Source organism: Hordeum vulgare, chromosome 7H (genome assembly GCF_904849725.1).
Source record: "Hordeum vulgare subsp. vulgare chromosome 7H, MorexV3_pseudomolecules_assembly, whole genome shotgun sequence".
NCBI classification, from domain to species: domain Eukaryota; kingdom Viridiplantae; phylum Streptophyta; class Magnoliopsida; order Poales; family Poaceae; genus Hordeum; species Hordeum vulgare.
The window spans coordinates 253,971,708-254,115,886 of record NC_058524.1 but is presented as its reverse complement, the minus strand read 5'-3'; positions in this window follow the sequence as shown (position 1 = coordinate 254,115,886).

Here is a 144,179-nt window from a genome sequence, read left to right as displayed (position 1 = left end):
GGAGTTGAACCAAGAAGTTTGTAATGGCAAGGAGATCGCCTACTTCATGAAGATCTACCCTGAGTGAGGCTAGTATTTCATGGACGTAAGCCATGGTGGAATAGACAAGGTTGCTTATTCGTGGGCCCTTCGTGGGTTGAGCCTGCAACGACTAAGATGCAGTCCTTTCCGATCTGGGGATCGAAGCCCCGAATTGGAAAGGAGCGCATCTAAGCGTCTCGTAAACAAGGTATCATAACACATACATAATAATAACAGATTGACAATCAGGGGTTCAATTGCCATCTCATAAATATATCAGAGTACATCACGCATGGCGGCAGCGGCGAGGGGGCGCACCGGCCGGCGAAACTCCGGTGGGGCTCCGGCCTGTGGGGATCCGTCGAAGGAGAGGCGAGGGGCCACTCCGGCGGCTCGAGCTGCTGCCTCGGGCACGGGCGGCGCGGAGCGCTACGGGCGGCGGTGGCCGGATGGGCTCGGCCGGGCCCGATCTGGGCCTGGCGGGCCGTGTCGTTGGGAGGAGACTGGTGGGAGGAGAGAGGCTATGGTTTCGGGCTTAGGTGGCACGGATTTCGAAGCAAGGGAGAGGGGGCTGTCTAATTAATGGCATGGGGGTCTATATATAGACAAGCGGGGGGGGGGGGGGCTAGGTTACCCGAAATCGCGTTCCGGATCCAACCGCGGGGTCGGATTCGAACGGTTCCGCACGCGGGAACGGGTACGCGGCCGTGTAGAGGGGATATCCGGAGACGAGAGGGAGAACGGGCGGCGCGACAACGATTTTTAAATCACCGACAGACGTTCGACGGTAGACCGAATACGGTGCCGCTACGGTCGATCGTTCGGGTACCAGACGGTCTCCGATCACGACGAAATTCGACAGGCGGCCTACCTATATATAAATAATACCGCACGACAAATTCCAGCTCAATCGGAGAAAGTTTTAAGCACACTTTAAATACAGGGTTTCGACGGTGCCGCGGGGGCGTGCGTGTGCGGTCGGACTCGGAACAGACAACGACGAGAACCGGCAACTAACAACGGATGCAAGTTTTAAAACTGGCGGCAACGGAGATACCGATGCAATGCAGATGATGCGCATGATGCAATGATGATGCGACAGACAAACGAACCACACGACGAAAACGGAATAGAAGGGGAATCTTCGGGAACGTCGGCATCGGGTTGTCACAACTCTCCTACACTACAAGAGGATCTCGCCCCAAGATCCAAGAATGAAAGGGGGAGAGGATGAGAAAGAACAAGAGGTAAAAATTAGTCGCTTCTTTGACAAACGAGTGAAACCAATGATCCTTGAAGGTTGCAAAGAGATGAGGAATGATATGTGAAACAAGCAAGAATTCACGGAAAATTTCGACTGCACTTCGGTAGGAAAATGGGACAAAAAATTCGATAAGAAGAGAGAATTAGACAATATTCATAACAAACAACTAAATAGAACAAGGTAACACCACAATCTTGACAGAACAAGATAATAGACCCAAAAGAGCAATATCACCAAGCCTCCGGAACAATAGAATAGGAACTAGCTCATACGGAAGAAGAGAATGAAGAAAATAATGACAACTATCATCACAATAGAGTTGAAGAGACTCCAGACAGAAAATTGGCATAGTAGTTGGACACCCAACAATGAAAAGAACAAGATAGTAGTGGCTTATGAAGATCATCTCAACATATATGAGGTGACAACCAACCACTAAAAGAAAGAAGGATAGATGAAAGCAAAGATATCAAAACTTCTTAAACCGAGGGTGCATTGAGAACTTGGGTAAATGACAAGCACCATGGTAGCACAATCCATATGAAAAAGTTTTAGGTGACATCCAGACCAAGATAGCTCAATGAAGAAAAACATGGTTTGAAAATATCTCATGATCACAAAATCGATGGATTTAATTATCTCATTCTTCAAAGCAAAACTCTTCGAGGCTCCTACACTAACAAGAATGCTATAATACCACCTCAGAGGATAACGGAAGAACAAATGCACCGAAAATGGAAGAGAAAGAATACTTGAGGTATTCCAACAGGAATCTTGAAGAACACTTGAGAATGGATTGACACTTTGATGAACCACCAAGAAGGACCTCCGTATACGAATGAATGATGCAAATATATCAAGGTAGAAAGGATAAGATTATGACCTTGCCAAGGTTTAGATGAAGCTTCACAAAGAGATAGTTGATAAAACTTGGAACTCCGGAAAAGAAAAGATGAGAACACTTGAGAAAAGGAATTGATATCATGCCACTCCGGAAGAAGAATTTAAATCTCTTGGAAGAAGGAAGAACAAGAATAAGAATTATGTTATGCTTATCCTTCATCAAGTTAAATTGATGACAAACCACGGATTAAACATACAACTTATTCCTCTTGAAAAGATTAAAGAGAGATAGATAAAGCACAAACTAGAAGAAATGTTGCAAGAAACACCGATAAGAATTTACAATTGAATGGGAATACCAAGAATTACTGGAGATACAGCAGAATGAAGAGATCATAAGCCACCTTAGAGAAAACTTGAACAAGGCACCAGATACGAGAGACGACGATGGGACAACAATGGAGAAGAATTGAGGATGAAAGCTGAAAGCTGAGAACGAAGAATCTTGTGAAATGATGGCCTTCGGAGGATCGAGAATAAAAACAACTCAGAAATGCACAGGATAGCAAGAAAGGGATACTCATGATTGGAACAATTGAAAGGATAACACGAAGCTGAGATAATATCTTCAAGAGAATGGACCAAGATTCGGGAGAAACACTCCTTCGGATTGCAAGCTGAGAATAATGACGAGAACAACACCAAGAATTAATGAGACACTCCGGAATAAAGAAGGATGCAAGGTGGAGCCAAATAAGAGAATTAATTCAAATTGATCTTGAAGAAGGAATATGACTGATGAAAATCATACTTACGTCATAGTTGAAAAGATTTAATGAACTCCGAGAAAAGATTAAAAGCGCCAGGAAAGATCCTGGGAAAGAACCTGTGGGTTATGGGCCCACTCAAAGAAACCACCGTTGAAAAGATTGCAAGAAAGATTGAATGCACATGTATAAAGAAAACTTGATGAGTTTAGCACTTCGAAATAATTAAAATAATTGAGAACAAGAATTCTGAGATAACTTCAACGCCCCGGATAGAATAGAGAGAAACGACAACAAGAAGATAGACTAATAAATATTTCCAACCTAGGAAAGAATTACAAGGATGAAAACGATATGATGAACACTGACAACTGAATTAAATTCACCGGGAAGGAACAAAATGAAGAAATGATGACTCGACTCCTGAGAATGTTCACAGTGAATCACCGGTTACGAAAAGAAGAAGAAAAATAGCGGAAGCATCACTGAATATAAAGGGACTAGGATGATGACTGAAACATTGAAGAAAAGGGGTGGGAGGGTGGGGAAAAACAAAGACAACTTGGGACAGATGAGATGAACTCCGGAATAAAATGAGAGAATGATCTTGCAAAAATTGGAGAGGATTGAATCCACTCGGAGAGAAACACACGGGTTGAAAAAGAATTGATACGATGACTCCGGTTGACAAGAATTGATATGACAATTGATTTGAGCAACAGAATTAATACTCTCATGAAAAATATGAGAACATCACTTAGGAAAGATCTGAAATCACCACTTGACATCGAAGCAACTTGAATTACCATATTCCAACAACACAAAGGGTGCGGCTTATGAAACAAGCCAGAACAAACTCATGAGGAAGATTTCGTCCGATATTTTCGTGGACAGGAATCCACTAGATGTCGAACCCCAACCTAACAACATGCATTTGTTGGAAGATTGTCCTATAAGCAACTACTTGAATTCCCACCTATGAATTCTCGAAATATCTGGTCATGCAATCTGGTACACGGATACAAGGAGTAATGTCACACAACTCCTATACTAACCCGTCACCTGTATCACATCCGTCAACACACAACCAGAATCTCAGACCTTCATCTACAACAGACCCTCGTGATCACAACGATACAAAGTATGACAGTACTCCCGAACAATCTGCACCAGTAATGGGGACATCGGGGTTATCTCGCCACTACTAGTATTGAAGCAATTACGAACATCCTTCGTTCTGAGATACTAAGAAATCTGAATGATAACGATGTGCTCAAGAATCCCCTGGAGCTCAACTCCCCTGAGACTTAGAGCAGATAGGAGGCACCAAGGCAGAACTCCGTCACATCGGCATCATATAGATCTAAAAAATATCCGCGTGATCCTAGAAAAAATTGAGTGAGAAGAGGAATAGAATAAATTATTACGTCAAGATTCCTCACCAGAGCATAGAAGAGGAGAAAAAAGAATCCTACTCTCCGATATATAACTAGACTCAAAGTATTTTTTTACTAGACTCGACTCGGTCAAGTTCGATCAATCAAGGGGGCTCCTAGGTCGGTACTGTTCTGATACCAACTTGTAACGCCCAAGATGCGACCCTATCCTCAATTTGGCACGAGGGCCTCGTCAGGGATAGAAGCGCATCTCATCGCGTCGCAAGAATGGATATCGTTACAGGTACATGTACGGAAAAAGAAGAGATACATAGAATTGGCTTACACTCGCCACAAGCTACATCAGAGTCACATCAGTACATTACATATTCTTCAAGAGTAAGAGGAGGGTCCGACTACGGACAAAAACAAACGAGAAAATAAGAACGACGTCCATCCTTGCTATCTCAGGCTGCCGGCCTGGAACCCATCCTAGATCGATGAAGAAGAAGAAGAAGAAGCAACTCCAAATGAACAATCAACGTTGGACTCCGCTCATGGCTTGAGTCTTTGGATGATTATACAAATCTTCTACGTTGGCTTGAATTTCGCTTCTAGAAACATCTTGGACTCCGCCTCCGGTGGAACGTTCTTGGAAATCACTTTAGGAGAAGCCACAAAACTTCTAGATAATATCATGACGAACTACTCTCAGTGGCACACTGAAAGGTCACCTACTAGTAAGAAGTTACACGCTATAGAAGAAATTAACTCGTTGAGTGCTAAGATGGATGAGTTAATGAATTTGGTTGCTAGGAGAAGTGCTCCTTTAGATCCTAATGATATGCCCTTGTCTTCCTTGATTGAGAGTAGCAACGCTAGCTTGGACGTTAATTTTGTTGGTAGGAATAACTTTGGCAACAACAATGCTTTTAGAGGAAACTACGTTCCTAGGCCTTTTCCTAGTAACTCCTCTAATAACTTTGGCAACTCCTACAACAATACTCACGGAAATTACAATAAATTACCCTCTGATTTAGAGAGTAATATCAAAGAGTTCATCAACTCTCAAAAGATTTTCAATACGTCCATAGAGGAAAAGCTACTCAAAATTGACGATTTGGCTAAGAGCGTTGATAGAATGTCTAGTGATGTTGATGCTTTGAAAGTTAGATGTGCTCCTCCCAAACTCAACATGGATGAAACTTTGAAAGCTATGCGTGTTTCCATGACAGAGAGCAAAGAAAGAACCGCCCCAATTTGTGCTAGACATGAATGGCTTAAAAAGGCGTGTTCTCATGATAAAAATCACGAAGATCTTAAAGTGCTTGGTGTGACTCTGATTGAATCTTTGTTTTCTTATGTCAAACCTAATTATGATGGGGCTGGATATGAATCCACCTTGGTTGAAAAACGCCCCAATGATTTGGAGTCCATCTATCTTGATGCTAAAAGCATTGAAAGTGGAGCAGAAGATATTAAAACTTTGAGTAGTAATGAAATTACTACTTTGGATTTCAAGGAATTCAATTATGATAATTGCTCCTTGATTGAATGCATTTCCTTGATGCAATCCATGGTAAACTCTCCACACGATTATAGCCAAAACAAGGCCTTTACCGATCATATCGTCGAAGCTATGATAAAATCTCTTGAAGAGAAACTTGAATTGGAAGTCTCAATCCCTAGAAAGATTCATGATGAGTGGGAACCTACTATCAAAATCAAAATAAAAAACTATGAATGCAATGCTTTGTGTGATTTGGGTGCTAATGTTTCCGCGATTCCAAAGTCTTTATGTGATGTTCTGGGTTTTAATGAGATTGAGGAGTGTTCTCTTAATTTGCACCTTGCAGATTCTACTGTCAAGAAACCAATGGAGAGGATCAATGATGTTCTTACTATTGCAAATAGGAACTATGTACCCATCGATTTCCTTGTGCTTGACATTGATTGCAATCCTACATGCCCTATTATTCTTGGTAGACCTTTCCTAAGGACTATCGGTGCTATCATCGATATGAAGGAAGGGAATATTAGATTTCAATTTCCTTTAAGGAAGGGCATGGAGCATTTTCCTAGAAAGAAAATAAGATTGTCTTAAGAATCCATGATGAGGGCTACTTATGGTTTGAGCACCAAACACAACGATACGTGATTCTATCGCTTTATGCCTAGCTAAGGGCGTTAAACAATAGCGCTTGTTGGGAGCAACCCAATGAATTTATCTTTTTTTCTGTTTTGTTGCGTCCACACCATCATAATTCTGTTATGAATGTGTCTTTTGTGTTTCTTTTTGTGTTTGGGCCAAGAAAAACCTTTATGACTAGTCTTGGTGATGGTTGTTTTATCCTGCTGGAAAAAGACAGAAGCTTTTTGCTCACGAGATTATTTTACATTTTTATTCAGAAAGAGCTTTTGAGTTGATTCTTTTTGCTGCTGGTTGATATGCCTTTTGCCCTAGCAGTCGTAATTTTTCAGAATTTGTGAGGTAAGTAAAGTATACGAAGTATACAGATTGCTACAAACTGGTCTGTTTTTGACAGATTCTGTTTGTGTTGAGTTGGTTGCTTGTTTTGATGAAACTATGGATAGTATCGGGGGGTACTAGCCATGGAGAAGTGAGAATACAGTAATCTAACACCAATATAAATAGAAATCAAGTTTTCTACAGTACGTAAAGAGGTGATAGTTTGTTTTCTTGTGCTAATGTTATCACGAGTTTCTGTTTAAGTTTTGGGTGATGTTCTCATGGACAAAGAGATAAGGAGTGGAAAGAGCTCAAGCTTGGGGATGCCCAAGGCATCCCAAGCCAAATTCAAGGACACCAAAAAGCCTAAGCTTGGGGATGCCCCGGGAAGGCATCCCCTCTTTCGTCTTCAATCCATCGGTAACGTTACTTGGAGCTATATTTTTATTCACCACATGATATGTGTTTTGCTTGGAGCGTCTTGTATCGTAAGAGTATTTTCTTTTTGTTGTGTCACAATCATCCTTGCTGCACACCTTTTGAGAAAGACATGCACTCATCGTGATTTTGCTAGAATGCTCATCGTGCTTCACTTATATCTTTTGAGCTAGATAATTTTTCTCTGTGTGCTTCACTTAGATCTTTTAGAGCACGGCGGTGCGTAACTTGGTAGTTGGCTTGTGCTATGAAAGTAGTCCCAAAGGTGATAGGTACCCAAAGAGGATACATAAACTTCCATCCTCATGTGCATTGAGTAGAAAGAGAAGTTTGATTTCTCTCAATTAGTTTTGAGACGTGGATTTGGTAATATTAAGAGTTATGTTAGTAGGGTGTTGTGAATCTAGAAATACTTGTGTTGAAGTTAGTGATTCCCGTAACATGCACGTATGGTGAACCGCTATGTTAGGAAGTCGGAGCATAATTGATCTATTTATTGTCATCCTTTGTGTTGCGGTCGGGATCGCGCGATGGTTTACACCTACCAACCCTTCCCCTAGGAGTATGCGTTTAGCACTTTGTTTTGATTACTAATAAAAACTTTCGCAATAAGTATGTGAGTTCATCATGACTAATGTGAGTCCATGGTATAGATGCACTTTCACCTTCCACCATTGCTAGCCTCTCTAGTGCCGTGCATTTCTCGCCGGTCCACAAACCCACCATATGCCTTCCTAAAAACAACCACCATACCTACATACTATGGCATTTTCATAGCTATTCCGAGATATATTGCCCTGCAAATCCCACTGTTCCGTCTCATGACTTGTGCCATCACTCTCATATTGCCATTGCATGATCATAAGATAGCTAGCGAGATGTTTCAACGTCATATGCCAAGCTAGATCGTTGCACATCCCGGTACACTGCCGGAGGCATTTCTAATAGAGTCATCATCGTTCTGAGCTTTGAGCTATGAGTAAATAAAAGTGTGTTGATCATCATTATTAGAGCATTGTCCCATGTAAGGAAATAAATAAAGGCCAAAGACCCCAAATAAAAAAAGAGAGAAAAAAAAGAGGCCCAAGAGCACAAATAAAAGTAACCGGAGATCGACCGGAGCTTCGAGGCGGAGGGGCCTCGGTCGATCTCGAGCACCGTGGCTCTGCTGGTTTGCTGGGGTCGCTAGGGAGGTGCTAGTGGTCGTGGTGAAGCAATTTGAGGGGTGCTGGAGCGAAGGGGAGGGCTATAAATAGGCCCACGATGGTGAGCCAATTCGGGATCACCGGTGACTCACTATGGCGCTCATGGGGATGCAGAGAGGGGCTGGGATCGAAACCATGGTCTCAGGACATGGTTTTGGACTGCCAGAACCATCTGCTTCAGAGGTAGAGAGGGAGGAGTCAAGCATCCATCGCGGCGCAATCTTGGCCGGTCCTGGTGCGCGCGGGCATGCATCGCACAAGCTCTAGCGCGGGAAGGAGGGCCCCTGAGGGTTGCTCGACACAGAGGGGTTGTCGGGGAAGAGGTTGGACACCTCGGGGCAGGCTAGAACTGGCCGAGAGCGTGGCCCCCACCTTTGTCGCTTCCTGTAGCGCGCCCAGAGCGTAGTTTTGGCATGCCACGTCATGCTGGTTCGCTTTGAGGCACTTTGGACGTGTCTAGCATATGCTGGCACTGGGTGGGAGTATGGCTAGCCGTTTGGGTCTCGTGGGAGCTTTGGCTGGTCAAGGTAGACAAGAAATACTGGTGCTGTGAGCCTTGAACTGAAGCCTAAATTGGAGTTTTTGGCCTTTCCACTTTGAACTAGTGAGGGGCCAGTTGACTAGGGTTAGATACAGATACTGACCACCTAATCTATGAGTTTGGAGCAAAGGGATTGGGTTTAGCTGTGTCAAAGGTGTCTCTTACCCATCTATCAGAAGGTGCTCGACAATGATTTGAGGGGGTTGCACCCCACCGCTGGTGCTGCAACTTAACATGTTTGGTTTGGTGCTCAAACATGGGGTTACACCAAGTTTGAGCTCCATTGGACAAGTTTAGCTTTGTAAACTTGAAAACACTTCAATTTGACCAGATATGTCCCTTCCAAAGAGAGTGTGCGCAAACTAAGTCCCATAAATCCCATTTTTGGTGTGGAACCCTCATTTTAGGTATTAGGCACTCCTGCAAAGTTTCAACATCATTGGACAAACTTTGCTATGTAGAGTTGCTCCAACTTCAATCTAGACATAAGGGGTTTTAGGGTTATTTGGGGTCCTTAATCACCGTGGATCAACGTGAAATTTTATGTGGACACCAAATATGTCTTAGGGATACCACTGGAATTTTCTAGGATTTTCTTGAGAATATTTCCTTTGGAAATATTTCAAAAGGTCAAAACAGACAAAAATGGTTTCCAGGGTTTTATCCAAATAATTATAATATAAACTAGGGTTTAAAATCTTATGTATGGAAAATATATGTCCTTCTTATCATCTCCAAATTTAATCAGATTTTTCTAAGGCAGAAAAGTATTTTTCCATGTAGGAATACCAATTCTGGCCTCAGAAATGGACATGCAATTAAATCAGGGAAATAATTATAAGAATAATTATGTTGGGTTTTCGGAATATAAAGACAAGTTAAAATCAGATCACCAACTTTGGGTATCATCATTGCTTGACATCAACAGCATGTGGTGCAACTCAACGTAGGGTTTTTACCTTGATCAGAAACAAGTAAAGGTTTTTTAGAAAACAATTCAATATTATGAAATGGGTTTTTATCATCTCATGATCACACACACAAGCATGCAATGACATTCGTAGCACTCACATCATTAGTTTTGAAAAAGTTTCAACAAGCTCAGATTTTCACATTACGAAGAATGTGGTAGTAAAAACAGGGTGTGACAAACGGTGTTCCCGGAACACGTAAAAATGGCATAGTCGTCCTACCTGGCATGACCCCGTCACGAGAGCGACCACACATCACTCCCACCACTAGTAATATGGCTCTATGCTAGCACCGACCAGAGTAATCAACAAGGCCCCGTCCCATAAAGGGGAAACGTGGTTGCACATGTAAGGTTGGGACGTGGACACATCATAAATCTAATCCCATTTCTGAAACCAATAAAACCAAAATTCCCGGTGCACCACCTCTCCAAAAGTGGCCACCTAACTCATCATCACCCTGGGGCATTAGTGGCACCCGACGAGGTTTTCATAAACCTTTGAGTTATACCATCATCATGCTCATGCTACTACTATCCTTAGCTTTACTTGTCAACATGATATTAGTGTGACCCTCATAGGTGGTAGGATCATGCTCAAAATGTAAGTGCTTCGGAGGAGCCATCGGTAACAACACTTCAACGATTTACCGATATTATGATGACATGCAACGGAAACATTTGCTACACTAGCATGCAATATAACATATGCTCAAACATAGTCAAAGGGCTACTTGCCTTGGTCAGCTAAGTATCTGGGGTCTTCGGGGTCTTCAAGTCCAACTCCTTCATCAAACGGGGTTTCTATCACCGTAATAAATAAAAAGAAATAAGTAGCTCACCCCTAAACAGGTCACAAAGTCACTTTAAAAATGTTGTTTAATTCTGATAAATCCATATTGTTATTCTAAAAATATTTGTCTCTCGTTTTAGTGAAAGGAATATTTTTAAAAGAAATTTAAGAGAGGCCAAACTATTCCAAATAGCATTTTTAATTATTATAAAACAGATAAGTTGTCCTATTTTTTTTAACAAATCTATGAAATATCCTCATTTTTAGAAAATAACAGTGGAAGAATCATTAATTTTCACTAGTTAAATCTTTTTATAAAAATCTTTTAAAACAGAGTTTTAAAATAAAAGAAAAAGGACGACAACCCTCGCCTGGCTCGGCCTGGGGTTGGGCTGGCCCAGAAGGCCAGCCAGCGAGCCTGCCTAGGCACGTGCGCCGTCAGGTTTGAACCTGACGCATGGGCCCTTGCGGTCAGCGGCTGCGGGGAGCGAGGGAGAGGAGGATGGGCCACCGACAGGTGGGGCGCACCTATTACGGTCGTCTCCTACCTCTGGATAGAGAGGAGGAGGAGCACGCCGGCGTGGCTACCGACGTCCTCAGGCCCTAATAATGGCGGGAATGGGTCCGGCTCGTCGTCCCCTACCTGCTGGTGGTTGAGTTGACGACGGGGGTCCTGGTTCACCAGCAACGAGGTGGCCACGACGGAGAGGTTTCGGTCAACGGTGGAGGTGGTGGCTACTAGCACGGAATCGCTCGGGGAAGAGAGGGGAAATGATCCTCGGGTCACGGGGATTGTGTAGGTGGGTAGAGGGGTGCGAGAACCGATGCGTAGTCGTATATCGCCCGGAGCTCCAAGGCGGAGGGGCCTCAGTCGATCTCGAGCACGGGGGCTCTGCTTGCTCAATGGGGTGGCTAGGGAGGTGATTGGGGTCTAGGTGGAGTGGAGTGAGGGGAGCTGGAGCAAGGGGGTGGCCTTATATAGGACCACGGCGGTGCACCGAGCGGGAACCTTCGCTGGTTTCACCGTGGTGCATAGGGTAGCACAGAGAGAGGCTGGGGTCGAAACCACTGTCTCAGGACGTGGTTTTGGACCTCCAAGCTCACTGTGAGAGAGAGGAATGTGAGGAGTGGGGAGCATGTGTGGATGCGTTCCTCTGGCCGCTACTGGTGTGCGCGGGCACGCGTCGCACTGCCTCTCAGCACGGGAAAGGATGGGCCCTGGGGGCTGCCTGATGCAGAGGAGCTGTTGGGGGAGAGGAGAGACAACGCAGGGAGGCTGGAACTGGCCGAGGGAGTCGCCCCCACCTTGGTTGCTCTCTATAGCGCGCCCAGATCACAGCTTTGGCATGCCACGGCATACTGGCGCTCTCTGGGGCACATTGGAGACGTCTGGCATGTCCTGGGCCCTTTCTTGGAGATGCCTATCCGTTTGAACCCGTGGGAGCATCGGCTAGTCAAAGGAGGGGAGGAAACCTGATGCTGTGAGCCTTGGGCTGAAGCTTAGATTCGGGTTTTTGGATTTTCTACTTAGAACTAGAGAAGAGCCACTCGACTGGAGTTGGGCATTAATGCTGGCCACCTAATCTAGATGTTTCAGAGAAAGGGAGTGGGTGTAGTTGGGGTTAAGAGGGGTTTTGCCAAACTGTCAGAAGGTGCTCGATAGTGGTTTGGGGTGGTTGCACCCCACCACCAGCTATGCAACTTAGAGGACTAGGTTTGGTGCAAAAAGATGAGGCTACACCAAGTTTAGGCTCCATTGGACAAGTTTAGCTATGTAAGCTTGAAATCACACCTAAATGGCCAGATATGTTCCTTCCAAAGGGAGTGTGGGAAAAAAAGTCCCACAAATCCCGTTTTTGGCATGGAGTCCTCATTTAAGGTATTAGGCACTCCTACAAAGTTTCAGCTCCATTGGATAAATGCTGCCATGTAGAGTTGCTCTAACTTCATACTGAACAGGAAGGGTTTTGGAATTATTTGGTGACCCTAACCACCTTGGATCAAGGTGATACTTTATATGGGCACCAAATATGGCTTAGGGAGGTCACTGAAATTTCCCATGAATTTATTCAGAATATTTCCTTTGGAAATATTTCAAAAGATGAAAACAAACAAAATATGTTGTCAGGGTTTTACTCAATTATATATAATATAAATAGGGTTTGAAAATCTTATGTGTGGAAAATATATATCTTTTGAGTATCTCCGAATTTCCTCAGATTTTTCTAAGGCAGAAAAGTATTTTTCCATATAGGAATATCATTTCTGGCCTCAGAAATGGACATGCAAATAAAATAGGAAAATAATTTATAAAATAATAATTTTATGGTTTTTGTGAACTAAAATAGTTTTAGAACCAAGTCACCAACTTTGGTTGAAAGCACTCCTTTCTATGAAGTACTTGTAGTGCAACCCAAAGCACGGTGTTGAAATAACCAGAAATAAGAGAAAGGATTATGAGAATATTTACGTTATGAAAAGCATGGTTTTGATATCACACAATCAGGCATACAGCCATACAATGATAACCATGGCACTCACATCATTGGTTTTGGAAAAGTTTTAATAAACTCAGATTTTTTAAATTACAGTAAAAGTGAAGTGAAAACAGGGTGTGACATTCACGCTCGAGTAAAATATGAATTTTCAAACACTACAACACAAGTTTCTATTTTTGCACAACCCATATCAAACAAGCAATTAAAACATCCTAAAGGTAAATATTGGCACATTATTTTTATAATACAATGCTTTTTACAAGGGGATACATATTTTTGTTGAAAAGTTTCTGCAATCAAGATTCACAAAGTTTCCATGGGCATGAACAAAAGTTCAAGGACATCCCCACTTCAACGGTGCTCATCTTTTTCACTTTCACCTTTCTTTTTGAAAAAGTTTTATGTTCCCCACTTTATTTTTGTTTTTAATTTTGTTAAAAGCACATAATAGAATAAAATGACTCTCTAAAACTTCCAGATTGTCTCTCTCGCAGCACTTTCTTTAAAGCCTTTAAGCTAGGCATAGATTGCTGAAGTAATTTATCGACCCGGATCCCAAGGTATACCTAAGACAATTTTAATTAAAAATGATTTGTAATTAGGTAGTGAGCAAAAATTTATATATATCATGTGACAACAAAGTCTAGCTCTCTTCCTGTGCGTTTGCATGGCAGAAAATAACAATTCATGCACATCAAGTAAAGGCCAATACATAGCATAAGTAGTTTCTTGCAATTTTATCATATTGGAAACATAGAGAGGTGAAGATTTGGTTCCTCTCTCATAATAATAGCAAGTAGGAGCAGAAAGAACATGCATATTATATTCATCAAAATCAACATGTGTGGGTGAGATAGCAGCAATTCCATGTTTAACATAAAGAACTATAGCAAGTTCATCTCCATAAGCATAATTCAGATTGGCATCATGGTCACAAGCATAGCAAGCATCAGGTTCATCAAAAAGGGATATTTCAAACGAATCCAAGGGATTATCACAATTATCATAGCATTCATCCTTCGGTAAGGATGAAGGGAAATTTAAGAAGGTATGAATTTAAGAGTTACTCTCATTAGAAGGTGGGCACACGTAGCTAATCCGCTCTTCCTCATTTTGTTCTTCGCTCTCCTCCTCATCTTCTTCATCTAATGAGCTCACGGTTTCAACAATTTCTTCTTCCATAGGTTCCTGCAAAATATTAATTTCTTCCAAAGAAACAAATATTTTCTTAACAAATTTATTAATATAGGCATTGTATTCATAAGTTTCATAACAATATTAAGTATGGCAAAAATTTCAAAATTTTAAAGAACAACATCGTACTTTTCAATCAAAGAAGCTATTTCATATGCTCCCTTAGAAGAAACAATTTCTTCTATTTGGTCCACATCGTAGTAATCATAAACACCATTAGCATAAGAAGCCAATGTTTCATTATCATTAAATGCACATTGAAAGGGAAGGTGTGGAGCCTCCATCTTAGAGCAACAAGTATAATGACATATCTAGCATAAATTCCAAGCATACCAATGAGACATTTTAATTTGATCCCATAAGTGTTTCCCTTTTTTGGTCAAGCGATAATCCCTAAAGTACTTGCATTGATCCAACGTGTCTCACAATATCAAGTTGAATGGAGATTTGTCATGATTATCAAAGTAGTATTAAATGTTTTACACATAACCAACATCGATGGATTTAGGAGCTTCCCCATCTCCATGAGTAGCAAGTACATCTATTTTTTTGGTGTTTTGTGTTCCATATCCATTACTAAAGATATAAAAGAACTTATAAAGGAAAATAAAATTACTTATAAGTAAGAGTGTCAGACTAATAACGGATAAAACAAAGAAGAATAGGGGATCGTTTGTAGCCTTTTTCGATAAGTAAGAGTGTCGAACCCAACGAGGAGTTAGAGGTAGAATTGATATTCTCTCAATTTCTATCGACCACCGATACAACTGTACGCACGCTAACACTTACTTTACCTAGACAAAGTATGACACTACTTCGCGGGAAGGAAAGTAGAAGTACTTAGTAGGTGTAATAGATAGTTTTGCAAGGTAATAAAGAACCCACAAATAAAAGTTAGGTGCTATTTTAGATAAATAATAATTTATTCAGTTGTTTAGTAGAAAGATTTTTGTAATACAAGAGAAGGATTTGTCCCTAGGCAATCGATAACTAGATCGGTAATCATTATTGCAGTTTTATATGAGGGAGGGGAATACACTAACATACTTTCTGTACTTGCATCATATGCACTTAGAATTGGAACTCTAGCAAGTATGTGCAACTAGTAAAGATCATTAAGGTAAAACATAATTGTAGCATTAAACATCAAGTCCTCTATATTCCCATACATAAACGGCCCTTTACTTGGGTTTGTGTTTCGATCACTCACGCAACCACCATAAGAGAATCATGAACATATTGCAACACCCTGCAACGGGAATCCCCCACGTGTGCGCGACATGGAAGGCACCATAGGACATCACCAAAATAAAAGATGCAACTCAAACCAATCATGATCATCAATCAACCCATAGGAAAAAATAAATCTCCTCAAACATGGTATAGCCAGACATCATTGGAAAATAATATATAACATTAATCACCATGTTTAAGTAGAGATTACAACGGGGATGAGAGGTTTTACACCGCTGCATAGACGGGAATATAGTTGGTGGTGATATCGACAAAGTTGTTGGTGTATCTCACCATCATGATGGTTGCAGTGACGGTGCTCCGTCCCCAACGGGAGAGAGGGGTAGAGAGGGAGGAGAGTTTCCCGTTTCGTCCTTGGCCTCCATGGCTCCCGGAGGGTAGCACCCCTCCGAGATTGGATCTTTCTTTGTGTTCTTGCCTGTTTTCTCTACTATTTCATGACCCCATATATTCAAAAAATAATCTTCGTAAATTTTTATCATGTTTGGACTTTATTTCATAGGGATTTTCTTCGAAACAAAAACACACAAAAAACAAGAACTCGCATTAGGCACTTGATAAGTAAGTTAGTCCCAAAAATAAAATAAAATGTTGCCAAAAGTATATTAAAGTTGTAGAATATTGGCATGAAACAATAAAAAATTATAGATACGACGGATACGTATCAAGGACTCGTTTCACATCTTTTTGATGGAAGATTCTCTATTCTACAATATGAGGATATATAATCATATTGATGGAACATGACATGGAAAATGATAGAAATACAAAGGTTGTGTTATTCTTATTTGAGAAATTGCGAGGGTTGAAAATTAATTTTGACAAGAGTGAAGTCTTCTGATTTGGGAGAGCCAAGGATGAACAAAACACTTGTTCACAATTGTTCGGTTGTGAATTGGGTAACCTACTGTTTAGTTATTTGGGTATACCAATTCACCATCGCAATCTTTCAAACAAGGAATGGAAGTGTACCGAAGATTGATTTAAAAAAAACTAAGTTGCTGGAAGGGTAACCATATGTCATATGGAGGACGGTGATGCTTTTCCAACGTGTCGACAATTTTTGATGCTATCATATTATCAATCTTGAAAGCTTTATATGCATTATATGCTATTTTATATCATTTTGAGAACTAACCTATTAACCTAGTGCCAAGATCTAGATGCTATTTTCTGCGTGTTTTCCGGAAATAACCTATTAACCAAGTGCCAAGTCCAAATGCTATGATACTTTTTGACGATTTTTTCTGGACCAAAAGAGGACGTGGAAGCTTCAGAGGTGGACCAGACGACACAAGAGGATAGAACAATGCGTTAGGGCGCGACCAGGGGGAGTAGGGGCGCCCTGATACCTTGTGGGCCCATATGGCTCCATCTGACCTAATTCCACCTCCATAAATTCTCTAAAATTGTCAAACCAAATGAGAGCCACCCACAACACTTTTTCCACCCCAAAAGTTTATATTCCGACGGGAGGCCATGTGGAGACCTTTTCTGGTGCCTTGGCGGAGGGGAAATCGATCACGGAGGCCATCTACATCAACCTTGATGCCTCTATGATGATCTATGAGTAGTCCACCTCAGTTTTACAAGTCCATAGCTAGTACATATATGACTTCTTCTCTACTTTTGATCTTCATTAGAAAGTTACGGCGATTCCCACGGTCATCTATTCAATGTAATCTTCTTTGTAGTGTGTTTGTTGGGATCCGATGAATTGTGGGTTTATGATGAGACTATTCATGAATATATATTGAGTCTTCGCTGAATTATTTTATGCATGATTTTATAGCTTCATATTTATCTCTGATCTATCGGTTTGGTTTGGCCAACCAGATTGATTTATCTTGAGTGGGAGTGCTGTGTTGTGATGGGTTTAATCTTGCGTTTCTCAATCCCGCTGGCACAAAGGGACATGACACGTATTTGTATTGTTGTCATTAAGGATAAGACGATGGGGTTTATTCATATTGCTTAAGTTTACTTTGTCTACATCATTTCATGTTTCCCCAAGCATTACTTTTCTTCATAGTTAATACTCTAGATGCATGTTGGATATCGTTTGGTAAATCGAGTATTAGTAGTAGATGCAGACATGAGTTGGACTACTTTTTTATGAATGTGATGCCTATATACATGATCATTGCCTAGAATAAGATGTCATAAATATGTGTTATTCTGTAAATTGCTCAATTGTAATTTGTCTACCCACCGTATGCTATTTTCAAGAGAGAAGCCTCTAGCGAAAACTATGCCCCCTGGGTCGATTCTAATTATATTACAAAAACGAAACCAACATTGCTTTCATTTATTTTATGTTATTTACTTTTTTATTTTTATTATCTATATATTAGTACTTAATCCTATAAAGTAACGAGTTCAAGGGGCTTGACAACCCTCTTGCCCGTGTTGGGTGCAAGTGTTTGGTTCTGTGTGTGCAGGTGTTGCTAAAGAAGGTTTGTGTGATTCTCATATTGGTTCTATGACCTTGGTTCTCACTGAGGGAAATACGTACCTCTACTATGCTGCATCTCCCCTCCTCTTCGGGGAAAATCCCAACACAGTTTACAAGTAGATGGATGAATTTCTAGCGCTGTTGCCACAGAGATATCATCAAACTCTTATTAGGTCCCTTCTCACAAATTATCATTCACGTTTTCTACTTTTATTTGATTGTTATATTTGCTTTCTCCAAAATATCAAAAACATAAAAATATTTATCTTTGCTAGTTTACTTCTTTCATTTGCAAGTCTGCTTGCTTTGGTGCTATTTCTGAAGATAGATTCTACAATAGTTATTATTACCAAATGATGACTAAAACTGAGAGTTCTTTGAAAAGTTTCATGACTAGACAATATGAGCATAATAAATTCTTTGCTAAAGAGATTAAGGAACATTCCACTTTACTAGAGGCTATTAGTAAACAACTTGATGAGATCAATCTAGAAGAGCTAATCTCCAGCTGCAATTTTCTTGAACTAAAGACTTGATAGGAAAGATTTCTCACAAACAAACCACTCTCGTAAATAGGATGGCAGCTAAACCAGAAACGAATTCTCTTGCTAATCATGACAAATATATTAAAATGATTGGTATTTATCCTATTTAATCTTTATTTACTAATATGAAAATCGATTAAAAAGGGACTAGAGATGAGTCAAGTTTAGTTAGAAGGCGTCCCAATTGTTCGGAGGGTGATGATCCTTATGATAAAAATGAAAAAGTGGGTTTGGGGAGTTCAAAACTGTAGCTATGTTGGGGAACGTTGCATGGGAAACAAAAATTTTCCTACGCGCACGAAGACCTATCATGGTGATGTCCATCTACGAGAGGGGATGAGTGATCTACGTACCCTTGTAGATCGTACAGCAGAAGCGTTAGAGAACGCGGTTGATGTAGTGGAACGTCCTCACGTCCCTCGATCCGCCCCGCGAACAATCCCGCGATCAGTCCCACGATCTAGTACCGAACGGACGGCACCTCCGCGTTCAGCACACGTACAGCTCGACGATGATCTCGGCCTTCTTGATCCAGCAAGAGAGACGGAGAGGTAGAAGAGTTCTCCGGCAGCGTGACGGCGCTCCGGAGGTTGGTGATGATCTTGTCTCAGCAGGGCTCCGCCCGAGCTCCGCAGAAACGCGATCTAGAGGAAAAACTATGGAGGTATGTGGTCGGGCAGCCGTGAGAAAGTCGTCTCAAATCTGCCCTAAAAGCCCCATATATATAGGAGGAGGGAGGGGGACCTTGCCTTGGGGTCCAAGGGATCCCCAAGGGGTCGGCCGAGCCAGGGGGGAGGACTCTCCCCCCCCAAACCGAGTCCTACTTGGTTTGGTGGGAGGGAGTCCTTCCCCCTTCCCACTTCTCCCCCTTTTTTTTTCTTTCCTTTGATTTTTTTCTTCCTTGGCGCATAGGGGATTGGTGGGCTGTCCCACCAGCCCACTAAGGGCTGGTGTGACCCCCCCAATGCCTATGGGCTTCCCCGGAGTGGGTTGCCCCCCTCCGGTGAACTCCCGAAACCCATTCGTCATTCCCGGTACATTCCCGGTAACTCTGAAAACCTTCCGGTAATCAAATGAGGTCATCCTATATATCAATCTTCGTTTCCGGACCATTCCGGAAACCCTCGTGACGTCCGTGATCTCATCCGGGACTCCGAACAACATTCGGTAACCAACCATATAACTCAAATACGCATAAAACAACGTCGAACCTTAAGTGTGCAGACCCTGCGGGTTCGAGAACTATGTAGACATGACCTGAGAGACTCCTCGGTCAATATCCAATAGCGGGACCTGGATGCCCATATTGGATCCTACATATTCTACGAAGATCTTATCGTTTGAACCTCAGTGCCAAGGATTCGTATAATCCCGTATGTCATTCCCTTTGTCCTTCGGTATGTTACTCGCCCGAGATTCGATCGTCAGTATCCGCATACCTATTTCAATCTCGTTTACCGGCAAGTCTCTTTACTCGTTCCGTAATACAAGATCCCGCAAATTACACTAAGTTACATTGCTTGCAAGGCTTATGTGTGATGTTGTATTATCGAGTGGGCCCCGAGATACCTCTCCGTCACACGGAGTGACAAATCCCAGTCTTGATCCATACTAACTCGACTAACACCTTCGGAGATACCTGTAGAGCATCTTTATAGTCACCCAGTTATGTTGCGACGTTTGATACACACAAAGCATTCCTCCGGTGTCAGTGAGTTATATGATCTCATGGTCATAGGAATAAATACTTGACACGCAGAAAACAGTAGCAACAAAATGACACGATCAACATGCTACGTCTATTAGTTTGGGTCTAGTCCATCACGTGATTCTCCCAATGACGTGATCCAGTTATCAAGCAACAACACCTTGTTCATAATCAGAAGACACTGACTATCATCGATCAACTGGCTAGCCAACTAGAGGCATGCTAGGGACGGTGTTTTGTCTATGTATCCACACATGTAAATGAGTCTTCATTCAATACAATTATAGCATGGATAATAAACTATTATCTTGATACAGGAATTATAATAATAACTATACATTTATTATTGCCTCTAGGGCATAATTCCAACAAGCTAGTGATGTGCCCACTATTGTGGATTACAAGGCATTTTAATTATGAAATTTGTTCTTTAGTTGAATAGTTTTCCTTGTTACAATCCATAATTAGCTCACCTAATGCTTATGAGCAAAATAAGGCTTTTACTAAACATATCGTTGAACCTATGGTAAAAGCTCATGAGGAGAAACTTGAACTAGAGGTTTCAAAACCCAGAAAATTGCATGATGAATGTGAACCTACTATTAAAATCAAGATTAAATGTAATGCTTTGTGTGACCTTGGTGCTAGTGTTTCCATTACTCCTAAATCTCTATGTTATGTGCTAGGTGTCACCCATATACATGAATGTTTCCTTCACTTGCATCTTGCAGATTCCACTTTAAATAAACCTTTGGGTAGAATAAATGATGCAATTATCCTTGCTAATAGAATTTATGTGAATGTAGATTTCATTGTGATTGATATTGAATGCAATCTGCCTTGTCCAGTAATACTTGGTAGGCCTTTCTAATGAACTATAGGTGCTATAATAGATATGAAGGAAGGAAACATAAGATTCCGATTCCCACTAAATAAAGGGATGTACTACTTCTGTAGAATAGAATTAAACCACCTTACAAATCTGTCATGTGGGTCACCTGTGGACTGGATGTCAAAGATGACAACATTGGATACTATGCATTATGCCTATCAAGGGGTATAAAATGATAGCGCTTGTTGAGAGGCAATGAAATAGTTATATTAATTTTTTGGTTTACTTTCAGTTTTAGTGTATTGAAATGATTATTGCTAATTTGATGATTGTGTTGCCAAGTAAAGACTTTGGGATGATTTGGATGATAGTAGAATTGATCGTGTTTAAAAACAGAAATTTTACGTCGAGCGCACAATTTGTTTGATTTTACAAGGGCATATTTTTGATCTGAATTTTCAACAAAGTATTAGTATTAGTATACACATTTCCGAGGTTTTCCTAATTGTTTAGAATTTTTGGAGTTATAGAAGTATGGTTTAGATGCTGATCACTAGAGATTGTTCAATTTTAGAGAGATTATGTTTTTGCTTGCATTGTTTGCTTGTTTTGATGATGCTATGGATTATATCGTGGGGGTATAAGTCATGGATAATTTATAGAACAATAACTTATGCAATAGTTAAATATGAGTCAATTTATAACAGTACGTAATCTTTATGGTTTGCCTATTATACTAACGGATCTGATGAGGTTTTTGTTGAGTGTTGTGTGTTGAAGTTTTCATATTTTGGGTGAGACAACGATGGATGAAGGTATAAGGTGCAGGAAGACCATAAATGTCGGATTTCGGGCTCCGCAAAACACTAAAGATTCGAACTCAGGTGCATGTACGAAGATCTCTCACTGGCTCGCCTCGCCTAACTCGCTACTCGCTGGGAATGGAAGGGAACTCACTCGATGGCGAGGAAGACATAGAACACGACAGTTTACCCAGGTTTGGGCCGCTGAGAAGCGTAATACCATACTCCTACTTTGGTAGATCGCCTCTCGTGGAGGTTGGTGGATGAACAAGTACAGTGTTCGAGAGCCTCCGAAGGATGGATGGCCTTTGTGTGATGTCGGTGGATGAATGAATGGATCAGGATCCCCTCTATGAATTAACCTACTCTCTATATAGTAGCGGCCCCGGTCCTCTTTCCTTATCGTTTTGGTGGGAAGGGATCCCATAACAACCAATTTTGAAGGGGAATAGGGGAACATGCTCCCCTGCCCAAAGGTGGTGTTCGCCATCAAAGTGGCTGCCAACGCTGCAGGGACGGGTCCAGGGATGACGTAGGTCGTGCTGGCGGGGGACGACGGCTTTGTTGCACTAGAATGGAAACCTTTAGAAGATTCCTAGGGAACCCCGGTACGTCCTTGCCCCTTTCGCACTAAAGGGGAAACTGTTCTGTCCTGCCGCCTGCTGCTCGCCTGACCTTCCTCTCTGTCATCCTTGACTCGTGAGGCTGGGCCTTCCCTCGGAATGTCCGCCGCTCCGGAGGGGTCCTCAGGAGGCCCCCTGCGGGTATTGATGTTGTTCCTCCTCGCGAGGCTTGGCCCCTCGCTAGGACCTTGCCTTCAGTGGTGTCGTGCCCAATTGAGTTTGCTTGATGAAGTGGGCCAGCGCTGGGTGATACGTCTCAAACGTATCTATAATTTTTGATGGTTTCACGCTGTTATCTTGTCAACTTTTGGATGTTTTATATACCTTTTTTATTTTTTTGGGACTAACTTATTAATTCAGTGCCAAGTGCGATCCTATTTTTTCTGTGTTTTTGACTCTTTTCAGATCTGATTTTGGAACAGAGTCCAAACGGAATAAAATCCCCGAAATAATTTTTTCTAGAACAGAAGAAGATCGGGAGGCTTGTGGCCTCCCTGGCACTCCCCTGCCCTAGCTCTTTGGCCTATAAATTCCCTAAAATCCCAGAAAAAAGGAGGGCATCCACGAAAAAAAATTCCGCCGCCGCAAGCTTTCGTTTCCACTAGATCTCATCTGGAGACCCTTCCCGGTGCCCTGCCAGAGGGGACTTTGGAGTTGGAGGGCTTCTACATCAACATCATTGCCTCTCCAATGACTCGTGAGTAGTCCACTTCATACCTACGGGTCCGTAGTTAGTAGCTAGATGGCTTCTTCTCTCTCTTGGATCTTCAATACAAAGTTCTCCATTATCTTCATGGAGATCTATCCGATGTAATCCTCTTTGGCGGTGTGTTTGTCGAGATCCGATGAATTGTGGATTTGTGATCAGATTATCTATGAATTATATTTGAGTCTTTGCTGATTTCTTATATGCATGATTGGATATCCTTGTAAGTGTCTCCGAGTCTTGGGTTTTGTTTGGCCAACTAGATCTATGATTCTTGCAATGGGACAAGTGCTTGGTTTTTGGTTCATACCGTGTGGTGACCTTTCCCAGTGACAGAAGGGGCAGAAAGGACGCATCGTGTTGTTTCCATCAAGGGTAACAAGATGGGCTTTTATCGTAGATATGAGATTCTCATCTACATCATGTCATCTTGCTTAAGGCGTTACTCTTTTCTCATGAACTTAATACACTAGATGCATGCTGGGTAGCGGTCGACGTGTGGAGTAATAGTAGTAGATGCAGAAAGTATTGGTCTACTTGTTTTGGACGTGATGCCTATAGATATAATCATTGCCTTAGATAACTTCACGACTTTGCGCGGTTCTATCAGTTGCTCGATAGTAATTCGTTCACCCACCGTCTACTTGCTTTCATGAGGGAAGCCACTAGTGAACACTACGGCCCCCGGGTCTATTCACAACTATCGTCTCCACTTTCACTTTTACTTTGCTTTCTTTACTTTTGCAAACAATCTATAAGGGATTGACAACCCCTTCATAGCGTTGGGTGCAAGCTCTTTGTGTTTGTGCAGGTACTTGTGACTTGAACGCTCCTCCTACTGGATTGATACCTTGGTTCTCAAACTGAGGGAAATACTTACCGCCGCTGTGCTACATCACCCTTTCCTCTTCAAGGGAACACGAACGCGAGGAAGTCCTTTGGATTTTTGCCAAGGAAGTCCCTATAGGCGTAGCCATAGCAGCTGGATTCCTAGCGCCGTTGCCAGGCAAGGTCTGTTGTTGCAGTAGTACTGGGCCACAGGCAGGCAGGTTTGGGTACCCCCATTCCCAGAATGCTCACAGTGGCCCCCGGCCCCATGGCACGCTCAGGTTGGCTTCTGGGCGAAGCCTCGGGGGGCGGCCTGAAGCGCCGCGGGCCCTAAATGCATGTTGGGCCAGGCCGGTGCGCGTCACGCGGCTGATGTCGGATCTCCCTTGTCCTCTATCTTCGCCCGGGTTATTAGGAATCTTACCCGTTGCACTAGTTAATTATTGCTTGCCCTTCACCCACACTCGCTCTTCCTCCTTGGTCTCGAACTCCAAACGGCGTCCCCCAGATCCAGTATTGCGTCGTTCCCTTGTGGATTCAGCGATGGCACCAGCGGACAAGCAAAAGCCAAAGAGGCAAGGTTCTACGCCGGCTCCTCCGCTCATGGAGTGCACCCTTTCGAAGGATGTGGATCTTACCCCCGTGCTCCCATGGACCGCGGCCGAGTCGAACAAGCTTGGGCGGACCCTGATCTGGCCCGACGCCACCTTAAAGAAGCCCACGTCAAAGGTGGTTTACCCCTTCTACCTCCATAGCGTCTTCGCCGGGCTGGTGCCGCCTTTTTCCTCGTTCTTTACCGCCATCCAGAACCACTATGGGATCCAGGCTCTTCACCTCCAGCCCAACTCCATCTTGCTCCTGTCCATCTTTGCTTTCTACTGCGAGGCCTTCGTAGGCGTGCGGCCCTTCGGTAGCGCTCTTCCGCCATTTCTTTAGCTTGCGCGTGCATGAGGGCGCCCATTTGTCGTCGTGCTTCTCCTTTGTAGTGGCCCAGAGCGGAAATTTGCTCCTGAAGGCCGGGAAGAATGTGGAAAACTTCAGGCATCGTTGGGTTCTTATGAGCCTCAAGGATGCCAACCCACGGTTGGAGGAGCCGAAGGGGGTGCTGGAGAAGACTCCTGCGTGGAGCTCAGCGAAGCTCTCCGACCCTCGGGCCACGCCCATCCCGGAGCGCTTCTCCCGCAACATCAGCGCCAAGAGGCTGATTGGTGGGATGATAGTGAGGGAATTCTTGGCGCAGCGCCTGACGCCCCTTCAAGCCCATCCTAGGCCCTTGTGGGACTACCAAGCTGGTGACGACGAGCTCAGGCTTTGGTCCCAGGACCTTCCAACCGAGGAGATGAACAGGGTTGCGGGGATCTTGCTGGGCAGTGACCCTGGTGACCTGCCCGAGGCTTTGGGTCCGTTGTACCGTCTCGACGACCGGGCCGAGCTGATCGCCATGCTGCCTGTCTTCGATGAGCGGGCACTCTTCCTAGCCGAGGGCTCTGGTCCGATAGAGGTGTCATCGGATGACACCTCCTGTGGGGGAGACTTGGAGAAGACCGTCGATGACTTCCCAGCGACCGCGCCTCTCCAGTCACAGGTCGTCCTTCCGCACGAGCTTGAAGATGATGATGCCACCGGTGAGGTCTCCGCGGCAGTCTCCTCACGCCCGACCAGGACCTCTAGGGAACCCGCATCGGCCCCGCGCACCACACGGTCCACGTGCGTTCTCACCCCCCTCCGTGGGGATCCCTGTCGCCTCTGCCGTTACAGAGGCGGAGAGGAAGAAGAGATTGTGCGATGTCGAAGAGTAAGTTACTTGTCTCGGCACGCCTCGCGCGTCCATTATCCGCGCTTGGCTAATTCCCATTTTTGCCTGATGTCCAGGGGCGTTGTCTTGCCGGGGGCAAAGAGTAAGAAGATGGTCGTCAAGCCAAAGGCGACCCCTGACGCACCGCCGACCCTTGTCAACACGTCGTCTCCTACCGATGGAGAAGACAAGACTCGCATGGCGACCACTCGGGCCTTGGTCGCCGCGCCCCCTGAGCCCCCAAGGCATCATGAGGCGTTCCTAGCGGCGCCGTTGCCTGAGGGGCAGGCTCTTGAGGGCCCTCAATCCACTGATGCGCCAATGCTCGCAGCCTCCGAGCAACCTTCGTAGCCCCCTGTCCCTCGTGACGATGCCGCTCTAACGGCACCGCCCGGGACAACTCTAGAAGCTCCCTCCAGAGGACCCCGGTATACCTCCAGGGCATCCTGAACGAGGCCTTCCGCGCTATAGGAAAGTTCGCGGTCGTGATGACGAATGGCGAGAAGGAGGCCAAGGCCTCTCGCGCTGGGCGCGAGGAGGTGCTGAAGGAAGCCGAATCCGCTCGCGTCACGCGTGAGGAGGCGATGGAAGGAGCCGTTGTGGCTGCCAAACGCTGCGAAGAGGTGGAGGCTCGCCTGAAGGCCCTCCAAGAAGAACATGCCAAGCTTGCCGAGCAGCTTCGCTCGTGGGAGGAAGAGATCGATGCCCGCAAGACCAAGCTCACCACCCGGGAAGAAGAGTTGTCCCACGAGGAAACTCGGCAGGGCGCGAAGGAGGCGTGCTTGGACGTGCAGGAGAAGGAGATCGTCTGGAAGAAATCCCTCCTCGATGCCAAGGGGGAAGCCGTCGCCGCGGCCGAGAAAAAGAAGGCTGCGAAGCTGGTCCGCTTCCCTGACATTGAGCTCAGGCTTCGCACGACGCTCCACGCCCTCTCCCGGGACGGGTTCGGTGAGACTGTGGCCACCCCGGAGAGTGGCTTCGCCGTGCTCGCAGCGGAGCTCGCCGTGGCGTTGGAGAAGGCCGTAATCCAGGTGAACAAGATCCTGGACAGTGATTGCCACGACCTCTTTTCCGAGGCTGCGACACACGTCTACAGTCACCTTCATCTTCGTGACCCGGGGTTCGAGTTCAACTCTCTGATCTTGTTGGTCCCTACCGACGCGCGTGACCGCGCTGCGGAGGCGATGAAGGGCCCCGTGGAGGCGTTGGTGAAGAGGTTCACCCGCATCGCAATTCCCTCATCTCTGGATGCCATTGAAGCTGACGACGGGGAAGACGACGCCACTGATGCTGACGACAAGCCCCCTGGAGATGGAGCGAGCGGCGGCGGTGGCTCCTCTTGATTTCTTCCCCCTGATTTTTTCTCTGCAATGCACACTGTGCCTCATGGAGGCGTTAAACTCATTTGCGTTTTCATGAACTTGTCAAGGCTTGTAATAACTGCTTGAATGTTTCCTTCGCCCCGTTTCTTTCATGTTTGTTGTGATACCCTGCATCGACAGGGCCAGCCCCGCGCATACATCCACCGCGATTGAACCGACCGGAAACAAGGACGACAAATTTCTATGGCCCTTGTCAGGGGGAGGTTAGAGATCTTTTTGTTAGCTGACTCTATAATCTCAGCATCCCTGGTGATGCTAATTGGTTGTTGCTTGGGGATTTTAATTTTATTCGCTCACCATCTAATAGAAATCTTCCTGGGCTGATGTGAATGATATGTTCATCTTTAATGATATCATTGGTCACCTTGGACTACTTGAATTACCTATTAAGGGCAGATCTTTTACCTGGTCCAATATGCAAGATTCACCTCTCGTAGAACAATTGGATTGGTTTTTTACATCTGCTACTTAGATTTCATCATATCCTCTGACACAGGTCCTCCCTTTGGCAAAAACTGCATCTGACCATGTCCCCTGTGTAGTAACACTTAACACTTCCATACCAAAATGCAATCTCTTTAGATCTTAAAAGTACTCGGCTGAGATGGATGGTTTCATGAATGTGTCAAGGACTCTTGGAAAATTCAATCCAGGAAAGGTCATATCACTGCCATCATCATGGACGAGTTGAAACACTTACGACAGGCCCTAAATAAATGGCAAATAGCCTCTCTCAGCTGAAGCTCCTTATTGCTCGATGCAACCAGGTTGTGCTTTGCCTTGATGATCTGGAATACCTCAGACCCCTATACAGACCCGAAGCTAACTTCAGGGTCATTGTAAAACTACACCTTGATCATCTATTACCCCTACAGTTCCTTTACAGGAAAAAAAGAGCAACAATCCGATTCATCAAAGTTGGAGAAGAGAACACTAAGTTTTTCCATGCCATGGCAACTGAAAGATATAGAAAAAAATCTATTTCCTCTCTTAAGCTGAATGATGGTTCTATCATCTCTGATCATGAGCAAATTGCTGGATGTTTCTGGACTTCCTTCAAGGACAGGATGGAATCCTCTCATGGTATTAATATGGCTTTTGACCTGCAGTCCCTAATTCAGAAGGTGGATGGGCTAGATGTGCTAACGGAGCCTTTTACCAAGACAGAAATGGATCAGACTATGCAAGAAATGTCCACTGATAAGGCCCCTGGTCCAGATGGTTTCAATGGTCTATTTTTTAAGAAATTCTGGTCCATTATCTGCTCCGAATTTTATCAACTTGCAGCTGATTTCTATGCTGGCAATGCCAAGCTTGAAAACATGAACTCATCTTATATTACTTTGATACCCAAAAAGAGTTCACCTGAACAAGTTGGTGACTTTTGACCTATCTCTCTAACAGGGATGGGGCTTAAGTTCTTTTCTAAAATGGTGGCCAACAAACTGCAATTGCAAGTTATGAAATGCATACACAAAAATCAGTATGGCTTTATCAAATCTAGGACCATCCAAGATTGTGTGGGCTGGACACTAGAATATTTTCACCAATGTCATCAGTCCAAACAACCCATTGTCATCCTCAAACTGGATTTTGAAAAGGCTTTTGACTCTATGGAACATGAGTTCATTTTTCAGATTCTCAGGTACAAGGGCTTTAATGACAAATGGATCCTGTGGGTGCAACAGTTACTCACTTCTGGCTCTTCCTCAGTGCTTCTAAATGGAGTTCCTGGAAGGAAGTTCATGTGTAATAAAGGGGTCAGACAGGGGGACCCCATGTCCCCACTTCTCTTTGCAATTGCTGCAGACTTCCTTCAAACCTTGGTCAATAAACTTTTGGAGGATGGCCTCATTCAGCTACCAATTCGGTGTCATGATAGAGACTTCCCCATAGTGCAGTATGCTGATGACACTCTCATCATTCTACCCGCAGAGGAATCTCAGTTGCTTGAATTCAAAAAAATGCTACTTCTGTTCTCCCAATCCACTGGTCTTAAAGTGAATTATCATAAATCTGCTCTACTCCCCATCAACATTGATCAAGGGCAACTCCAAATGTTAGTTGATGCTATTGGTTGCAAGGTCGGTTCCTTGCCCTTCACATATCTTGGCTTGTCTGTAGGAACAACCAAACCAAGGATAATTGATCTCATGCCCTTAGTGGATAATATGGAAACAAGGCTCAGTGCTAGTTCCTCCTTCCTCGCTCAGGGGGCCGTTTACAATATTTGAACTCAGCTCTGTCTTCGGTCCCTATCTTCTTCCTGTGCACCTTAGATATTCCTCCAGGGATTCTCAAGCAGCTAGAAAGGATCCAACGACAATGCCAATGGAGAAAGAATGGTCAGGATCATGCCCCCTCCCTTCCTGCCTGGGATCTTGTGTGCAGACCTAAGATGAAAGGTGGGCTGGGGATCATGAATCTTGCTGTCCAGAATGAAGCCCTGTTGCTCAAACATGTGGACAAATTTCTGAACAAAGCTGATATACCCTGGGTCAAGCTAATTTGGAACACATATTACCACAATACAGTTCCCCAGGGTACTTCAATTTGTGGATCTTTTTGGTGGAAGGACATCCGCAAGCGTATGGATAATTTAAGAGTTGTTACATATTTTCAACCCAACACAGGTGATACCTTCTTCTTCTGGTTTGATTCCTGGTTGATTGGGAATTCTACCAGGCCTCTAGCTTCTAGATTTCAGAGGCTGTTCTCTTTTGTCACTGATTCTTTTTGCACTGCTGAGGAAGTTTTCCATGCATTCCAAAAGAGCAGTATGCTTTCCATGTTCCACTTGCCTCTCTCTGAACAAGCCTATCAAGAATTAGGTGCTGTCAACACTATGCTCCAGGACCTTTCTATAAACCCTACTGCTAATGATATCTGCTCTGGAGTAAAGATTCTAAGGCTTACACTGCCAGGAAATATTATAGCCATATCCACCAGCCCATCATGTCAAACCCCTTGCTCAGTTGGATCTGGAAGAGTTGTTGTACTATGAAAATCAAGATGTTTTCTTGGTTGCTGATCATGGACATACTCAACACTCAGGATATGCTGGAGAGGCATCACTGGAAAGTATCTGATTCAAATCTATGTGTTCTATGCCATTCCAGGACCAAAGAAGATAGAGATCATCTGTTTTTCAACTGTCTTTTCAGTACGAGGGTCTAGAATTACCTTCAGATATCATGGCAGGGACACTCTATGTGGACTACTTCTCTAGTTTACAAGAAGAGACTTTCGACATCCCTTCTTCCCTGAAGTAGTCTTCATTGCTTGTTGGAACATCTGGATTGTGAGAAATGCCAAGGTTTTCAACCATCGGCAACCCAAGTTCACACAATGGAGGTCTAGTTTTATTCATGATATTTTCCTTTTAGCTCACAGGATTAAACCTAGTTTTAGGGATGATCTCCTTAGATGGATTGCATTTTTACCTCCTTGAGGTTTGTATCTCAAACCCCCTCTATTCTTTTATACATTCTTTTCCTCTCTTGTACCTGCAACCTCTTTTTATGTGAATAAAAGAAAAGGCTGTGAGGTGATTCCCTACAGTAGCTGGTCAAAACAAAGGGGGGAGGGGCTACGAGAACAGTTAGGCCCCTGAGTCGCGATGGTCAGGAGTCCCCCTTAACGTGCGAGCAGCCCTCATGATGGGAATGCGTAGAGGATTTTGAAACTTCAGAACACCTTCAGCACTCTCCATCGGCAGGGCCCGCCCCGCGCGTACCTCCCCATGATTGAACCGACCGGAAACCAGGTGGACCCAAAGGGGGAAGGGGCTACGAGCACAGTTTGGCCCCTGAGTCACGATGCTCAGGGGTCCCACTTGATATACGAGCGACTACAATGTCCCTCCTAAGAAACTGACAATTTGAGGCTCCCGAACTCCTTCAACACTCTACGTCGGTAGGGCCCGCCCCACGCATACCTCCGCCGCGATTGAACGGACCGGGAGCCAGGACGGCCCCAAAAGGGGAAGGGGCTACGAGCACAGTAAGGCCCCTGAGTCACGATTCTCAGGAGTCCCCCTTGACATACGAGTGACTCCGGCATCCTTCCTAAGAGATGTTGAGTGCACTAGGCTCTGCGTCGGCACGGCCCGTCCCGTGCGTACCTCCACCGCCGTTGGACCGCCTGGATGGCCTAAGAGGGAAGGGGCTACAGGCGCAGTTAGGCCCCTGAGTCGCGATGCTCAGGGGTCCCCCTTGACGTGCGAGCGGCTTTGTACCTCCAGTTGTTTGTCCCCCGCACTAGGCGTGGGCGCAGTCGTAGGTGGATGCTACTTCTTGAGCTTGCGTTGGTTTTTCCCTTAAAGAGGAAAGGGTGATGCAGCACATTAGCAGTAAGTATTTCCCTCAGTTTGAGAACCAAGGTATCAATCCACTAGAAGTATCAAGCCAAGTCTCCAAAGTACCTGCGCAAAAACAGAAAACTTGCACCCAATGCTACAAAGGGGTTGTCAATCCCTTCACGATTGATCGCAAGGTGAGATCTGAAGGCGGAAAGTGCAACAAAGTAAAGGTGTAGGGCTAAAAATTTGATGTGAAGTAGACCCGGGGGCCATAGTGTTCACTAGAGGCTTCTCTCATGATAGCAAATATTACGGGGGGTGAACGAATTACTGTGCAGCAATTGATAGAACCACGCAAAGTCATGACGATATCTAAGGCAATGATCATACATATAGGCATCACGTCCGAGACAAGTAGACCGATAATTTCTGCATCTACTACTATTACTCCACACATCGACCACTATCCAACATGCGTCTAGTGTATTGATTTCATAACAAACAGGTTAACGCCTTAAGCAAGATGACATGATGTAGAGGGATAAATTCATGCAATCGATTAACCCTTGATGGCAACAACATGATGCGTGCCTCGCTACCCCTTCTGTCACTGAGTGAGGTCACGGTATGAACACAAAACCAAGCACTTCTCCCATTGCAATAATTATAGATCAAGTTGGACAAACAAAACCCACAAACTGAAGAGAATTACAAGGATATGAAATCATGCATATAAGAGATCAGAAGAAACTCAAATAAGATTCATAGATAATCTGATCATAAATCCACAATTCATCGGATCTCGACAAACACACCGCGAAAGAAGATTACATCGGATAGATCTTCATGAAGATCATGGAGAACTTTGTATTGAAGATACAAGAGAGAGAAGAAGCCATCTAGCTACTAGCTATGGACCCGATGGTCTATGGTGAACTACTCACTCATCATCGGAGAGGTAATGGTGTTGATGAAGAAGCCCTCCGTGTCCGAATCCCCCCTCTTGAAGTGCACCAGAACGTGCCCCTGATGGGATCTTGCGGAGACAGAAGCTTGCGGCGATGGAAAAGTATTTTTGTGGCTCTCTCCCGTGGTTTCAGATATTTTCGGGGATTTATAGGCGGAAGAAGTAGGGCAAAGGAGCCCAGGGGGCCCACAATCCTGCTAGGCGCACCCCCCAGGCCACGGCTAGGGGGCTTGTGGCCTCCCCTGGTACCCTCTGCCTTGGTTCTCAAGCTCCCTGCGTATCTTCTACTCCAGAAAAAATCATTTCGGAGGTTTTATTCCGTTTGGACTCCGTTTAATATTCTCCTCTGAAAAAGGTCAAAAACACGGAAAAAACAGGAACTGGCACTTGGCACTGAGTTAATAAGTTAGTCCCAAAAAAGATATAAAATGCATACAAAACATCCAAAGTTTGACAAGATAATAACATGGAACCATAAAAAATTATAGATACGTTCGATACGTATCAAGCATCCCCAAGCTTAACTTGTCACATCCCTGACACTTTAAGCAAGTTAGCTTTGTGCTCATGTTTTCTTTGCATTGCATCTAGGAAATTCCAACCAGAATAAAGTAAGTGGTGAAGGAAAACTCAAAACCCTAGCCACTTCTTTAATTTAAAAGGAAATCTCAAACTAGTTAAAATCAATGAATCCAAAATGGCCTCAAGAAAAGTTCAAACTTTCTGATAAATCATGAAAGTATATAAGCAATGAAGAAAACCTTTTTATTGACACTTTAAGCATTTTAAATAAATGCAAAAAGCTACTGGTTTCAAGTTTTAAATCTAAAATCAGAAACTTTAAACATTCAAAAATGTTGAAAACTTTAGGAATGATTGGAAATATTCCAACAAATATTCTAAGGTGCTCAACATAGTTTTTACAAACTATTTGGGAGCTGAAATAAATAGCAAATCAATTTCAGTATTTAAAACACAAACAAAATAGAAAGAAAATGAGAAAACCTTACGTGACGCTCACCTGGCCTGGCCCATCTTCTTCTGTCGTCATCCTCCCCCGCCAGTGGACAGCAGGAGGTGGCCGCCGCGTACTCCGGCGCGGCCACACACGTGTGCGCCTGCCTGGCCGCCGCTTCGCGCTGGCAAGCACGGGGATAAGCTCCCCGAGCTCGTAGCTATCCATTCCCCAGCTCATTCCCCCCCTCTCCTCTTTGTTCCCTCGATCCTCTCTGCCGCCATTGACAGGAGCTCGAGCTCGAGCTGCCCGTGCCCCTAGCCATAGGATCCTCATTCTGAGTGTGTTGTTAGCTCCGCCTCGTCAATCTAGTCCTCCCTGCAGAAGCCGAAGCCTTCCCGAGCCCTACAACGCCCTCGGCACCGTCGTCTTCAACCTTCGGCTGCCGGCAAGCTCTGCTCGATTCGTCGCCCTCGGTGCTTCCCCGAGCCGTCTAAGCCCGTCTCTGCACTCCTCGTGAGCTTGCGCATCTTTTCCCTAAGTTCTCCCCATCGATCCCCTCCTCTAGGCTTAGTTCCATCGGAGCCCGACAAGGACCGCCGCTGTAGCTCGTCGCCGGTAGCCCTCCGGTGAAGGGTTGGTCGGTCTGAGGCTACCAGCAGCCTCAGGACATCACGTAGATGCTTTAGGTGCCTAGCCCCGCGCGTTTTGACCCTATATTCGATGGCTTCGACGATGGCCGAACTTGGTCGCCGCCAAGCTCGTCGCCGGCGTTGATTCCGGCCACCCAGCCCCTGGGGCTTGTTCCATCGTGTGCGCCGTCGAGTGGCCGTTCTCCCCGTGGTCTCTGTCATGAGTTTGGCTGTCGGAGGCGAGTTTCCGATGCCCTCCACCGTACTGGTGGTCGCCGAAGGCTCCCCGCCGGCGAGGGCGACCTCACCGCCGGTGGATCTCAGCTGGCCTGAGCCACTGACGTGTGGGGCCAGCCTCTGGGAGATTAAGAACAATAAAAATAAAATCAAACTAGTTTATAAGACATTGACATGTGGGTCCAGTAAGATTAATCAGCAAATTAAGTTTAATTTTAATCTAAAACTAACCAGAGACACTGACCAGTGGGTCCCACTGGTCAGGTTTGACTTTCAACAGCCAGTTGGACCTGCTGATGTCATGATGATTTAGTAAAGGGATTTTCCAGTATAAAAATAATTCCAGAAATGTTTAAAACTTCAAAAATTCATAGAAATTAATCTGTAACTCCAATGAAAATAATTTATATATGAAAAAGTATCAGAAAAATTCAAGGAATCCGAATATGTCATTTCCGAACATGTTTGAAAATGTTAGAGAACCCAAACATGTAGATTAATGAATAAGTCAATTATTATAAATACTTTATAAATGGAATATGGAAAATATTTGATTTTCACTATGATTGACATGATCAAATACTGTCCTAATTACAAACCAGCAACTTAACATGTCATCCCATGCCTGTTAACATCAAGTTGATCTGAGCATTAGGTCGAATCAATTAAAATGGTATCCGAGAATACCTCGTTTGAAGTGATATTTGAATGTGATTCAAATCAACTTCAAACCTAATACATGTTAGTTATAATAATATATCACCTTGCATTCTCATGCCATGCTCATGCATCATCTTGATTGCATATGCTTGATATTGATTGTTGTCATTCCTTCCGGTAGGATCCGCTCCCCCGGATTCCACTGAATATCTGTCTGACGGATATTGTCACTCCTCTAAGCAACAAGGCAAGCAACCATTTTGATCATCCCGATAAATCCCATGTTCTTGCTCCTGCACTTACTTATTGCATTAGGATCAAATGCTTCAACTGCTTTTGCCACGTTAGTTGAACCCACTTCCTTTGCATGACCTATCCTTGTCACACTAAATAGCCGAACCTTGCAACCTAGCATACCTGGTAGTTTCTTGAGCCATGATGTGCCTTATCCTGCTATGCATGCTATGCTTAGAGTTGTGTATGGTCTGTCATCTGGGAGATGAACAGAATTGTGAGAATGTGTTCGGTAAGCAAAGGTTGTGTGTTGAACCTGATTTGGTAAAGGTACCGGTGAAAGGCTGTGTAGGAGTACATGGCGAGTTGTTTCATTGGAACCGTCCTTAGGAACTGAGTTCCGTGTATGTAATCCAAGACTAGATACTACCACACGTTGGGATACTTAATTGACCCTCTCGACTTATTAATCGCTTAGTGCTCGGTCCAGGAGTTGCAAGTAGTTTCTCGTGTTTATAGTCATGCTGGAGGCTGTGCATAGCGCTGAGCTGAGAGGTGGGCTGTGATGCGGTAGGCAGTGGCATGGTGTACCAAGTGGCACCCGGATGGTGGGCTTGGGAACCCTGCGCACATCGTTTGGGGCCATGGCGGAAACCTCGGCCGGACTTCCGTGCGGGTTACCCTCAGATAGGCGACAAACCTGGACTAGGTACCAGTGTGGTTAACGGTCGTGGCCGACACCCTCGCTGGGCTTCTGCTTGAAGGTTGCCGAGGTGCATGCCGTGCACATGGCGATAAGTGGCGAGAGCGTGTGTGACGAAGTACCCCCTGCAGGGTTATGATCTTTTCGAATAGCCGCGTCCGCGAATATGGACTACTTGGAGACATATGTTGTTCATAGATAACTTCAATGGCTACTCATAAAATTGTCAAGATAAGCGTGAGTGTCGTGGACGGCATTTCCGTATGGAGACGGAATGATTCCACGATGGTGTATTGTTGTGGTGTTAGTGGACTCGTGTCCGAGAAATCAAGTTGTCAAAATTATTTAAAAATGCAAGTTGTCTAGCCACGAGTCAAATGCTGGCTTTCCGCATGAAACCCCACAATACCTTATTGATACTTTGCATGAGTAGTTAGTTATCCTAAAGTCTTGCTGAGTACCTTCGTACTCATGTTTGTTTAATAAATGTTGCAGAGGTTGCTAATGACCCTAATGGAGGGTTCTTCGTAGACATCGACGACGAGTAGCTCGTGTCCCAGCTACGATTTGGCCCTACGTTGGATCTATAGTATAGTCAGGCCATGTGCCTTCTAGTTGCACCTGTCTGTACTCAGATAGTTTTAAACTCTTCCGCTGGCTTGTAACTGAATGACTGCTATTATGGGTCGTGAGACCCTTAATGTGTAATATTATGTGTGTGGCTCTTCCGAGCCTCTTAAATAAAGTTTGTATGTTTATGGTTATGTTGTGATGCCATCGATGTATCTATACATATCGGTATGCCATGCGTACGTGTGTGGTACTTGATATGTATGGGGTTCGATTACCTAGTCGTGAACTTTAGTAGCACTCCTTACAAGGAAATGCCCCTTTGTGATCCAACGAGCCTTGGTAGTTCGCTACTGCTCCGGACACATTGGTTGACCGGCATGTGTCCTTCTTAGCTGCTATGTCTGTCCCCTTTGGGGAAATGTCACGCGATGTAATGGAGTCCTTGTAGCTTACTACGACTCGTCTACACTCGCTGATGACCGACACCTGCTTTGTTGGGTCATGTATGCCTGTCCTTGTGTGGTACTGCCTCTTCGGTTTATGACTAGACTTGTCGATCCGGGTTCTTTGACATTGGAATGCTAGCGACACTATTGCATACGTGAGTCAAAAGACGCAAACGGTCCCGGCTAAGGTAAGGCTGCAGCCGTGGAGTTATCCGTGCGTGAGACAGCAAAGGGATGCGATGTGTTACAGGCTGGATTCCTATGGCTTAGGATCGGGGCCCCGACATAACTCCTGCTCGTCCTTGAGTAGGGAAGTGATAAAGACTGAACTTTTGATGTGGAATGCTACCTAGCATATTTATCCTTTGTAACTTCTTTTATGTGACGTGAATGTTCAGATCCGTAAGATTCAAAACAACAGTTTGCTATTGACATGAAAACAATAATACTTCAAGCAAACTAGCAAGGTAATCATGAACTTTTGGAAACAACAAGGCCAAAGAAAGTTATCCCTACAAAATCATATAGTCTGGCTATTCTCCATCATCCCCACACAACGAATTTAAATCGTGCACAACCCCTGTATCGGCCAAGTAATGTGTTTTCGTACTCTTACTTTGTCAAACCTTTTTCAACTCTCACGCAGTACATGAGCGTGAGCCATGGATATAGCACTATAGGTGGAATAGAGTGTGGTGGAGGTTGTGAGGCAAAAAGGAGGAGATGGTCACATTGACTCGGCGTATCAAAGGGCTATGGAGATGCCCATCAATAGATATCAATGTGAAATAGTAGGGATTACCATGCAATGGATGCACTTAGAGCTATAAGTGTGTGAAAGCTCAAAAGGAGAACTAGTGGGTGTGCATCCAACTTGCTTGCTCACGAAGACCTAAGGCAATTTTGAGGAAGCCCATCATTGGAATATACAAGCCAAGTTATATAATGAAGATTCCCACTAGTACATGGTGGTGACAAAACAAGAGACTCTCAATCATGAAGAACATGGTGCTATTGTGAAGCACAAGTATTGAAAATGATAGTAGCATTGTCCCTTCTCTCTTTTTCTCTCTCTGTTTTTTTTGTTTGGGCTCCTCGACCTCTTTTTTTTCATTTTTTGGTGGGCAACTTTGGCCTCTTTTAATTTTTCCTCACATGGGACAATGCTCTAATAATGATGATCATCACACTTTTATTTACTTATAGCTCAATGCTTAGGACAATGGTGACTCTATAGGTATGCCTCCGGCAGTGTACCGGGATGTGCAATGATCTAGCTTAGCGTATGACTCGCCAGCTATCGTACGATCATGCAATGGCAATATGAAGTGACGGCACATGTCATGAGACGGAACGGTGGGAGTTGCGTGGAAATATATCTCGGAATGGCTATGAAAAGGCCATGATAGGTAGGTATGGTGGCTGTTTTGAGGAAGGTCTATGGTGGTTTTCTGTACCGGCGAAAGTTGCGCGACACTACAGAGGCTAGCAATGGTGGAAGGTGAAAGTGCATCTATACCATGGACTCTCATTAGTCATGAAGAACTCACATACTTATTGTGAAAGTTTTGTTTAGTAATCAAAACAAAGTGCTAAACGCATACTCCTAGGGGAAGGGTTGGTAGGTCTTAACCATCGCGCGATCCCGACCGCAGCACAAAGGATGACAATCAATAAATCAATTATGCTCCGACTTCCTAACGTAGTGGTTCAGCATACGTGCATGTTACGGGAATCACTAACTTCAACACAAGTATTTCTAGATTCACAACACCCTACTAACATGACTCTTAATACTACCAAATCCATTTCTCAAAACTAATTGAGAGGAATCAAACTTCTCTTTCTAATCACTGCACAAGAGTATGGAAGTTTTATTGTATCCTCTTTCGATGCCTATCATCTTTAGGACTACTTTCATAGCACAAGCCAACTACAAAGTTACTCAGAGAGAGCACTCTCAAAAAGATATAAGTGAAGATCGAGAGTTCTTATTTCTCCAAAATATGACACTGCCGTGCTCTAAAAGATCTAAGTGAAGCACTTAGAGCAAAGTTATCTAGCTCAAAATATATAAGTGAAGCACATGTGAGCTAAATTTCCTAACTCAAAAGATATAAGCGAAGCTCAATGAGTATTCTAGCAAATTCACGATGAGTGCATGTCTCTCTCAAAAGATGTGCATCAAGCATGATTGTGACACAACAAAAAGAAAAGACTCCTATAATACACGACGCTCCAAGCAAAACACATATCATGTGGTGAATAAAAATATAGCTCCAAGTAATGTTTCCGATGGATTGAAGACGAAAGAGGGGATGCCTTCTCGGGGCATCCCCAAGCTTAGGCTTTTTGGTGTCCTTGAATTTGGCTTGGGATGCCTTGGGCATCCCCAAGCTTGAGCTCTTTCCACTCTTTATCCCATTGTCCATGAGAACATCACCCAAAACTTGAAAACTTCACAACACAAAACTTAAACAAAAACTCGTGATATCATTAGCACAAGAAAACAAACTAGCACCTCTTTAGGTACTGTAGCAAACTTGATTTCTATTTATATTGGTGTTATATTAGTGTATTCTCACTTTTCCATGGCTAGTATGCCCCGATACTATCCATAGTTTCATCACAATAAGCAATCAACACAACAAGAATAGAATCTGTCAAAAATAGACCAGTCTGTAGCAATCTGTATACTTTATATACTTTTGGTATCTCAAAAATTCTGAACAATTACGACAATTTGGGAAATTGGCATATCAACCAGAAGCAAAAAGAATCAAATCAAAAGCTCTTTCTGGATAAAACTGAAAAATAATTTCGTGAGCGAAAAGTTTCTGTCTTCTTCCAGCATGATCAAACAACCTTCACCCAAACTAGTAATAAAGGTTTTACTTGGCTCAAACACAGAAAGAAACACAAAAAACACAATCATAACAGAATTATGATGGTGTGGACACAACAAAACAGAAAGCAAAAAGCAAAGATAAATTCATTGGGTTGCCTCCCAACAAGCGCTATTGTTTAACGCCCTTAGATAGGCATTGATAATTCAATGATGCTCACATAAAAGATAGCAATCGGACACGAAGAGAGCATCATGAAATATGTGACAAACAGATCTAAGTCTAACATACTTCCTATGCATAGGCATTTTATAGGAAAACAAATTGTCAAGACAACCAATAGTTACCATATGCAAGGAAGAAGAAAGAGACAATATCAATCTCAACAAAACGAGAGGTGATTTATTGATATGAAAGTTTATACCACAATATTTTCCTCTCTCATAACAATTACATGTGGGATCATATTCATATTCAACAATATAGCTATCACATAGGATATTCTTTTCATGATCCACATGCATGCAAAGTTGACGCTCTTAAAAAATAGTGGGATTATCATCAACTAAAGTCATGACTTCTCCAATCCCACTTTCAATATCATTGCAAATATCATATTCATCATGAGGCTTAAACAAATTTTCAAGATCATAAGAAAAATCATTACCCCAATCATGATCATTGCAACAAGTAGTGGACAAAGCAAAACTAGCATCCCCAAGCTTAGGGTTTTGCATATTTTTAGCATGATTGACACTAATAGGATTTATAGTGAAACCATTGCAATCATGCTTTTCATTCAAGGAGCCCTCATGAATCACTTCATAAATTTTTTCATCACGATTTTCAGATTCACGCATCTCAAGCAAAACTCCATGAAGATAGTCAAGTGCACTCAACTCACTAGCAATTGGTTCAACATAATTGGATCTCTTAAATAGATTAGCAAGTGGATGAGGATCCATATCAATAGATTTTTAGCAAGCGAAGATTCAAGCATATCAATAAAGTGGGGGAGAGGAAAACGAAAGGCAAAAGGCAAAAAAGTAAATGCAAGAGCTGAGTTTGCGGCACTTACTTGGATAAGCTTCACTTAGAATAGTCCCCAGTGCTAGAAATTGGCACGTTGAAGGGAGACTATTCTTGACTTGATACTCCCCGGTAACAGCGCCAGAAATTGGCACATTGATGGGAGACTATTCTTGACTTGATCCTCCCCGGCAACAGCGCCAGAAATTCTTCTTGCTACCTCTTGAGCTTGCGTTGGTTTTTCCCTTGAAGAGGAAAGGGTGATGCAGCACAGTAGCAGTAAGTATTTCCCTCAGTTTGAGAACCAAGGTATCAATCCAGTAGGAGTATCAAGCCAAGTCTCCAAAGTACCTGCGCAAAAACAGCAAACTTGCACCCAACGCTACAAAGGGGTTCTAAATCCCTTCATGATTGATTGCAAGGTGAGATTTGAAGGAGGAAAGTGCAACAAAGTAAAAGTGTAGGGCTGAAAATATGATGTGAAGTAGACCCGGGGGCCATAGTGTTCACTAGAGGCTTCTGTCATGATAGCAAATATTACGGTGGGTGAACGAATTACTGTCGAGCAATTTATAGAACCACGCAAAGTCATGACGATATCTAAGGCGATGATCATACATATAGGCATCACGTCCGAGACAAGTAGACCGATACTTTCTGCATCTACTACTATTACTCCGCACATCGACCGCTATCTAGCATGCATCTAGTGTGTTGAGTTCATAACAAACAGAGTAACGCCTTAAGCAAGATGACATGATGTAGAGGGATAAATTCATGCAATAGATATAAACCCCATCTTTTTTCCCTTGATGGCAACAACATGATGTGTGCCTCGCTACCCTTTCTGTCACTGGGTGAGGTCACCGCACGGTATGAACCCAAAACCAAGCACTTCTCCCATTGCAAGAATTATAGATCAAGTTGGCCAAACGAAACCGACAACTCGAAGAGAATTACAAGGATATGAAATCATGCATATAAGAGATCAGAAGAAACTCAAATAAGATTCATAGATAATCTGATCATAAATCCATAATTCATCGGATCTCGACAAACACACCGCAAAAGAAGATTACATCGGATAGATCTCCATGAAGATCATGGAGAACTTTGTATTGAAGATCCAAGAGAGAGAAGAAGCCATCTAGCTACTAGCTGTGGACCCGAAGGTCTAAGGTGAACTACTCACGCATCATCGGAGAGGCAATGGTGTTGATGAAGAAGCCCTCCGTGTCTGAATCGCCCCTCTAGCAGGGCACCAGAACGTGGCCAGATGGGATCTTGCGGAGACAGAAGCTTGCGGTGGTGGAAAAGTATTTTCGTGGCTCTCTCCCGTGGTTTCAGACTTTCGGGGATTTATAGGCGGAAGAAGTAGGGCAAAGGAGCCACAGGGGGCCCACAAGCCTGCTAGGCGCGCCCCTAGGCCGCGGCTAGGGGGCTTGTGGCCTCCCCTGGTGCCCTTTTCCTTGGTTCTCAAGCTCCCTGCGTATCTTCTGTTCTAGAAAAATATATTTTTGGAGGGTTTATTCCGTTTGGACTCTGTTTAATATTCTCCTCCGAAATAGGTCAAAAACACGGAAAAAACAGGAACTGGCACTTGGCACTGAGTTAATAAGTTAGTCCCAAAAAGATATAAAATGCATACAAAACATCCAAAGTTTGACAAGATAATAGCATGGAACCATCAAAAATTATAGATACGTTAGAGAAGTATCAGTGGACTGGGTTGACTTCCTGGCCAGCTATGGGCATAGTCATGGGCACACTGTGTTGATTCTCTTGCCAGCTGCGGGCATAGTCATTGGTGGACTCTGTCGATTTTCTTGCCAGCTACGGGCATTGTCAATGGTGGACTGTGTTGATTGCCTCCGTGTTCTCCCTAGCACGGAGCATAGGCTGCCACTAGGCGTGGGAGGGGCCCCTCAGCATCCTCGGGGGGCCCCGAGCATATACAACCTCAGCTCGTTATTACGTGAGAGTGTCACGGTGGGGGTGTATCTGGAAGGTCGCAAGGACGCTTTGGCCTCGCGAGTGTCCCTACCCCCGAGGCGTAGGCGCCTGATTCTGGAACTCATTGGTGGACTGTGTCGATTACCTCCGTCTTCCCCCTAGCGCGAAGCGTAGGGCTTCCACTAGGCGTGGGAGGGACCCCTCAGCGTCCTCCGAGGGGGGGTGCGTATACAGCCTCGTCTCGTTATTACGTGAGAGTGACACGGTGGGGGTGTATCTGGGGGGTCGCGAGGACACTTTGGCCTGGCGAGTGTCCCTACACCCGAGGCATAGGCGCCTGATTCCATTTGGGTCATTGGTAAACCCTGCTGACTTCTTCTTTTTCTTCGTGAGTGAGGCAGGGTATTTTCTGCCTCAGGAGGCCTGCAAGGAGAAGCTTCGAATGGAGCCCCCAAGCGGGGGGACAACCACCCAAAGATGCAAGCAAGGTAGAACATTAGGGTTCGAAGTGGGTGCGACAAAAACAACTGAAGGATGCACAAATGAATGTGGCAGTTGGGGAGTGACCTGAAGTCATGGAGGCCACATGGCCCTGTGGGCGCCCTCGGACAGAATGAGCCAAAATGTTACCTGACAGCAGCCAACAAAAAGTCACCTGGCGGCCATACTGCTGAAGGGACGAGACCGCCGTCGTCGCCCGATCTCCTGCTTCCACGGTCGCGACCCTCACGGGTCCGCCGTATCCCAAGGCTCGGGCCTTTGCTTGGCCCGAGCATCTCCCCCTCTTCCTCTCCACACCCCAGCAGGCAAGGCATGAGCAGGGCCTTCTGGAGCTGCTGGTAAGTAGCAGACGCATTCCCCAGCCCGAAGGGCATGAGGGTGTTGGCGCCCGAGCACACCCACCGATGGGCAGCATGCGTGGGCCAGAAGGGGCCTTGAGGCGCGGCTCTGTCAAGCACGAACGCGTTGATGTAGATGCGGGGCCGAGCGACCGTGCCGCCGACGACGACTGCGATTGGTGATGCAGGGCAATCCCCACCTGGCATGGTCTGAGCCTCTCCAAGTTCTTGGATTGCTCTGATGACGGACTCACAAGAGCCGGGCAGACACGCACCAGAGTGCGCCCTCGGGTTGTGCTCGAGTGCCACCCTTGCCTCAGTGGTCAGGCCGAGAACATCCCCAGTGGGAGCCCCCAGGCCTGACCCAAGGGGGGCGCCGAGCGCGCCCTCCTATACGATGGGAGGCATGGCCCGTCCCCGAGCGCGAAGTCCGAAGTCCAAGGGCGCTCCATGGGGGGGGAGCTGCTTCTTCTTCGTTAACGGGTCCTCGCGGTGTGGCTCCTCTTCTTTGTCGTCCGAGTGCTCCGCCGCCATGGCACGGTAGGCATGCTTGAGTGTACAGTCGACATCCTTCTCGTCGCAGGTGATGGTGATGACACCGCTGCTCCCTGCCATCTTGAGGACGTTGCAGCCATGGTGGGTCACTAACATGAACTTGGCAAGAGCTAGGTACCCAAGGATCGCGTTGTATGGCAGGTGGATGTGCGCGATGTCAAAAATGATGACCTCAGTTTGGTAATTCTTGCGCTCGCTGAAAGTCGCTGGCAGATGCACTTGCCCGATGTGCACGGTGGACACTTCCGTGACTCCTAAGAAGGGCTTGGTCGGCATGAGCTATTCGTACGACAGCTGGACCGAGAAGACATTGAGCCCCGCTCCACTGTCGATGAGGGTCTTGGTGATGAGGACGTTGCTGGAGGTCGGGTTGCACATCATGGGGAGCTTGCCGGCCATGAACGAGCACTTGAGCTGATCACTTGGGTCGAAGGTGATGGTGGTCTGGGACCAGTTTAGGGGGCACATCACTTCAAGCTTCGGGAGAGCGGCATTCACCTCCCGGGCAAACTGCTTGAAGGCGCGGTTCGAGGTCGGGGTCTGGGCACCGCCCAGTATGAAGGCCACCGCCCTGACCTCGTGGAAGCCCCTAGCCCCATAATTATGCATGTCTTCGTCCCTCCTTCTGGGTGGCGGAGGCAACGGAGGCAACCCAGCCTCACGAGGGCGAACCTCACGAGGCTGACCGTGTTGTTGCCATTCTTGAGGATCGTCGCGCCAGCGGTCGTCCCAAGCCTGGTCGCGCCAACGGTCCTCCTGAGGCTGGCCGCACCAGCGGTCTTCATGAGGCTGTTCACGCCACCCCTGACGCGGCTCTCCAGCATCCCAGCGGCCTCCACTTTGGCCGCCGACGCGCGAGGGGCCTGTGTTGACCCGTCCGTGGCGCCTACTGAAGTGCTCAGCACGGACCAGTCGAACCTCTTGGCCCTTGGAGGTATCATGGCCGCTGGTGCCGTGGAAGTTGCGCATTGGGCCCCCTCCTGACGGGCGCTCTCCCCCTCGGCCGCGCGTCACCTCAGGCTCAACAGCGAGCATCGCCGGAGCCTTGCGCTTCATCTCCTTGGCCTTGATCTTCTTCTCTTCATGTTCTGCCGCTTGGGGCCCGAGGAGCAACACGCGGCCTTCTTCAGCCCTTGTGCATTTGTTTGCCAAGTTGAACATCTCCAGCGCAGTGCTCATCTCATCACTCACGGCGAGCTCTTCCTTCATCTTGAGGTCGGTGACTCCGTCGTAGAAGGCTGAGATGACGGCCTCGTCCGACGCCTTTGGGATCTTGAGGCGCATGGCCGTGAAGCGCTGTATGAACTTGTGCAGGGTCTCCCCTTCCTGCAGCTTGTTGCGCCGTAGGTCATTCATGGTGGGAGCATGGTCGCGGGTGACCTGGAAGTTGGCGATGAAGCGTTCACGGGTGACCAGGAGGTGATGGACGCTCTTGGGAGGTTAAGGAGCCAAGAGAAAGCGTCGCCCTTGAGCGCCATGGGGAACCAGCACGCCATGACCTTCTTGCCCCCTCCTGCCACCCTCATACTCAGCGTGTAGAGTTGCAGGAACTCGGCCAGGTCCAGGGTGCCGTCGTAGCGCGGGGGTAGGTTGGGCTTGAACTTGCAGGGCCACACAGTTGGGTAGAGGTCAGAGGCGATGTCGAGACACCCCACTGGCCCGACGGGTGCAGCTCGTGCGGGGGCGACCTAGTCCCATTTCTCTAGTTGGTCTACTTCGAGCGGGGCACGCTCGCGACGCGGGACTTGTAGTGCCCGGAGCGCATGCGCGTCGGCCCGTGGCCGAGGAACCACTTGGCAACTTGCTTCATCTCCTGGCCTCGCCCTGGGTTCGTGAGGCCGGTCGCAGGGGTGCGCTTCCTGCCTCGGCTCAGGGCGTGTGTCAAGCCGCGGAGGTGGGGGTGGCGCGTCCTGCTCCTCGTCGTTCGACAGGGACGGTTGGGGTCGAAACGCGCAGGAGAGTGTCGCGGAGTCACTGGCAGCGGTGACGAGCTCCTCGATGTGCTGGAGCCAGTCATTGTGGCGGTCAGGGGCGGGCCGGTAGCGGAGCAGCTCGGTGGCCATGGCGAGTGCGCGCCGACCATGCGACATCTCCTTCCAGGCACGCGAGGCCAACTCGGGCTCGAATGAGCGACGGAGTGGCGGTGCAGCCATCAGTGTGCTCGCTAACCGGCTGGGAGGAACCTTGATGTTCTTGAGCATTGGGACCCATGGCGGCGTTCACCATGGGTGATGGTGACCGGCTTGCGCCGGTGGGGCCCGCGGGCGCTGTCTGAGCAACACGGGTGGCACGGTGCTCGGCGTGAGCCCGACAAGCGTGAGCCATCGGAGTGGTGAAGCTTGGTGAAGGCGGAGCTTGGACGAAACCTTGACACGCCCCCTACCTGGCACGCCAAATGTCGGATTTCGGGCTCCGCAAAACCCTAAAGATTCAAACTCAGGGGCGTGTACGAAGATCTCTCACTGGCTTGCCTCTCCTAACTCGCTACTCGCTGGGAATGGGAGGGGACTAACTTGATGGTGAGTAAGACACAGAACACGGAAGTTTATGCAGGTTCGGGCTGCGGAGAAGAAAAATACCCTACTCCTACTTTGGTGTATTACCTCTCGTGAAGTTTGGTGGATAAACAAGTACGGTGTTCGAGATCCTCCGGAGGCTGGATGGCCTTTGTGTGATGCCGGTGGATGAATGAATGGATCGGGATCCCCTTTGTGAAGTAACCTACTCTCTATATCTAGCAGCGGCCCCGGTCCTCTTCCCTTATCATTTCGTAGGCAAGGGATCCCACAACGACCAATTTTGAAGGGGAACAGGGGAACATGCTCCCCTACCCAAAGGTGGTCTTCGCCCGCAAAGTGGCTGCCAACGCTGCAGGGACGGGTCCACGGATGACGTGTGTCCTGCTGGCGAGTGGTGACGGCCTTGTTGCACTAGAATCAGAACCTTTAGAATATGCCTTGGGAACCCCAGTACGTCCTTGCCTCTTTTGCACTAAATGGGAAACTATTTTGTCCTGCCGCCTGTTGCTCGCATGTCCTTCCTCTGTGTCATCCTTGACTCCTAAGGCTGGGCCTTGCCTCAGAACGTCCGTCGCTCCGGAGGGGTCCTCAGGAGGCCCCCTGTGGGTCTTGATGCTGTTCCTCCTCGCGAGGCTTGGCCCCTCATGAGGGCCTTGCCTTGAGTGGTGTCGTGCCCAATTGAGTTTGCTTGATGAAGTGGGCTAGTCGTGGGCCACAGGTAGGCAGGTCTAGGTACCCCCATTCCCAGAACACCAACAATAAGCTTGGGGTTTCTTAATAAGCCTGAGGTAATATTCATGTAATACCCAATCTTCTAAGCTTGGGGATGCCCCGGAAGGCATCCCCTCTTTTGTCTCCATTGTATCGGTATGTCACTTGGAGGTACAATTTTTTTCATCACATGATATGTGTTTTCCTTGTAGCATCATATATTGTAGTTACATTTTATTTTAGTTTGCCGCGGTCATTGTTTGTTGGACACACATATATGAGACAGACACATGTTCATCTCAATTTGATAGAATACTTTGTATGCATCACTTATATCTTTTCACCAAGGCAGTTGCTCAAGTGCTTCACTTATATCTTTTAGGGCACGACGACATGCAGATTCTATAGAAATAATTATACTTTCAGGATTCCCTTCAATATTTTTGAGAGTCTAATAAATAGTAATGGAAATATGCATGGGTTATAAGAGTAGTCCAAAAAGGATAGGTTTTCATTGAGGATATAATAAAAACTTTCATGCAGCTCGATAGAATAGAACCGTGGGTTAATTATATTGATGTAGTAAAATGAAAGGACATGAGTACATGAATATTTGTTAGTAGAAATATTGGTATTAAAGGACTGACACTGTTTTCAGCAGAACTACCATGTTGTTGTTTTTTGTGAACAAATAAAAGTTCTCCAAATGCAACGAAACTTTTTGACTAATTTTTATACAAGGAAAGAGTCGTAGGAAGCTTCAAGGAAGGACCAGAAGACTCCTAGGGTTCCCACACAATACCGCCCCCCTTGGGCGTGGGCTGATGTTGTGTGGGCCCCCTGTTTCTCCCCTTCGCGTGAAATCAACACCAAAAATTCACATATATATAGAAACCCCCTATGTATAACCTAGAACTTGGACTCCGCCGCCACACGCCTCTGTATCCTCCGATAACCAATCTGGACAGTGTTCTCGCACCCTGCCAGAGGGGGAATAATCACCGGAGGCCATCTTCATCATCCCGGCGGCCACCATGACAAGGAGGGAGTAGTACACCCTCGAGGATAGGGGTATGTACTAGTAGCTATGTGTTTGATCTCTCTCTCTCTCTTTGTATCTCAATACAATGGTCTCCATGATCTTCATGGAGACCCATTCGATGTAATGACTTTGTGCAGTGTGTTTGTTGGGATCCGATGAATTGTGAGTTTATGATCAGATCTATCCTTATTTTATTTGAGTTCTTTGTTGATATCTTTTATGCATAATTTAGTATAGCCTTGTATTTCTTCTTCCAAGTTCGGGTTTGGTTTGACCAACTAGATTAGATCTTCTTGCAATGAGAATACGTTCTTAGTAATAGGTTCTATCCTGCGGTGTTGAGTCCTAGTGACAGAAGGGGAGTTGATACGCATGTGTTGCAACCATTAAGGGTAACAAGTTGGGATGAGTTCTTATATTCTTTTGTCTTGACTACATCATGTCATCGTTCTTAATGCATTACTTTGTTCTTATGAACTTAATACACTAGATGCATGCTGGATAGCGGTCAATGTATGAAGTAATAGTAGTAGATGCAGGAGGAGTCGGTTTACTTGATTTGGATGTGATGCCTATATCATGATCATTGCCTTGGATAGCGTCACAATTATTTGCTTTTCTATCAATTTCCCAACAGTAATTTGTTTACCCACCGGATGCTATTTTCTTGTTGACTGATTGCACTAGTGAAACTATGTATCCTAGGCGTCATTTTCTATCATTGCAATACAGTTTGTGCTCCATTTTATTATTTACTACCTTGCTGTTTTTTATTGTTCGCACTACAGAAACTCATATCTACCATACTACACTTTTATCATCATCTTGTGGCCGAACCAGTGCACCGATACAATTTTCCATTGTATTGGGTTTGTCGGGGACACAAGAGATTTCTTGTATTTGATTGCAGGGGTGCTTGAGAGAGACTATCTTCATCCTACACCTCCCACGGATTGATAAACCTTAGGTCATCCACTTGAGGGAAAATTGCTACTGTCCTACAAAACTCTGCGCTTGGAGGCCCAACACATGTCAACAAGAACAAGCTGTGTAGTAGACATCAGGTACAACTTTTTTTCAAGAGAGCTAATAGGCTTGACAATAAGTATACGAGTTCTTTATTACTTATGTGAATCCATGGATATGCGCACTCTCACCTTTACATAATATGTGCTCTTACCTTGAGGATCGGGGCAGCTTTAGTCAGTGCATCCAAATACCATGATATGATACACTCTATCACACATAAGCCACCCTATATCTTCCTCAAAACAACCATCATACCTACCTATCATGGCATTTCCATAGCGATTCTGAGATATATATCCATGCAACTTCCACCGTTTTGTCACATGACTTGTGTGTTCATCATCACATTGCTTTGCATGATCATGTAGTTGACATAGTATTTGTGGCAAAGACACCATTCATCATTATCTACATGTTATGCTAGATCATTTCAGATCCTAGTACACAGCCAGAGTCATTCATATAGAGTAATCTTGCATAGTAGTTCTTCATATCAAGTTGTAAGTAGATAAAAGTGTGATGATCATCATTATTAGGGCACTGTCTGAGTGAAGAAAGGATGATGGTGACTATGATTCTCCCACAAGTCGGGATGATACTATGAAAAAACAAAAAAAATGAAAAATGAAAAAGGGAAAAGAGAAAGAAAATGGGACAAAAGAGAGAAGGGGCACTGCTACTATCTTCTTCCACACTTGTGCTTAGAGTGAGCACCATATTCTTCATATAGAGAGTCTCGAGAGTTGTCATTTTCATATGCTAGTGGGAATTTTTCGTTATGGAACTTGGCTTGTATATTTTGATGACGGGCTTCCTCAAATTCCCGAGGTCTTCATGAGCAAGCAAGTTGGATGCACACCCACTTAGCTTCCATTGAGATTTCATACACTTATAGCTCTGTGAATACATTACTGTTCCAGATTGTGACAAGACCTCCAGAAGCTCCCCTAGATGGGCTATAAGCAAATCTATCGAAGCGTTTAGGGCATAGTGATTTTAAAGTAGCGGCATCAAACGTTTGCATCTTAGTTTCTTGTAAACAAATAACCGAGCATCCAGTGTCACGGATTGCATTCGAGAGAGCTAGATGTTTAACGGGCGAGTTAAGGCCACGGATGTTCCAACACGGCACATTCCAATGTTGCAAAAGAACCATAAAGAAATATTGAAAGCTACAGTTTATAAATAATTCAGACATGGTGTGAAGCAGCTCCCAATTCTTCCTTGAGTAGAATACTAGCAGTGAGCTCCTCTTCAGGTATGGTGCAGAGATTTGTCCCGATGGCCTGCATCGTGGTAATGGCGGTAGGAGGGGGCACATCCATCTCCAAAACGCTGGTATCTTCCTGAATTGTGATTTGGGGCATCACTCTGGGCTTGACCTCCGATTTACTGATACGCCCATCATCCATGGGAGGCACTTTGAAGCCATCATATTTATTCGAGCGAGAGCTGCGACGCAGGTTGGAAGTGTCAACATGGACTGTCATTTTGCCCTTCTCCTTTTGGGGGATCCTGTTATCTCTGAGCACCACCGAAGAGATCATATCTGACTGGACCTCCCCTTCTTCATTAGCAAAGTCTCCTACAGTGATCAACCCTGAGCTGTTATGTTGAAGAGCTACTATCATCTGGTTCTGGTTGAACTCTGTAACAACTGACAACATTGCATGTTCAGTGGAGGAATCCTCGAGCACAAGAGCAACAACAAGTCTAGGTGCAGGAAGCATGGAGCCAGTGCTCTTGAGAATCAAACCCTCTTCTCCAACAGTAATTGAGACTCCCATTTGCACACACTCATGTTTGAAGCCATATCCATTGGACCAAGGTCCCCTGGTAGCCACAAGAGGTTGAAGAGTTCTGAAGATGAAATCATTAAGCTGATGCCTGGGAGTTGGGTCTGTCAACAACAGTGTGAGAATGGATTCCCCCTGTTCAGAGAGTCCAAAACATATTCCACCATTATGTATAACTATAGAGATCTGAACAGAATCTTCAGAGGGTTGCTGCTGTGTTGTTTGTGGGTGCATCACCGTCAGTGGTAGTGGTTCAACCAAAATATCATTACTACCAGAGCTATCAGAGGCTGTGAAAGCATCATTCCATGCTTGGGATTCACTGTCTGTGAAATTGTCATCAGTCACTAAACCATCCTGGACTTGAACACCCTGTCCAGCAAGCCATGCCTGGAAGTTAAAGAGATATGGTGGTAGAGGATGAGGTGCCTGAGGAGGTTGGATCAGCCACGCACCCCAGCCATCATTCTGAGCCTGCTGGTTGGGAACATCATGAGCAGGAGGAACTGCATTGTGAGGAGCAGCATTTTGAGCTAGCCAGTTATGAACCTCCTGCTGGTACAACAGCTCAGCAGTGAGGTCACATTCAAATTGGGGGTGGGGGTTACCCTCAGGAGGAGGCGGTTCTTCTCTAGCAGGTGGAATTTCTGGTAGAAAACTATCCCGGTCATTACTTCGCAAAATGGTAACCTGCACAGTCCAACAATCCCTAGCCCCTCCCAGCTTCCAGACGACAAAACTCTTGGGTATTAGCCGCATATTAAGAACCCTAACTTTGAGCAGAATGAATCTTCTATCTTGACATGGGTTGTACCAGGGGATAAGAGAACCAAAGCCGCCTAAAGACTTGTTGCTGTAATACTCTGTTTGATAATCATAGGGAAAGCCAAAGTACATAATCCAAACTTCAGGTCCAAAGGTGGTACTGCGGCGGTTCAGAGCTTCATTGTGTGGAACAAAAGTGATAAGCAGATCCTCATCTTCTAGTTCTAGTGGAGTAGCAATGGAAGTATCCCACATAAAAGCATCCGTAAAACCAAAGATCCCAATGCCCAGATGATGATCATAGGATTCAGTTGGAAAGATCTGGGCTTCATGTAACAGACCTTCAATCTGGGTGCAGATGGCCGCACGACGATGCAGTGGGACGTAGTGGCTTGCCTCCGCGATGGCCAGGAAGTCATGGTTGAGAGGTGGGATCGGACCAACCACCATGCCGCTTCTCACCATTCTGTCAGTCGGCCCAGGCTCGACGGCGAAGCCCGGTGGCAGGAACGACAACGGGTTCCGACGGTAGTTGTCCATGGCGAGAGGAGGGGGTGATCCTAGGAGTAGCAGAGGTGGGAACAATGGGCGTGTAGGAGGTGGTAGCAATGGCGGGGGCGGTGGAAGCAAAAGCGATGGATGTGACAAGGAGGATGGTTTCTCTATACGGGAAGGAGTAGAATGCGAAGCGTGGGGGTAGAATCGGGATATTTGGGCACACAAATCCATTTGGTATCTTTGTCTTTCTTGCGACAAGCTCGTGCCGCGTGTCCGTAGGGCCCACACCACTTGCTCGAATGGATCGACATCTCCCACTCTGTTTGGAAACCGTACGAGAAACGACAGCCTTGGCTTGATTGAAATCAGGGGGATTAGCTTCCAAGATTGGAGGAGATGCTGTCAACGACGTAGGCTTTAAAACCGATGGGCAAGCGATCACCTTATGATGAGGAGCCGAGCAATAAATGCAAATTAGGTGCGAGAGACAGGTGCGCTTATGATGGGCCCATTGAAGGCATCTAGAGCGTAAAATCGGTCAATTAAGGGCCAAGTGTGAAATATCCTCCTCCGAATAATGAGCCTGATCTAAATCTGCTTTGTGCCTTGCCTCGAGAATAGGCGGCCATGACTTGACAGAAGTTGCATATTTGAACGTTGATTTTAGGAAACACTGAGGTGGTGAGGGATATGGGACATTAAATTTAAAATGAAAATTGCCCAAAATGTTATAATCAGATGGGGTAGGTATTCCCAAGTCCTCAAAATCCGCTTGGGCCACATAATTCTCCATTAAACGCTGAGGAGTGATTCCCTCCGTGACTGGCAGTTTGAAATTCAAATTTGAAAGCGTAGGCTTCTTAGAATGAGGAGCAACAACACCTGAGGAAGAAGTTTCTTCCACATTATTGTTGGAGAAAACCATGTGATCCAGGGGATCCAAGTTCGAGGAACAATGAAGAAACGATGCATTTTTCATGTCAACTCCAAGCTGGAGAGAACGTAAATCAGCCTTGATCAACATATTCCTCCTGTAGGAAATGTGCAGTAGTTCCTCGTCCGCATGCCAATGTGAATCATAGCGTAGAGACTAAGAAAAGCTTCCTATGAACAGATGGAAGTGGCAAACAAAATCCGGCCAAACCCTATCTTTAAGGCTATAGATAAAATGTCCCACCTTGTTATTGGCCACCGAAAAACGAAATGCTCTAGTAGAGATCTTGCGGACATGAAAACCTGAATTGAGACCACCCAGACAACATTGTAGAGTAATACCCATCGAATCAGGATTCAAGGGGAAGGAGGCCGAAGAAAATGAGACCACCAAGAAAAACTCCTTGTCCCATTTGGAAGCAGAGAAATGCACCGTGGAACCAAACTTGCGTCTCACCTGATTGGCCAATGTTATTCCTGGTGAGAAATCCCAGTGTAGTAACCCATCCATCTTGATAAACCAAGGAGATCACCATGGTTGGAGTAGAAGTTTAGTGGAGAGGAGAGGTGGAGAGGAGGAGAGGAGAGGAGGAGAAGCCATAGCCATAAAGATAGGCTTTTGGTTCATATTTTATTATTGCATAAGATACTGTATTCTAACTTCCCTATAACTTATAGCCCCCGATACAATCCACGGCATCATCAAAACAAGCACACTATGGAAGCAAAAAACAGAATTTGTCTAAAAGAGAACAACATGTAATCTTTACCTACTAATAAAGCAAATATTGCTTCTGTCGTACGTCATTCAAATTGCTTCTAAAGTTGATTAAAATTACCTACTAATGCCACCTATAAGTCACAGAAAACGTTTAAAACAGAAAAATCTACGGACTGGGCCGGCCCATGTAGGCGTGTCCTATATTACGCTCTCGGCATTGGAAAAAGATGCAACACACTTGTTTGGGCCGACCCATGCGTGGGAGCCTGTTTTTCTAGTTTAGTTTTAAATTTTTCTTTTCCGTTTCATTTTGTTTTTCTACTTTAAATAATTTAAAACTTCAAATAACTTTTCTCAATTTTAAGAAACTGAGAATTTCTAAATAAAATATTAAAAAAAACGTAACAGTTTTGAGAATTCAAAAAATACTCAGGAGTTTTGAAAAATGTTTGCATATGCAAAAAATGTTTAAATTTTAAGAAAATGTCCATAAAATAAAAAAGTCAATGATTTTAAACAAAAGTCCGTGTAAAAATCTTAAAAACAATTCGAGCCTCTGTTTTTAGTCTCGTTTTTTATTTTCATTTTTCTGTTCCATTTTTTAATTTAAATAATTTAGAACTTTGAAAAATTTATGCAATTTATAAAACTTAGAATTTTGAAATAAAAGTTTGAAGAAAACATAAAATGTTTGTGAATTCAAAAAATCCTTGGGATTTTGTAAAAATACTCGCATATTCAGAAAAAATGTTCATAATTTTGGGAACAATGTTGGTGAAAATACTAAAATTCCATGATTTTGAAAAATAAGTTTGGGTATAATTATTTGAGTGCAATTGAAAAAGATGTTTGCTAATTCAAAAAATGTTCATGCATTTCAAGAAATGTGCTAAAATTTTAAAGGCATAATATGTCCAGCACCATTGGGAATTATAATTGTTTGTCCCGTTGCAACGCAAGGACCCTTTTGCTAGTGATATAATTAAGTATAATACTTTTGTAGGGAGGCGATTTCCTATGCATGGTGGTTGCTACATACCCTCTAGCGTAAGTGCCTTTTCTCATATATGAGGTATCGGGTTTCAATGGCATTGGCACAAGTGCATGCAATTTGGCATAGAAATGACCTTTTCTCACTTGTCTTTGTCTTTTTTATTTACTTTTTTAACATAAGTGTCTTTTCGTTGTGTAGAATGATGTTTCTCACTTCTCTTAGTCTTTTTGCTTGCCATTTGGCATAATTGCATTTTTTCTTGTTTGAGTGGTCCAAAGTCTTGATATTTTTGTTACTTAATTATTTTTCATAGTCATTAATAATTTACTAAAGTAATTAGAGACAAGAATTTGTACCTTGTTTAGCTACCACCATGGGTAGTAGATTAATTCCGTACTTTTGTAACTAAAAAATTCTTAAAAATTATAATGACCTGAGGAATTTGTGTAATGATACTGTGTAAACAATTCAGTAAAAAAGTCATTCCAGAAAAACCAGAGAAATACTGCACTGGATGATAAAGTTTATGTTTTCCCCCCGCATCAGTTCTACTATCATTCAAATCATCCCAAAGGCTTTACTTGGCACAAACACTAATTTAAACATAAAAACACAATAATTAGAGAGGCAAACATCATGTTATCACACACAAGTAGACAATAAAAAAAATAAGATAACTTTTGGGTTGCCTCCCAACTAGCGCTATTGTTTTATGCCCCTAGCTAGGCATAATGCATATGACTCAAGTGTTGTGATGTTTGGAGCTCCACCCATAAGTAGCCCTCATGATAGATTCATAAGGTGGTTTCATTATCTTTATAGGTAAGTTTTCCATCCCTTACCTTAATGGGAATTGGAACCGCATGTTTCCCTCTTTCATATCAATTAATGCACCTATAGTTCATAGAAAAGGTCTCCCAAGTATTATTGGACAAGATGGGTTGCATTCAATATCAATAACTATAAAATATATAGGTGCAAAATTTCTATTAGCAATAGGGATAACATCATGTATTATTCCTATAGGTTACTTGATAGCAGAGTCCACGAGATGTAAATTAAGGGAACACTCATGAATATTAGTGAGACCAAGTACATCACATAAAGTTTTTGGTATAGTTGAAACACTAGCACCTAGGTCACACAAGGCATTGCATTCATACTCTTTTATTTTCATTTTAGTAGTAGGTTCCCACTCAACATGCAACCTTCTAGGAATAGAGCCTTGTAACTCAAGTTTTTCATCATAGGCTTTTACCATAGCTTCTACTATATGTCGGGTAAAAGCTTTATTTTGTTGATAAGCATTGGGTAAGGTAATGATGGATTACATTAAGGAAATACATTATACTAAATTAAAATTATCATAATTAAAATCCTTGTGATCCAAGATAGTGGGCACGTCACAAGTCAAAGTTTTAACCTCTCCAAACCCACTTCTTCAGTTTTATCACTATAGTCGTCACCCTCCATGCAATTGGGACACTCTATAGCTAAAGTTGAATCATCTCCACTACCTTTATCATTCATTTTGTCACATCCCTCACACCTTAAGAAAGTTAGCTTTGTGCTCATGTTTTCTTTGCATTGCACCTAGGAAATTTTCAACAAGAATAAATCAAGTGGTGAAGGAAAATTCAACAAACCCTAGCCACTTCTCAATTAAGGAAATTTCAAACTAATTAAAATCAATGAACCCAAAATGGCCTCAAGAAAAGTTCAACTTTTTTGATAATTCTTGAAAAGAAATAACCAATAAAGGAAACCATTTATTTTATACTCTTGGCATTTTAAATAAATGCAAAAGCTACTGGTTTCAAGCTTTAAATTTCAAATCAGAAACTTTAAGCTTTCAAAAATGTTGAAAACTTTAGGAATGATTGGATACATTCCAACTAATATTTTGGTGTGTTCAAAAGAGTTGTTACAAAATATTTTGGGAGCTGAAATAAATAGTAAATCAATAAAATAGCAAAACAGAAACAAAACAGAAAAGAAAAGAGAAAGAAAAGAGGAAAAACCTTACCTGTCGCCGGCCCAGCCCACTAGGGGCTCGCCGGTCATCTTCCTCCTCCTGCCAGTAGGCAGGGGAGAAGATGAGCACGGCGGCTGAGCCCGGCCACCTCCTGCCTGCCTGCCCTCTGCTGGAGGCCTCCAGGAGCGCCAGCACGACGCCTGCGCCTTCTTATCCTCCTCCCCGCGGCTCTATCCTCTCCCCTAAGCCTCGATCCCCTGTCCCCCTCTCGGATCTCTCTCTCCCCGAAGCTCCGGCCGCCGTCGATCCGTCGTCTCCCGGTACTCCCCGACCCTGCCGGCAGCCTCACAAGATCCGCCGTGAGCTCCTCTTCCTGTTCCCCCTCTTCCCGAGGTTTTCCCCCTCCTTTAACCACGTTAGCCGTTGGAGCCCGAAGGACCTCGTCGCCGGCCATGTCATTGCCGTCGTTGTGGTACTCAGCTCACGAGGCCGAGCTCAGGAATGAGCTCCTCGAGCTCTGTAGATGGCGTAGGGCCTCTCTCCCAGCTCACTAGTCCCCTGCATCGGCACCCCCGTCGGTGCCTGAGCCTCAGCCGCCGCTGACCTCATTGCCGGCGTGGATTCCGGTGACCACCGGGTCCAGCTCCACTCCCTTTAGATGTGGCATTTCACTAGCTGCCCGTAGCTCTATTCTGCACCCAACACCGACGACCGTAGCGCCGTTTAGCTCTCTCCGGCGAGCCCTCCGCCGCGCCCGTTGTCGCCGCCGACCATATTCCGGTGGGGGCCGACGTGGCCAGCCTAACCCAGAAGTTTAAAGCCTAAACACTCACTGACAGTGGGCCCAAGGCCAAGTCAAACCCATTTAGGGGCTCGTCAGCGCGAGATTAGCCCCTGAGACGCTGAACAGTGGGCCCCCTTGTCAGGTTTGACCTGAACAGGTCAGTTGACCTGCTGATGTCAGGCTGACGCAATAAAGGGGTTTTCCAGTATAAAAATAATTCCAGAAATGTTTAAAACTTCTAAAATTTATAGAAATTAATCTGTAACTCCAATGAAAATAATTTATATATGAAAAAGTATCAGAAAAATTCAAGAAATCTGAATATGTCATTTTAAAACATGTTTGAAAATGTTACAGAACCCAAACATGTAGATTAATCAATAAGTTAATTTTTATAAATACTTTGTAGATGGAATTTGGAAAAATATTTAAATTTCACTATAAATGACATGATCAAACACTATCCTAACTACAAACCAGCAACCTAACATGTCATCCCATGCATGTTAACATCAAGTCGATCTGAGCATCAGGTCAAATCAATTAAAATGGTATCCGAGAATACCTCGTTTGAAGTGGTATTTGAATTTGATTCAAATCAACTTCAAACCAAATACATGTGAGCTATAATAGTTTACCATCTTACCTACTCATGCCATGCTCATGCATCATCTTGATTGCATATGTGGCGGAAACGTCGGCCGGACTTCCGTGCGGGTTACCCTCAGATAGGCGATATACCTGGACTAGGTACTAATATGGTTAACGGTCGTGGCCGACTCCCTCGCTGGGCTTCCGCTTGAAGGTTGCTGAGGTGCATGACGTGCACATGGCGGTAAGTGGCGAGAGCGTCTGTGATGAAGTACACCCCTGCAGGGTTATGATCTATTCGAATAGCCGCGTCCGCAGATATGGACTACTTGGAGACATATGTTGTTCATAGATAACTTCAATGGCTACTCATAAAATTGTCAAGATAAGTGTGAGTGTCGTGGACGGCATTTCCGTATGGAGACGAAATGATTCCACGATGGTGTATTGTTGTGGTGTTAGTGGACTCGTGTGCGAGAAATCAAGTTGTCAAAATTATTTAAAAGTGCAAGTTGTCTAGCCACGAGTCAAATGCTGGCTTTCCGCATGAAACCCCACCATACCTTATTGATACTTTGCATGAGTAGTTAGTTATCCTAAAATCTTGCTGAGTACCTCCGTACTCATGTTTGTTTAATAAATGTTGCAGAGGTTGATAATAACCCTAATGGAGGGTTCTTCATAGACATCGACGACGACGAGTAGCTGGTGTCCCAGCTACGATCTGGCCCTAGGTTGGGTCTGTAGTATAGTCAGGCCATGTGCCTTCTAGTTGCACCTGTCTGTACTCAGACAGTTTTAAACACTTCCGCTGGCTTGTAACTGAATGACTGCTATTATGGGTCGTGAGACCCTTACTGTGTAATATTATGTGTGTGGCTCTTCCGAGCCTCTTAAATAAAGCTTGTATGTTTATGGTTATGTTGTGATGCCATAGATGTATCTATACATATCGTTATGCCATGTGTACGTGTGTCGTACTCGATATGTATGGGGTTCGATTACCTAGTCGTGAATTTTAGTAGCACTCCTTACAGGGAAATGCCCCTTTGTGATCCAACGAGCCATGGTAGCTCGCTACTGCTCCGGACACATTGGTTGACCTGCATGTGTACTTCTTAACTGCTGTGTCTGTCCCCTTTGGGGAAATGTCACGCGATGTAATGGAGTCCTTGTAGCTTGCTACGACTCGTGTACACTCGTTGGTGACCAACACCTGCTTTGTTGTGTCATGTATGCCTGTCCTTGTGCGGTACTGCCACTTTGGTTTATGACTGGACTTGTCGATCCGGGTTCTTTGACATTGGAATGCTAGCGACACTATTGCATACGTGAGTCAAAAGACGCAAACGGTCCCGGCTAAGGTAAGGCTGCAGCCGTGAAGTTAACCGTGCGTGAGACCGAAAGGGATGCGATGTGTTACAGGCTGGATTCCTATGGCTTAGGATCGGGGTCCCGACAGCGTTGGTATCAGAGCCCGACTGACTGTAGGATTACTAAGCCAAACTAGTCGAAGTTGAGTCTAGAATTGTTTGTGGAAGGGAACGTAAGACTCTTTATCTCTTCTCAAGTTATTCTGTTCTGGTCATCCTCGTCTTTTCTGCAGGAATTAAGGACTAGGTTACTCATCTTCTTCTAGGCTCGTGTTTCTGATCGGTAGATTATAGGACTACGGGTCAAGAGATATTTGGGTTTCTTTCATTCCTAGGAAAAAGGAAGTAGGTTGATGATCAGAGAATTGAACTTGATAGTTGAGTGGTTACGCTATTCCATTTTGGGTTGTCTCAAATTTTGTTTTTGAGCATTTACAGCCGTTATGCTGCCCAATTTGGCATTCGGAGCTCTAATGCTTTTGCATTACTCTCTATTTACAGATGCCTGGTCGTCCTTCTCGACAGGTGGTACGTCTGACCAGGTGCATTGATGTGCCGGGTCATACGGCCATGCTGGTCAGGGTGATGTCGGTGTGCGGTTACCGCTGGTACCCCGAGTACACAGTGGAGGAACAGTACCGAGACATCAACCAGAGCCAGTATATCTGCACTGTTAGGGTATTTCCAGACTACCCTGGAGCTGAGGAGCCAATCCATTGGTCCTAAGGGTTGGGAGTCACTGTTGACATGGCAGTACAAGATGCTGCCTGTTCAATGCGGACCATTATGAGAGCGAGACATGCACTGCTGTAGAATTCAGAGTTCTGCTATGTTCCGGCCTCTCAGCCTGGTGAAGAGGGATACCTCATCGGAGTCTATTTTGATTCTTCTATGGAGGATCCACTTCTGTAGTCCACTGTTAAGATGCTAGAGAATAGAGACAGGGATGCTCGTGCTCTCCGCATGGAGCTTTATGCTACCCGTGCCCGTCTGTGGACGGCTTTGACGCAGCCAGCACCGGTAGTCCAGACAGGGTCCGGAGATATGGATATGCTGAACCCTGTTAGGACCCATCTTCCGGCCCACGTTGACTGGCCAGCTATAGGAGGAGTCACCCCTCTTCGGGGATCCCTCTTACCACCAGTCAGGGGACCAAGGCCACATCCGTGTCCTTATGGATCCCAGGGATCTCAGGCTAGAGTGTTTCCTGATCCGCAGGTTGAGCTTCCACGTCATGGAGGTAATCTCTATGAGATGTTTTATGCAGATGCCTGAGCTGTGAGCGGAAGGATAGTATGGTAGTAGCCGTACGTTCACAGTCATGCGTGACTTGTGAAGTATGCCTGTGATGTGAAATGAATTCCGGAGGCCTAGATAAATAATGTATAGGAAGCTTGTAAGCCTCTGATGAGTAGTTTCATAATTTCAGTAGTTTGCTCTTTGGTTAAGGTTGTACTGAACTATGTAAGGGTGTGTATGAACCATGGTGTATATATAGCAGTTGCTTGTTACCATGCTCTTCGGATATTCAATTCCGCATTCCGTGTGTTCCGTACATTCTTAGTCCATAGCTAGTATTGATATGATATTGGTCTAAGCTGTGAGTTTGTTTGTCAGGATGGTGTTCACCAGGTTGAACCGTGCCCTTGCTCAAGAGCATGGCGAGGGTAGTCAAGCGTCGCAGGAAGACCTGCCTCACCCGCCCTCCCTGGCAGAAGTTATGCTTGAGGCAGAGAGAAACAAAAGGGAGACCAACCGACTGTTAGAGCGTATTGATTAGAATACGGCTCGTCAGCCTAGGAATCCTGTAGTGTCCCTCAATGACTTTGTGAAGCTGAATCCTCCAAAGTTTCATCATTCTGTCGATCCCCTCGACGCTGATGACTGGCTGTGCAGCATCTCACGCAAGATTCGCTCTGCGAATGTTTCTGAGGCCGACAAGGTGACCTATGCGGCGTATTTCCTGGAAGGACCCGCCAATCTGTGGTGGGAGAACTTTGAAGCTATGCGTCCTGCTGAACCAGCAGCCACATGGGCAGACTTCAGTGCAGCCTTTCGTCTGCACCATATTCCAGAGGGCCTGATGGACAGAAAGAGAGAGGAGTTATGTGCCTTCACTCAGGGCAAGTTGACCGTGGATGCCTATAGCCCCGAGTTCGGTAACCTCGCCCGCTATGCAACAGAGGAGGTGTCTACTGACGCCAAGAAGCAAGCAAGATTCCGTAAGGGTCTGAGCCCTGAGCTTCGTCGTGATCTGCGCCTCCACGAGTGTGCAAACTTTCAAGCCCTGGTCAACAAGGCGATCAGTGCCGAGACTGGTCATACTGACTTTGAAGCCACAAGGAAGCACTCCCGTGACTTTGGCTCGTCTTCTGGTTCCGCGTTTCCCAAACGCAGGCTGTGGGTTCCAAACAGTTCTCTGCCGCCAATATACACTCCGAGGCCATCCTACATGGCGCCTCAGACGAATCAGCCCAACCCTCCAGCAAAAACTTATGGTGGTCCAGCTAGGAATGCTGCACCACGTGCCAACCAAGTGATATGCTACAAGTGTGGAGAACCAGGGCACTATTCCCGTGAGTGTCCTCAAAATGTGGGTGCCAAGCAACCCGGAAAATCCACCGGGCAAGGCAAGTTGGGCAAAGCTTACTATGTGAAGCCAACTCCTGCACGTGGCCGTGTGAACTATGTCTCTGCAGAAGAAGCTGCAGAGGATCCCGACGTCATACTGGGTACGCTTCTTGTTAATCATCACCCAGCGTCTGTTCTCTTTGACACTGGGTCTTCTCATTCCTTCATTTCAGAAAGTTATGCACAGTTGCATAACATGTCTTTTTGTGATATGCCAATTCCATTGGTTGTCCAAACTCCTGGTAGTAAATGGCAAACCTCTAGGATAACCTATGACAATGAAATTCTAGTAGACATGCTAGTTTTTCTAGCCTCATTGATAGCGTTGAAATCTTCGGATATTAATATCATCTTGGGTATGGACTGGATGTCAGCTCACTATGCCAAGATTGATACTCATTCTAGAAATGTCCAGCTTACCCATCCCTCGGGTGAGATAGTCAATGTCTCTACTCGAGTTGCCAAATGCCAACTCTATTCCCTAAATGCAACCCTCTTCCGGAACTTGAAGACATTCCGGTAGTCCATGACTTCCCGAATGTTTTTCCAAAGGAACTGCCAGGAATTCCACCTGACAGAGATGTAGAGTTTGTCATAGATCTTGTTCCGGGAACCGTCCCAATAGCCAGAAGACCATATAAGATGGCACCCCTGGAGCTAGCCGAACTTAAGAAGCAACTAGATGAGGCCTTGAATAAAGGTTTCATTCATCCTAGCTCTTCTCCTTGGGCTTGCCCCGTCCTCTTCGTCAAGAAGAAAGACGGAACAGATCGGATGGTTGTAGATTATCGACCAGTTAATCTGGTCACCATAAAGAACAAGTATCCGCTCCCCAGGATCAACGATCTGTACGATCAGCTCGCTGGGTCCTCAGTCTTCTCCAAAATGGATTTGAGGTTGGGATACCATCAAATCAAGATCAAGCACGGGGACATTCCAAAAACGGCTTTTGTTACTCGTTATGGCCAATACGAGTACACCGTCATGTCCTTCGGTTTAACCAATGCCCCAGCCACCTTCTCTCGTCTGATGAATTCAATCTTCATGGAGTATTTGGATAAATTCGTCGTGGTATACCTTGATGATATTCTCATCTACTCGAAGAACGAACAAGAACATGCCGAGCATCTAAGGCTGGTATTGATGAAACTTCGAGAGCATCGCCTTTATGCCAAGTTTTCAAAATGTGAATTTTGGTTACCAGAAGTGACCTATCTAGGTCACGTAATCTCTGGTAAGGGTATTGCTGTCAATCCCGAGAGAGTTCAAGCTGTCCTTGATTGGACTCAACCTGAATCGGTTAAGCAAGTTTGGAGTTTTCTTGGTCTAGCGAGCTATTGTCGCCGCTTTGTCGAGAATTTCTCCAAGGTTGCAAAGCCTCTAATTGAACTCCTCAAGAAGGATAAAAAGTTCGACTGGGCACCATAGTGTGAGCATAGTTTTTAGGAACTGAAAAGACGCCTGACTTTCGCACCTGTGTTGCTACCATCAGATTTTTCTAAGGACTTTGTTATCTATTGCGACGCCTCGCGACAAGGATTAGGTTGCATTCTCATGCAAGATCGTCATGTGATCGCATACGCATCTCGACAGTTGCGTCCACATGAGGATAATTATCCCACACATGACCTTGAGCTTGCAGCCGTGGTCCGTGCACTAAAAACCTGGCGACATTACCTTTTGCGTAATCGTTGCGAAATATTCACTGATCACCAAAGTCTGAAATATATCTTCACCCAGCCGGATTTGAATCTCAGGCAAATACGGTGGGTTGAGTTGATCTCAGATTACGACCTAGGGATAACTTACACCCCGGGGAAGGCCAATGTTATGGCCGATGCACTAAGTCGTAAATCTTATTGTAACAATTTGATGCTACAACACGGTCAACCACATCTCTATGAGGACTTTCGGAAGTTGAATCTTCATATTGTTCCTCAAGGATTCCTTTCTACCCTGGTGGCGAAGCCTACTCTTAGGTATCAAATCATACCGGTGCAGGCTTATGATAAGGGTATATCCCGGATCAAGGAGAATATTGCTAGCGGCAACGCTAGGGATTTCTCCATCAATGAGAAAGGTGTTGTGTTCTTTCAAAACCGTTTAGTGGTTCCTAAGAGCAAACGTCTGCGGCAATTGATCCTTAAGGAGGCTCATGACTCTCCTCTCACCATTCATCCCGGTAGTACTAAGATGTATCAGGACCTACGCCAGAGGTTCTGGTGGACTAGGATGAAGAGAGAAATTGTTGAATTCGTTGCTAACTGCGACGTTTGTTGTCGAGTTAAGGAAGAACATCAAAGGCCTGCTGGCACCCTTCAACCTCTAGCTATTCCTGAATGGAAATGGGATAAAGTTAGTATGGATTTCATTACCGGATTTCCCAAGACCAAGAAAGGGAATAATGCTATCTTTGTGGTCACTGACCGTCTTTCCAAAGTGGTTCATTTTCTTCCCGTTCGTGAGAGTATAACAGCTAGCCAGCTAGCAGAGTTATATATCTCTCGAATAGTGTCTCTTCATGGTGTTCCCTTGGAGATTAACTCGGACCGTGGGAGTATCTTTACTTCTCACTTCTGGGAAAGTTTTCAGAATGCCGTGGGGACTCACTTATCTTTTAGCACTGCTTTCCATCCTCAATCAAGTGGTCAAGTAGAAAGAGTGAATCAAATCCTAGAAGATATGCTCCGAGCTTGTGTTATATCGTTCGGTATGAATTGGGAGAAGTGCCTTCCATTCGCCGAATTCTCTTATAACAATAGTTATCAATCAAGCTTGGGCAAATCTCCTTTTGAAGTTCTCTATGGACGAAGATGTCGAACACCTCTTAATTGGTCAGAAACCGGAGAAAGGCAACTCTTTGGCCCGGATATGATCCAGGATGCAGAAGAGCAGGTTCGCATTATTCGTGAAAAGTTGAAAACAGCCCAGTCTCGTCAAAAGAGCCAATATGATCGTCATCATAAGGCTGTGACCTTTGAAGTTGACGAGAAGGCTTACCTTCGGGTTACACCTTTGAAGGGTACCCATCGATTCGGTATCAAGGGCAAGTTGGCTCCTCGTTACATTGGTCCTTTTCGCATTCTTGCCAAACGAGGAGAAGTTGCCTACCAGTTGGAACTTCCTCCGCATCTTTCCAAGGTTCATGATGTCTTCCACATCTCGCAACTCAGGCGTTGCTTTTCGGATCCTATCCGTGAAGTGGACCACGAAACGCTTGATCTCCAAGATAACCTTTCATACCGAGAATACCCCGTGCGTATTCTTGATCAAGCTGAGCGTACCACTCGACGTCGAAACCTCAAGTTTCTTAAAGTTCAATGGTCAAATCATTCTGAAAAGGAGGCAACTTGGGAAAGAGAGGATCGGCTCCGACTTGAGTATCCTGCGTTATTTCCGACGACTTCTAAATCTCGGGACGAGATTCTTTTGAGTGGGGGTGAGTTGTCACATCCCTGACACCTTAAGCAAGTTAGCTTTGTGCTCATGTTTTCTTTGCATTCCACCTAGGAAATTTTCAACAAGAATAAAGCAAGTGGTGAAGGAAAATTCAACAAACCCTAGCCACTTCTCAATTAAGGAAATTTCAAACTAATTAAAATCAATGAACCCAAAATGGCCTCAAGAAAAGTTCAACTTTTCTGATAATTCTTGAAAACAAATAAGCAATAAAGGAAACCATTTATTTTATACTCTTGGCATTTTAAATAAATGCAAAAGCTACTGGTTTCAAGCTTTAAATTTGAAATCAGAAACATTAAGCTTTCAAAAATGTTGAAAACTTTAGGAATGATTGGATACATTCCAACTAATATTTTGGTGTGTTCAAAAGAGTTTCTACAAACTATTTTGGGATCTGAAATAAATAGTAAATCAATAAAATAGCAAAACAGAAACAAAACAGAAAAGAAAAGAGAAAGAAAAGAGGAAAAACCTTACCTGTCGCCGGCCCAGCCCACCAGGGGCTCCCCGGTCATCTTCCTCCTCCTGCCACTAGGCAGGGCAGAAGATGAGCACGGCGGCTGAGCCCGGCCACGTTCTGCCTGCCTGCCCGCTGCTGGAGGCCTCCAGGAGCGCCAGCACGACCCCTGGGCCTTCTTATCCTCCTCCCCGCGGCTCTATCCTCTCCCCTAAGCCTCGATCCCCTTTCCCCCTCTCGGATCTCTCTCTCCCCGAAGCTCCGGCTGCCGTCGATCCGTCGTCTCCCGGTCCTCCCCGACCCTGCCAGCAGCCTCACAAGATCCGCTATGAGCTCCTCTTCCTGTTCCCCCTCTTCCCGAGGTTTTCCCCCTCCTTTAACCACGTTAGCCGCTGGAGCCCGAAGGACCTCGTCGCCGGCCATGTCATTGTCGTCGTTGTGGTACTCAGCTCGCGAGGCCGAGCTCAGGAATGAGCTCCTCGAGCTCTGTAGATGGTGTAGGGCCTCTCTCCCAGCTTGCTAGTCCCCTGCATCGGCACCCCCGTCGGTGCCCGAGCCGCAGCCGCCGCTGACCTCATCGCCGGCATTGATTCCGGTGACCACCGGGTCCAGCTCCACTCCCTTTAGATGCGGCGTTTCACTAGCTGCCCGTAGCTCTATTCTGCGTCCAAAACCGACGGCCATATTCCGGTGGGGGCCGACGTGGCCAGCCTAACCCAGAAGTTTAAAGCCTAAACCCAAGGCCAAGTCAAACCCACTTAGGGGCTGGTCAGCGCGGGATTAGCCCCTCAGACGCTGACCAGTGGGCCCCCCTGTCAGGTTTGACCTGAACAGGTCAGTTGACCTGCTGATGTGAGGCTAACGCAATAAAGGGGTTTTCCAGTATAAAAATAATTCCAGAAATGTTTAAAACTTCTAAAATTCATAGAAATTAATCTGTAACTCCAATGAAAATAATTTATATATGAAAAAGTATCAGAAAAATTCAAGGAATCTGAATATGTAATTTTAAAACATGTTTGAAAATGTTACAGAACCCAAACATGTAGATTAATGAATAAGTTAATTCTTATAAATACTTTGTAGATGGAATTTGGAAAAATATTTAAATTTCACTATAAATGACATGATCAAACACTGTCCTAACTAGAAACCAGCAACCTAACATGTCATGGCATGCATGTTAAGATCAAGTCGATCTGAGCATCTGGTCGAATCAATTAAAATGTTATCCGAGAATACCTCGTTTGAAGTGGTATTTGAATTTGATTCAAATCAACTTCAAACCTAATATATGTGAGCTATAATAGTTTAACATCTTACCTACTCATGCCATGCTCATGCATCATCTTGATTGCATATGTTTGATATTGGTTGTTGTCATTCCTTTCGGTAGGCTCCGCTCCCCCGGATTCCACCGAATATCCGTCTAACGGATATTGTCACTCCTCTGAGCAACAAGGCAAGCAACCATTTTTGATCATCCCGATAAATCCCATGTTCTTTCTCCTGCACTTACTTATTGCATTAGCATCAAAAGCTTCAAATGCTTTTGCCACGTTAGTTGAACCCACTTCCTTTGCATGACCTATCCTTGTCACAGTAAATAGCTGAACCTTGCAACCTAGCATACCTGGTAGTTGCTTGAGCCATGATGTGCCTTATCCTGCTATGCATGCTATGCTTAGAGTTGTGTATGGTCTGTCATCTGGGAGATGATCAGAATTGTGAGAATGTGTTCGGTAAGCAAAGGTTGTGTGTTGAACCTGATTTGGTAAAGGTACCGGTGAAAGGCTGTGTAGGAGTACATGGCGGGTTGTTTCATTAGAACCGTCCTTAGGAACTGAGTTCCGTGTATGTAATCCAAGACTAGATGCTACGACACATTGGGATACTTAATTGACCCTCTTGACTTATTAACCGCTTAGTACTCGGTCCAGGAGTTGCAAGTAGTTTCTGGTGTTTATAGTCATGCTGGAGGCCGTTCATAGCGCTGACCTGAGAGGTGTGCTGTGATGCGGTAGGCAGTGGCACGGTGTACCAAGTGGCTCCCGGATGGTGAGCTTGGGAACCCTGCGCACATCGTTTGGGCCCATGGCGGAAACCTCGGCCGGACTTCCGTGCGGGTTACCCTCAGATAGGCGATAGACCTGGACAAGGTACTAATATGGTTAACGGTCGTGGCCGACTCCCTCGCTGGGCTTCCGCTTGAAGGTTGCCGAGGTGCATGACGTGCACATGGCGGTAAGTGGCGAGAGCGTCTGTGACGAAGTACACCCCTGCAGGGTTATGATCTATTCGAATAGCCGCGTCCGCGGATATGGACTACTTGGAGACATATGTTGTTCATAGATAACTTCAATGGCTACTCATAAAATTGTCAAGATAAGCGTGAGTGTCGTGGACGACATTTCCGTATGGAGACGAAATGATTTCACGATGGTGTATTGTTGTGGTGTTAGTGGACTCGTGTGCCAGAAATCAAGTTGTCAAAATTATTTAAAAGTGCAAGTTGTCTAGCCACGAGTCAAATGCTGGCTTTCCGCATGAAACCCCACCATACCTTATTGATATTTTGCATGAGTAGTTAGTTATCCTAAAGTCTTGCTGAGTACCTCCGTACTCATGTTTGTTTAATAAATGTTGCAGAGGTTGCTAATGACCCTAATGGAGGGTTCTTCATAGACATCGACGACGACGAGTAGCTGGTGTCCCAGCTACGATCTGGCCATAGGTTGGGTCTGTAGTATAGTCAGGCCATGTGCCTTCTAGTTGCACCTGTCTGTACTCAGACAGTTTTAAACACTTCCGCTGGCTTGTAACTGAATGACTGCTATTATGGGTCGTGAGACCCTTACTGTGTAATATTATGTGTGTGGCTCTTCCGAGCCTCTTAAATAAAGCTTGTATGTTTGTGGTTATGTTGTGATGCCATCGATGTATCTATACATATCGGTATGCCATGCGTACGTGTGTCGTACTTGATATGTATGGGGTTCGATTACCTAGTCGTCAATTTTAGTAGCACTCCTTACACGGAAATGCCCCTTTGTGATCCAACGAGCCATGGTAGCTCGCTACTGCTTCGGACACATTGGTTGACCGGCATGTGTCCTTCTTAGCTGCTGTGTGTGTCCCCTTTGGGGAAATGTCACGCGATGTAATGGAGTCCTTGTAGCTTGCTACGACTCGTCTACACTTGCTGGTGACCGACACCTGCTTTGTTGGGTCATGTATGCCTGTCCTTGTGCGGTACTGCCACTTTGGTTTATGACTAGACTTGTTGATCCGGGTTCTTTGACATTGGAATGATAGCGACACTATTGCATACGTGAGGCAAAAGACGCAAACGGTCCGAGCTAAGGTAAGGCTGCAGCCGTGAAGTTAACCGTGCGTGAGACCGCAAAGGGATGCGATGTGTTACAGGCTGGATTCCTATGGCTTAGGATCGGGGTCTCGACACATTTTAAGATTAGTAATGAAATATTCACTTGGACAAGTACCAATCACTTTAATATCTTCATCATGATTCCGGTAAAAACCGGGTGGAAGATTTTTTTCTAGGAATTCCCACTTAGCTTTCAACTTAGCGTTCCTCTCCTTACTTTCACTGATATATATCTGAATAGATTTGATATTATCATTAAGATCATGCTTTGGTGGCAAAGTTTTACTTTTAAGAGTTTCTACATCAAGAGCAATCCTATCAATGTTCCTAGCCAAATCATCAATTTTATGCAACTTTTCCTCTACCATAGTAATGAAAACTTTTTGAGTACAAATGAATTATTTAATGTTGTTATCAATATAAGAGGACAACTTATTATTATTGGTGGAATGATTTTCATAAAAATTGCCATAAGAGTTGACATAACTATTAGGGGAGTTACCGGGATATGGCCTAGCATTGAAATTACCCCTATATGCATTGTTATTAAAATTGTTTCTCAAGATAAAATTCACATAAATGGCATTATCATTTTGCTAAATTAAAGTAGACAAGGGCATGTCATTAGGATCAACACAAGCATTTTTACTAGCAACCGAATTCATAAGAGCACCAACTTTTTTGCTCAAAGTTCAATTTCCTCGACACAGTTCACCTTCTTATCAGTTGGAGCTCTTTCGGTATGCCATTGAGAGTAGTTTTTCATGATGTTGTCCAAAAGATTGGTGCCCTACGATACGTATCCAATGTATCCATAAATTTTTATTGTTCCATGCTGATAAATTATCATTCTAGAATACGTTTGGGGTATTTATTTACGAATTTATATTATTTGTGAGCACTAACCTATTGACCGAGTGCCCAGTGCCAATTGATGTTTTATGCATGTTTTTCACTTTTCGCGTTTACCATACCAAACAAAGTCCAATCGACTTGAAACATTTTAGAGGATTTTTCTAGACCAATAGAAGACCACCAAGCATCGGAACAAGCCTGGGGGCCACACCAGGGCCCCAGAAGCCAACACAGTACGACATTGGTCGGTTGTGCCATGTTGGCTTGTGGGCCCCTCGAGGCTCTCCCGACTCCGATCTCTGCCTTAAAAATTGTCAAATAATCTAAAAATCCCAGAAGAAGTTCCGACACACTTTCATGTCGCCTCAAGTCTCTATTCTGATGGGTGGCCATCTCGAGCTCCGTTCCTGCACCCTACCAGAGGAGGGATCAATCACGAAGGGCCTCTTCATCAACCTTGTTCCTCTCTTGATGATGTGTGTAGTTCAACACAGACCTACGGGTCCATATCTAGTTCCTAGATGGCAATCTCTCTCTCTCTCTCTCTTCGTCTTGATCTTCAATACAATGGTCATCACATATTCGCTTCGATCCACATGATGTAATTCCTTTTGTGCGGTGTGTTTGTTGGGATCCGATGAATTGTGGGTTTATGTTCAGATTATTCATGATAAATATTTGTAGTTTTCTCTCAATATTTATATGATTCTGATGTGCAGGATTATGATAGCTTTGTAATTCTCTCCGATCTACTGAAATAGTTTGGCCAACTAGATTGATATTTCTTCGGTGAGAGAGGTGTGTTGTAGTAGGTTCAACCTGGCGAACTTCTATATCCTAGTTAGAGAAGGGGACAAGATGCGTCTTTGTGTTTCTGCTACTAAGGACAAAACGACAGGGTTTATTCATATTGGTTGAGTTTACTTTTTCTACATAATGTCATTGTTCTCCATGCATTACTCTGTTTTACTTAATATTCTAGATGCATGTTGGATAGCGGTCAATGAGTGGAGTAATAGTAATAGGTGCGTGCAAGAGTCTGTCTATTTGTTTAAGGGTGTGAGCCTGTATACAGATGATCATTGTATTGACTATCGTATGGCTATCCGCTTCTGTGTCAATTGCCTAACACTAATTTGTTTACCCACCATATGTTATTTTTCATGAGAGATGCCATTAGGGAAAACTATGGCCCCAGTGTCTATTCATAATATATCTACAAAACCTTCAATACCTTGCTGCCATTTACTTGTTTTTTTATTTTATTTTTCAATTTACAACTATCTACAATTATCTACAAACCTCACTCACTTGCAAATAACAAGTACAAGGAGATTGACAACCCTCTTGCCCACGTTGGGTGCAAGTTGTTTGTTCTTTTGTCAGAACCCGCTAAAGATGGTTGTGGTTGATATTCCTATTGGTTCGATAAACCTTGGTTTCACAACTGAGGGAAATACTTACCCACATTGTGCTGCGATAACCCGTTCCTCTACACGGAAAACCCGACACATATCACAAGTATCACGAAGGATTTCTGGCACCGTTGTCGGGGAATATCATCACCAACTACCAAGTAAATCCACACAAATTTTCATTCACTTGTTCTCCTTTTCTTGCTGGTATATTTAGTTGGACTCATAAAATAATAAAGTAGAAAATATTTACTTTTGCTTTCTTAGCATGTCACTAGTTTGCATCTTTGCTCTCTAGTTTGCTTGAAAGTTGGTTCAATGTTTGTCGTTATCATTGAAAAGGATGATGGGAGTAAATCCCCCATTGGAGAAACTCCCCCACAGAGAGATGTGAAGGTTTTCGTTGTAGGAAAAGTAAATATCATGGGGATAAGCGTTATCAAAGAATTTTTCAATAGTCTAGGTGCTTTAACTTGCAAGGATACTCCAATCCTTGTAAGAACCAAGAGTTATGCTGATGATATTCCGCTCTTGTTTTGAAACTTGAAATAAGTTTTGCGCAAACTCATCCTACTTTGCAAAGGATTTTCTACAAGTTGCCGGCCATCAAAGAACCTAGAGTTAAGAAAATATCCACGCATATCCTCTTGCAAGAATTTGACTATATAATATGTGAAGTGCGGGAGATCTTTCAACAGTATGATATGAGTTGTGAACATCCTGCAATTGATGAAATTTTATACAAGAAGTACTGTACGATGAGATACATGTTCAAGGATAACCATACTTATGATGAAAACACATCTAAATAGGTTCCGCCTATATATCCATATTATCCAACAAATTTTCAATACCATTAACAAACAATACTCATGGATAGTAAGAGAGAATAGGGAAGGGCTTAAGGAGAGCACGATTAAAGATTCCAAGATATTACTTGACATGTGTTCCCTACTGTCTTTGAAAAATCTTGTTCTCAAGAGAATGTCAAAGATGACAACACTTGAAACTATGCAATATGCCTAACTAGGGGCGTAAAACAATAGTGCTTGTTGGGAGGCAACCAAATAGTTATCTTTAGTTTTGTCTTTGACTTTCTGTTTGTTTGTGATAATATGATTGTTTACTCTTTAGTAATTGTGTTTTTATGTTTTAGTTAGTGTTTGTACCAACTAGAGCCTTTGGGATGATTTTTATGATGAGTAGAATTGATACGGTCCAAAAACAGAAACCTTCATGTCAAGTGCAGAATTTCTCTGATTTTACTGGAACATATTTTTAGTGAAACTTTTACAAAGTATTCCTATATAAATTCCTAAGATCGTCCCAATGTTTCATATTTTTTGGAATTACATAAGTATAGGTTCATTACAGATTACTACATACTATTCTGTTTTAGTCAGATTTTGTTTGTGCTTGCATAGTTTGCTTGTTTTACTGATGCTATGTATTGTATAGCGGGGTATAATCCATGGATAAGTTATAATACAGTACCTTATGCTAAAAGAAAATAAGAATCAACTTATAATAGTATCTTCAAGTATTTGATATGTTTCATATACTAAAGGATCTCACGAAGTTTAGTTGAGTTTCATGTCACTGAAGTTGTCAAGTTTTAGGTATTATCTCGATGGACAAAGGAATGAGGAGCAGAAAAATCCTAAGCTTGGGGATGCCCAAGGCACCCCAAGGTAATATTGTAGTAAGACTCAAGCGTCTAAGATTGGGGATGCCCCGGAAGGCATCCCCTCTTTCGTCCTAATCCATCGGTATGTCACTTGGGGCTACATTTTTATTCATCACATGATATTAGTTTTGCTTGGAGCGTCGTTTTCTTTTGTTTTCTTTTACTTTCAGTTTTCGACAGTCATGGTTTGCTGGAAACACCTATTTGATAGATATACACCATCATCATAGTTTGTTAAATACTCTATGTGCTTCACTTATATCTTTTGAGTTTAGCAATTGCTCTAATACTTCACTTACATCTTTTTGAGCACATTGGCGTGTATATTTTATAGAAATATTGTCCTCTCGTTCTTAATTTATATTTGTTTGGGATTTAACTATATAGTGTTGGTAGTTTGCATGGGTCGTAAGACTAGACCAAAAATAATAGGTGTTCAATGAGTGATAATTAAAACCATAATGTAGCACATATAGAGAAAATATGGGTTAATGATATTGATGTGGTGATATGAAAAAGGTGTGAGTGCATTATTATTAATTCAGAGAGCTGTCGATATTAAGAGATGTTCATCGAAAAAATTAAAAGGGCATGGCGATGATGTGTGAACATTTCTAGTCCTTGTTGAAATCCTAGTGTTGTTTCGAGTCGAACACGCGCGATGGTTAATTCCTACCAACCCTCTCCCTCGGGGCATGCGAGTAGTACTTTGACTTGTGATAAAACTAATAAAATCTTGAAATAGTACATGCGTTCTTCATGACTAATGTGACACCATGGACATATGCAATCTCACCTCCTCATATTTGCTAGCCTCTTCGGTACCGTGCATCGCCTGTTCTCACCTTGAGGATCAGTGCAACTTTCGCCGGTGCATCCGAACCCGTGACATGACACGCTCTATTGCACATAAGACTTCTCATGTCCTTGATAACCCACATGTATAGGGGTCAATTGTAGCCTTTCTCGATAAGTAAGAGTGTCGAACCCAACGAGGAGATAAAGGTAGAACAAATATTCCCTCAAGTTCTATTGACCACCAATACAACTCTACGCATGCTTAATGTTCGCTTTACCTAGAACAAGTATGAAACTAGAAGTACTATGTAGGTGTGATAGGATAGATTTTCAAGAAAATAAATAACACTTAAATAAAAACTAGGGACTGCTAAGATGAAGAAACAACTAAACTGGTCTTAGTAGAGATCTTTTTGTCACAAGAAGGTTTATTTGTCCCTAGGCAATTGATAACTAGACCGGTAATCATTATTGCAATTTTATATGAGGGAGAGGCATAAGCTAACATACTTTCTCTACTTGGATCATATGCACTTATGAAAGGAACTCTAGCAAGCATCCACAACTACTAAAGATCACTAAGGTAAAACCCAACCATAGCATTATAAGGTATCAAGTCCTCTTTACTCCCATATGAAACAACCCACCTACTCGGATTTATGCTTCTGTCACTCAAGCAACCCACCATAGGAAAACCATGAACACATTGCAACACCCTAAAACGGGGATCCCCCATGCTTGTGTGACACGGAGAGCAACATATGACATCACCAATAATAAAACATGCAACTCAAACCAGTCACGATCATCAATCAACCCATAGGACAAAACGGATCTACTCAAACATCATAGGATAGACATATATCATTGGGAAATAATATATAGCATTGAGCACCATGTTTAAGAAGAGATTACAGCAGGGAGAAGGGGTGTTACACCGCTGCATAGAGGGGGAGAGAGTTGGTGATGATGGCGGCGAAGTTCTTTGTGTAGATCATCGTCACGATGATGGCCCCGGCGGCGTTCCGGCGCCACCGGGAGAGAGGGGGAGAGACCCCCTCCTTCTTCTTCTTCCTTGGCCTATCCCTAGATGGGAGGAGGGTTTCTGCTCTGGTCCTTGTCCTCCATGGTGGCGAAGGGGCGAGAGCCGCTTAGAGATTGGATCTCTCTCTGTTTCTTTTTGTTTCTGCGTTACAGATTCTCGCGTTTCACCGTTTCTATATTCCTGGAGATCCGTAACTCCAATTGGGCTGAAAGTTTGACACGATTGCTTTCCGAAAATTAGCTTTTTTGCGGAGAAAGAAGAGCACCAACCGCCTTATGGGGTGGCCACAAGCCTGCCGGACGCAACCTACCCCCAGGCCGTGCCCCTATGGATTGTGGGCCCCTCGGGCACCGCCTTCTGTTGATTCCACTTCCCCAAATTCACATATATTCCGTGAAAAGTATCTGTAAGTTTTTATCCCGTTTGGACTTCGTTTGATATCAATTTTCTGCAAAACACAAAACATGCGATAAACAGGAACTGACACTGGACACTGGATCAATTTGTTAGTCCCAAAAAGTTGGCAAAAGCTTATGAAAATTGTAGAATATTGGCATCAAACTATCAAAAATTATAGATACGACGAAGACGTATCAGCATCCCGAAGCTTAATTCTTGCTCGTCCTCGAGTAAGTAAATGATAAAAAGATAATTTTTGATGTGGAATGCTACCTAGCATAATCTTGATCATATAATCGAATCATGGCATGAATATTAAGTCACGGGTGATTCAAAGCAATAGTCTAGTTTTAACATAATGACTTCAATAGTCAAGCATGTCAACAAGCAACCATGTCTTTCAAAATATTAACACTAAAGAAAGTTATCCCTAGCCCATCATGCTCAATCATTGATCCATTCATGAAACACACTCAAATGTTAGCTATGCCCAATGCTCAACTATGATCATAGTGTTCCGTGGTTGGTGCTTATAAGAGAAGATGGAGACTCAAAGAAATTTTTTTTTTGCATAAAGTAAATAGATAGGCCCTTCGCAGAGGGAATTTGGGATTTGTAGAGGTGCCAGAGCTCAATGTTTAAACTAAGAGAGAAAAATTATTTTGAGTAGCATGCTTTTCCTATCAACGAAAATGACAAAGTAGCTCACAATACTTTACATGCTAGATACATTATAGGCGGTTCCCAAACAAAATGGTAAAGTTTTTACTCCCCCTCCACCAATCAATCACACTCCACGATGAGCCGAATCCACGGGTAACGTCCATACCAACAACATTCCTGGGGGAGTTTTGTTTTATTACATTTGATTTGGTTTTTGAGCATGGTACAAGGCATCCCGAATACCAGCCACTTTCTCGTGAATGATAGTGAACCAACACATATCGTGAGAATAACCGACCTAGCATTGATAAAATTGGATAGTCCCCGGTGTTTCATGAGCGGTACGGGCACACAGAAGAGAAAAATTATTTTGAAAATTTAGAGATGGCACATACAAAGTTTCTTGGAACGGCATGGAAATACCGCATATAGGTAGGTATGGTGGACTCATGAGGCAAAACTTGGTTTAAGGATTTTGGATGCACAAGTAGTATTTCTACTTAGTACAAATGAAGGCTAACAAATAGATTGGGAAGCAATCAAAACAACAAACGAAAATTCATATAAGTGAGCATTGAGTCATAACTAACAACGAATAATGGACCACAGTAGGATGCAACTTCATTGCATAACTATTGGCTTTCGTGCATGCATAGGGAATCACAAACCTTAAAACCAATACTTCTACTTAAAGCATAATTACTCACTAATCATGACTCTAATATCAAAAAAATTATATCACGGAACTATTGCAAGGAATCAAACATATCATATTCAGTGATCTACAAGTTTTATGTAGGATTTTATGACTAACGATGTGAATGACCAACTCCTGTTAACTCTCTAAATAGATATATATAAGTGAAGCATGAGATTTTAATTCTTTATACAAAATATATGCCCGCGCTCTAACAAATATATGTGAAGCAAAATAGCATTCTACAAATGGCGATTTTCTATGTGTAGAGAAACACGCAATCCAAACTTCAAATGATATAAGTGAAGCACATGAAGCATTCTATAAAGCCATACTCAAAAGATATAAGTGAGGTGCAAAGAGCCTTCTATAAGTCAACCAAGGACTTTCTCATACCAGAATGGTGCATTATTAAAATAAAATAAAAAAGCACACGTCGCTCCAAGATTTACGCATATCATGTGACGAATAAAATTATAGCTCCAAGTAAAATTACAGATGGTTGTTAGAAGAAAGAGGGGATGCCTTCCGGGGCATCCCAAAGCTTAGTTCCTTGGGAGTCCTTGAATATTACCTTGGGGTGCCTCGGGCATGCCCAAGCTTATTCTCTTTCTACTCCTTATTCCTTCATCCATCGTGATCTCGCCCAAAACATGAAAACATCAATCACACAAAACTTAACAAAACCCTCGTGAGATCCGTTAGTAATAATAAAGCAAATTACAACTTTAAGTACTATTGCCAACCAATTCATATTTTGTTTTTTCATTGTATCTGCTTTAATATAACTTAACATGGCTTATACTACCGATACAATCGATAGTTTCATCAAAACGAGCAAAATAATGCATCAAAAACATAATCTATCAAAAACAGGACAATCTGTAGTAGTCTGTACATTAACCATACTTTTGTAACTCAAAAAATTATGAAAAATTAGTACTGAATAAAGAATTTGCATAGGAATATTTGTAAGAATTTCATAAACTTTTGACATTCCAGTAAAAAATTTAAATTCACGCACTACAACCAAAGTTTCTGTTTTTCGCAGTACACACACCAAACAAGCAATCTAATCATCCTAAAGGCAAATATTGGCACATTATTTTTATAATAAAATGGGTTTATACATGGGGATAATTATTTTTGTTCAAAAATTTCTGTAATTAAGATTCACAAAGTTTCCATGGGCATGAACAAAGTTCAAGGAGCTCCCCCACTTTAACGGTGCTCGTCCTTATTACTTTCACTTTTCTTTATGAAAAAGTGTTAGGTTCCCCTCTTTATTTTTTTGTTTTTAAACTATATGAAAGCACACAACAGAATAAAATGACTGTCCAAAACTTTCGGGTTATCTCCCTGGCATCGCTTTCTTTAAAGCCATTAAGCTAGGCATCAAGTGCTCAAGTAATGGATCCATCCGGATTCCAAGGTACATCAAAGCCAATTTTAATTAACAATCATTTGTAATTTAGTAGTGAGAACAAAGTAACGTATATCACACATAAACAAAGTCTAACTATGTTCCTATGCATAGGCATGTCATGAAATAACAATTCATGCACAGAGAGTAAAGGCCAATGCATAGTATAAACAATTTCTTGCAATTTTATCGTATTGGAAACATAGAGATGCGAAGATGTAGTTCCTCCCTCGTAATAATTGCAAGTAGGAGGAGCAAGCACATGCATATTATATCTATCAAAATCATCATGTGTAAAAGTAAAAGGAAACCCATCTATATAATCCTTAATAAGTGCAAACTTCTCCAATATAGTGTAGTTGGGAGAATTCAAAAACATAATAGGACTATCATGTGTGGGTGCAATAGCAACAATTTCACGTTTAACATAAGGAACTATAGCAAGTTCATCTCGATAAGCATCATTCATATTGGCATCATGGCCACAAGCATAGCAAGCATCAAGTTCATCAAAAGGGATATTTCAAACGAATCCAAGGGATCATAGCAATTATCATATCATTCATCCTTCGGTAAGCACAAAGGGAAATTAAACAATGTATGAGTTGAAGAGTTACTCTCATTAGAAGGTGGGCACGGGTAGCTAACCCCCTCTTCTTCCTTTTGTTCTTCACTCTCCTCCTAATCTTTTACATCCAATGAGCTCACAGTGTTATCAATTTCTTCTTCTATAGATTCCTGCAAAATATTAGTCTCCTCTTGGACAGCGGAGGAGTCCTCAATATATGGATTAACATAAGCATTAGAAGCACAGTTTTCATCAGAACATTTAAGTATTGCCAAATTTTCAGATTTGTAAAGAGTAGCATCATACTTTTCAATCAAAGAAGCAATTTCATAGGCACCCTTAAAAGCAACAAATTCTTCAATTTACTCAATATTGTAGTAATTATAAACACCCTTGGCATAAGATGATACGATTCCATTATCCTTAAACTTACATTGATAGGGAAGGTGTTTTTAGGGTCTTCAGAAAAACAAGTAAAATCAAAAATTTCGCATAAATTCCAAGCATAACATTGCAAAGTATTAATATGATGCCATAAAAGTTTCCCTTTTTGAGATAAGCGGTGTCGCACATAATAAGCATGCTCATTAAATGATTTGCCCTCAACTAAGCTAGTTGGGGTTTTAGCACGAGCACAAATGGGTCGAAGATGAACGAAGTAATATTCTTCGGTGGTACGGAACACTAGTGGTTCATCAACTTGTGGAGCAGCAAGTACATCTAATTTTTTGGTATTTTGCGTTTCCTACCCATATATATAGATAGAAAACTAGCTAAACAACAAATAAAATCTACTTAGTGATAAAGCAAACAAGCACACACGAGAATATTCACCCCACGCTATCGCTCCCCGGCAACGGCACCAGAAAAAGGTCTTGGTAACCCAAAAGTATAGAGGATCAATTGTAGCCTTTCTCCATAAGTAAGAGTGTCGAACCCAAGGAGGAGCTAAAGGTAGAACAAATATTCCCTCAATTTCTATCGACCATCAATATAACTCTACACACGCTTAATGTTCCATTTACCTAGAACAAGTATGAAACTAAAAGTACTATATAGGTGTGATAGGATATGTTTACAAGAAAATAAAGAACACGTAAATAAAACTAGGGGCTGCTAAGATAAATAAACAACTAAACTGGTCTTAGTAGAGATCTTTTTGTCACAAGAAGGTTTATTTGTCCCTAGGAAATCGATAACTAGACCGGTAATCATTATTGCAATTTTATATGAGGGAGAGGCATAAGCTAACATACTTACTCTACATGGATCATATGCACTTATGACTGGAAATCTAGTAAGCATTTGCAACTACTAAAGATCATTAAGGTAAAACCCAAGCATAGCATTATAAGGTATCAAGTCCTCTATACTCCCATATGCAACAACCCACCTACTCAGGGTTGTGCTTCTGTCACTCATACAACCAACCATAGGAAAATCATGAACACATTGCAACACCATACAGCGGGGGTACCTCACGCTTGCGCGACACTAAGTGCACTATAGGACATCACCAATAATAAAACATGCAACTCAAACCAATCATGATCATCAATCAACCCATAGAACAAAACAGATCTACTCAAACATCATAGGATAGCCATACATCATTGGGAAATAATATATAGTGTTGAGTACCATGTTTAAGTAGAGATTACAGAGGGGAGAACGGGTGTTACACCATTGCATAGAGGGGGAGAGAGTTGGTGACGACGGCGGCGAAGTTGTTGGTGTAGATTGTCGTCACGATGATGGCCCCAAGGCATTGCGGCGCCACCGGGAGCGGGGGAGAGAGCCCCCCTCCTTCTTCTTATTCCTTGTCCTCCCCCTAGATGGGATGTGGGTTTCCCCTCTGGTCCTTGGCCTCCATGGTGGTGGAGGGGCGAGAGCCCCTCCGAGATTGGATCTCTCTCTGTTTCTTCCTGTTTCTGCGTTCTTCTGCATTCCAGATTCTGGCGTTTCACCGTTTCTTGTATTCCCGGAGATCCGTAACTCCGATTGGGCTGAAGTTATAACACGAGTTTTAACCAAAAATTAGCTTTCTTGCGGCGAAAGAAGGGCACCAACCTCTTTACGGGGTGGCCACAAGCCTGCCCGGCGCGACCTACCCCCTGGACGCGCCCCTATGGCCTAAGGGCCCCTCGGGCACCGCTTTCTGTTGATTCCACTTCCCAAAATTCACATATATTCCTGAAAAAATCTCTGTAAGTTTTTATCCTGTTTGTACTTTGTTTGATATGGATTTTCTGCGAAACAAAAACATGCAATAAACCGGAACTCGCACTAGGCACTGGATCAATATGTTAGTCCCAAAAATAGTATAAAAAGTTGCCAAATGTATATGAAAGTTGTAGAATATTGGCATGAAAAAATAAAAAATTATAGATACGACGGAGATGTATCAGTCCTCCTCAAAACAGCCACCATACCTACCTATCATGGCATTTCCATAGCCATTCGGAAATATGTTGCCATGCAAATTCCATCGTCAGTTCACATGACTATTTCGTTCATTATCATAATGCTTTGCATGTTCATATAGAGCTGACATAGTATTTGTGGCAAAGCCACCGTTCATCATATTTCTGATACATGTCATGCTAGATCTTTGCACATCCACATACACTACAAGAGGCATTCATACAGAGTCATACCGTCCTATCATTTTTCATATTGAGTTGTAAGTATAAATAAAAGTGTTGTTGGGGATCGTAGTAATTTGGAAAAAACTCCTACGCCATACAAGGATCTATCTATGGAGAAACCAGCAACAAGCAAAGGGGTAGAGCATAATCATACCTTTGAAGGTCGCTAAGAGGAAGCGTTACTACGAATGCGGTTGATGGAGTCGTACTAGCAGCAATTCAGATCGCGGTGGATTCCGATCTATGTGCCGAATCACGGCACCTCCGCATTCAATACACATACATACCGGTGAAGTCTCCTCCTTCTTCATCCAGCAAGGAGAGAGGAGAAGTTGAGGGAGAGCTCCGGCAGCACGACGGCGTGGTGGCAGTGGAGCTATGTGGTTCTTCGGCAGGGCTTCGCCATGCACTACGGAGGACGACGAGGAGGAGGAGAAGGGCTGCGTCGTGGACAGATGAATTGTGTGTCTCCAAAAGGCCAAAACCCTCCACTATATATAGGAGGAGGGAGAGGGAGGCTGCCTTGGCCCCTCCTCCAAGGAGAAGGAGCTTCGGCCGAAGCTAGGGAGGAGTCCTCCTCCCACAAGGGAGGTGCACTCCCTTGGTATGACTCTTTCTCCATTCCTTTTAAGCTTCCTTGCCTTATCTATTTTATCCAATAAGGGCTGGTCCACCTCCTCTAACAGCCCATGGACCTCTTTGGTCGTCACACGCCTCCCGAGGGTCCTCCGGCACCCTCTCGGCACTCCCGGTACACTATCGATGAGCCCGAAATTTTTCCGGCGACCAAAACAGGACTTCCTATATATAAATCTTTACCTCCGGACCAACCCAGAGCTCCTCGTGACGTCCGGGATCTCATCCGGGAGTCCAAACAACCTTTGCTAACGACATACCATTCTCTTTACAACTCTAGCATCATCGTACCTTAAGTGTGTAGACCCTATGGGTTCGGGAGATATGCATACATGACCGAGAAATTTCTCCGGGCAATAACCAACAGCGGGGTCTGGATGTACAAGTTGGGTCCCACATGTTCCATGATGATCTCATCAGATGAACCACAATGGCAAGGATTCAATCAATCCTGTATGCAATTCCCTTTGTCCACCGGTATGATACTTGCCCGAGATTCGATCGTCGGTATCCCTATACCTTGTTCATTATCGTTAGCGGCAAGTCTCTTTACTCGTTCTATAACACATCATCTCGTGGCTAACTACTTAGTCACACTGAGCTCACTATGATGATGGATTACTGAGGGGACCCAGAGATACCTCTCCGTCACACGGAGGGATAACTCCCGGTCTCGATTCGCAAAACCCAACACACACTTTCGGAGATACCCGTAGTGCACCTTTATAATCACCCAGTTACGTTGTGATGTTTGGTACACCCAAAGCACTCCTACGGTATCCGGAGTTGCGTAATCTCATGGTCTAAGGAAATGATACTTGACATTAGAAAAGATTTAGCAGACGAACAACGCGATCTGGTGCTACGCTTAGGATTGGGTCTTGTCCATCACATCATTCCCCAATGATGTGATATCGTTATCAATGACATCCAATGTCCATGATCAGGAAACAATGATCATCTATTGATCAATGAGCTAGCCAACTAGAGGCTCACTAGGTACACATTGTGATCTATATATTCACACAAGTATTATGGCTTCCGGTTAATACAATTATAGCATGAATAATACACAATTATCATGAACTGGAAATATAATAATAACAACTTAATTATTGCCTCTAGGGCATATTTCCAACAAGTGTGATGATCATCAATATTAGAGCATCGTCCCAGTGAGGAAATAAAAATGGGGGAGGCCAAATGAGCCCACCATAGTAGAAAATTGTAAAAAAAAGAATGAGAGAAAAAAGGGAATTTGCTACTATCCTTTACCACACTTGTGCCTCAAAGTGGCACCTTGTTCTTCATATAGAGGGTCTTATGTTATATCATTCATATGCTAGTGGGAATCACTTTTTCATTAACTTGGCTTGTATATTCCGATGAAGGGCTTCCTCCAATGCCCGATGTCTTCATGAGCAAGCAAGCTGGATGCACACCCGCACTTAGCTTCAGTGGAGCTTTCATACGCTTATAGCTGTACTGCATTGTTTGCATGGAAATCCCTACTCCTTCCATTGATATCTATCGACGGGTATCTCCATAGCGCATTGGTACGCCTAGTTGATGTGAGACTATATTCTCCTCTTTTTACCCCTTTTGAAACCTACCAGCTTGTTCTATTCCACCTATATGATATGTCCAATAGCTCACGCTCATGTATTGCGTGAAGAATAAAAAGTTGATGCATATTGAAAAAGTACGATATAGTTTCCTTACTTGGACACCGTGGTGCTTGACATTTGTATTAATGTGGTGAAGATGGAGCCATGCTTACTAATATAATAAGATGAATGGGGTAAAACAATCTATGAGGATCGTAGACTCTTAAAGGTTAATGATTTTGCTACTTATACCTATAAGTATTGCTATGTTAATGTTTTTTAATTCATTATTTCTCAATGAGAATACATGCATAAGGTTACAATATGGGTATAATGTCACATCAAAAATTCTGTTTTTATCATTTACCTACTCGAGGACGAGCAGGAATTAAGCTTAGGGATACTTGATACGTCTCCAACATATCCATAATTTTTTATTGTTCCATGCTGATATATTATCATTCTAGAATACTTTTGGGGTATTTATTTACCAATTTATATTATTTTTGAGCACTAACCTATTGACCCAATGCCGAGTGCTAGTTGTTGTTTCCTGCATGTTTTTCACTTTTTAGGTTTACCATACAAACAAAGTCCAATTAACCTAAAACTTTTTGGATATTTTTCTAGACCAAAAGAACACCACCAAGCATTGGCAGAAGGCAAGGGCCCCACGAGGGCCCCACAAACCAACCCAACGCGACCTGGGGGCGTGTTTGCTTGTGGGCCCCTTGAGGCCTTCCCGACTCGGTTCTCTAGCTAATAAGTTCCGAGATAACTTAAAACCCCCAGAAACAGTCCCAAAACACTTTTTACGCTGCCGCAAGTCTCTATTCCGATGGGACACCATCTGGAGCTCCGTTACAGCACCCAACCGGGGGGATCGATCATGGAGGGCTGATACGTCTCAAACGTATCGACTTTTCCAAACACTATTGCAATTGTTTTGGCCTCATTCTTGCATGATTTGAATGAAACTAACCCGGACTAACGCTATTTTCAGCAGAGCTGCCTGTATGGTTTTCTTGTGTGACGGAAATTGTATATTTAAATATCCCAGAAAATTCCCAAAAAAATAGATAAAATCCACGCACCGGGAGTGACCATGGGCCAGAAGATGCGTCAGAGGGGAGCCACAGGGCCCCCAGGCGACCTGTTCGCGCGGCCTGCCCCCTGGCCGATCCGGGAGGCCACCTGGGTGGGGCCCACCCCCTCTGGTGCCCTACTCTAGCTCCTATTTTTACCCGTGATGAGCATATTCCAGAAGAGAGGTTGTTTTGCAAGTTCTCGACGCGGAGCCGTCGCCACCCTCGGTTCTTCTTCGGGAGAGCTAATCTGGAGGCTGTTTTGGCCTTTGGAGAGGGAAAATCGTCGCCATCGTCATCACCATCACCACTCACTCATATTTCCGTGGCATCTCCCATCACGTGTGAGTAATTCCCTACTGTAGGTGAAGGGTATGGGAGAGATTGGATGAGTTAGATCATGTAATAGTTCGTCGGGTTGTTGGGGGCATGTTGCCTACCATCTACTATGGTGTTTATCATATTTGGTACTACTTGTTACTCTTAATGCTTGTCACTTTGGGCCTGAGTGCCATGATTTCAGATCTGAATACCTTATGTTTTCATGAATATATTTGTGTTCTAGATCTTATCTATGAGTAGTATGCACCTACTATAGTCCAGAACTGGCGATGCCAATGGTGATAGCTTGGGACACCAAAGGGGATGGGATATAGTTTGAGGATTCCATGTATCCATTGATTGTTAATGCTTTGTTCCGGTGCTCTTTGACATGAGCACCTTATATCCATAAGTTCCATTTGGCCCCGTTGACAGCGGGATGGTAGGACAAAAGATGTCGTGCAAGTTCTTATTGCAAGCACGTACGACTACCTCAGGATACATGCCTAATGTTTGATATATGCCTAGATGATCATTATTTTTCTATATGCCTTGCCCTAGGTTAAATACTTCCTCCGTCCCAAAATAAGTGTCTTATACTTAGTACAACTATGTACTAGAGCTAGTACAAAGTTGAGACAGTTATTTTGGGACAGAGGGAGTATATGATATCTCTCATCCATGACCAACCATCCATCTCCTTAGCCTATAGTGTTTTAATCCTACTTGTTACAAGTTACTTCACTTTCGATGTTTTACTTTCGTTTCTTTGCCACTATTATTTCCGTTGTCACCATCACTTCCATATCACCGTTGATACTGATATTTCATTTCCAAGTAAGTATCTTTCAGGTGCAGTTGAATTGACAACTCAACTGTTAAAGCTTATAAATATTCTTTGGCTCCACTTGTGTCGAATCAATAAATTGGGTTAACTTACCCGCGAAGACCCTTGCAATCCCCTACACTTGTGGGTTATCAAGGGCCTCTTCATCAACCTTGTTGCCCTCATGATGATGTGTGAATAGTTCACCATAGACCTACGTTGCCATAGCTAGTACCTAGATTGCAATCTCTCTCTTTCTTGATCTTCAATACAATGATCATTGCATCTTCGCTTCGACCCACATGACGCAATTCCTTTTGTGCGGTGCGTTTGTTGGGATCCAATGAATTGTGGGTTTATGTTCAGATTATTCATCATAAATATTTGAGTCTTCTTTGAATACTTATATGATTCTTGTGTGCAGAATTATGATATCTTTGTAATTCTATCCGATCTTTTGAAATAGTTTGGCCAACTAGATTGATATTTCTTCGGTGAGAGAGGTACGTTGTTGTAGGTTCAACCTGGCGAACTTCTATATCCCACTGACAGAAAGGGGCAAGATGCGTCTTTGTGTTTCTTCTACTAAGGATAAAACGATGGGGTTTATTCATATTGCTTGAGTTTACTTTTTCTACATCATGACATTGTTCTCCATGCATTACTCTGTTTTACTTAATACTCTAGATGCATGCTGGATAGCGATTGACGAGTGGAGTAGTAATAGGTGCATGCAGGAGTCGGCCTATTTGTTTTTGGACATGATTCCTATATATATACATGATCATTGCCGTGAATATCGCATAACTATTAGCTTTTCTGTCAATTGCCTAACAGTAATTTGTCTACCCACCGTATGCTATTTTTCATGAGAGATGCCATTAGGGAAAACTATGGCCCCTGGGTCTATTCACAATATATTTACAAAACCCTCAATACATTACTGTCATTTGCTTGTTTTTATTTTATTTTTTCATTTATAACTATCTACAATTATCTACACACCTCACTCGCTTGCAAATAACAAGTACACGGGGATTGACAACCCTCTTGCCCGCGTTGGGTGCAAGTTGTTTGTTCTTTTGTGTGCAACCGCTGAAGGCGGTTGTGGTTGATATTCCTATTGGTTCAATAAACCTTGGATTCATAACTGAGGGAAATACTTACCCACATTGTGCTGTGATAACCTGTTCCTTTTCACGAGAAACCCGAAGCAAATAAAAAATATCAGCCTCTCCTAAGGTAATCTCCATGAAGGTACCACGTGCAGCAGAATCTAGAAGATTTCTAGAAACAAAGTTCGAACCAATGTAGAAATTTTAAATAATGATCCACAAATTAAAACCACGAGTAGGGAAATTTCTAATCATTATTTTCATCCTCTCCCAAGCTTACGCAACATGTTTTTGGTCATGTTGTTTAAAATTCACAATTTGGTTTTGTGGGCACCCCGACTTATAAGTCACGATCACTGAATCCACGTGTATAGTGATCCGAGTGATCAATGGTCACTGAACACACAGAAGATGAAAAACAAGAGTCCCACATCCATATATATCGCCTGATCCAAATAAAGACCATTAAGGTCAAGTCTTACAAAGATAGGGCCTTGAAGGCGAACACAACAAACATAGCTAGCAGCGGAAATCTTAAACTAAAGAGTGAACCCATGCCATCTGCCTTAACCCTACATGCATTCTGACTAGGAAGCGTCCTAGCACGCATGTTCTTTACCAACGAACTCTTCACCATACTCCTGTTCTACCATGCCTGGCCAATTAAGTAAGAAGTGGCAAGCCATTGAGTACTTTGAATGTACTCACAAGCAATCCATGTTTGGAACAAGGTAATAAAAATGCATGATATAGCACTAATAGGTAAGTTTCAAAAAGCTAATTTTAGGTGCAATGACATGATCAATATCTTATGAAGTCATGCATCATGAGGTAACCGATATCCATAAGAACAAGCGAGATACTCCCTTAGCTCCTAAATATAAGGTGTATTAGTTTAAAAAAAATTCAAACCTTGTCTATGTTTGACCAACTTTATAGCAAAATATATAATGATTTACAATACTAGATATATAAAATATGAAAATATATTTCACGATAAATCTAATTATACTGATTTGGTATTCTAGACCTTGATATTTTTGTTTACAAACCTGGTCAAAGTTAGAAAAGTTTGACTTTTTGGAAAAATAATACACCTTATATTTAGGAACGGAGGGAGTATATCAATGCAAGCAGGGATTGAACATCTCATGTTCAATCATCTTGTAAAGTCATCTGACTTAGCTCAAGTATCATCTTTATCTCTATCTATCTCTCTCTCTCTCTCTCACACACACACCGTTTTGTAACAGTGGACATAGTTTAAGCAGCACCACCGAACTGTCCTTAACCATGGACATGTCTCTTAGAATAGATTTACAGTCTGCAGAGGTTGCACACTTTACCCACAAGAGTCGGGAAACTTTCGTGTCAATCCACGACTTGCTATATTTTTCATACCTCACGTAAGTTGTCGGGACCCTGATCCTAAGCCATACAACTCCATCATGTACACAGCATATCACTTTGTGGCCTCACGCATGTTAATCACCCCGGTTGCCACCTTACCTTGGCTGAGACCGTTTGCGTCTTTTGGCTCACGTATATGACTATGTTGCCAGCAATCATATGTCAAAGAACCTGGGTCGACATGGCTAGTTATGAACCCAAGTGGCACATCCGTACAGGGACAGGCATACATAACCCAGCAAGGCAGGTGTCGGTCATCAGCGAGTGTAGACGAGTCGTAGCAAGCTACACGGACTCCATTACACCACGTGACATTTCCCCGAGGGGACAGACACAACAACCAACAAGGATACATGCCGGTCAATCAATGTGTCCGGAGCAGTAGAAAGCTACCAAGGCTCGGTGGAAGCACAAAGAGGCATTTCTCGGTATGGAGTACTATTCAAGGCACATAACTAGGTGTCGAATCCCACACATATCAATGCATTGCAAGCATACACACAATATGCACGATATGTGTAGATACAACATGGCATCACAACATAACTCTACAACACATCATTTATTTAATAGACTCCAAAGAGACAACATAGTTTAATGTTACAAACAGAAGGGGTCACATGACCCAACATTCAGAGCATACAAGCATCAAGCATAAATTACATGTCTGGGTACAGACATCTACTAAAAGCGGCTGGAAGAGCCTAAAAGCTACAACGACCCTACCATAGGAGCCAGATCACTGTCTGGGTTCCCAAGCTAAACCATCGATGTTAATGTCAAGAGATAACGTAGAGAGAGCGGCATCTATTCTGCAAAAATGTGGATAAGCAACAGTGAGTATGAAGGTACTCAGCAAGTCTTACATCAGTGCTAACTACATATGCAACAAGTATCAATGAACGGAATTGTGGGGTTTATTGCAGAGAAGCCAGCTTTGACCTTTGGCTAACCTATTCTACAACAAAGTTTTAGTATCTCTCTCGTCTCCTTACGAGAAAGCGCACACGAGTCCACATAACCATCACATCAATACACCACCATGGATCCTCTCTCGTCATCCTACGAGAAGGCCATCCATAGCACTCACACTTATCTGGACCATTTTAGAGTAACCATTAAAGTTATCTATGAACCATGTAAGTATCCAAGCAGTCCATATCTGAGGACGCGGCTATTCGAATAGGTAGTTACCCTGCAGGGGTGTACTTCGTCACACATGCTTCCGCCACTTATCGCTAAGTGCACATAAAACCAGCACCTCGGCAACCTTCAACTAGAAGCCCAGCGAGGGAGTTGGCCACGGACGTTAACCTACTAAGACTCACGCCCAAGACAGTCGCCTATCTGAGTTGGAACCCATAATGGAAGTCCGGCCGAGGTTTCCAACATGGACTCAAACGATGTGAGCAGGGCCCCAAGCCGGTCCCGACTAGGCCGTTCATCCACTTAGCAGGTCGTGCCACAACCTATGAACGTTTCGAACTACTGTGACTTCTGGACTGAGAACAGAGTAGTTAATAGGCCGAGAGGGGTCGAGTTACCAGAACCCAATGTGCGGTAGTAGCTAGTCTTGGAACACCAACACAAGATCTCAGGTCCTAAATGCAGCGACAATGAGACAACCCACCATGTACTCCTACATGGCCTCTCATCGCTACCTTTACCAAAACAGTTTCACATCTTTAACTCTCATCAATAGGACATGATCATTCCAATACATCATTCCGATGCTCGAACCAAACTCAACCTAAGCATAGCAAGCATAACAGGGTAAAGCACATATGACTCAAGCATCTACGAGGTATGCTAGGTCCCATTGGTTTAGCTATTTACTGTGATCAAAATCAGGTCATACAAAAGAATAGGTGCAACTATCGTAATACAACTATCAATTGAATCATTTTGTCCTAATGCATAGAAATGAGAGCAGGGTCGAGAGAATAGGATTTTGTCGGAATGTTCAAAGGGGTTTTGCTTGCCTGTTGATCGGAAGAACTCAGCTATTCTTTGATGCCGGTGATAACTACATCTCGCAAGGTCTATTGACAGATCAAACAAAAGAAATTAATCACGGCAAATGCTTCACAATGATGCATGAGCATGGCAAGTTATCATGATGCTGATTTCATCTAATGCAAGTGATCACAGGTTGAAAGATGTTTATTTGATCTATATAATTCATTTTCAAAATCCAATTATATCCTTTATAAGCCTCTTGTGAATTTGTCATATTCAGCAAGGTAAAAATGTCCAAACATGTGTATAAGTGCCAGCAATGGATTCCTTGCATTTTTCTGATAATTTTTCATATATAAATTATTTTCATCAGATTTATATTTTAATTTCTATGATTTTTACAAGTTTTAGTAATTTTCTGGAATTAAATTAAATCGGAAAAACTATTACTGCGTCAGGCTGATGTCATCCCTGCATCAGCAGGTCAACCAGCCAGGTCCAGGTCAACCTGACCAGTGGGGTCCACTGGTCAGTGACCCATAGACTAAACCCGCGCTGACCTGCACTAAGTGAGGTTTGACTCACTAGTGGGGCCCTGTGTCAGCGATTGTGGGGGGCTTAATTAGCGTGTTAATGGTCGGCCACGTCGACGCCCAACGGAGGGTGGTCGCCGGCGACGAGACCCGCGGCGGAAGCTCGCCGGAGATGGCCTAACCGAGGCTACAGGGCCCTATTTGGCATGCAGTTTGCGGCTACGGGGCGCTGGTGAAACAGCCGATCGAGCAGGGGTAGCAGGAGGGGCTGGAATCACGGAGAAAGTGCCGGCGACGAGCTCTAGCGACGGACGAAAGTGGAGCTCGACGGGGAGGTAGCTCTGGAGGTTCATTTGCGTGCGAGAGAGAGGGGAAAGACTCGAGGGCTCATGGTGATTCTGTTTCTGGCATCGGCGGCGGAGATGGGGCGACGGTTCGACCGAATCGACGGCGGCGGCTTCCGGTTGCCGGAGGATCGATGCGAGGCTGCAGGGGCTCTGGTGCTCGGGCTTGTTGACGGTGAGGAGCTTCTTCTCGAGGCAGAGCTAATGAGACGGTCGGGGTGCCGAGAGGTGGCCGGAGACGGGCTAGAGACGAGCTTGAGCAGATCGGCAATGGTGGCGCGAGAGAAAGACAGAGAGCGAGAGGAGAGAAAGAGAGCAGGGGGAGGAGAAGATAAGGGAGAGACGGCCTTGTGCTGGCACGGTGGAGGCAGGAGGGGGCTCCACGCGAGCAGGAGGTGGCGAGGTGAGCTGTCATGCTCACCTTCTCCCCTGCCTTCTGGCAGGAGGAGGAAGACGACAGGGAGAGGCCCTCCTGGTGGGCTGGGCCAGGAGGTGGCGACAGGTAAGCTTCTCTTTGTTCTTTTTCCATTTCTCTTTTATTTCTTTCTGGTATTTACTTTTAGGATTTGAAATAAATTGTTTGACCAAATATAAAACCCAAAAATGTTATTATGTGAGAGAGACAATAATATCCAATGCCACATAAAAGTTTCAACATTTTTCAAACTTTAAAATAGAAGGAATCAAGAGAATTCCATTCCAAACAGCTATTTAGTCAACTCAAAAATCCTTTCCAAAAAGTTCATGTGACCTAGAATTTTGGTTTGACAAATTTACTCTATGTCACTATCTTGCCAAGTATTTGGGATATTTTCCTGGTTCCTTTTAAGGTATTAATTTTTATTGCATTCTTGCTAATTTTTCAAAACATTGGGGTTTTGATTACTTCCTATTTAAACATCAAAGTTTTTATAATGCATGCATGAATGCTTGGCAACAAATGAAAGCTAGGGTTGTGACATAAGTACCCGCAAAATGCCTTTCCCATGACGATACAAACCAAGAGTCCACTTGTTGGTGACATCCCTCGTGATGTATATCACAAGTATCATCCACGAGGGCACGCAACAGTGTGCCCGATGTGTGTGAAAATAACCCATGGTTATCCTTTTCGGCACGAGACCGTATCAAGAGTGACCACATCACTCCCGGCACTAATAATGCGGGCTCTTAGCTAGTACCGACCATAGTAATCAACAGAGCGCCGTCCCGTAAGGGGTATCATGATTGTACATGTAAGGTTGGGAACGGTTGACAAATCTTAAATCTAAGATATTTTTAAACCCACACAATCACTAGTATCAGTACACCACTTCTTTCTCAAGTGGTTACCTAGCTCAGCATCATCTCCCTCGGGCATTAGTGGCACCCGACGGGGTTTTCAAAAAGACTTCAGAAACATTGATGTTTCCAACACCATGCATAATACCATCCCATTTGCGTAGAAACAACATAGCATCCTAACTACTTCCCACCCGCACAACCCTTATAGGAAGGTAGGGTCATGCTCAGTGCAAGTATCAACGAGGAGTTATCAGAGAAAACCCTGCAAGGTGGTCACCGATTCAACATGATTCACATGCAACGAACTAAAGTGCCATATGACATGCATAAAAATGGTTTCAAGTCATGGTCATGGGGCTGCTTGCGTGGCTCAACAAAGTCTCGGGGGTCTTCAAAGTCTCCTGGTTCAACTCCTTCGTTAACAACACAATCTATAGTCGCAAATATAACAGGAAAAAATAAGAGCACGACAAAATAGGGAAAATAAATCACTCCTAAGAATGCCAAACTATTTTTGTAAAATACTTGGGTGAATAATAGCATTGAGAAAATTATTAGTTTTTTTAGAGTAAATCAGTAGGAAGGGCTCCTACTGCATGTTTATATCAAAACTAACTTCTTACATGTACACAGGTGGGTGGAGTGGTGTGAGTGAAGAGGATGGCTGGTGGAGGAGGTTACAACTTAGGGAGGATCAACTAGAGGTGCAACAATGTTATCTACGAGCTGTACCTTGCTAGCAGGCACCCTAAACCTAAGGTTGGTAAAGTATTCTATGAATCGGCGTCTACAAGAGTCCAGAGAGGGGGTTACATTATCAAAATAATGGTTGTTATGTTCTTTTCACAAACTCCAAGCCGCCACGAGGAAGACCTCCATGAACATCTTGCGGGGGTGCGTCGTCTTCTGATGTTGCAACATATCTAGCCGGTGCTGATGCACATCCCATGTGATGTTCAGAGCATCCCAACATCTTTGACTAAAACAGCATCGGAAGAAGAGGTGTTCTAGCGTCTCATCTTCATGTTTCCCACACAGCACACAGTCCAGGTTAAACCCGATATTGTAGTGCCTTCTTTTGAGTATGTTTCTCATGTTAAGCCTGTCCATCATCAGGAACCAGCCAAAGACCTTGATCTTAGGGACGCATTTCGACTTCCATAGCCACCCAAACGTTGTGTGGGCAATGACCTCTCTAAAGCATAAGCGGCGATACGCTGCGTTCGTGAAAGTGTTATTGCCCCAAGTGCAACGCCATTCATCTCCACTAGAGTTGAGCTCAATTCCTTGCGTTTCCCGCTGCAACAACCTGACTTCTTCATGAGCTTGCTCTGACAGCGGCAGCGAGAATATGTTTTGCAGCGAGGATGTTCCTAGGAAGGCTCGAACCGATGCATCTTCAGAGCTAGCGAAAGAGAACACCCTGGGGAATTTGTCCACGTAGATGGGATTGTTCCAATTATCTTTCCAAATCAGAGCCGAATTACCATTATTTACCTTCACCTGGGTTACCCCACGAAGTACCGGCATGAGCTTAACTAGCTCCCGCCACCAGAAAGAGCCACATTGATCCCGTACATGTGGAACAACGTTGGTATAATATGTGTTCCAGACCAGTGACACCCATGGAATATCCCGTCGATAATAAAATTTGTGCAACATTTTTAGTAGTTAGGCGTCATTCTGTAGCTTCGGGTTTAAGACTCCGAGTCCACCATTCTCCTTGGGGGCACACCGAATCCCAGGCCACTAGGGCATTGCTCTTAATCCCATCATTCGTCTTCTTTCTCCACAAACGCCTTCTCCTAATCTTATCAATCTGTTAAACGATTTTCGGAGGGATTCGGAGGGTCCCCATCGAGAACATGAGTAATGACGTGATGATTGAGTTCATAAGGGATAGTTTGCTCGCATATGACATCATCGACATAGCTGATGTAATCTTCCTCTCCGCTTTGTAGACCAACGGTGTCATGTCCAGCATCGTGGGCTTGGATGTGCCAAGCGGTTGCCCCGGGTAGGGGAACGGTATAGAGGCCGTTGTGCAGTCAAAGATCGACATAATGGTACTGCATGTATCAGGGGGCGTGTTGATGGGAACCAGGGTCGACTTATGGTAGTTCATCTTAAGGCCGATTGCCGCGGCGTAGTCGTTGAGTATTCCTTTCATTCTCGTAGCTTGGATGGGGCAAGCTGGCATGATAATGATGGTGTCGTCGGTGTAGTGAACCACTTGAAAATCAATGGCACCCCAGGGGTCGATGGGATGCGTCGAAGCTCCTTCCCTGAGCGCTTTGTTGATCTCTGTCTGAAGAAGGTCCACAACAAGCACAAAGATCAACGGGGAGAGGGGGTCCCCCTGCCTGACTCCACATCTACAAGGAAACTTTCTTCCAAGGGTTCCATTCAACACCACCGATGATTTCCCAGAGGAGAAGATGCAGTTGATCTAGCCAATCCACTTCGAGTTGAATCCCATATATTGCATGTTTTTGATCATCGCCGAATGCTCCACATTGTCAAATGCCTTAACAAAATCAAGTTTAAGAAGAATTATCTCCTTCCGAGAGGTTTGGCATTGGTTAATGTATTCAAAGGCCCATGCCAGGCAGTCATGTATTAATCTACCTCGGAGAAATCCATACTAGTTGTGATGCACGATCTGCAGAATGACTATCTGGAGCCGTTGGGCCAACATTTTGGTGATCATCTTGAGGCAACAGTTAAGCAGTGTGATAGGGCGATAGTCATCCACTGTCTCCGGTGAACCCGTCTTTGGGATTAGTGTGATATAGATGTAGTTAAGAGATTCCATGTTAAGTGTACCTCTATGAAATTCTTCACAAAGATCATAGAATTCAGATTTTATGATTGGCTAACATGCTTTCAAAAATGCTCCGTTAAACCCATCTGGTCCTGGCGCGCGATCAGCGGGCATCTCATTTATAACAACATCAACTTCGGACTGTTCAAAAGGGGTAGTGAGACATCAAAATCTATCCCTTGTCGCAATAATGAGGCTAGGTTAAAACGTATGTCAGGTGGCCTTGATCTGCCCATCCTCTCTCTGAAGGTGTCGAACATAACAGATTCTTTGCCTTCGGGATTTTCAATCATGGTACCATCAGCAGTTTTAAGGGCAGTAACACAGTTACGCCGATATCGTTCTGTCGCAATAGTTTGAAAAAACTTGGTGTTCTCGTCCCCTAATTTGATCCATCTAATCATGCACCTATTACTCCAATAAATCTTGTGATATTGCAGTAGTCTGAGGAAGTGTTCTTTGAGGATGTTCCTGAAGTTCTTTTCCGGTGTTGTGAGTGTTCTTTTGTCCTCGGTAGCATCAACCTCAAGTAGAGCTTTCTTGGTGTTGTCAATGGCTAATTTGAGGGGAGATATATTTTTCTCCAGTGTTTCAACGTAAATCTGACCGCTTTCAGTTTTTGGCAGATAATCGATGCTGCATTGCTGTTTTTCCCGTGCTTGATCGGTTTGTTCCATGCTTGGGAGACCGTATCCATGAAGCCTGGGTGGGCGATCCAGTAAGTTTCGAATCAAAAGGTTTTTTTCAAGGAATAGTTGTTTGGATCACCACAGAACAAGGGATGTGATCCGATATAGGGCGCGCTACTGAAATTCAGAAATTTTCCGTCTGCCATGGTAGACAGCAAAGGGGGGAACCACGGACGGCAAAGGCTTTGCCGTCGGTCTGCAGACGGCAAAAAAAATCCGGTGAAGAGGTTCTTTGCCGTCCGCTTTTTTAAAGCTAACGACAAAGAATCTTTGCCATGAGGGGGCAGACGGCAAATTAAATGGGACGACAGATACACCAACGGTCCCGTTAAGTGTTAACGGCAGGCCTCCTCTCTTTGCCGTCTGCCCTCCCCCCTTTGCCTTGAGGGGCTGACGGCAAAGGGGGGAACCAAGCCCCTCTCTTTCCTCTCTTTGCCGTCTGCCATCCCCCCTTTGCCATGTGGGGGCAGATGACAAAGGGGGGAACCAAGCCCCTCTCTCTCCCCTCTTTGCCGTCTGCCATGTGGGGGCAGACGGCAAAGGGGGGAACCAAGCCCCTCTCTCCCCTCTTTGCCGTCTGCCATCCCCCCTTTGCCATGTGGGGGTAGACGGCAAAGGGGGGAACCAGCCCCTTTTTATTTTATTTCTTATTATATCCAGCATTTTCACAATAATCAGGATATATATATATATATTTGACAAAAATAAATTGTTTTCGTACTCATAACCATATTGAAAAAACTTTAGTCCATAGTACATACATATTATGCAAGTTCCATCCGTACCAAACCATATATTACACCAGTTTCATCCACATGCATACAAAGTTTCATATATATCCATATACTACAATAGTTTCAATACAAGCTTCCGTGAAGCCATGGTACAAGAAATCATCTTCAAGCATTCCATCAATATAATCCAAGCTTCCCGTGAAGTGAATGTAATCTGCAAAATGACAAATAAGAAAGTTAGAATAATAATACTAGATGAAGAAGTATATAGGTTATTTCGGAGAGAAATTAAGTATAGGCTATTTAATAGCTAAGTTAGTTGGAATAGGTCATCTTGGAGCTACATAAACTTATTATGTCATTTAGGAGAGAACTTAGCTAAGTATAGGTCATTCTAGAGCTAACTTGGATAAAATATGTCATTTTGTAGCCAACTATGATTATTAATCCATTTTGACCTTATTATGTCATATTGGATCTAAATTAGTCACTTTAATGAGGTAACGAAGGTTCTTATGATGTTTTTACCTAACTATGCTAATTATGTCATTTTGGAGGATAATTAGCTAAGTATGTCTTTATTGGGGCAAATAACCTACGTAGAAGAAGAAAGAGAAGAAGCAAGAAGAGAAGAAGGAGAAGAAAAAGAAGATGAAGAAGGAGGAGGAGGATAAGGAGGAGGAGAAGGAGAAGGAAGAGGAGAAGAAGAAGAAAAGAAGAAGGACAAGAAGAAGGAGAAGAAGGAGGAGAAGAAGGATTCTACTTCTCCTTCTTCTTCCTCCTTCTCCTTCTTCTTGTTTTCTTCTTCTTCTTCCTTCCTTTCATTTTTCCTCTTTCTTCTCCTCTTGTCCCCTTCTTCGGGCTAAATTAGCTAAGAATGCCGTTTTGGAGCTTATTATGTCATTTCGAGGATAATTACCTAAGTATAGGTCATGTTTTATTAAATAGACCATTTTGGAGCTAACTAAGCTAATTATGTCATTCAGGTGGAAGCCTAGCTAACTATAGGTCATTTCGGAGCTAATTGGGTAAAATATGTCATTCCGGAGCAAACTATGCTTATTAAGCCATTTTGGATCTAGCTAAGCTAATTATAGGCCATTTAATACCTAAGTTAGGGGGAATAGGTCATCTTGCAGCTACGTAAGCCTTATTATGTCATTTTGGAGAGAACTTAGCTAACTATAGGTCATTTTTTATTAAAGTAGGTCATTTTTGTTGGGGAACATCGCATGGGAAACAAAAATTTTCCTACGCACACGAAGACCTATCATGGTGATGTCCATCTACGAGAGGGGATATTCGATCTACATACCCTTGTAGATCGCACAGCAGAAGCGTTAGTGAACGCGGTTGATGTAGTGGAACGTCCTCACGTCCCTCGATCCGCCCCGCGAACCGTCCCGCGATCAGTCCCACGATCTAGTGCCGAACGGACGACACCTCCGCGTTCAGCACACGTACAGCTCGACGATGATCTCGGCCTTCTTGATCCAACAAGAGAGACGGAGAGGTAGATGAGTTCTCCGGCAGAGTGACGGCGCTCCGGAGGTTGGTGGTGATCTAATCTCAGCAGGGCTCCGCCCAAGCTCCGCAGAAACGCGATCTAGAGGTAAAACCGTGGAGATATGTGGTCGGGCTGCCGTGGCAAAGTTATCTCAAATCGGCCCTAAAACCTCCGTATATATAGGGGGAAGAGGGGGAGCCTTGCCTTGGGGTCCAAGGACCTCCAAGGGGGTCGGCCGAGCCAAGGGGCGGGGTCCTCCCCTTCCAAACCGAATCCAACTAGGTTTGGAAGGAGGAGTCCTTCCCCTTTTTCCCACCTCCTCTTTTTTTTCTCTTTGATTTTCTTCCTATGGCGCATAGGGCCTTCTTGGGCTGTCCCACCAGCCCACTAAGGGCTGGTGCGCCACCCCCAAGGCCTATGGGCTTCCCCGGGGTGGGTTCCCCCCCCCCCCCCCGGTGAACATGCGGAACCCATCCGTCATTCCCGGTACATTCCCGGTAACTCCGAAAACCTTCCGGTAATCAAATGAGGTCATCCTATATATCAATCTTCGTTTCCGGACCATTCCGGAAACCCTCATGACGTCTGTGATCTCATCTGGGACTCCGAACAACATTCGGTAACCAACCATATAACTCAAATACGCATAAAACAACGTCAAACCTTAAGTGTGCAGACCCTGCGGGTTCGAGAACTATGCAGACATGACCCGAGTGACTCCTCCGTCAATATCCAATAGCGGGACCTGGATGCCCATATTGGATCCCACATATTCTACAAAGATCTTATCGTTTGAACCTCAGTGCCAAGGATTCATATAATCCCGTATGTCATTCCCTTTGTCCTTCGGTATGTTACTTGCCCGAGATTCGATCGTTAGTATCCGCATACCTATTTCAATCTCGTTTACCGGCAAGTCTCTTTACTCGTTCCGTAATACAAGATCCCGCAACTTACACTAAGTCACTTTACTTGCAAGGCTTGTGTGTGATGTTGTATTACCGAGTGGGCCCCGAGATACATCTCCGTCACACGGAGTGACAAATCCCAGTCTCGATCCATACTAACTCAACGAACACCTTCGGAGATACCTGTAGAGCATATTTATAGTCACCCAGTTACGTTGCGACGTTTGATACACACGAAGCATTCCTCCGGTGTCAGTGAGTTATATGATCTCATGGTCATAGGAACAAATACTTGACACGCAGAAAACAGTAGCAACAAAATGACACGATCAACATGCTACGTCTATTAGTTTGGGTCTAGTCCATCACGTGATTCTCCTAATGACGTGATCCAGTTATCAAGCAACAACACCTTGTTCATAATTAGAAGACCCAGACTATCTTTGATCAACTGGCTAGCCAACTAGAGGCTTGCTAGGGACAGTGTTTTGTCAATGTATCCACACATGTATATAAGTCTTCATTCAATACAATTATAGCATGGATAATAAACGATTATCTTGATACAGGAATTATAATAATAACTATATTTATTATTGCCTCTAGGGCATAATTCCAACAATTTTGGAGCTAACTAAGCTAATTATGTCATTTAGGTGGAAGCCTAGCTAACTATAGGTCGTTTCGGAGCTCACTTGGGTTAAATATGTCATTTTGGAGCTAACTATGCTTATTAAGCCATATTGGAGCTAAATTGGCTAATTATATCATTTAGGTGGAAGCCAAGCTAAGTATATAATATTCAAGAGCTAACCAAGGTTCTTATGCCATTTTGAGCTTATTATTTCAATTTTTAGCTACATTGGTCATTTTAATGAGCTAACCAAGGTTCTTATGATGTTTTCACTTAACTAAGCTAATTATGTGATTTTGTAGGATAATTAGCCAATTTAGTATTTCTTGGATGAGTCTAAGCTACATAGAAGAAGAGAAAGAGAAGAAGCAAGAAGAGAAGAAGTAAAAGAAGAAGAAGGAGGAGGAGGAGGAGAAGGAGAAGGAAGAGGAGAAGAAGAAGAAAAGAAGAAGGAGAAGGAGAAGGAGGAAGAAGGAGGAAGAAGATGAAGGAGAAGGAGGAGCTCTTCTTCTTCTCCTCCTTCTCCTTCTTCTTATCCTTCTTCTTCTCTTCTTTTTCTTCTCTTCTTCTTCTTCTTCCTTCCTTTCATTTTTCCTCTTTCTTCTCCTCTTGTCCCCTTCTTCGTGCTAAATTAGCTAAGAATGCCTTTTTGGAGCTAATTATGTCATTTAGGTGGAAGCCTAGCTAACTATAGGTCATTTCGGAGCTAACTTGGGTAAAATAGGTCATTCCGGAGAAAACTATGCTTATTAAGCCATTTTGGATCTAGCTAAGCTAATTATAGGCCATTTAATACCTAAGTTAGGGGGAATAGGTCATCTTCGAGCTACCTAAGCCTTATTATGTCATTTAGGAGAGAACTTAGCTAAGTATATGTAATTTTTATTAAAACACTAGAAATAACATACCATTATCGTCATCACGGGGGTGAAGCACGGTGGCTCTGGCTTGTTTCACCTAGAGAAGGCTGCCATGGAGAAAGCTCCACTGGAGAAGAGTCGTGCGATGCGTTTCGGGAGATATTCTGCACAAAACATCGTTTGCAATGTGTTGTCAGCATGAGGACACTCTTAAGATCACTGCACTAAAATGAAACTCACCGTCCCCTCCGTGTTAATGACTGGCATCGGCGAAGGGACTTGGCCGCTCTTCTCGCACATAGACTGAACATTTGGTTTTGACAAGTCAAACTTTTTATTTATTAATGAAACGGACATTAAAATGCAAGATTTGCAATAACATGAAGACGAAACTTACCACGTAGAGCTCGTATATGGCCTTGTTAGACGCATCATTATGTGCCCTCTCCGCCTCCACCAATGCAGTCGTCCTCTCGTCCAGCTCCCTCATCTCCTTATCCTTCTCCACCATAGCCGCCTGCATTGCCTCTCTCTCTTTCTGAATAGCATCCTGCGACACAACTCATTGTTAGCATTGTAATCATATTGGTTCCAGCGCACAACATAATGCGGAAAGATAGTTGAGTCCATTAAACTAACCTCGATGGCGAGCTCGACTGGCCGTGGACGACGTGTTATCTCCGGACAGGAGCTCGTATGGCATGCCTTTATCTGCCGGAGAGTGCTAGGACAACGTATAAGGCCGTCTCCAATGGCGATCGAACCATGGGGCCTCCCGTTGCCAGCTATCATCACCAGCTCTGGATCAATAGGCCCCTCGCTCGGGTTAAAGTCCTCCCCTTTCCCCGCCTTCCCGTGATCTTTGTACTTCACGAGCTTGTGGTGGGAGGACATGTTGGTGAAGTTTTGTGGATGCTCGAGGTCAGACTCAGAGAATTCCTTGACCTTCTTGTACGAGGCAGTATGGGCCATCACATACAGGTCATACATCTGTGGCACCTCCGTCTTATTGTGACGCGCCTAAAAGAGAGAGAGGAAAATTGTATTAGTAAAGGGCTCAAGATAGTCATGAAGCAAACCACATACCCAGTTCTCGCCAAATTGGATTAAGTTGACGCTCCCTTGATGGTGTGGCACACCAACCATTTTTCCACGCCTCTCCTTGGCGTTGTTGTGGCTGGCCTCCCACGTTTCGGAGCACCACTGATCCACCAAGGCCTCCCAACAATCCATCTTAACCACACACCATCTCGGGGGCACCTAAGTTAATAAAGAGACTTTTAGCACGTAAGAACCAAATCAAGGAAACTAACTACAAAGCCTTAATAATATGTAATTACCTTCATGTAATGCTCCTTCTCCATCTTAGAATCATGGCACTTCGCCTTGTCCTTCCTAATACGCCTCGTGGCATAGTAGTCTCGAACAGCCTGCACTCGAGCCTCGTGCCGAAAGTTTTGAAGTAGGTGGCGACATTCGGTTTCGATAACCTTTGCCGCGTCCTCCTCGTATGCCTCCTCGCACCTGTAGTAGGTCTGCAAACGAGACAACACCGATTAGTACAATAACTAGCTATGGTTGATTTATAATTGTGTGAAGGAGAAATTACCCAGAACTATCGTATCACCATGTCGGCCCTCGTGTGGCACAAAACACCGTCGATCTCCACCTCCGGCTGGGCCGGGGCACCCAAGTAGTGCTCCCAGGTCATTCCTACCTCTCGCTCACGACCGGGCAACGTAGCAAACCCTGGGAAGTTTTTACGGCAAAGCACACCAAGGACGTTGTTGGGCTTGAGGACACCCTTAGCGACAATCCAACCCCTACGTATGACAAATTAAAGCCAAAACATTAGATATTTGAGAAAACATGAAGGCAAAAGGTTAAATAAGAGTAAATTAACTTACTTGTCCCCCATTTGGCCTAATCGACCACCTCTGCTCGAGGGTCGCCGGCACGAGTGGGAGCCCCGAACTACCACGCTGGTAGATGGTAGCCCCCTCACCCAGCTCCTCGTCGCTACCAGCATGGCCACTTGGCTCAGCCCAGGTATCCCACACGGTCTCTGGGGACGTACCCTCATCCCTGCTTTGCTCCGGAGTCGCCTGGAATGAAGCCTCTGGGACACGAGTCTTGTGGGTCGAAGGCTCATCGACCTGAGGCTCGTCGACCCGAGGCTCGTGAACTGGAGACCATTTAGACTCCACCTCAGACGAATCCACCCTAGAAGTCTTGTGCTCACGTGAATTAGCTTGGGGTGGTGGCGGAGACCGTGTAGCCTCCACCTCAGAAGGCGTGGTAGCCACCGCCATACCTCTCCCGCGGCCACGTGTACCTTTAGTACAACATAAATACCAACATGAGTAATAAAATGTATATAAATACCAATATGCATACAACATGATCACAACATAAATACCAACATGAATACAACGTGTACCTTTAGTACCTCTCGGCTTCGCGGGGGGTCGACCTCCTCTCACGGGGGGCGCTCCTTGCATAGTAGAGAGCAACACTCTCCGAAGACACGAGGCAGGAATGGAAGTACGCATCCCATCACCCGCCGACGAAGAAGGAGCCGGGGAGTGCTTTCGACCCTTTCCCACCATCTTTCAACACCTGTCATGACAAAGAGTAAATGAAATTAGTACAACATAAATACCAACATGAGTAATAAAATGTATATAATTTAAGTGTATCATCGTCATAAATACCAACATGACTAATAAAAATTGAATACCTAACATGAACTCAAAATTTATATATAGTATAATAGATGAATACGTGACATGAACTAATAACAATCGTGCTCGTCTATATATGCTCCGTGGTCAATAAATGCATCATGATCATCACTATCATCAATAAATGCATCATCATCATCACTATCACGAAGAACATGTGGAAGGCCACCATCATGTAATCGGTCAAGAAGTGACAGGTCATCCGCAACAATAACCTCTTCTTTTTCCGGCTCTTCATGTTCGGGCTCAGGGGTCAAGATGGATTCACTGTCGCTGTCTACTTCAACGTTCTAGGGTGAAGTAGAGCGGTTCTTGAAACATTTCTAGGACATACGTGTTTCTTGGAAGAATTCTCCTTCATATGTGTCTGGGTTAATGTGAGGTTCGTAATCCTCTTCATTGAGGGTAGGTGGTCTAAAATGTGGTGGCACTTCATAAACGACATCCCAACCTTTGAGATTTGGATCAGTTTGGCAGGCTCATGGTAGATAGAAAACTTGTGTCGCCTGTTGAGCCGTAATATAGACATCGGGAACATCTATGTGGGTGTTTTGGTTGATTTCGACTAGTCCTATATGTTCATGATTCCTTCTAGTCTCCCTCGGCTCAAACCAATAACATTTGAAGAATACGACGGTGGGTGGGTTTTCACCATAGAACAGAAGTTCATAAATTGCTTCAACTCTTCCATGATACTCGGTGCCTCCTTCGCCGATAGCAGAGACAGAACAATTTGTAGTCTTTAGGTCGGGCATAGATAGCTCTTTGCCAAAGGTACGAAAGTGATACCCGTTGATGTTGTATTTGTCAAATGAACGGTCCTTATAGTGAAAACCATTAGCGACTTGTCTCAACTCGGCGTCCATATACTCTGCATCAGCCTACAAGTTTAACACGAAAGAATGGATGCATTAGCCTACAAGTCTCAACTTGTCAACTTTGGATGTTTCATATGCATGAATATGCTATTTTATATCTTTTTGGGGACTAACCTATTAACTCAGTGCCAAGTGCCAGTTTCTGTTTTTTCCGTGTTTTTGACCCTTTTCAGACGGAGTCCAAATGAAATGAAACTTTACGATGATTTGTTTCGGACCAAAAGAGACCCCCGAAGCTTTGGAAGAAGGCCAGAAGAGCCACGAGGGAGTCACAAGCCCATGGGGCGCGGCCAACCCCCCTGGTCGTACCGTGCAGGCTTGTGACCTCCTCGTGGGCCCAACTGACGCAATTCCACCGCCATAAATTCCTATAAATTCAGAAACCCCCAAAAATAAACCTAGATCGGGAGTTCCGCCGCTACAAGACTCTGTAGCCACCAAAAACCAATCTGGAGCCCGTTCCGGCACCCTGCCGGAGGGGAATCCATCTCCGGTGGCCATCTTCATCATCCCGGCGATCTCCATGACGAGGAGGGAGTAGTTCTCCCTCGGGGCTGAGGGTATGTACCAGTAGCTATGTGTTTGATCTCTCTCGCTCGTGTTCTTGAGATGTCTTGATCTCGATGTACCATGGGCTTTGCTACTATAGTTGGATCTTATGATGTTCTTCCCCCTCTCCTTTCTTGTAATGAATTGAGTTTCCCCTTTGAAGTTATCTTATCGGATTGAGTCTTTGAGAACACTTGATGTATGTCTTGCCCGTGTCTATCTGCTGTGATCAACTTGCGGATTTGTGACAATTGGGAACCTATGCATATGGGTTGGCACACGTGGATTCATGTGAGTACTCGATGTATGTTTTGTGATTAACTTGCGGGTTCGTGACATTGGGAACCTATGCATAGGGGTTGGCACACGTTTTTACTCTCCGGTAGAAACTTTGGGGCAGTCTTTGAAGTCCTATGTGTTGGTTGAATAGATGATTCTGAGATTGTGTGATGCATATCGTATAACCATGCCCACGGATACTTGAGGTGAAAATGGAGTATCTAGGTGACATTAGGGTCTTGGTTGATACGTATCTTAAGGTGTTATTCTAGTACGAACTCTTGAATAGATCGATCAGAAAGAATAACTTTATGGTGGTTTTGTACCCGACAATAATATCTTCGTTTGTTCTCTGCTATTAGTGACTTTGGAGTGATGCTTTGTTGCATGTTGACGGATAGTTATATGATCCAATTATGTTCTTATTGTTGAGAGAACTTCCACTAGTGAAAGTATGAACCCTAGGCCTTGTTTCCACGCATTGCAATACCGTTCGTGCTCACTTTTGTTACTAGTTACCTTGCTGTTTTTGTAATTTCAGATTACAAAAACCTATATCTACCATCCATATTGCACTTGTATCACCATCTCTTTGCCGAACTAGTGCACCTATACAACTTCCATTGTATTGGGTGTGTTGGGGACACAAGAGACTCTTTGTTATTTGGTTGCAGGGTTGCTTGAGAGAGACCATCTTCATCCTACACCTCCCGCGGATTGATAAACCTTAGGTCACCCACTTGAGGGAAAATTTCTATTGTCCTACAACCCTCTGCACTTGGAGGCCCAACAACGTCTACAAGGAGAAGGTTGCGTAGTAGACGTCAAGCATTTTTCTGGCACCGTTGCCGGGGAGGCTAGGTAAGCGGCACTCACCTCCCGTCAACGAAGCATTTTTCTGGCGCCGTTGCCGGGGAGGTTAGCGCTTGAAGGTATATCTTTAGATCTTGCAATCGAATCTTTTTGTTTCTTGTTCTTTCGTTAGAAAACTACAAAAAAATGGAATTTAGGATGTCTCATATGCTCCATCTTTTCAATGTCTTTCGTGAGCATGATGGGAAGGAAAATTGTGCTCAAGTGCTGAAAGAAGAATTACATAGAATGCTTGGCATAGAATTTGTGAATGATAAGCATGATTGCAATGTTGTTAGCATGAATTCTATGAATGCCCATGATGCTAATGATATGCAAAGCCACAAGCTTGGGGATGCTACATTTGATGAGGATGATCTTATTAGTTCTTCCACTTTGAATTATCAAAATTATTTTGATGAAAGCATGCCCCCTATCTATGATGATTATTGTGAGGATACTTATGCTTTGAAGAAGAGGGATTATAGAACTGGTCATACTTTCGAAAACCCCTTTGATCAACCTTGCTTTTTCATTGTGGACACAACTTGTAGTGCTCAAGTCTTTTATGATACTCCCACTACTATTCTTGAGAATAGATTTCCTTATGTGGAGAGTAGTAAAATTCCTATGCTTGTAGATCATGAAAAGAAAGCCTTAGGTGCTGGTTATATTGTTGAATTCATTCATGATGCTACTGAAAATTACTATGAGAGAGGATCATATGCTTCTACTTATTGCAATAGTATCAAGCTTCCTCTCCATGTGTTGAAATTTTTGAAGCTATTGTTGTTTTGCCTTCCTATGCTAGTTGATTCTTGCTCCAACAAGTTGTTTGTTCACAAAATACCTATGCATAGGAAGTGGGTTTGACTTAAATGTGCTAGCCATATGCTCCATGATGCTCTCTTAGTGTTTCAATCCTTACCTTTTATGTGAGCATTATTGAAATCAATGCCTAGCTAAGGGCGTTAAACGATAGCGCTTGTTGGGAGGCAACCCAATGAATTTATTTTTTCTTTTTGCTTTCTGTTTTTCTTTGTCCTCACTTTCATAATTCCGTTGTGATTTTTTTTTTGTGTGTTTGTTTTTGTTTTTGAGCCAAGCAAAACCTTTATGACTATTCTCGGTAATGGTTGTTTGATCCTGCTGGAAAATGACAGAAACTTTTTGCTCACGAGATGATTTTTAATTTTAATTCAGAACGAGCTTTTGAGTTGATTATTTTTTCTGCTGGTAGATATGCTTGTTTACCAGGCCTTCATAATTTTTCAGATTTTTTGAGGTATCAGAAGTATACGAAGTATACAGATTGCTACAGACTGGTCTGTTTTTGACAGATTCTGTTTTTGTTGAGTTGGTTGCTTGTTTTGATAAAACTATGGTTAGTATCGGGTGGTACTAGCCATGGAAAAGGGATAATACAGTATCCCAACATCAATATAGGTGGAATTCAAGTTTGCTACAGTACCAAAAGAAGTGGCAGATTGTTTTCTTGTGCTAATGTTATCACGAGTTTCTGTTTAAGTTTTGTGTTGTCAAGTTTTCATGTTTTGGGTGATGTTCTCATGGACGATGAGATAAGGAGTGGAAAGAGCTCAAGCTTGGGGATGCCCAAGGCATCCCAAGCCAAATTCAAGGACACCAAAAAGCCTAAGCTTGGGGATGCCTCGGGAAGGCATCCCCTCTTTCGTCTTCAATCCATCGGTAACATTACTTCGAGCTATATTTTTATTCACCACATGATATGTGTTTTGCTTGGAGCGTCTTGTATAGTAGGAGTCTTTTCTTTTTGTTGTATCACAATAATACTTGCTGCACGCCTTTTTGAGAGAGAGAGACATGCACTGATTGTGATTTTGCTAGAATGCTCATAGTGCTTCACTTAGATGTTTTGAGCTAGACACTTTTGCTCTTGTTATTCACTTATATCTTTAGAGCACGGCGATGCGTGATTTGGTAGTTGGCTTACGCTATGAAAGTAGTCCCAAATGTGATAGGTACCTAAAGGGGATACAAAAATCTCCATCTTCATGTGCATTGAATAGAAAGAGAAGTTTTGATTCCTCTCAATTAGTTTTTGAGACGTGGATTCGGTAATATTAAGAGCTATGTTAGTAGGGTGTTATGAATCTAGAAATACTTTTGTTAAAGTTAGTGATTCCCGTAGCATGCACGTATGGTGAACCCCTATGTTAGGAAGTCGAAGCATAATTGATCTATTGATTGTCATCCTTTGTATGGCGGTCGGGATCGCGTGATGGTTAACACCTACCAACCCTTCCCCTAGGAGTATGCGTTTAGCACTTTGTTTCGATTACTAATAAAAACTTTCGCAACAAGTATGTGAGTTCTTGATGACTAATGTGAGTCCATGGATTATACACACTTTCACCCGTCCACCATTGATAGCTTCTCTAGTACCGCGCAACTCTCGCCGGTGCACAAAACCACCATATGCCTCCCTCAAAACAGCCACCATACCTACCTATTATGGCATCTTCATAGCCATTCCAAGATATATTGCGATGCAACTCCCACCGTTCCGTCTCATAACTTGTGCCGTCACTCTCATATTTCCATTGCATGATCGTAAGATAGCTAGCGAGATGTTTCAACGTCATACGCCATGCTAGATCGTTGCACATCCCGGTACACTGTCGGAGGCATTTGCTATAGAGTCATCATCATTTTGAGTTGTGAGTAAATAAAACTGTGATGATCATCATTATTAGAGCATTGTCCCGTGTGAGGAAATAATAATAAAAAGAGGCCAAAGAGCCCAAAAATAAATAAAAAGAGAAAATAAAAGAAAAGAAAAAAAGAGGCGTAAGAGCCAAAATGAAAAAAGAGAGAAAAAGAGAGAAGAGACAATGCTACTATCTTTTTCCACACTTGTGCTTCATGATAGCACCATGTTCTTCATGATTGAGAGCTTCTTGCTTTGTCACTACCATATGCTAGTTGGAATCTTCATTATATAACTTGGCTTGTATATTCCAGTGATGGGCTTCCTCAAAATTGCCCTAGGTCTTCGTAAGCAAGCAAGTTGGATGCACACCCACTAGTTTTCCTTTTGAGCTTTCACATACTTATAACTCTAGTGCATCTCTTGTATGGCAATCCCTACTCATTCACATTGATATCTATTAATGGGCATCTCCAGCCTTTTTGATACGCCTAGTCAATGTGACCATCTCCTCCTTTTTTGTCTCACAACCACCACCTATGTGTCTATTCCACCTATAGTGCTATATCCATGGCTCGCGCTCATGTATTGCGTGAAAGTTATCAAATTTTGAGAAAGTAAGAGTGCGAAAACAATTACTTGGCCAATACCGGGGTTGTGCATAATTTACATTAGTTGTGTGAGGATGATGGAGCATAGCCAGACTATATGATTTTGTAGGGATAACTTTCATTGGCCTTGTTATTCTGAAAGTTCATGATTACCTTGCTAGTTTGCTTGAAGTATTATTGTTTTCATGTCAATAGCAAACTATTAATTTGAATCTTACGGATCTGAACATTCATGTCACATGAAAGAAGTTAAAAGGACAAATATGCTAGGTAGCATTCCACATTCAAAATTCATTCTTTATCACTTCCCTACTCAAGGACGAGCAGGAGTTAAGCTTGGGGATGCTTGATACGTCTCCAACGTATCTATAATTTTTGATGGTTCCATACTATTATCTTGTCCACTTTGGATGTTTTATATGCATGAATATAATATTTTATATCTGTTTTGGGACTAACCTATTAACTCAGTGCCAAGTGCCAGTTTCTGTTTTTTCCGTGTTTTTGACCCTTTTTCAGACGGAGTCCAAATGGAATGAAACTTTATAATGATTTTTTTGGACCAAAAGAGACCCCCGAAGCTTTGGAAGAAGGCCAGAAGAACCACGAGGGAGTCACAAGCCCATGGGGTGCGGCCTACCCCCCTGGTCACATCGTGCAGGCTTGTGACCTCCTAGTGGGCCCAACTGACGCAATTCCACTGCCATAAATTCCTATAAATTCAGAAACCCCCAAAAAGAAACCTAGATCGGGAGTTCCGCCACCTTAAGCCTCTGTAGCCACCAAAAACCAATCTGGAACCCGTTCCGGCACCCTGCCAGAGGAGGAATCCATCTCCTGTGGCCATCTTCATCATCCTGGCGAGCTCCATGACGAGGAGGGAGTAGTTCTCCCTCGGGGCTGAGGGTATGTACCAGTAGCTATGTGTTTCATCTCTATCTCTCGTGTTCTTGAGATGTCTTGATCTCGATGTACCATGGGCTTTGCTACTATAGTTGGATCTTATGATGTTCTTCCCCCTCTCCCTTCTTGTAATGAATTGAGTTTCCCCTTTGAAGTTATCTTATCGGATTGAGTCTTTGAGAACACTTGACGTATGTCTTGCACGTGTCTATCTGATGGGCTCAACTTGCAGGTTTGTGTCAATTGGGAACCTATGCATATGGGTTGGCACACATGGATTCATGTGAGTACTCGATCTATGTTTTGGTGATGAACTTGCGGGTTCGTGACATTGGGAACCTATGCATAGGGGTTGGCACACGTTTTGACTCTCTGGTAGAAACTTTCTGGCACTCTTTGAAGTCCTATGTGTTGGTTGAATAGATGATTCTGAGATTGTGTGATGCATATCGTATAATCATGCCCACGGATACTTGAGATGACAATGGAGTATCTAGGTGACATTAGGGTCTTGGTTGATATGTATCTTAAGGTGCTATTCTAGTACGAACTCTCAAATAGATCGATCAGAAAGAATAATTTTATGGTGGTTTCGTACCCGACAATAATCTCTTCGTTTGTTCTCAGCTATTAGTGACTTTGGAGTGACACTTTGTTGCATGTTGAGGGCTAGTTAGATGATCCAATTATGTTATTATTGTTGAGAGAACTTCCACTAGTGAAAGTATGAACCCTAGGCCTTGTTTCCACGCATTGCAATACCGTTCATGCTCACTTTTGTTACTAGTTACCTTGCTCTTTTTGTAATTTCAGATTACAAAAACCTATATCTACCATCCATATTGGACTTGTATCACCATCTCTTCGCCGAACTAGTGCACCTATACAACTTACCATTGTATTGGGTGTGTTGGGGACACAAGAGACTCTTTGTTATTTGGTGGCAGGGTTGCTTGAGAGAGACCATCTTCATCCTACGCCTCCCGCGGATTTATAAACCTAAGGTCACCCACTTGAGGGAAAATTGCTACTGTCCTACAACCCTCTGCACTTGGAGGCCCAACAACGTCTACAAGGAGAAGGTTGCGTAGTAGACATAACCTCCATGCTTTGCGGGAAGCTCATACTCTTCGACGGAATCCTTTTCGATGACTGCTCCATCCAAGAATTCGGCGACGTATCGACTATATCAAATATCCGGGAACTATATCAAATATCGACGTATCGACATTCAAAGCAATTAGAAGTTGTGGAACAATAATTTACCGAGAACTTACTCGATGTACGGCCGCACTTCTTCGACATCCAACGATTTCCCTTTCGAAGCACCGGATGGTGTGAGCTTACCTTTGAATAGGCTGAGGTTGGATCGAACTTTTTTTGGATCACCATCATTGTACCGAGGCTTCGGGTTATGCAAAAGATGATTTTTGGCTTCGTAGTGTGTTGTCACGAAGGTTGTCGCCTCCTCAGTAATGAATCCCTCGGCCATTGATGCTTCAATTCTACGTTTATTTTTACACTTAGCTCGAAGCGTCTTCTGCATCCTCTCAGTTGAGTAGCACCATCGATTTTGAACGGGCCCCCCATTCTTGCCTCGGTCGGGAGATGCAAAATCAAATGTTGCAGTGGATTAAAGAAGCCCGGTGGAAAGATCTTTTCTAATTTGTAGATCAACTCCGGCGCCAACTTTTCCATTTCATCTAGCACGCCAGGCGATAGTTCTTTCACACAAAGAGAACGGAAGAAATAGCTCATCTCTGCCAGTACTAGCCATTCATCCTCAGGGATAAAGCCACGCAACATCACCGGCATTACCCGCTCAATCCATATGTGCCAATCATGACTCTTGAGACCAAATATTTTCAATTTCTCAAGACTCGCTCCCCTCTTTAGATTCGCTGCATACCCATCGGGGAACATCAACCCCATTTTCACCCACAATAGCATTTCCCTCATAGCTGGCCTTTCATGATTGAACCATGCCTTTGGCTTCGCTATGCTTTGCTTTCCTTTCCGTTGTCGCAAGTTTTGCAACGGTCTATCACATAGAGCCTCCAGGTCGATTCTAGCCTTAGGATTATCTTTTGACTTCCCCTCTATGCCAAACAATGTACCAAAAATGGCCTCCGCAATATTCTTTTTAGTGTGCATCACGTCGATGTTGTGTGGGCAAAGGAGGTCTTTGAAGTAAGGCAGATCCCATAAGCATGACTTGTGACTCCAGGCGTGTTTCGTATTATACCCTTTGAAGTATCCTGGACGCAAAGGATCAGGCTCGAGAGCGTTTAAATGATCAAGGGTCTGTTGGCCTGTCAACGCAGCTGGTGAAGTATTTTTGACAACTCTACATTTGATGAAATTCTTCTTGTCTTTTCTGAATTGTCTATGCATGTCGAAGCAAGAATACTTGCAACCAGCCTGTAGCCAACGGAACTGAAGAGCTGCCTTGCATGTGGTGCACGGGAACCTACCATGCACACACCAGCCAGCGAATAGCGCAAACGCCGGATAATCATGCGTCGAGTACATGTACCACACATGCATTTTGAAATTTGTTTTGGTAACCGCATCGTAGGTCTTGATCCCATTATCCCAGGCTTCTTGCAACTCATCCTTAAACGGCTGCGTGTACACATTCATATTCTTCCCCGGATAGTAGGGACCTGGAATTATCAACGTCAGGAAAATGTTCTTTCTTTTCATAATCTCTCCGGGTGGAAAATTTAGTGGAATGACAAATACAGGCCAACAACTATATTGTGCTGCCGTCATACCATACACATTGAACCCATCCGTGCTAATGGCAACTCTAGGTTGCCTTGGATCTTCCGTTTTATCCTTATGTAATGCATCAAAGTGCCTGCACGCAAAACCATCTGAAGTGTGTATCAGCATCTTGTTCCCATCTGAAGTTTGGCTTTCTCTTCGACCATGAAAAGACGTTGAAGTCTTGGTACGATTGGCAGATACCGAAGAACACTAATGGGGATTTTGGTCTGATTCTTCTCACCCATACCGTTGTCTACCATAATATACCTGGAAGAATTGCAAATGGGGCAATAGTTCAAGGCCGCATACTCAAGCCTAAATAAGGCACATCCATTATCACAGGCAATGATCTTCTCATAGGGCATCTTAAGTACACGGAGAATTTTCTGTGACTGGTACAGGTTTGCACGCAGTACATAGCCTTTGGGTAGAAAGCGTCCAAATATCGTCATCACCGCGCCATAGCATTCTCTGCCTAGGTTGGATTGAGCGTTCAGAGCCATTATTTGCGCGATGGCATCCAGCTGACAAAGCTTAGTCTACTCGTGGAGAGGACGTTTTGAAGACTCCAACATTTCATAGAAGGCCTTTGCAGATTCCTCCATCTCATCGTCCGAATCCTGAGCATCATCAAAGTCTTGCACCATGTCTTCAATCCCGGTACCATGCTCGTCGGTGCGACGACGAATCACCTCAGCTCTGGCACGTTGGTCAGACTCACCATGAAAAGTCCACACCGTATAATAAGGCGTAAAACCCCACTTCTACAGGTGTTTACCCATTTCAAACTCTGTCTGCTTTTTCGAGTTGTCTCAGTTGGGACAGGGGCACCATGTTTTTTGCTGGCCATTTGCAAATGCGGCTCTCACAAACCCCCTGGTTTTTGTTAACCATTCATGGGTCATGTCTTTCTGACTAGGGTGACCAGTGTACATCCAAGCACGATCACTCATGTTGCCTAGCTACCTATGCGGGCACAAGAAATAAATATATAATTCATCATCTATATTCATACGCTAATTAAGTTTGTTAGTTTTATTACGTCCATGCAACCTACACGCTAATAGGTAAAGATATGCCCTAATCCCACCCGAGTATGTGTAGTTTGGGTTCGTTTTCCCATGCTCTGCTCCAGATGCGACGCATAATTTCGACAACACCTCCCCGCTGTTCTCCTGATACACATCTCGGCAATAAGCAGAGAGGATGTGTACCCGGAGAACAACAGGGAGGCACTGACGAAATTCTGCATCAGATCCAGAGCACATCATACGGGAAAATGAACCCAATCTACACATATACTCGGGCTGTCCATGGATAATGTTGGACAATTCGAAAGGATGGCGGTTATTAATATGCAAAGAAATGCATATATATATAGATGTCGCCCTTTCGAACGGGAGACGCATACTTGTCACGCATACTCATGATTGAAGAAACCTATTGGTAGCAAGTTTCATCGGCACGAAGACCGGGACAGAGCAAATTAAGGGGGTAGGAGGAGAAGTCATTTGTGCTCACCAACAAACGTAAGGGCGGAGCTCGTCCAACGCACGTGGAGGTCGTCGAACAACTGCACATTGAAATTCACACGATCAACACAAATACGATGTTTTTATAATTAACATAACTATGTGACCTAACTCATAACTATGTGGGTCAGTGTCTTCGGTGGTCGAGGGTCACTGGCGTCGGGGGTTGGGGTCTTTTCGGTCAACAAGAGGCCGAAGAGGTGTCGGGGCTCGGGAGTTAGGGGTCAGTGGCGTCGGGGGTCGGGGTAGGGGGTCGGGGGTCGAGGGTTAGTGGCGTCGGGGGTCGGGTGTCGGGGGTCGAGGGACAGTGGCGTGGGGGGTTGGGGGGTCGGTGGTTCGCGTACTACGACATCTCCTCCAACCTCTTCAGCTACCTGACCGGCCCGCTCGGGAGAGCACGACCGCCGCCGCCGCTGTCAACGCCTGGTCCGGCGCCACGTCCATGCTGCCGCTGCTCGGCGCCGCCGTCGCCGACTCGTGGCTCGGCAGCTACCGCACCATCGTCGCCTCCTCCATGCTATACATCACGGTCAGCCAACTCCGCACAACGCCCCCTGATGGCTAATATGGCCGCGCATAAGCTAGCTAGGGTAAGTGTAGGGGAGCTTCGTAGTGAAACTTGTCTGTTGTCGGGCCTTGGGTAGAATAAATCTACTAATTAACTAACTAAATATAACAACTAAATAAACTACCAACTAACTAAACAGAATGTACCAACTAACTAAACTACCACTAAATCTACTAATTAACTAACCTACAAACTAACAACTAACACGAACAAGATCCAAAATTTGAATGGGCATTACCACTACCAACTAATTTAACTAACCTAATTAATAGTAGGTAATTCACAACTAACGTAACTAAACTAATTATCAAATTATACGAAAAAGGAAAAAAAATAGGGACTGACGGGAGGGGGGCGGCCGGGCGATGAGGACGGCGCAGGGAGGCCAACCGTAGAGGAGGAGGGGGCGCAGGGAGGAGGCGGTGCGCTGGTTGGAAGGGATAGTGGTGGAGGAGGGGCAGCGCAGTGGTGAAGGAGGAGGTCGTGGGGAGGAGCAGGGGCGCGGTGGTGGATGAGGGGGCGGCATGGCGCAGCCTCCTTGGGCCGAAGCAGCGGGAAGACGGGGCGGCGCGGCGCGGCCTCCTTGGGCCGGAGCAGCGGGACGTCGGCGTGGAGCCCCTAGTGCCGGACGGCGGGATTCAAGGAGCGGGGTTGAGGGGACAGCAGGATTCGAGGAGCAGGACTAACGGTGGCCGACGGAGCTCATCGGCAAGCGGCGTGGGGCGCGGGACTGCGGGATTCGAGGAGTGGGCTACGTGGGAAGCAGCAGTTGGAGGGGGCGGGCGTAGTGTGGTTGGTGGACCGCCCCTTTGCCGTCCGCCGTGCTCCCAGGAAGATGGCAAAGGTGTCCCAGGCAGACGGCAAAGGGGAGGGGTGGGGGAGGCAGCGGGTGGGGCAACCGTTAGTGTGGTTGGTGGGCCGTCGTCCCCTTTGTCGTCCGCCATGCTCGCAGGCGGACGACAAAGGAGTCCCAGCCAGACGGCAAAGGGGCGGGGTGGGTGGGGTGGGGTTTCGGCCGTTTGGGGGGGCGGGGGGGGCTTTGCCGTCTGCCCACCCTTTGTCGTCCGCATAAGGCTTCTTTGCCGTCCGCCAGCGGACGGCAAAGAGGTGGCCAACGACAAAATAAACCTTTGCCATCAGCCACCTCTTTGCCGTCAGCATTGTGACAAGTGACGGCAAAGAGTACCTTTGCCATGTGTCAGCAGACGGCAAAGGCCAGGCAGACGGAAAAATTCTGAATTCCAGTAGTGGCGAGCTAGGGGGTGCACAAGAGTGTTAGGAAAGGACGAGGTCCAGTTCAGGGAGGTAAAAAACCAGTCCAGATGCTCCAAGAGGGGAGTTTGTTGTATATTAGAGCACGTATACGATCACCCCTTGATGGGAAGATCCGTGAAAGTTTCCTCACGGATGAAGTCATTGAACGTGAACATGTCTTGGACATCACCCCCAGGAAGGTTACGGTTTTCAGGAGCTCTTACGTAATTGAAGTCCCCAAGGATTAGCCAATCTTCGGAAGCTGGGATGTCAAGATCGAAGATCCAGTTAGTGAAGAGAACTCGTTGTTCCCCCTGGCAGGGGCCGTATATGTTCAATAGCTTCCATTGATGAGCTGATTGTTTGATTTAAATGTGATCCCAAGAGCGAAATATTTTTCTATGAAGACATCCCCTATGAACGTATTGCCGTTCCAGATCGTGACTACGCCCCCTGAAGCACCTCTAGAGGGGATATATGCAAATTTATTAAAGCGTTTAGGGCACAAGGACTTTAGTGTATTATCATCAAACATTGGTATTTTGGTTTCTTGCAAGCAAATAACAAAGCATCCACTGTCACGGATACCATTCGAAAGAGCTAAGTGTTTTTAGGAGAATTAAGTCCTCGGATGTTCCAACATAACACATTCCAATGCTGCAAAAGTACCATGCTAAAGTTTAAGAGCGATAGATTAAAAGATTAAGCGAGATCTGCCTCAAATCCTGGCGCCTCTTTGAGTAGCTTGCTAGTAGCTAGCTCTTCTTCAGGGAGGTCGTAGAGCTAAGTCCAAATGGCCTGCATAGTGGAAATAGAAGTAGGAGGGCGCACATCTTTCTCAAGAGCGAGGGCACCAACAGAGACTGACATGTTAGGTATCACCCTGGGCTTGACTTTTGACTTGCCAACACGACCATCAGCCACTGGTGGAACCTTGAAACTATTGTACCTGTTCGAGCGAGAGCTGCGGTGGAGGTTGGTAGTGTCGACAGGAGCCTTCATATTACCTTTTCCCTTCCGGGAGACCCTGTCCCCCCTGTGCACAGAAGGAAGTGCCAAACTTGACGGGGTAACCCCAACATTAGCAATAGGCTCCACTATCACTTCTTCCCCCATGAAGCTCTGATAATCTTCCGGAGGATGGTTCAAGTTGAGCTCTGAGTCCACTGGGTCAACCAAAGTAGTAAGCATTGGAAGCGTGTTGTGACCAGGTGAAAGCTCTTCGATCATCATGGAAGTCTCCGACCTGGTCGATGGTATTGCAGAGTAAGAATTACTGAGGATCGGACCCTCATCTCCAAGAGAAACTAAAAACTCCATATTCGTAAAATCATGTTTGAACCCATAACCATTGAGCCAAGGCCCCATATTAGCAATGAGACATCTAATGGTCCCGATGATAAAATCATTAAGCTGTTGCCCGGGAGCTGGATCAGTCAACAGCAGCGAGAGAACAGACTCCCCTTGCTCAGAGAGACCAAAACGGATGCCCTCGTTTGGTACCTCAATAGAGATCCTCAGAGAACTCTCAAAGTGTTGTTGTTGTGCTGTTTGAGAGTGCATCACCAACAAGGGCAGAGAACCAGCACAATTATTGGGGCTACCTGAATCTTCAGAAACTGTGATTGCATCATTCCAAGCCTGAGATGCACTGTCAGAGATGTTGTCTTTCGGCAATAGGCCATCTTGTACTTGAAGACCTTGTGCAGCAAGCCAGGCCTAAAAGTTGTAAAGATACGGAGGTAACTGAGGTACTGGGGGGGCTGGGCCGGCCACACACCCCAACCACCATTTTGTACCTGTTGATTGGGAGCAACATTATCAGGAGGAACTACATTGGGGGGTGCCGCATTCTGAACTAACCAGTTGTGAACCTGCTGCTGGTATAGTTGTTCGGCAATAAGACCAGGACCAAACTGGGGATGTGGGTCAGGAGGAACTACATTGGGGGGTGCCGCATTCTGAACTAACCAGTTGTGAACCTGCTGCTGGTATAGTTGTTCGGCAATAAGACCAGGACCAAACTGGGGATGTGGGTTGCCATCAGGAGGGGGGGTTCTTCCCTAGCAGGAGGAACTTCTCACGACAGACCATTCCAATCATTGTTACGAAGAATAGTAACTTGAACTATTCAACAGTTTCGAGCCCCTCCAAGCTACCATACCACGAAACTTTTCAGGATTAACCGCATGTTAATAACTCTCACTTTGAGAAGAACAAATCTCGTATCTTGTCTGGTATTATACCAGGATATGAGAGAGCAAAACCACCTAGAGACTTATTGATGTAATACTCTGTTTGATAGTCATATGGGAAACCAAAGTACATAACCATAGCTTAGGCCCAAAGGTAGTGATACAGAGATTCAGTGCTTCATTGTGCGGCACAAAGGTGATAAGTAGATCCTCCTCCTCAAGTTCTAGTGGTGTAGCAATGGCGGTATAACGCACAAAGGAATCTGTAAAGCCGAAAATCCCAATGCTCAAAGGATGCTCAAAGGATGGTCTGAGCTTCATGTAACAAACCTTCGATCTGGTTTCGGATGGCCTCCCAACGATGCAGGGGGATGTAGTGGTTGGCCTCAGCGATTGCCAAGAAGTCATGGTTGAGGGGTGGGATCGGGCCAACCACCATTCCACTCCTCACAAGTGTGTCAGCCGGACCATATTCAACTGCGAAGCCCGGTGGTAGGAACGACACCGGCTTCAATGGGTAGTTAGCCATGGTGATCGTCAGGGATGGCAATGAAGGTTGCAAACGTGGCGGCGATAGAAGTGAGAGCAATGGATGGGGCGGTGGAGGTGGTACCGATGGATGTGACAGGGGGTGGTGGAGTGGTCTGTTTGGGAAGGAGGAGAATACGAAGCATGAGGGGTAGTAGCGGAAGATTTGGGCACCCAGATCCATTTGGAATCTTTGACTCTTTTGAGGCAAGATCATGCCACATGTCCATAGGCCCCACACCAGTTACATCTAACGACTTGGCGCCTCCCGCCCCGAGCAGTATTGGAAACACCTCTAAAAACAGCAGCCTTGTGCTAATTGATATCTTTGATAGTGTTACCCAAATTAGAAGATGTGTCGGTGGTAATAGTTGTTTTAGAAACTCTGGGCAAGAGATCGCCTTAGGATCAAGGGCTGAGCAGTTAATGCAAATTAATCTCGATGGCAAGTGTCATTATGACGACCCCATTGAAGGCATCTGGAACATAAAATCAGCCAATTAATGACCAAACCCAAGATTTCCTCCTCACAGTATTGTGCATGTGCCAAATCTGCTTTGTGACGTGCCTCTAAGACAGGAGGGCACACATTATGAGGAGGCGCATATTTAAATGTTGACTTTAAGAAACATTACGGTGGCGAAGGATAGGGAATATTTATCTTAAAGTGGAAACTGCCCAGAGAAAGGTAATCAAGATTAGGAGACTTTCCCAATTCCTCTAATTCCGCTTGAGCAACATAATTCTCCATTAACCGCCTATGAATGTGGCCATTTCAAATTGGCGGTTTGAAATTCAAATTTGATTGCACTCACTTGGGCTTACGAGCTGGAAGAACAGCAGCACCCGAGGAAGATGCTTCCTCCAAATTGCAATGGGAAAATATCATGTGGTCAAGGGAAACAAATCTCGACTTGTGACCCAAAACCTCTGCATGATCCATGTCAGCATCATTACGTAAAAATCTCAAGTTAGATTTGATCGGCAAATGCCGCCTAGACGAGATGTCAACCAGTTCCTCGTCTATATGCCAGTGATAATAACAATTATTAGAATATAAGACTTATTCCAAAATTTTCACAAGTGGCATCATTAAATAGCTTAGATTATTAGAAAATTTTAGTAGATGGAATTGTTAGATTTGGACAATTATTTGAATTTGTGGAATTTTTGGAAATCGGGTAGAAAAAAAAAGTAAAATGGTATTGTGCCCGTGGGCCCAAAGTGGTTGGCCGAGACGGCCCAGCCAGCAAGGCATGCCTAGGCAGTTCGGTGCTCTCGCGCACGTCGGGTTTAAACCTCACTAGCAGTGCTTGGGAGTTAGCGAGAGGGGAGAGACGCGGGAGCGAGGCAGAGGCCGACGAACGGGGTCCCTTGTCAGGGTCGTTGTCAACCCTTGGCCGACGGGGCGGCGAACTTACCAGAGTCATCAGAGGGCATGACAGCGAAAGGCGAAGAGGGAAATGGACCTAGGACATCATCGCCGCTCGGGTGGTGGTAGAAGGGATCATCGTATCCGCTCGGCGAGGAGGTGAGGTGGAGGCGCTTCGGGAGGTGGTTGGAGTCGATGCCTCCGGATGCAAAATGCACGAGAAATGTGGGGAAAAGGGCCAAGGATATTAGAGAGGGCCGAGGGGAAGGGAAATGGGAGCAGAGTGTGGCCGTACGAAGAGATCACTAGAGCTCTTGTGCGACGGAGGTTGTCTCGATCCCGAGCACCGGGGCTTCGGGTTGTGGAACAAGCGGTGTAGGGATGCGATTGAGGTTGAGAGAGAAATTCCAAATGGGGGACAGGGGGGTCAGGGTGGCTTCTTATAGCCTTCCCATGGTTTACCGTGCGCTCGTGCGCCGACGAGGTCGAAGCCGAGGCTTGGGGTCACAGAAGAAAGCCAGGGAGTGCCTATGGCGTTCGTAGGGGTCGTCCACAACCATAGGGAGAGACTGAAGGACTGGGAATGCACGCGCGTGCGAGGCCAGTGGTTGGCTGAGAGGGGCGGCTGCGGGTGCGCGTTGCAAAGGTTGTCAGAAAGAGAGGGGGAGGGGGTTGATGACTTGGCAGGTTGCGGACGTCAATGGGGTAGCAGAGGACAAGGCCCCTCATCCCAAGGTGGCCGGGGGTCTCGAGATGCTCCGGCTAGAGTGCGAGATTGCGCTGTAGCATGCTCGGAAGCATGGTTTTGGCATGCCATGGCATGCTTTGCATGCTCTGTACGCGTCCATTCTTGTCCCTGAGCACGTGGGGGGTTGTGGAGATTCTCTAGGGGATAAGGTTGCTAACGAGAGTAGAGGTAAGGAGGGGAGGTAGAAATGGAGCTACCTCAGGTGGCCAGAGGAGTAAAAATGGGGATTTCACCCCCAATCATTGTGCATTTGCCATTGTAGTCTTACTAGAGGTAGAAGGTAACTACTAGAGGTCGTGGTAAAAATATGGGGCGAAGGAGAGTGGGGGAAGGGCTGAAAACAACAGTTTTACCAAATCACCACATGGTGTTTGATGGCTGTTTTGGAAGGATACCTTTGCCCACTTGGTGTGAAATTTAACAGGGTCAAATAATGACTATAAATGGGCATGATCACAAGAGTTGATTCTATTTGAAGAAAGTTGGCAATGCAAACTTAGAAAACCCTAGAAATCAACATAAATGGGTTTCTCCAGATCTAACCATGCAAAATTCAAACGCACAACTTGGTGTGGAGGCATTATTTGCTGATTAGAACATGCCCACAAAGTTTGGGAACAATTGGGAAAACTTGGCAATGTGGAGTTGCTCAAATTTGGTTTTGGACAAAGTGGGTTTTGGAATATTTTGGTGAATCAAATCAACTTGGATTGAGATAAAACTTGGCAAGAGTATCACATATATCATGTGTGACTTCCTAGAATTTTCCTGGAATTATTGGAAAATATTTCTTATAGAAATATTTCTAATACTTGAAATAAGCACAAAGGGTTTTGGAGAGTTTTGCCCAATATTTTTAACATGACCATTTGTTGAAACTCTTATATATGGAAAATATATGTCCACTGAGTTTCCCTATATTTTCTCAAATATTTTGAAAGCATAAAATTCATTTTCCCAATAAAAGACCATTTCTGGCCTCATAAAGGTATTTAAATAAAATCAGAAAATAACTTTTACAATAATTATTTGGTGGTTTTGGGAAGTCTATGGTAGGTTACAAATAAAGTATCTGGGGCAAAACTATACACCCAATTTGAGGACTTGTAGTACAAACCTGAGTTGAGGGGTTTTGGAAAACCTAAGTTGAATAAATGATTTTTGCCAAATTAATATTGAGGTTGTCTTCACGCTCACAAGTTGCTTCCGCTTCGGCGTGGTTGCTCCATTGGACTTTGTAGTACTTGATGGTGCGGCTTCGGGTGCAATGCTCGACTTCATCCAAGATCCGAACTGGCCTCTCACGATAATTGAGGTATGTCTGAAGGTCGATGGCTCGATGATCGATATCCTCTTAGAGATCGGGACGGTTGGGAAATTGGAGGCACTTCCAGAGTTGTTACACGTGGAAAACATTATGTACATCCGTGTCACACCCTGTTTTTCACCCCAAGTATTCCATGTTGCAAAAATCAGAGCTTGTTAAAACTTTTTCAAATAATGTTGTGAGTGCAATGTGAACCCTTGTTTGAGTGTGTGCATGTTTGTTTGATGACTCAAATCTATGAAAATTTATTATTTTGCTCTCCTCAAAAACCCTTTCTCCTTTATACCAAGATCACCTTCATCATGGTGGGATACACTACTAGCTCATGAAGCCAAGTGGCACTTCGAACCAAAGTTGGTGATCTGATCCAAATATTATTTTCATTCATTAAAAACATTAATTGGTGATTTAAAATATTATTTTCCTATTTTATATCTATGCCTGTTTCTAAGGCCAGTAATGATATTCCCACAAGGAAAATTGCTTTCCTGCCTTAGAAAATTCTGAGTAAATTGATGTAAGCTCAGAAGGACATATATTTTCCATATATAAGATTTCCAACCCTATTTTATATTAATATTATTTGAGTAAAACCCTGAAAATCATTTTTGTCTGTTTTAGCTTTTTGAGATGTTTCCAAAGGAAATTATCTTAATAAAGTCCCATAAAATTACAGGAGCCCTTCCAAGCCATATTAGGTGCTCACCTAAAATCTCACATTGATCCAAGGTAGGAAGTGCACCTAATGAGCCCAAAACCCTCTCTGTCCAGAGTAGAGTTGGAACAACTCTACATTGCAAAGTTTCTCCAATGGAGCTGAAACTTTGCAGAGGTGTTTAACACCCCAAATGAGGACTCCACACCAAGGATGGGATCTGTGAGACTCTATTTGGCCACACTCCCTTTGTAAAGGACAGTACTGGTCATTTTGAGACATTTACAAGTTTACAAAGTCAAACTTGTTCAATGGAGCTTAGATTTGGTGGAACCCCATGTTTTTACCCCAAAACCAAACCTGTTAAGTTTCATTGACAGTGGTGGAGTGGAAGCACCCCAAGTCACTGTCGAACACCTACTGACAGGAAGGTAAAAACCCTCCTAGCCACTGTTTTATCCAATGTCAAGGCCCCAAACTTGGTGGTTTCGAGCACCAGAACACCCTGAGCACCCAGTCAATCAGTCCCTCCCCAACTCCAAGCACAAGTGACAAGAACTCCAATTTGAGCTGCAGGGCAGTACTGGCAACACTAGTGTTCCTTGCTCCCTTGACCAGCTCGAGCTTCCACTAAGCCACAACGGCTAGGCGCACTCCCAGCAACACTCAGGACATGGAGGACACGTCCCAAGTGCCCCAGAGCGAGACAACATGCCGTGGCATGCCAAAACTGCCCTCTGGGCGCGCTGCAGAGAGCCACCAGCAAGGGGACGACGCTCCGGTCGGTCCCAACCTCCCCAGTTATGTCCAAACACTCCCCCTACAACCATTCAGTGCAGAGCTACCCCAGGGACCCTCTCCCCTCGCGCAAGAGCTCAGGCGACGCGTGCCCGTGCGCGCCCGACACGGCCGAGCATGCACGGTCGCTGCGGCTAGACCCCACTCGCTTTCCCTCTGCGGACGTTGCACCAGGAGGTCCTAAACCACGTCCCGAACCCGTGGTTTCGCGGCCAGCACCTCACTGTGCTCGCAAGCGCGCCACGGTGAGTCACCGGCGCGCCCGTGTCGGGTCACCGTCGTTGGCCTATAAATAGGTCCCCCCGGCGCCCCAGCACCCTCCAAGCAGCTTCAGAACAACCAGTATACACTCCCTAGCCACCCAGTCGAGCTCGCACAGCCCGGGTGCTCGAGATCGACCGAGGCCCCTCCGCCTCGGAGCTCCGGTCGATCTCCGGCTACACGTTGGCTCCTTCGCTGCCCGACTCCCCATTACACTCCCCTCGACACCAGGAACATTTCCCCTAACTCCCCCGAGTGAGTCCGTGCCCCTAGTCCCTAGTTCATCACCAACCCGAAACCCTTCCGCCACGGGCACCTCGTCGCCGGCGACCCACACCACCTCCGGTGACGTCCCGACCACGAGCAGGTAGGCGGAGGCACGAGGGACCCGTTCCCGTTCTTAGTTTGGCCTGAGGACAACGGCAGCCTCGCCGGCGTCCATCTCCACCTCTCTGGCTGGAGGTAGGAGAAGGACCCGACAGGTGGAGCCCACCTGTCGGTGTCCTGGGGCAGCCAGTGCGCGCAGCCGCTGACGCTGACCCCAGGGGCCCGCAGGTCAGGTTTGAACCTGGCCCGCGCGCGCCTGGTGGCCAGGCCTGCTGGCTGGGCCGGCTAGATCTGTTCCCTGGCCTTTTCTTTTATTTTAATCCAGTAACTTAAATGATTTTTATAAAAAGATTCAGCCAGTAGAAAAATATAATTCTTCCACCAGTAATTTTCTAAAAATGAGTAGTATTTGATTCTGCAATAGTTGACATTTATCAAAAACAGAAACTATTTTGATATAATAAAATGATATTAAAAAGCACTTGTTTGCTTCTGTTTGCTTTTAAATAAGTATGCTTAGCTAATAAAACTATAGGAAACATTTTCCAAAATAATAAACTGAATATATTCAAGCCTTGCAACATTTTTAAAAGCACTTTGTGATCTGTTTTAGTGAGAGCTAGTATTTATTTATTCCTTTCTCGACGGTAGAGTTACTGAGTGACGGAGGATCCGGAGCGGAAGACCTCGAAGACCCCGGATACCTAGCTGACCAAGGCAAGCAGCCCTTTGACCATGACTTGAGCATATGAAATGATGCATGCTAGAATAGCAAGTACCTTTTCCGTTGCATGTGATCACCGTGCCGGTTCATCATTGATGTGATGGTACCGAAGGCTTCTTCGAAGCACTTGCATGATAGTAATTATATTCGCATGGCTCCTCGGAGCACAAACATGATGAGATGACCCTACCATCTATGAGGATCATGCTAATGTCATGTTGACTAGTAAAGTAGAATCACTGCATTGAGCTTGACCCTACCCCGTGAGGGTCATGATATTACCATGTTGACAAGTAATGTTAAGGCATATTATCTCAAGCATAATGTTGGGTTAAATAAAGAGTTTATGAAAACTCCGTCGGGTGCCACTAATGCCCGAGGGTGATGATGAGTTGGTGATCACTTTTGGCGAAGTGATGCACCGGTGATTTTGGTGTGAGTATGGTTTCGGAAATGGATTAGATTTATGATGTGTCGACCGTCCCAACCTTACCAGTACGACCACGATACCCCTTTATGGGACGGGGCTTTGTTGATTACTCTGGTCGGTACTAGCAAAGAGCCACATTACTAGTGGCGGGAGTGATCGGTGTCACTCTCGTGATGGGGTCGTGCCAGGTAGGACGACTATGCCATTATTATGAGTTCCAGGCACACCGTTGGTCCCTGCATGGTTGATACGGTCCAGAGTCGGTGCTCGTAAGACGTACAACATGTGGGCTGGGTACCAATCGAGTGGATCTCTTTGTCTAGTATCGTTAGGGGAAAGATGATGATCGGGTACTTACCTCGGGTATATGAGATATACCGCGAGTCGTGGATGACACGGAAGTTCCCGTTTCTCGTGGGTCCAGCGTACTACCTCTGCAGAGTGTAAACTATTCGAATAGCCGTGTCCACGGTCAGGGACAGCTGGGTGGTGCTGCTTCAACTACGTCCTGTGTTTCCGCATAAACCAAGTGTGTGTGTGTGTGTGGTGTTAAAAAGGTGTTGTTATAATCATGATATAATATGATCAAGTTCGGTGACTTGACATATAGGGTAAACCCGGATGGTTTAGCCCTCATTAATACATTGAGATTATGACAAGTCCGATGACTTGGCATATAGGGTGAACCCGGTGTGTTCAACCCTTGTCAGATATGTTGATATCTGTAACATGTTCTCCAAGAGAAATTCTTTAACTTGTTGCATATACCTGATCATGTCACCACATTGCATTCCACTAAAGAAGCATGTTACTGTTATTCCTTAGCAAATATATTTGTATCATGGGCTGATTGCGAGTACATTCAAAGTACTCATTGGCTTGCCACTGGTTATGTTATTGACCAGACATGGAAGGACCGGAGTTTGGCGAAGAGTACGCCGTCGGAGACGAACCTGCGATCTAGGACGCTTCCAAGTCAGAATGCGTGTCGGTGTAGGCTTGATGGCATGGGCACCGCTTAGCCCTTACGAGTTTCCGCTACTTGATGTATCCGTTTAATTGGCTTTAGGCCTTGCTCTTGAACCGGACCTTCTGGTCGTTCGATGTAATAATTTCTGTACTTGGATGTAAGACTCTATTATTCAGTATCTGTGTTCAGTGAACATTGATCCTTGGGGTCACTGGGCACGGCGAACTCGACTTGCTAGTCGGGGTCCCCACAATCCGAAAGCTCGGAAGGTAGCTCTAGCTGGTAGGCAACTTCTCCTTGTCTTGTGGTGATTTTGAAGGCGCCTATGTACTTTGGTGCAAGCTTGCCCATGACATGGAAATGCTTGGTCCCCTTAAGTGGTGTGACTTGGAGTTATACATGGTCTCCGTTGTTTAAACTGACTTCTCGATGGCAGGAGTCGGATGTGCTCTTCTGTCTGGACTTGGCGGTCTCTAGGCGTTCTCTGATGAGTTGAACTTGCTCTTCACCTTCGCCAAGTATGCCTGGACCAAAATTAGCCCCTCTCCAATTTCTAGCCAATTGAGGGGTGTGCGATAGTTTCGTCCATACAATGTTGAGGGTTGTGCGACACTTGCTCTTTAGCTCATGGTGCGGTTGATGTAGAGATTGTCTAACTGGCTTCCATCATACGTGGTATTGACGGCAATGAAGTGGGCTACCTTGGTTAGGTGGTCGACGATGACCCAAATGGAATCATGTCCTTTGTTTGACTTGGGTAATCCATTCATGAAGCCCATCCCAACTTTGTCCAACTTCCACTCAGACACCTTGAGAGGTTCTAGCAATCGAGCGGGTCGCTCATGCTCAGCTTTGAATCTCTAGCATAAGTCACACTTGGTGACATATATGGCTATCTCTCTCTTCATGCCATGCCACTAGAATATTTCCTTGAGGTCTTGGTAGATCTTGGTTCCTCGAGGATGGATGGAATATGGGGTGTCATGTGCTTCTTGTAAGATCAAGTTCTTGAGCTCAACTTTGTTGGGTACGCAAATGTGATTCCCAAACCATACGCATCCTTGTTCATCCACTAAGAATCCTAGGATTTTCCTTTGTTGATCTTTTTCTTGATGCCTTCAATGCTCTCATGTCCATTTTGAGCTTCCTTGATATCATCCATCAACGTTGCCATCGCTTCGAGATTTGCCAGAAATCCTGGTGCAACTTGTTTCAATCCAAAGCATTCAAGTTCTTCATACAAGGCGGGTAGCCTTTCCTTGATCATAGCATTGAAGGAACAAGCTTTCCTGCTCAAGGTATTTGCTACCACATTAGCCTTTCCGGGGAGGTATTGAACATTAAAGTCGTAATCTTTGACCATATCCAACCATCTTCACTACCTCATGTCCAATTCCTTTTGAGTGCAAATATACTTCAAACTATTATGGTCTCTGTATATCTCTCATCGCTCTCCCAGAAGGTAATGCCGCCATGTCTTCAAGGCATGAACCATGAGTGGCGTAGTTCTCTTCATGGGGACTTAGCTATCTGGACGGATATGATACGACTCTACCTTCTTGCATCAGAACACCACCAAGCCTGGTTCTCGATGCATCAAAATATATCACAAACTCCTTGTTAATATCGGGGGTTGCCAAAACTGGGGTCGTTGTCAATCTCTTCTTGAGCTCCTATAAGCTTTCTTAGCAATTCGGCATCCATTCAAACTTATTGTCCTTCTTCAAGAGTTGGATCATAGGTCGAACAATGCTTGAGAATCCCTTGATGAACTTGGTGTAATATCCCATGAGTCCAAGGAAGTTTCTTACTTCCCTTACATTTCTTGGAGATTTCCATTCACTCACGGCTTCAATCTTGGCAGGATCCATTGAAAATCCTTATGCCATCAACACATGACCGAAGAATCCAACTTCATGCTGCCATAATTCACACTTACTGAATTTGGCATAAAGCTGGTGCTCTCGAAGCTTATCCATGACCATCCTCAGGTGTTGCTCATGCTCTTCTTCAGACTTGGTTCATGACGTACATGAAGTAGGATGGGCCACTGGTTAACCCAAATAACATGACCATGTACTCATACATGCCATGCCCGGTCACGAATGCCATCTTCGGAATATCTTGGGGTCTCATCTTCAGTTGGTACTATCCAGACCTGAGGTCAGTCTTGGAGAACACCTTGGCACCATTCATTTGATCGAACAGGTCTTCAATCTTGGGGAGTGGGTACTTGTTCTTTATCGGGACATCATTGAGAGAATGGTAATCGACACAGAGTCAGATAGTTCCATCCCACTTTGACACAAATAGAACACGTGACCCCCAAGGAGAGGCACCAGGGCGAATAAATCCTTTTCTGAGCTACTCACCTAGTTTCTTCTTCAGTTCAGCCAACTCTTTGGATCCCATTCTATAGGGCTACTTATATATGGCTCATGCGCCGGGAATTAGCTCAATAATGAACTCAAGGTCACGGCCAGGATGCATTTTAGTTAGCTCATCAGGAAATAAATACGGGTATTCACATACCACTAGCACTTGATCCAACTCAATTCCTGACAGCCAATTGACATGAGGGGCTAGAGCAGAGGTAGGGTTGGGTACATACTTGACTTTAACTCTATGGCTATTGGTCATGGTAATAATCCACTTGGCATAGTCTAGCAAGCCATGATGCTTGGTTAACCAATTCATGCCAAGGATGACGTCCAAGCTTGGTGAATACAAAACTATGAGGTCTGCTAGGAAGTCTACCCCGTTGATGTTGATAACAACTCCTTGACAACCTATCTTGGACTTCAAAACTGAACCCGGGCTTTGTATCAACATATGACTACCCAGGGGTGTAGGCTTTATACCACTTTCTAGTGCAAACTTTCAGGTGACAAAAGAATGAGAAGCACCGCAATAAAATAGAATGGTTGATGGGGTTGAGTTGACAAGGAATGTACCTAGTATAACATCCGAGTCTTCTTGGGCTTCCTCAGCGGTGACGTGGTTCACACTACCCTTGACATTGTTGGGCTGGTTGTGGGGAGCTTGGTTCCTGGGTGGCGCTCCACAACCTTTCCCTTGGTTTTGTGCATTGGGGCGCGATGCATCTAGCTTCTTGTTGGGGCACTGCTTTGAGTTGTCTCCAGGTTGACCACACCCAGAGCACATGACCTGCCCGAAGTTGTTGGCCTTTCCACTAGTGTTGTTATTGGGGTTGTTGTATGCTGACCTAGGGTTGGCATATTCATGAGGATAGGTAGCTCGGATGAGGTGCAGGAGTCCTGGCCTGCTGAGGGTGATAGTTTGGCTTTGCTGGAGTTGGTTACCAGGAGCGAGGCTTCTGGTTCCTGGAAATTCCCTTGTTGATCATCTTGTGCATGAGGGCCTTGATTACCAGGTCGAACAAAGTCCGGTAGTCACACACAACAAGCTAATACTGCAGGGCCAGCTGGAGTCCTTCCATGAAGCGTTCTATCTTGGTTGCCTCACTGCTGACATCTTCTAGTGCATACCTCGATAGGAGGTTGAACTTCTGCATGTACACCTTGATGGAGCCACTTCCTTGCTTCAACGCTCGAAATTCCTGCTTCTTGATAGCAATGATTCTCGAGGGAATGTGGTCCGTCCGAAATCATTCCTTGAAATCAGCCCACGTGATCACACGGTAACCTTGCATGACCTTAAATACATCCCACTAAGATCTGGCGGTACCTCCAAGGCTGTGTGAGGCATAGAGAACCTTCTCACGATCCTCATTGTAGTTGACCAATGCAAGGAGGTCCTCGATAGTGCGGATCCGGTCATTAGCTTCCAGAGGTTCAGCGGTCTCAGTGAAGGTTTCGAGGAAATTCCTCATGAACCCCAATAGGGTGGAGCAGCCATTGTTGTTCGTGCCTTGCTGCTGGTTGTTCACGAGGACTTGAGACATCTGCTGGATAGCGGCAATGTTGGCTTGGCGTTCCTCCCAGAGAACTTGGAGAAATTGAGCTATGGTCATGTTTTCCCATGGAGGTGGTGGTAGGAGAATGTTGCCTTGTGGCTGTCCCTGGTGATCTCCAGCCTGAGCATACCCACCAGCCCCTAGCTGTTGGCTAGTGTTGCTGGTGCTGGGTTTGCCAAAGGTGCTCGTGCGGGTTGCAGTCACCATCCTGTTTGGAGCAGCCAAGTCAAACAACTAGAATATAGACGAGAGGGAAAATCCATAAGAGGGAAACACGCCTAAGGGGGTTGGTATAGGGCATGTGTGATGAAACAAAGGTCAAAGGACCAAACATATGACGTTAAGATAAGATAGGCCATGTAGTCATTTTACATGTTGCCTAAGGCAAAAGCATGACTTGCATCAAAACACGAACAACAAAACAAGCAACAAGCACACATGGTGTTATATGAACCATTACACGAACTCGAATTCTCATGAGGGATACATGACTTATCCTACCCTAGGGGCTCTCAGACTCAAGTGGTGGAGTGCTCGGTCTCGTACTCACGCTCCTCTGGGTCTACCTCCTGGTCATCATCTATACGTTTATCGTCTCCGGTTAAGGGGCGGAGAACAAGGAGGCCCATCTTGACGATGTTTCGCCGATGGGTTAATGTAGAGCACACGAAACTCCTTCGCACTCATGTCACATCGTTGAGATTCTCCCAGAGTGGGTGCGTCTCTAGCTGGGGGTACTCCTCCTCTGTAAGCGATAGCCGGTCATCCCTTGGGAGCTCCATCCTTCTTGATCCTATATGGCTTCATCTTGGCTTGTCGAAATATCTCGCGGGTGTGGTGAATTTCCTTGGAGAGCTTTACAGACTCCTTAATCATGTTATGTGCCAGACTGTCATAGATAGGCTGAAGTAGGTCTGGAACGTGAGTGATGTTCCATCCTCCGTGGATGGTACCAACGTCCAACTCTCGCCAATATTATTCTTCTTGAAAGGTAGGTGATGAAAAGCTGGCTCATCATCCATTTCTGGGATGATGTCTCGAAGGTGGATGAGTGCCTTCTGTGCAGCCCTGTCGACTGCTAACACTAGTGTTTACATTTGTAGTCCTTCAAAGAACCAACTTGTCGGGTGGTTTTGCCTTCACGACCATATCATCATGGTACTCCTTCATGGTGGCATCGACCCAGTGCTTGTGTTAGAGGAAAATAGGTGATAGGTAAATCTGGCACTTCTCCAGGCTATCCAAAGGAGTAGGGGAAAGTCGGATGCTAGGAGGTCTTCTGGTACGATGACCATGTACATGGTTTAAGGGGAGGGTGTTAGTAAAGCTTTGAAAGTAGAGTGGAAGAGGTAAGAAGTGCAGAAACTCCTAAGTTTAGGTCCTATGTATAGTTTTGAAAGGGGTTTCATCCTTACTAAGGTCCATGCTAACTAAGGCTTCCTAAAGTCAGGATGGCTCTGATACCAGCTCCCTGGGGACCCCGATTCATAAGTCGTGATCACCGAATGCATGTGTACATTGATCACAAAGACCAATGCTCATTGAACACACAGAAGCTGAATAACAAGAGTCTTACATACATACATATCGTTTGATACAAATAAAGATCATTAAGCACAAGTCTTACAAAGAAATGGCCTCGAAGGCCAACACACCAACATAGCTAGCAGCGGAAATCCTGAACAAAAGTGTGAACCCATGCCATCTGCCTTAACCCTACGGGCATTCTGACTCAGAAGCGTCCTAGTTCACATGTTCGTCATCAACGAACTCTTCACCATACTCCTGTTCTTCCATGCATGGACAATTAAATAACCATTGGAAAGCCAATGAGTACTTTGAATGTACTCACAACCAACCTATGTTTGGAACAAGGTAATAACAATGGATGATATAGCACTAATAGGTAAGTTGCGAACAGCTAATTTTAAGTGCAATAACGTTATCAATATCTTATGATGGTGTGCATCATGAGGTAACCGATATACATATGAACAAGCCACGGATATCAATGTAAGGAGGGCTTGAACATATCATGTTCAATCATCATGTCAAATCATTTGACTTAGCTCAAGTATCATCTTTCTCTCTCACACACACCATTTTGTAATAGTGGATATAGTTTAAGTAGCACCACCCAACCATCCTTGACCGTGGACATGGCTACTCGAATAGTTTTACATTATGCAGAGCTTGCAAACTTTACCGACAAGACTCGGGAAACTTTGGTGTCAATCCAAAAATTGAACAAAGGAGATACTGTATAAAATCCCATGAACAAGGCAGTTGATATGCACAAGTTGAAAAGCTTGACAATTATCGGAACAACTGTCACTATTTATACGAGACACAACGAGATGAATCTGAAAATACATGTGCCATCCAAATAAATGAGGTGATATCGGAACAGTTTGTTTTATTGACACATATTAATTACTTTGAGAACAATTACTTTATCTACAATATTTTTCTGCACAGGACAAGTGCTCACTACAAAGGTGATATAATATTGTGGATATGGAGCTCGCGCCAATTTTATGATGCGTCAGCATCCGTCTATGCCGCATCGTCTAACAGATGCGTGCAAGCCGCCGCCCCCGTGGTACGATCTACATCAACTCGACGTGATCAATTCACCGTCCACGTCGGCTTACAAATGACGTGGCCGACTCACCGTCCACACCGGTGTACAATGTCATGGCCAATTCTTTGTCCGTGTTGGTTTCAAATGTCACGACTTACTTCCACATCTAAATCAGCACGCCAGAGTCATGCCTACTCGCTCGAGACATGCTACGGGCGCATGCAAGTTGCCCCCACGGCCCGTCTCCTCCAACAACATTGGAACAAAGGAAACTGACATTCAGAATCATGTCTTACGCAACATCGCCAAAACACACGCCAGTTTCAACTCATGCTGGGTTGCTCAATGGATAGATGCATTGGCCCAATTTCTCCGTGATGTGTTCTACTTCAATATATCAAACGAGCTTGACATGGCGTAAAAATCCCTAGAGAAGCTACAATTTGAGGCAGCCAATTTTGAGCCGGTAATTGAAAAACCAACGACAAAGAAAAAAATAGCCCTACAGGAGTGAGGAGAGCCGGACTGCATGGGAGTAAAATGCATGGGTCTCGAGGCATATGAGCTCAGTTTGGCCATGATATTTGCCAAAGATATACGATGAGCATCAAAAGGATCATCAACTCACCACTTCGTCTCCAGTTTCAAATACCAGTACTCAGTTGTCAACTTTACAGCCGGCTTATGCTACATCCAAGTATGAAGACTCTCAAGACGCCTCCATGAGTCAACTTAAGACTCGGGGGCTACATAGACATGACTCAGAATATTTGGATGTTTTCAACAAATTCATGAACTCCCGGTAATTGCAAGGAATACATCCCGGAACCGGGGAGCTAGTGTCGGCTTGGCAAAAAGTTAAATGATACTAAAAATGAGCTTGCTACCATGATGCACAATTCCAACATGGATACCTTGCCTTATGGGCGAAAAAGTAAATATTGCCAAAGATGACCAGCTGCCATGATGCGCTCCTGAAACACAGGTATCCACTTATTCTGGATCATCATATTGTCGTATCATGATCAATGGAATCAAGCCAGCTTATCTGGGGGCTATTGGTCCCCACATTGTTTGGTAGTAATAGCATTGTCTTTTGCAATCCTATGCTGGGCTTTTCTATTGATCATAGGTCACTTGGGAGCTTCCAACTCATCGAGTTTAGCTCTGTCACCCTCTTGATCCGGCAAAGACGCCACAAAATGGTTAAACCTGCCGGTATGTTTGATGTGACTCCAATGAGGTGACTCCATGTACTCTTGACTATTCAATCCATTGTGGACCCTGAATCAGCATGGTTAAAACATTGGTTTGTCACGTGAGAGTCGACATAATGGAAGCGAGGATAAACCATGGGTCATCACACCCGCTTCAATGAAGCTAGACTTGCCTCAAAATTCAGTCTCTTTTTACCGTGTGTCACTGAGCCGGATTATTATTGCTTTATATTGTAATCACCTGATCTTTTTAGGTACAAGTACTGTTTTTATCGGCTCATCGTGAATGACCGGGTCACAAAAGCTACAGTTATAGTATGACTAGTTCAATTATACATCACCCTGCATCACATCATGCATGCATATCATGCTTGTCTTCAAACCGGGTTAGAAACTTTTTGCAGGAACAAATAAGTCTTTGAGAGCCAAAACTGGCCGGATTTTCATCATGGTTTATCATAACGAGTGTTAAATGATTGGAGTTTTTCAAATCAGCTCAGGAGAAACAAATATTCTTGAAAAACCAGTTTCTCACATATTGTTGAGCTGGTATATTACATTTCGCTGAGCTGGCCTATCACATATAATGTCGGGTCATCTAATTGACCGGCTGCTACTTCTTGAGCTTGCGTTGGTTTTCCCTTGAAAAGGAAAGGGTGATGCAGCAAAGTAGATAAGTATTTCCCTCAGTTTGTTGAGAACAAAGGTATCAATCCAATAGGAGGAACAACCAAGGCCCCAATCTTAGCACCTACACAAACAATCAAACACATGCACCCCAACGCTAAAAAGTGGTTGTTAATCTCGTCACACTTATTTGCAAGGATGAGATCTAATAGAGATAGATATAAAAGATTGCTAGAACTAAAAGTAAAAGAAAAGTAAATAAATTGCAGAAATATATTTTTGGTATTTTTTGTTTATAGATATGAAAGTATAATATGGAAAATAGACCCGGGGACCATAGGTTTCATTAGAGGCTTCCCTCATGAAGGAAAATAATACGGTGGGTGAACAAATTACTGTCGAGCAATTGATACAAAAGAGAATAATTAGGAAGATATCCAAGGCAATGCTTATGCATATAGGCATCACGTTCGTGTCCAGTATACTGAAACGATTCTACATGTACTACTATTACTGCAAACATTGACCGAGTCCTTCCTACGTCTAGAGTATTAAGTTCATGAAGAACAGAGTAACACACTAGGTAAGATGACAAGATGTAGAGGGATAAACTCAAGCAATATGATGAAAACCCCATCTTTTTATCCTTGATGGCAACTATGCAATACATGCCTCACTACCCCTACTTTGTCACTGGGTCAGGACACCGCAAGATTGAACCCAAAACTAAGCACTTCTCCATTGCAAGAATTGCCAATCTAGTTGGCCAAACCAAACCAATAACTCGAAGAGACTTGCTAAGATCTGAAATCATGCATATAAGAATTCAGAGAAGATTCAAATAATACTCATAAATAATCTAAACATAAACCCACAACTCATGGAATCTCGACAAACACACCACAAAAGTGTATTACATCGGATAGATCTCCATGAAGATCATGAAGAATATGGTATTGAAGAACAAAGAGAGAGAAGAAACCATCTAGCTACTAGCTATGGACCCATAGGTTTGTGGTGAAGTACTCGCGCATCATCGGAGGGGCAATGGAGTTGATGTCAATGCCCTCCGTGATCGATTCTCTCTCCGGCAAATTACCGGAAAAGGCTCCGATTGGATCTCATGGGAATAGAGGCTCCCGGCGGCGGAAAAGTATTTTTGTTGTCTTGTTCTCGTACTGGGGGATATTTGTGAATTTATAGGATGAAGATTAGGGTTAGGAGGTCTGCAGGGGGGCCACAAGCAAGGCGTCGTGCCTGATACGTCCCAAATGTATCTATAATTTCTGCATGTTCCATGATCTTTTGGGTGACATTGTTACATGTCTTGCTACACTTTTATATCATTTTACACATATTTGGACTAACCTACTAAATCAGTGCACCCAGTGTCAGTTTCTATCTGCTGATGTCTATTTTGCATGGGCTTTTACCCAATTTTCCGAAGCCCGAAAAAATCGAGAAAATATATATACAAAATCAGCAAAACAGAAGCTTCTGGATCACTGAAGGAGGGCCAGAGGGGGCCATGGGCCTCCCAGGCGGCCTACTGGCGCGGCCAGGCCCTAGGCCGCGCCAGGAGGTCGCCTGGGTGGGTCCCACCTCCTCCGGTGCCCTCTTTTGGCCTATATTTAGAGTCCCGAGAGAAAACCCTCGCAGACTTTCTGGAATCGCGAATTTCTCCATCGTTCCGCCGCCGCAGCGCTTCCAAGATCGGGAGCGTCGGGAGACCTCTTCCCGGCACCCTGCCGGAGGGACGATTGACCTCCGGGAGCTTCTCCACAACCATGGACACATCCAGAACGTGTCGTGTGTAGTCCTCCATGGACCATGAGTCCATGACCAGTAGCTATGTGATGACTTCTCTCCAATCTTGTACTTCAATGGTTAGTCCTTGTGAGATGCCCTACATGATCAAGGCATCTATGTAATTCTCTTGCTTTTGCTATGCTCGATTTGTTGGGATCCGGTGGATTATGAGATTATGTTCAGATTGTTATGAGTTATATATTTGATTATCCTTTTATATTATGTTCCTTAGTGATTCACGCATGTTCTCCGTTGTTTTTTATTGCTTTGGCCAAGTAGTAGATCGTAACTCCAAAAGGGAGCATTATGCATGATTGTGGGTTTACGCCTCTCGATGTCTAGCTTGAGTGATAGAAACATGAGAGTAGGGGATGTGCTTGTTGCCACCAGGAAGAAAACAACGGTGCTTGTGACCACGGTTGCTAGGATTGTTTACCTTACACATAGTTCGTTAATGCAGTTGTCCGTTGCTTTGAGTTTACACTTTGGGTGGGGCTCGCAACTTAATACCGGAGAGATGTTCTCGATAGATATCTCAAGGTGGATGATTAGTAAGTAGATGCTGATGAATAAGCGGTCTACTTGTCTTGGTGTACTGCCCATTACTATTGAACCTCTAACTATGAAGGAGCATAATTAGCATTGCGGTGCGATCATAATTCTTTCAATTGCCAAACTGTGATTTGTTTACCCAAGCATAGTTGTTTATCGTCTTTTGGGAGAGATACATCACTAGTGAACATCATGTGACTCCGGTCCATATCACCATCATTGTTTAAACCTCCATCATTTACCGCTTTCATTTACTTTTCCGTTGCAATCACTATTACCTTCTTGCTTGTGTTTTGATCCTTTGCAAACTACAAGGCCGGATAGATTGACAACCTCTCTGTACTCGTTGGGAGCAAAGTTATTTGTTGTGTGTGCAGGTCCACTTCTTCTACTAGCGTCAGGGTGGAAGACACCTACTTGTTCAGCCTAGGAGTCCTCCGGGCTCGATAAACCTTAAAATCTCCATGTAAGGGAAATTTGCTGCTGACTACATCTCGACCTTCCACTTGGGGTATCCAACGAGGGGCGAGAAGTATATCCATCAACTCGTCATCAAGCGAATTTCTGGCACTGTTGTCGGGGACTCCAGTATTCAAGATAGGGGAGTTGCATACTATCTTTTACCTTTGCTTTTTAGTCTTGTTAGTTTTCTTTTCATGATTGGCATGACTAGTTAGGCTTATTGAAAACTGCACTCTTTGTTCGCTGCTTGGGGAAGGCCGCTTTACCACACTCGTGGTAGAGAAGTCTCCTCCACCTACTGAATGTATCCCATTCAAAATACCACTTGGGATAATTGAAATAATTAGGAATGATTGTTATGTAGGAGATGGAGTTGTCGATCCTAGTATTCATTTGTGGAAACTTACAAACCTTTGTGAGTTGTTTAAGATTTCAAGTTTGACAAGAGATGGAGTCATAAGAAAATTATTTGCCTTTTCACTGAAAGGAAAATCATTGGAATGGTATAGGCTAATAGATGATTCTCACCTACGGGATTGGGAAGAGATTCAGTCTCTTTTTTACTCCAAGTTTTATCCTCTTCATGAAGTCCGTTAGAATAGGAATTATGTTTACAATCTCTATCCTCATGATGGAGAGAGCATAAATCAAGCTTGGGGGAGAGTGAAAACTTTAATGCTAAAATGTCCTAACCATGGGCTCCCCAAAGATTATGCTTATTTGGAGAGTAAGAGTACCTTTTGCATGTGGATCATGGTAAGAATGCTTTATGCAATGATCATCGCATATTTGCTTTGATTTATCTGATGTAATTCTTTTGTGTGGTGTGTCTACATTATATCATCGTTCCCTAAGCATTACTTTGCTTTACTTAATACTCTGGATGCATGCTGGATAGCGGTCGATGGGTGGAGTAATAGTAGTAGGTGCAGGGAGGAGTCGGACTATTTTCTTATGGACGTGAGCTTATATACCCATGATCATTACCGTGAAAATCGCATAACTAATCGTTGTTCTGTCAATTACCGAACAGTAATTTGTTTACCCAGCATATTTTGCTTTCATGAGAGATGCCACTACAGAACACTATGGCCCCAGGTTCTATTCACTTATATATTAAAAAAACTTATAATTTTCTTTCTTTATTATTTGTATTTTATTTTATTTTGCAAGTTACAAGTATCTACAATTATCTACACACCTCATTTTCTTGCAAATAACGAGATCAAGGGGATTGACAACCCTCTTGCCCGTGTTGGGTGTAAGTTGTTTGCTCTTTTGTGTGCGGCCGCTCAAAATGGTTGAGGATTGATATTCCTATTGGTTCGACAAACCTTGGTTTCTTAAACGAGGGAAATAATTACCAGCATTTTGCTGCGTTTACCCGTTCCTCTTCATGGAAAACCAAACGCAAACCACAAGTATGAGGAAGGATTTCTGGAATCGTTGTCGGGGAATATCATCACCAACTATTAAGTAACTTCACACAAATTATCATTCACTTGTTTTTCTTTTTATTTTATATTGTATCTTTCTTGCTTCAAATTAGCATCAAAAATAGAAAAATATTTATATTTGCTTGCTTACCTAGTTATGGTATCTTTACCTTTGTCACAACAAAACATAAAGTCAAATGCAAAAAATAAGATAAATGGACCCTCATCCACTAGCTTATCTTTTCAAAAGACTCATTTATGTTGAATCAATTGCTAGTGGGAGTGCACTAGATTATCTTTATGAGGTCTTGCTTGGAAATCATGAATCTAAAAATTGCGAAATTTATAAAGTGATGCATCACAGTTCCTTGAATGAAAAGCATGATTGCCATGTTGTTACTATAAATTCTATGAATATCAATAGTGCTAATGATCATGATTGGGTTGATAATCATTATGTTGCTAGTGATCTAGATAATTATATGCTTCATGATGAATCTATTATTGATTATCATATTTTCAACACTACTAAAAGTGGATTTGGAATAGTGTAAACTTTAGGTAATAATAATCCCACTACCTTGGAAGATTATAAGACTTGTATGCATATGGATCACAAAGAGAATGTTCTACATGATAGCTATATTATTGAGTTTTAACATGATCCTACATGTAATTCTTTTGTGAGAGGCAAATATGGTTATAGAATTTTTCATGTTACTCACTTACCTCTCTTGATTTATAAATTGTTAATGCTTCAATCTTCGTACTTGCATATGCTAGACACTTATTGTTTTGAAAATTTATTTGCTTATAAAATGCCTATGGATTGGAAGCACCTTAGTATTAAATGTGTTTTTCATAAGATTTATGATGCTCTCTTTGTGCTTCAATTCTTGTCTTTTATCTGAGCATCATTATTATCTCAAACCTATCTTAATGGCTATAAACAAAAGCGCTTGTCAGGAGGCAACCCAATAGTTATATTAATTTTTGCTTTTACTTGGTGTAATTACAAGACTATTGCCTCTTTAATTATTGTGTTTTTATGTTTAAATTAGTGTTTGTGCCATGTAAATCCTTTGAGATGACTTGTATGATAAGTATAATTGATATGGTGCAAAAACACAAACTTTGATGTTGAGTGCAGAATTTCTCTGATTTTCGTGGAACGTATTTTTAAGATGAATTTCCTGCACAATATTGTTGTACAAATTCCTCTAGTATTTCAGAATTTTTGGAGTTACACAAGTATAGGTTCAATATAGATTAATACAGAATATTTTGTTTTAGACACATTCTATTGTTTGCTTCCACACTTTGCTTGTTTTGATGATGCTATGGACTGTATCGGGGGTATATGCCAAGGAGAAGTTAGAATATAGTACCTATTATGCAATAATGAAATGTGAAAATCAAATTTACAATAGTACTTAAGTATTTGATATGTTTCTTATACTAACGAATCTCATCAAGTTTTGTTGAGTTTTGTGTTCTTGAAGATTTCAAGTTTTGGGTGTTATCGGGATGGACAATGGAATAAGGAACGACAAGAGCCTAAGCTTGGGGATGTCCAAGACACCCAAAGTTAATATTCTAGGAATACTCAAGCATCTAAGCTTGGGGATACCCCGGAAGGCATCCCCTCTTTCATCTCAATCCATCGGTATTTCACTTGGAGCTACATTTTAATTCGTCACATGATATGAGTTTTGAATGGAGCCTCGTTTGCTTTAGTTTGACTTATATTTTTAGTTTGCCACAATCATCATTCGCTGGACACACCAACCTTAGAGAGACACACATTTATCATGATTTGTTAGAATACTCTATGTGCTTCACTTATATCTTTCGAGCTAAATGGTTGCTCTAGTACTTCATTTATATCTTTTTGAGCACGGTGGCGCGTAGGTTTTATAGAAATATTTGAATTCTTGTTCTTCACTTATATTTGTTTGAGATTTAATAAACAGTAGAGGTAATTTGCATGGGTTATAAGCTAGTCCAGAAATAATAAGTATTCAATGTATGATAATAAAAACCATCATGTAGCACATATAGAGAAATTGAGGGTTACTGATATTGATGTGGTAATACGAAAAAGGTGTGAATGCATAATTGTTGATTCATACAAGTAGAGGTATTAATATGTTTTAATTCCCTATTATCTGAATATTAAAAAGGAATGGCGGGGATGTGTGAGCATTTCTATTCCTCATTGAAATCCTAGTGTTGTTTCGAGTCGAGGTCGCACGATGGTTAACTCCTCCCAACCCTCTCCCTCAGGGCATGCGGGTAGTGCTTTGATTTTTGATGAAACTAATTAAACTTTGCAATAAGTGTATGATTTCTTCATGATTAATGTGAAATAATGGACATACCCAATCTCACCTCCTCATAATTTGCTAGCCTCTTCGGTACCGTGCATTGCCCATTCTCACCTCGAGGATTGGTGCAAACATTGTCGGGGCATCCAAACCGGGTGGCATGATATGCTCTATCACACATAAACCTTTCTATATCTTCCTCAAAACAGCCACAATACCTACCTATCATGGCATTTCCATAGCCATTTCGAGATATATTGCCATGCAAATTCCATCATTACATCATATGACTATAACATTCATCATCATATTTCTGTGCATGATCATATAGAGCTAATATAGCTGAAAGAACATATTCTCCATTCGTGGTTTTGATAAATCATGACAACATACATTGTCTCTTGGACTAACACTTTTTCCTAGTATGTTTCAGGTATAGTCCACAGAGAACCTTGGCCATAGGATTGTGAGGAGAAACCCCTTGATGAAGGAAAGGAATAGGATTGGCTCAAACAAGAACAAGAACATTCTACGCTTTACATTTGTGAGAAATCACTTTTAGTCCATAAGAAAGCCAATACTATTAAAAGGGGTTGAGGTGCTATGATGAATTGGTTCCTCAAGTGCTTAGATATAGCCACCAAACATATGCACTCATTCTCCCACAAAATATCTATGACCAAAGCCAAACCAGCAAAATCGGTGCCACCAACTTTTTTCACTTGGCCCTACAGTTTTTCCACCAGACAGATCATATGCCAAACCCTACCATCTCAGTACCAACAACATTCCATATCAGTGCCACCGAGATCAGTGACCAACTTTCTATTGGGCTAATTCCAAGAATCAGAATTTTCAAGACTGGATCGGTGTCATCGAGATTTGGAAACTGCTCTAGGTCATCATATAGGTACAACAAAGATTCATATATAGGTCTCACCGAGAATTCAAAAGTTGTCACATTTAGTGCAACTCGGTACCATCGAGATTTATTTTGGTGTCACCAAGTTGGGCAATAACGTTGTATCGTTGGATTTTGGGGGATGCCTATATATACCCCTCCACCTCCTCTCATTCGCAGAGGAAGCACTGAGAACACACTTACACTTGCCAGATCCATTTTTTCGAGAAAGAGACACCTACTCATGTGTTGAGATCAAGTGTTTCCAATCCAACCATTTGAAACTTGTTCTCTAGCCTCCCGAGGTTACTTTCCACAAAATCAATCTCTCCTACCCATGTTGTGTGATACGTCTCCATCGTATCTACTTTTCCAAACTCTTTTTCCCTAGTTTTGGACTCTAATTTGCATGATTTGAATGGAACTAACCTGGACAGACGCTGTTTTCAGCAGAATTGCCTTGGTGTTATTTTTGTGCAGAAATCAAAATTCTCCAAACGTCCTGAAAATTTAAGGGGAGCAGTTTTGGAAAATATCAAAATTATATGCGCCAAGTTCTACCTCAGGGGGTGGGCCAGTGGGCCACAAGCCCCTGCTCCGCCACCCCCCCCCCCCCCTGTTGGCGGTGGGCAGGCTTGTGGGGCCCACACGGCTCTGCCGCCCCCAATTCCAGCTCTATAAGTTGCCTTTCGTCCCAGAAAAAATAAAAAGAGAAGTTTTCGTCGCGTTTTCGAAACGGACGCGCCGCCACCACCTGTTCTTCATCTGGAGGGCATATCGGGAGTCCGTCTTGGGCTCCGGAGAGGGGAAATCATCGCCATCGACATCATCAACCTTCTTCCCTCTCCAATTCCATGAAGCTCTTCGTTGTTCGTGAGTAATCTATTTGTAGGCTCGCTGGGCGGTGATGAGTAGGATGAGATCTATCATGTAATCGAGTTAGTGTTGATGGGCATTGATCCCTAGCATCCACTATGT